The sequence below is a fragment of the Penicillium brevicompactum genome (assembly GCF_028827555.1).
Source record: "Penicillium brevicompactum strain IBT 35665 chromosome Unknown utg000003l_segment0_segment0, whole genome shotgun sequence".
NCBI lineage: Eukaryota > Fungi > Ascomycota > Eurotiomycetes > Eurotiales > Aspergillaceae > Penicillium > Penicillium brevicompactum.
In genome coordinates this window covers 4,172,528-4,281,794 of record NW_026623206.1, presented here as the reverse complement: position 1 = coordinate 4,281,794, position 109,267 = coordinate 4,172,528, and the positions used below count along the sequence as shown (strand labels likewise).

General features: G+C 45.8%; 17 protein-coding genes across 17 annotated transcripts; 9 read left to right on the top strand and 8 right to left on the bottom strand.

Annotated features, from left to right (window-relative positions):
- Positions 1–8,152: 8,152 nt before the first annotated feature.
- Positions 8,153–10,142, top strand: N7506_005407 (uncharacterized protein; the record flags this gene model as incomplete). Its single annotated transcript, XM_056954701.1, is given in 4 exon segments — positions 8,153–8,563; positions 9,203–9,932; positions 9,952–9,977; positions 10,020–10,142. Coding segments are annotated over 4 exon segments (1,290 nt in total), but the record flags the coding sequence as incomplete, so codon positions are not given.
- A 4,094-nt stretch (positions 10,143–14,236) lies between these two features.
- Positions 14,237–14,629, top strand: N7506_005406 (uncharacterized protein; the record flags this gene model as incomplete). The annotated part of the gene is made up of 3 exons (XM_056954700.1): positions 14,237–14,283; positions 14,356–14,475; positions 14,539–14,629. The coding sequence occupies 3 exons, from the start codon at positions 14,237–14,239 to the stop codon at positions 14,627–14,629; spliced, it is 258 nt and encodes an 85-aa protein (XP_056813589.1).
- Positions 14,630–16,110: 1,481 nt separating this feature from the next.
- Positions 16,111–16,416, top strand: N7506_005405 (uncharacterized protein; the record flags this gene model as incomplete). The annotated part of the gene is made up of 1 exon (XM_056954699.1): positions 16,111–16,416. The coding sequence occupies one exon, from the start codon at positions 16,111–16,113 to the stop codon at positions 16,414–16,416; it is 306 nt and encodes a 101-aa protein (XP_056813588.1).
- Positions 16,417–21,416: 5,000 nt separating this feature from the next.
- On the bottom strand, positions 21,417–22,859 carry N7506_005404 (VTA1 family vacuolar protein sorting-associated protein; the record flags this gene model as incomplete). Its single annotated transcript, XM_056954698.1, has 4 exons — positions 21,417–22,320; positions 22,380–22,507; positions 22,587–22,687; positions 22,757–22,859. The coding sequence occupies 4 exons, from the start codon at positions 22,857–22,859 to the stop codon at positions 21,417–21,419; spliced, it is 1,236 nt and encodes a 411-aa protein (XP_056813587.1).
- Positions 22,860–23,570: 711 nt separating this feature from the next.
- On the bottom strand, positions 23,571–24,055 carry N7506_005403 (Endosulphine; the record flags this gene model as incomplete). The annotated part of the gene is made up of 3 exons (XM_056954697.1): positions 23,571–23,852; positions 23,902–23,982; positions 24,029–24,055. 3 exons carry the CDS (start codon positions 24,053–24,055, stop codon positions 23,571–23,573), a joined length of 390 nt encoding a protein of 129 aa, XP_056813586.1.
- Positions 24,056–25,859: 1,804 nt separating this feature from the next.
- On the bottom strand, positions 25,860–26,502 carry N7506_005402 (uncharacterized protein; the record flags this gene model as incomplete). The annotated part of the gene is made up of 2 exons (XM_056954696.1): positions 25,860–26,046; positions 26,300–26,502. The coding sequence occupies 2 exons, from the start codon at positions 26,500–26,502 to the stop codon at positions 25,860–25,862; spliced, it is 390 nt and encodes a 129-aa protein (XP_056813585.1).
- Positions 26,503–43,064: 16,562 nt separating this feature from the next.
- Positions 43,065–43,307, bottom strand: N7506_005401 (uncharacterized protein; the record flags this gene model as incomplete). Its single annotated transcript, XM_056954695.1, has 1 exon — positions 43,065–43,307. One exon carries the CDS (start codon positions 43,305–43,307, stop codon positions 43,065–43,067), a length of 243 nt encoding a protein of 80 aa, XP_056813584.1.
- Positions 43,308–44,452: 1,145 nt separating this feature from the next.
- On the bottom strand, positions 44,453–45,636 carry N7506_005400 (transaldolase; the record flags this gene model as incomplete). Its single annotated transcript, XM_056954694.1, has 4 exons — positions 44,453–45,073; positions 45,134–45,417; positions 45,507–45,518; positions 45,579–45,636. 4 exons carry the CDS (start codon positions 45,634–45,636, stop codon positions 44,453–44,455), a joined length of 975 nt encoding a protein of 324 aa, XP_056813583.1.
- Positions 45,637–49,891: 4,255 nt separating this feature from the next.
- On the bottom strand, positions 49,892–51,163 carry N7506_005399 (uncharacterized protein; the record flags this gene model as incomplete). The annotated part of the gene is given in 3 exon segments (XM_056954693.1): positions 49,892–50,407; positions 50,418–50,945; positions 51,017–51,163. 3 exon segments carry the CDS (start codon positions 51,161–51,163, stop codon positions 49,892–49,894), a joined length of 1,191 nt encoding a protein of 396 aa, XP_056813582.1.
- Positions 51,164–51,944: 781 nt separating this feature from the next.
- On the bottom strand, positions 51,945–52,280 carry N7506_005398 (uncharacterized protein; the record flags this gene model as incomplete). The annotated part of the gene is made up of 1 exon (XM_056954692.1): positions 51,945–52,280. The coding sequence occupies one exon, from the start codon at positions 52,278–52,280 to the stop codon at positions 51,945–51,947; it is 336 nt and encodes a 111-aa protein (XP_056813581.1).
- A 764-nt stretch (positions 52,281–53,044) lies between these two features.
- On the top strand, positions 53,045–53,476 carry N7506_005397 (HAD-superfamily hydrolase subfamily IIA CECR5; the record flags this gene model as incomplete). The annotated part of the gene is made up of 1 exon (XM_056954691.1): positions 53,045–53,476. One exon carries the CDS (start codon positions 53,045–53,047, stop codon positions 53,474–53,476), a length of 432 nt encoding a protein of 143 aa, XP_056813580.1.
- A 2,330-nt stretch (positions 53,477–55,806) lies between these two features.
- N7506_005396 (uncharacterized protein) lies at positions 55,807–56,312 on the top strand (the record flags this gene model as incomplete). The annotated part of the gene is given in 2 exon segments (XM_056954690.1): positions 55,807–55,816; positions 55,834–56,312. 2 exon segments carry the CDS (start codon positions 55,807–55,809, stop codon positions 56,310–56,312), a joined length of 489 nt encoding a protein of 162 aa, XP_056813579.1.
- Positions 56,313–61,012: 4,700 nt separating this feature from the next.
- On the top strand, positions 61,013–61,364 carry N7506_005395 (uncharacterized protein; the record flags this gene model as incomplete). Its single annotated transcript, XM_056954689.1, has 2 exons — positions 61,013–61,068; positions 61,124–61,364. 2 exons carry the CDS (start codon positions 61,013–61,015, stop codon positions 61,362–61,364), a joined length of 297 nt encoding a protein of 98 aa, XP_056813578.1.
- Positions 61,365–65,421: 4,057 nt separating this feature from the next.
- N7506_005394 (uncharacterized protein) lies at positions 65,422–65,928 on the top strand (the record flags this gene model as incomplete). Its single annotated transcript, XM_056954688.1, has 2 exons — positions 65,422–65,619; positions 65,689–65,928. The coding sequence occupies 2 exons, from the start codon at positions 65,422–65,424 to the stop codon at positions 65,926–65,928; spliced, it is 438 nt and encodes a 145-aa protein (XP_056813577.1).
- A 290-nt stretch (positions 65,929–66,218) lies between these two features.
- N7506_005393 (uncharacterized protein) lies at positions 66,219–66,560 on the bottom strand (the record flags this gene model as incomplete). The annotated part of the gene is made up of 1 exon (XM_056954687.1): positions 66,219–66,560. One exon carries the CDS (start codon positions 66,558–66,560, stop codon positions 66,219–66,221), a length of 342 nt encoding a protein of 113 aa, XP_056813576.1.
- A 4,472-nt stretch (positions 66,561–71,032) lies between these two features.
- Positions 71,033–72,457, top strand: N7506_005392 (uncharacterized protein; the record flags this gene model as incomplete). The annotated part of the gene is made up of 2 exons (XM_056954686.1): positions 71,033–71,170; positions 71,219–72,457. The coding sequence occupies 2 exons, from the start codon at positions 71,033–71,035 to the stop codon at positions 72,455–72,457; spliced, it is 1,377 nt and encodes a 458-aa protein (XP_056813575.1).
- Positions 72,458–103,153: 30,696 nt separating this feature from the next.
- N7506_005391 (chromo domain-containing protein) lies at positions 103,154–104,305 on the top strand (the record flags this gene model as incomplete). Its single annotated transcript, XM_056954685.1, has 1 exon — positions 103,154–104,305. The coding sequence occupies one exon, from the start codon at positions 103,154–103,156 to the stop codon at positions 104,303–104,305; it is 1,152 nt and encodes a 383-aa protein (XP_056813574.1).
- Between the last annotated feature and the right edge of the window lie 4,962 nt (positions 104,306–109,267).

The following is a 109,267-nucleotide window of genomic DNA, read 5'->3' as shown; positions in this document are numbered from 1 at the left end:
ACCCGATACAAGGCTCGGGCCACAATGGGCCTGTACTACCGTGCCTCGGCATTCGAACACCGCGAAAGGACAGCCTCCTTGTGGATCAAATTCCTGATGTCCAATGGGTGATCCTCATTATCCTCGATTCGAATCTCACGTCTTTTGATGCCTGGCAGCTTGACAGGCACCGGGGTGAGCTCATGTTTCAGTCTGACTCATGGCGGACGAGTCCTACTTTCGCCCGACGAGCATGCTGTGAGTCTAAGTCTGCGTGCAAGGAGAAGGTGGGGTGGGACCCCATTATTTCGAGCCTACAGATGAACGTTGGCCATATCAGTACGAATCGATAAAAGGAGACGGTATGGTGCCGAGTTATAGCCGAGTCAACTAGAGAGCACGAGCACAGAGATGCCGTCTGATAGTTTTACCTGATCCTACTCCGCGTTGCTGAGCCGGTCGATGTATTCCAGCAGGTGGAACCAACAAGCGGAAACGAGCGAGTAGGAGAGACCAAACTGACATACACGGCGCTGCATCATGAGCACTGTCAGAACTGTTGTGGTGTCTTTGGATATACGCTGGCTGGATCTGATGCCTAAGCACACTTTTTTCTATCCAAGCCGAGTTACGTGTGCAAAGACCATTTGCCCTGGATGTCACTGCATCTGCAGGTTAGTCAACCCGATTACAGCAGAGCAGGAGTGAGTGACTTGCAAGCCACCTGAAGCGGCCAATTCGACTGCGAGGAACAGTCTATCGCATCACCATAATTACCTGAGCAACAAAACGCATTTCGAGCGCTCCTCATTCAATGCTTCATCTACACCTGGTAGGTCTGATCGTGGGTGTTTGCCTAATTATAGCTTCACCGAGGGATATTGATGTTTGCATTGGACCAGCTCAATCGAATTGGAGGCTGTGTGCGAACTTTACTGAGTAAACGCCAGGGGACCATCGTAGCAAGTGGTGCCAAATGGTGCAGAATGAAACGATGAAACTGTAATCTCTGTCATATGTAGACTTCCGGACCGGCCCAAAAGTCCGAGGCCCGACCCCAACCCGCAGATGGGCTATGGGCCGAAAACAATACAAACATGCCAATTCTTGGCATTTGCATAAAAATGCAGATTTTCCCAGTATCAATTATCTGTGGAAACGGACACTCATTGTGAGAAATTAGCTAGCTTTCGGCAAAAAATTGAATCCTATAAGCCTACAAAGGAGGAGTTCCACTGATAAAAGTGTCATACTTGAACAGGAAGATACACCGACTGCTGTCTGTGAAATATATATATCTACGTGCTGACGCTCACGAATCTTCTAAGTGCCAGAATAGGATAGAAATCTGATCAAATTCGACTTGTTCTTAGTAATTCCTATGTAACCGGGTCTATAGTGTAGCCATTGTTTTCATGACTCTTATTACCAGGTCGTTGCGGTTGAATATTGATATCTTGCTTCTTAGAGTAGTTGAACCCCGGATTGGGAGTTGAACCCCCGGACTAGGCCGGGGAAAACGTCGGGCCGGGATCTGAGCTTATAGACTTGAACATGCATAAAAAACAGACATTATCAGCAGGGTTATGAATGCCAATACCGTAGTTGCATAGAAATGGGCTTGGTTGGGCTTTGCTGAAGGAAGTCTACTGACCATCACTCAACTTCACCGCCTGGCCACATACCACAATACACACATCAACACCCTCGTCCATGCTATCGTCAACGTTCATCAACGCTGATCAACACGCTCATCAACGCCCATCAACGCTCATAAATGCTCATCAACACATCCGCGCCGCACCAAAATACTCACGTTTTTGTTTTCTCTATGCCCTGAGTGCAGATGCACTCTATTGCGACGGATGGACTAGCAGACCGCAACTATCAAGGCCGGAGGGTTGGGAATACGGCGCTCGATAGCGAAGAAGATTTAGTCGTGAATCTACGATTCTGATGATTGGTTAATACCTATCTAAGGCTTGTTCTATCTCTCCAATGATGCTTCGGAATACGAAAAAGATGAAGATGTTGCGCAGGTCTCTGCTTCTTCGAATACCCTTGGAGTACTCGAATACTAGTCCCCAGCACCACGGAGAGGTAGCTGCACATCGCTGGGGAGTCATGACAAGACTTGGCTCGCCAAAGTCTTGTCATGACTGAGCACACTTTTACCTACGCAGGGCTCATTGGATGTGAAGGAGCACATTTTTACAATCACAAGGCTCATTGGCTGTGAGGGAGCACAAGTCTTACATCGCTGGGCTCGTGGCAGCGACAGCCGTGGTCACGGAAGCTCTGAAGTCCTTGGTTTCGCAGCACCCCCCCTGCGAGGATTATTGTTGACGCAGACCTATCCTGCGAGACACAGTTGATAACGTAGAGCCTATCCTGCGAAGCACCTTCTTACATCGCTGGGCTCATGGCAGCGACAGCCGTGGCCATGGAGACTCTCAAGCCTGCAGGCAAGAGGGACACCATGACACATCGGAGTGTGAGGATCGAAGTCCTGATTTTTTTTGGTCTAGGAATCTGGCCCCTTTTATATCTTTTCGACTACGTCTCGACCAAGGAACCAGTTGCGCATTGGTAGCGAGAGTCTGTCTTTTTATGGTCGTTGAAGACATTTGAACAACGTTGAAATGGGTTTGGGAGACCTTGTGGCCTACAGACTCAATTTTCAACCTGGATTCATTGCTTTCAAAAACCTGTGTTGAGTGTGGTGAACCACTTTCATCAACTGTTGAAAAGACACTGACACCGCAAGAATATGATTCTCACATAATTGAGATTGCAACAAAATCGAAATCGCTCAACGCGGTGGCACTCCACATCTGCCCGTTCTAGCCACGTCCACCGTCTCTTTCATGAGGGTCGATATGATTCAGCAGATGCCCCAATAATGGTTTGGATACTGTGGCAGACAGTGACGTTCGATTTCACCGGCTGTCGGCCATGGGACCTGCCTCCCATTGATCCCACTACAATCCTCTTCGCCTATTTCTAGCCTCGGGCTACTCGAGCGGTACTTTTCTGTGTTGCTCGCAACCACCTGATGTTGTTTCTACTAATATTTCTGCTACATGTCGGTGCAGACATTATGAACATACTCCAAAATACAGGTTATGGTTGTTTTCCTTTGAAGGAGAATCAAAGTCTAGACCTTTTTAAAAAGCCCAGAATAGACACACGAGTCCAATTTCCAGGACAATGAAGTGAGTTATTTCAGCGACCGTGGCTCACGAATTGGTTTCTCATGATCGCCCCATCGCAAGATTGCAACGCTACTGTCATATTGACGAGGCCCTGGACACAAAAAGCACCCAACGGACCAATCAAGCACCGCGTGTGAATTTAGATAGACGCAAGTACGGTTCCGCGATGCAGATCCCAGGGACGACCCACGGGACAGTAGATCACGGAGGTTCTCAATGTGGCCCGGAGAAATTAGAATGATTTGCAAGGGTCCAGACACGATCCACAACCTAGTCTTGACGGGCCGTCAGAGTACAGATAGAACAGGTCTTTGTTGCTTGGGAAGTCGGTTGGGGCAGATGAGGTATTTGGAATATCACAAACTTTTTGCAACGAGATCTGATCCGCGGTTCATTTGCCCTCGCAAGAGAGAAGAGAGTGATTGATCCTCCGTCAAGTGGGAAGATGCTGCATTCTCTATCTGGTCTATAGAACGTATTAGAAGCTATGTCTTGCATAAACCTTCCTCGTAGAAAGTATACTCTCTGAGCCGGATCTATCCTCTCCCTATCTGCTCCACCTCGATGGCAAGTCTGCCAACTCTAGCATATGGTTTTCGAAATCAACCTCAATTGTGTAAGGACAAGATCGTAGATCTAAACAAAGTCTCCGCTTTGTGTTTTAGGGCCCGAGAAACCGACTGGTCCCGGCCAACCCACAAAGTTTATTTCAAGCACCCAGTGCATCTTGACCGTCAATCTGGCGACCGAGATAATTTACGAATAAAATTGTTTCCTGCTACAATATACTATATTTTGCCAGTATGAGACCTTGGATACTGTAGGTGTGTAGGTAGGTAGATTTTAATTACCCTGATCCCTCGCCGAAGTTAAATCCAAGTCACGTGATATATATAGATCTGCAGGAGTGTCTGCCTATTAGGCAGACACTACGCTAGGCAGCAGGGAGATGAGCTGCTGGAACAATAAATAACTAGATCTTCCATTGAGAATATCATCACACTTGTACCTTAATCCAGGGTTCAACTGCCGAAGCGATATGCAGGCTACCACGACTATATACATCCATATACGTACATGTGAAGTGTACCACTTCCTGGAACGAACTTAGAGCCTCGCCAAGCCCTTCCGTGGCCTAATTGCCGCTCAAGTTGTCAAGCTGCCCTCGTGCCGCGCGACTTCGGAATCTTTGTGATGCCTCCGCGAAGTCCAATACAGCATCCATCGTCTTGGCTCGCGAGGCATGATATATCTGACCTCTCCTTTCTTCTTGAGAACCCCCTAGCAAGCTCGACACGTTGTGAAACGCGTCGCCGAGACTCTCCAGTAATTCCCGCCGCAACTCCCGCAGATCAGGGCAGTCCCATAGGACGTGTTTCAGTGTTTCCCGGTCGCCACAGCCGCATCGGTCATTGTCCTGGATGCGGAATGCCTTCGCAAACGTCGCCAGCCAGCAATGTCCTGTTCGTAGCTGTGTGAGTAGGTAGGCTCGATGCCTCGGTAAAGGCCCGTAGAGCCTTCTGGTGTACTTGGCAGGTAGTGCGTTGTCAATAGTATGGAGGTGGCCGCCTTCTCCAGACTCCTTCCATTCCTTTTCCCACCGGACGTGGATGTTGTTGCGGACGAAAGCTTTCTCTCGGGACAGCAAGGGGCAGAAAGTGTGGGTTTGCCCGGTAAGGCTGCCTCTTTGGCCAAACGGTCCGTTGAATCGTTCCCGGGTGCTGCGCAATGCCCCAGTATCCATTGGAGACGAATGGTAACTCCGTGTGTTTTGATATTTGTAGCCTCTTGTAAGATAGCATGGATGATCTGTTGACCCAATTTGTTCCCCGGATTTGGATTGCCTGTAGCGCCGAGATGCTGTCACTGAGGATAGTAGCCAGCCTGAATTGCTCACCGGTTGACCGCCGGTGCTCAAAAAGAAAATTTGTTGATAAGATTGATGGCTTGCAGGATCCCGATCAGTTCAGCGGCGTGTACAGACCATCGATCCATAGGCCCGACCTGGCTTTGTAAGGACTTGGACACCTCTAGGTTGTTGCTGAGCATCACGGCAGCGGCGCCTGGATGACCTTGACGCCCCGATGTATCCGAATAGACGACTATGTCTGAGTTAGACTGAATGGCTTCAGCTCGCTGTGTTGCCATCTCTCTATCTGGTTCAATCTCGATCTCTATAAATGCCTCTGTTCTCCAGGGTGGTTGTAGTCTAGGGTCAATCATTTCCAGATCTTGCAACCTTTCCAGGTTCATTGCCTCCAGCGCCTGTGCGAGTGGAAATCGAGAATACGACCCGATATTGTTCCTTCATTTTGGGGCACGTTGTAATGTACTCCTTATTGGGTGATCCTTCGGGAGTGTGTGAAGCCTGGTGATTGTGCTTTGTGCGCGATGACGCAGTCGGAGATGTGTTGGTAATATGTATGCTTCAACCTCTAGTGTTGAGGTGGCTACTGTTCTGAAATCCGATAGGATAAGAATGAGTGCAGTCGGTTGCACCGTGCGCAGATGCCGTAGGTGAGTCTTGTCTCCGAGTGGGTCGTGCCAGACATCGACGCGTAGTCTAGTACATGGGTGGCACAGGCCCCATAAAGCTGTCGCATCTGTTCTGGGCGGAGGTGCCGTAGCCCATCCTGTGCAACATTCACTTGAGTTGCGCGCTTGATTGCCTGCTGGACGTGTTCTTTCCATCGCATCTCCTGATCGAAGATCACACCCAGCAGCTTGGTGGTAGTTGTCGGTTTGATCGTCTTGCCGGTCGTGGTTAAGTGGTTTTGAAGTTGTTAGCTCTTCTTCCGGGTTAGGTTAATAAGCTCTGTTTTCCTGCAGCAAAAAGGGAACCAGTTTTTCTGGCCCATGCTTCGATGCGGGGGATGTCTTCGGACTGGATCTTGGCAATATTGCCCTCGGCTGATCTAGAGAACATACAGTAGTATTCAAAATCAGTTATACGTCGACACTCTTGCGCCTTGAATCCCGAAAGATAATTCCGAAAATGTGCAGGTCCTGGTTGGATGATGCGGCAGAATCCGATCTTCAGCCGAGAGAGCCGAATGCCATAGCCCTACGAACATAAACACCCGCTAGAAAAAGAGACATTTGCAACTGTAAACGTGGACATCAAAACAAAATGGGTCGGAAAAGGGTTGTGGTCACCAATGACACAGTAGTGGCCGTTTATTACTTGTGCCTCAAGAACGACTACCTAGATGGGATATCTATCTCATGACATGAGTTTCAGTCCATGATTCCAACCTGCTGCAGCCCTGGCCAACTAAGGTTGTAGCAGTCAAAAATTACGCTGCCACATGATTGGAAACGAAATTCGTATTAGAAATACTCAGGTCATACCTGCTCAATTTGTCGAACATTTCATTCAATCGCAACACCCACTTTGGCCAAATCACCTCATACATACCTTGTGGGATTCATCAGGAGTGCCCGCGAAAACCCGCGAAAAAAAGCACGATTCATATAGCGGATGGTACAGTTTGGATAATCATTCAACGCTTAGAATCCTTCTGTAGCTTCTCGCGAAATGTAAGAAAAGTGGTCAAAGCTGAAAGGCAAAAGTTTTCACCGAAAGGCACTTGGATTTGAAGTGTCCCGCATTTAGTTGAGACGGTCGGAATATCATGGACTATGGCAGCCACTGTATCTGTCTCTTCATCCACTAGCATCAGCCTAGATGTACGTTTCCAGATGAAGAGTCGGGGTCCGCTGGCGTTGGACAAACTACCACTTCCATGTGGGGGAAATACACCAACGCTGTAAATCGGTATTGGATAGAAACTGGTGTATTTTGATGCTTATCAGCCCACCACAAAGTACTAAGCTTGCCACCCGGGCTCTTTGCGTAGCCAGTATCATTGAGGCCGGTTTCGGTGAATTCACAACGGGCCAATTCTTGATCGGGCGCATTAGTCCCACTTTCGTAAACAATCAACGCTGGCTTTGGGAGACTCTGGAGATGGAATTGAGCATGCAATTTCAAAGAGCGATCCCCTGAGAAGATGCCGTAATTGTGGTCGTCGTAGCGAAAGATGTGCAGGATCACCGGCTCATTGCATTCCGACAGCGCTGCAGTTATGAGAGGGTCTTGGGCCCGATATTTAGGAGGAGAATCGAGGTAAATGTCCATGCCAAGTGTAATAACGTTTTAGGTTTGTCTCTGGGCATTTATCCAGATGAGCCTCATCGTGGCCCTTCTGAAGAGTATTGAAAGATGAACAAAGACAGTTTGGCTGTAAATAAGTGATGACGCACTCTAGATTTGGCGATCGCCCGTTTGTCTTGGGCAATTACGCATTGATCGGTGTACGGCTGTTACCAATACAGTTCTGCCGTCACTCAAAGTCGGTGACCTAGAATGGTTTAGCTCGTATCGGATACATTTTCCCGGAATCAAATCACAAGAGAGAGAGTTGGTATACTGTACTGTACACCGTGGAAAAAATCTATCTTTCAGCTACTCCTATTTTGTACTATTTGATACAACGAGGACTGGCTTCGCAACTTGCGTATAGCTGTACACCTCGGAGGATCAGTTTTCTATCATCCGGGTCGTGCTTCTGTTGGAATGTACGCAGTTCACAGTCCATTATCCAACAATTGCCAATCTCAATCTGCACCAGCGATGGGAGAGGAGGTACCTGGGTTAAACAACTCAGTAAATTGACACTAGGGCTGTTGCGAATATTCGCAATTGCCGATATTATCGGTTATCTTATCGCTGCCGATAAATATCGGCAAGGCTTTTGATTTGCGAATATCGTATTCGCGAATATTCGTCAATACGATAATTATCGGCAGACTATCACATGTCATTCGAAATTAACCAAATTAGGACTAGTAGGCAGACTTTTCCAAATATCATCACTAGTATAGGTAATGAGTTCCAACTTGACCCTTTCTATCCCTCATACTTCAACCATGCAAACCCGTGGGAACCGTCTAGACTACTTCCTGAAGACTGGATTTCTAGCCAGGAAGAGCTGGTCCCATCCTCCCCACCCTTTGGCGATAGTCAATCAGCAATCGGTACCAAGATTGATTCTCTTCTTGAATCTTTCGATGAAGTTTTACCTTCAGAATCCGCCTCCCAGCAACCAGCCACGGGTTCGCTAAGCTCGAATCCACGCCAAAAGAATGATTGGATGTGGAGACATCTCTTGATAAGAAATATTCCGAACGAATGGATCGAGAAGAGGAGTCAAAGGAAAAAGGTCCCTGATCGAGAGATTTGTTGTGCTATCACCAATGAAGATGGGACACAATGCAACTGGTCTACAACGGACTCCAAACGGCATGGCTCCACCACCAACATTCGGCATCATTGGAGAGAGAAGCATGGTGGTCTGCCACCTACTGTTTCCATCCCTGATCCAGCTCCGAAGCCTAATCTCATTAGTCTCTGGGGAAAGAAGGGAAAGATTGCAGCTCAACAACTTCTTGAGAATAATCTTTTTCGTTGGGTTATTAGCAGCAAACAACCATTCACAGTCATTGAGTCCCCAGAATTTCGGCAATTATTCAAGGATATACCAGGGATTCCACTCCCATTTACCTCTCGACATACATTTCGACAGCGTCTTCTGGAAGACTTCAACTTACAACGTGCTAAGTTGAAAGAAGAGCTTGCGACTACATGCCAAACAATCGCTCGATCCCTTGATGTATGGACCAGCAAGAACTATATCCCAATTCTGGGTGTCATTGGCCATTGGTTTGCAGAAAAATTTGACTATCGACAGAATGTCCTTGAATTCAAAGAGCTCCATGGTCCCCATAGTGGAGAGAACTTGGCCGCAGTTATTCTAGCTCTACTTGTTGAACTGGATCTTGAGCGTAAGCTGCTTTCAATTACTGGGGATAATGCTAGTAACAATGAGCGAATGGCATCAGAACTACACGATAACCTGCAAAAAGCGTTTGGGACCAATTCCTTATTCTGTGGTTTGGATAGTTATATAAGATACTTGGCCCATATCATCAACCTCATCGTGGAGGATATTCTACTGGCTCTGAAGCTCGGTAATACAGAAGAAGCTGCTTCTATTTGTAATAACCTTGATAAAGGAGAACACCAGTCATTTGAATTTCAGGCTATTGAACCACTTGCAAAGCTACGGATCTTGGCTCTCTGTATTCAACGGAGTCCACAACGAAGGCAATCATGGAACGATACTTGCAACCGGATGAACTTATCCAACAAGTTTATCGAGCATGATGTCGATACGCGGTGGAATTCAACCTTTTTGCATATTAGGGGATGCGTTAAAGGCAAGATCCTTCGTTCTATATATATGTTTAATACTAATACTCTCTATAGTCAAGGCGACAGCTTGAGACGTTCATCTACTATGAGACTAGCGTCCTTTCCTTCTCATCAGATGAATGGATACGGCTTCCCATATCCACAATGTTCTCTCGAGATCAATGAGTTTACATTGTTTTTCTCAGAGAAAAGACCACAGATCAGTCTCGTTTTGCCAATATACTACAATCTCCACAATTTACTCCATGATGTGGCTGAGCGCAAGGAAGACTTTCCAGATCTTACTGAGAATATTGCAAGTGCTGTTGGTGGGAGTATCAAGAAATATATCAACTACTATACTTTTATGGATGCCTCTGATCTATACTACACTGCACTGGTCTTGGATCCTCGTGTGAAAGGATCTCCCCTAGATGAGTTAGTTGAAATGAACGCTGGGAGAAACATTCTTCAAACTCTCCGTGATTATCTTCACCGCAGATATCCTGGGACCACTAAATCACTGGGTATGACAGAGCTATGTGAGCCTAGTCACAAGAAGCAAAAAGTGGGTAGCCGGATGTAACAAAGACTACAACCTCAAGATAGCCCTCGGTTTTCTGATATTGATGGGTATTTTGATGGCGCTCGGGCTGAAGCAAGTGATATGGAGGATCAAACTGGCTATGTGATTGGTGGAAGGTGCATAAGAAGGAATACCCTCGGATGGCTGCTGCTGCCAGGGATTACCTAGCAATCCCAGCCTCTGAGGTCTCAGTTGAGAGACTATTCAATACAGGACTGGACGTGCTTAGAGTACGACGATTCTCTATCAAGGGAGAGACATTGAGGATCTTAATGCTGTTATATGATATGTATAAGTAGTTAACATAGAGGTGTGCATGCATATAGCCGTTCCTGGCTGAAATCTTATCCGAAGAGAGAGATATATACTTATATATACATGTATGCATAAACAGTGTAGAGCTTACTATCCTTCTCCTATCCACCTTCGGATCGTCACGTAGACCTGGATTTGAAAGAAAAGAAGAGAGCACGCGGCGGATAAACCACTACGCTGGGACACATCTATTGGTTAAATATGAGAGGTAGAAGGTAGAGGGGATCGGAATCACTATGGTTAGAAAATCTGCCGATAATTATTGTATCGGCAGACTTGAAAGTGTACCGATACGATATGCGATAATTATCGCCAAGGTTTATGAGTTGGCGATACGATAACCGATATTGCTGATTCTTGCGAATATCGTATCTTCAACAGCCCTACCTATATATACAACAATTAGCCAAGTTGATTGGAAGTCGTCTGTATAGACGCCTCGGAGCTAATTCCGACGGTGTGGCTTGGTTCCTGATCTGCACCAACCTCATATCACAATAATAAATGATTCGGTGGTGGGCTGAGCGCATCTCATGTCCGAAAACCTTGATAAAGTAGGGAATTTGTCGAGTGCAGACCGGAAAAGAGAAATTTGGCTCTCAACTAAGTTATCACCAATATTCTAGCACATTCATTCCCTAAGCCTCCTACCCATCTCATACATATGCCCCTGGGGATATACTGAAAAATCAAGATATCATGACTGAGGCGGTGTCAAACAATTCTCAGGCGACTACACAATCTCCTCCAGTACAGGATTCCCTAAATTTGCGTTCTAACTTCGACAATACCCTCGCCTGCCATGCGGCCGCACCATATGACTTTGAGTCATTTGTCAATTTCCTGTCTCGGAGTCATTGCATTGAAACATTGGACTTTCTTTCTGAAGTAAATGCCTACAGCAACTCTTACTATACCCCGGAGGACTCCATTGGACAGGACTAGATGAGATCTGTAACACTGCAGCTAGGAAAACAATGGAAATTCATGATGAACACTCCACCGAGACCGATAGTAGTGAATTCTACCGTCAATCATGCACGTGAGATGCTGACAGATGGTGCTTTTGTATCATTTGTTAATAGCATTCATCTAACAAAGAACCAGCCTACGCCTTCGCGTCATTTCTCAAGTGGGACATTTTATCACCCTCTAAGTCTAGGAATTGTTTCTGAGGCAAATTCATTATCAAATAAAATTCACAGTGAGTGCATATAATCCATCATACGGAAAAGCTTGACTTGGAGAAGTTGACATCTGACAATTTTCAAGGCAGGGTAACAATACCTTCAGTCCACTCTCGCATCCCCTTCAGCTTGGTTTTGATGAGCAAGGCTTCCAACGCAAACATCGTGCACATGGATCAAGAAGCTTTCGAACTTGGGGGCGAATATCCTATGCAAAAGTTCTCAGTTATATTCGGTACTAGCCAGCCTGTGAATGCACTGAATGTTCAAAAGGCCCAAGCAATATCTGGACATTACTTAGTGATTAACTGTTGATTGATTATGTCCTTGCTAAAGTCACAATCTTGAAGTCGTTGGCTCCATTTTCTGTCTCTAAACTGGTGGGCTCCACGAGAGAATAAGCGTCAGGCAACGAATGGTCCATGCACGCCCTGCCACACAGTGAGCCGGGATTGCTTGAGGGTCCTTCATCGGGCTATGGGCGGTGAAACATCCAGCTTTGTCACAGGTTAAAGTGGAGTAAATCCTTGAGGTTCAAAGTTAAGAAAGTTACTACCGCAAAACTATGATGCCAATTGAAAACCGGTGGCTGCAGAATCTGTTACCTCCTGTGGTCTGCTGTAGGAACTCTCTGGTCCGTGAAAAATTTCCATAGTCTATCAATTGGCTGCTATAAATTTTGACTTTTTACTGAGTATATAAAAGATAGTGCAACCAATATACCGATTATACTATTTTACGAGCCTAGTTTTAAGCTCCAATTCTCAAGCGTTGACGATGTCACCAGCTCATTTTCTTCATTGAAATCATATTCCGATACCCTTGAACTAGGCTCACTTGCGGAGAGATTATTCTACAGTGCTGTTAGGAAGAACCAGGATTAGAACTGCCATAAATGGGGATATAAAGACAATCACATCTGCTGGAGTGAAAATACTCCTCCGTGTGCAATGGCAGGGAAATGATACTCCTTAAGCCTTATAGAGTAGAATGCACAAATTATTCAGTTGAATTAACTATGGTAAAATGACAGCCAAAGGTTGGGTCTTTCCCTCGACCGTGGACAGCATTTGTATGAGTTTATTAACCTTGATTCATCGCTGGGCGATATAAAGGTGGCTTTAATCCCAAGAGCTTCATAAGTTGGCAGTGATATGATTGTTCCAAATGGCAGTTATGTGATGATAGATTTCGAGACCACATAAGGGTGACTCAACAAGAGCAGCGATGAACTATAAAGGGTGTTTAGACCTTACCAGTCAAAAAAAAGAAAGAAAAAAAAAGAAGAAGTTTTCAGCACCCATCGATGCTTTTCACCATGTGCGAATACATAAAGTTGTGGCAGCTTGAATATCGCCTGATTGCGAGGGGTCAAGGTGAATGGAAACACACACATTGTAATAAATTGTAATAGACGTAAAATGACAAAATTCTGTAGGTGAATCAGATGCTTTCAACGCTTCTCGTAGCGGTTAGCCGTAGCCTTGTTATGGCCTTTTACTTGTTTCGATTCAGAATCGGGATTCAGCTCGCCGCTCTCGGAATTTGGTCCTTCACGGTGCTTTCTGAGACTATAGTATTCCTTATGTCCTTTTTTTATTCCAACTGTTGCGGGTGATGAGTCGGGCGATTCTAAATATTGGGTACCAATCTTTGTCAATGAAGAACCCAATGTGACCGGAAATATTCCATGGTTGCTGACAAGGAGCGAGATTTATCTTACCTTCTTTAGTCTTTGAATCTTCCTTGCTTGGATCGGAGTTTGGTGAGTCTGAGGCACAGTTTGTAGGAAATTTTGTCTTTGTCGCTAGACCGTCGGACCTGATTCGGAATAAGATTGCCTGCCTCCCAAAAAAGGGCACGTCGCATAAGTGGCGGTGAAGACTAATCACGGAGCTTGTTTGCGCGCGTTGGGCAAGTCTCACTTGGCGAAGGTTCTGCATTGTCAAAGTGAAAGCCAAGTCGACTAGTATGTAAAATAGAATTATTTCCACAGACCTAAAGCTCGATTGTGTCCAAAGGTTGTGGTTAAATAAATACCTGTAGGTGAGCTACCCATGTTGACGAGGTCATAACACCTTGGTAGCCAATAGGATTCCATATAGCACCCTCCCGAGCCTGCATATGCCCATTCTTACGATCTTTTGCCACAAATAGGATATGAGTCATATGTTGCACATGTGCCAGTTTACTAGGTCTCCGCGTATTCAAGAGCACAACATCAATCCCTAATAAATACAAGAAGTGGCTTAGAATGGTACAATAAACTTTGGTCTTTCAGTCTACGGCATATTCTGCTCTTCAGAAATCCGCCGTGTTAATGAAAACCAAGGTACATTAGTTAGTGAGGTTTTGCTGAAGGCCTTGAGTTTGGGGCGTCACCGACGTAAAAGGTCAAGAGAAATGTCTTTACACGCCGGAAATAGCGGTGCACAATACGTTTGCAGTTGATTGCATATTACCCGAGGCCAGGCAATCCTGAAGAATGAACCTAGCGATCCCATCTAATTCGTCGGTGGCGGAGTATGTGTTACGCCTGAAGCTTAAAGATGACGGACCAATGACGATCATGACATTTGGTTTATGTAGATCACAACCTATAAAGAGATTGGACGTTACGTTAAAAATATTGGGTATTATCACTTAATATAACTAAGACTAGTCGATTGTCGAATAGTCTCGCCATCAGCGTCCCAAAATGTTCAAAACCAAAGATAATCTTGATCCTATGAGCGGTAATAAGTTGTGAGTAGGCTACCTGGTAACTAATGCTGAGAGTCTTATGGCCAACGCTAATGTCAGAATTTCTAATGGTAGTGTTTTGAGCAACCCAAACGTCTCAGAAGAGGTGAAGGCACACGTTGTTGATCAAGATGTTGGCGATGACCAGGCTCACAAGCAAAAAGTCCTGACCAATGTTGCTACCTGGTCTATAGCGTCAGTAATGAAAGCAACCGAAAGTGCTTTAATGATGTGCTAAGATTAATGATGCTGGTTTAGTGCTCAACATAGCCCCGGTGGAATCAAACCAGGCAAGACAAATGCATATGAGGAATTGATTCGAAAGGGTGGGGAAACTCCTGAGGGATAATCATGTTTACATATGACTGGTCTTGTATCTCGACTGTAGCAGCAGATTCATTGCATTTGCTTCTTAATCTGCTGCTCATACAACGACTTTTGGTCTGTTACATCAACATCGGATATATTACCTTCGGAGTTGGTCCGGAACAAGCCAAGTTCTCTACGTTGTGGAACAGCCGCCGGCGGCCAAAATCCCGTTTGTTAACTATGTTTTTGCAGCTCCCAAACATATATATTGATGGAGACCAGTGTGTCTGAGATAAGCTTGATTGGGCTTGGTCTGACAAAAGTGGATCATAAATTCCCCAATATACTAGTTCAAAGACTCTGAGATAGTTGTCAAAATGAGTCATCTTAATAGGTAGACGAGATAATTTCCGGAGTAAACGTTCTCTTTTCTAAGATTTCCTGTACCCCTAATCGACCCGCACTCTTAGGTCCTGCTCCAAGGAACTACTTGCTGGGAGACATAGCATATAAAAATTCATTCGCATAGTCTTCCTCCTCTTTTCATTCATTTCTGGAAGGCTCCAGAGGCCGAGTGTCATTAATATGACTAGATTTGTGTTAATTGAGTATCTCCAATACCTTTATAATAGAAAGACGTTGAGCCATCCGGCTATACCAGTATTCTAGAGCTAAAATTGTTCAATGGAGATTCCGGCTGACTTGGCCCCGGCAACGTAGGGCACATGAACAATACCGGCAACTGTACTATAACCATGGATGCGCCCATGCTTATGTTATGACGATGATGTCGGAATGACATCAACTTTGCCTTCATCAAGCTCATATTATTGACTCCGTGTCATAGCTAACTTGACTCCGTGTCATAGCGAACAGAAATAATACGTCTGACCAGCATTGAGTCTATAGGCCTCTGTTGTAATAATGGAATAAAGTCCACTGGATCGAGATGACCATTAAATTTTTTGAAAATGATTCTTGCTTTTTGGGGAAATATTCTTATCGTTCTCATATAGTGATAACGACCTAGCGGTCCCCACCAATACAAAATGTTGGTATCTCCCGAGATTCTGACTAGGAGTATCAGGTCAAATTTAGTGCTCTGGATAGCGACGCCATTGGCAGCATAGATGCAATGAGCCTTAATTAGGCATTGATAGTTACATAAATGCCTCATAAATGATATTTTTCCTTGTTTTCTTTACCTTTTCACCTTGTGAAATACTTGGGATCTAATAAGGCAGATGGTCTAGGGGAAGCTGGCGAATCATCTGCTCCCTAAAACTGGTTTCCGGCAACTTGACCTTGATGTGATTGGGCTGCGAATCGGCTGACGCCATCACTACGTGGGCTCTGCCGTACACAAAAGCAGATATATATATATCTTGCAGTCAGTACTACAGATCATGATCAAAATATATTTCGTTGTAACACCTCCGCCAGGCTCCGTGCTTCACGATGTCTGATAAACCAAGCAAAAGAGGTATTAGTCGCTTTGTTCCTTCTTCACTTGTTCTAAGCATGTCTGATCAAATATTTCCAGATAATCAAGGCAACCCAGTCAGTTTGGGATCTGCACACAATGACAGCATACGTGATACGAACAAGCTTGACCCCAAGGAAAATTCGGATCCGCGCACCCATGATGCCGAGTACCTCGCCGCAAGCACTCACTTTATGCCTCAGGCTGGAAAATCCGCAGGTATTACCAAGCAGCAGGAGCAGAGAGAAGATTCAAATCAGGATGATCATCGCCAACAGAAAATCGCTGGCAGCAGTCACTTCATCCCCCAGGCTGGAAAACCAGCAGGCAACTCGTCACTGTGATTAAAAGAATAGACTGGGCCATTGTGTCAGCCAGGACATCCGGCTCATTGTTGGCACCAAGCTTGCTTTTTGATGGGTCAAGTCTTATCTTCTACCTTATCTTGTATCCCAAACTGTCCATATCTTGAGAAGTAAAGTCTAACACCATGACCTGAATTGGGAAGAGCAGTACACTGTCAAAATAAACAAGACAAAGCTACATTATGATACGGATCCGGGGTAAGCGAACGAAAGTTGAATGCAATTGTTGAACATAGACATGGTAAGTGCAGTAGATGTCCAATCGAGCAGAATTGCTCGGACAAAGATCTGTTGGTCAAAACGCAGGTTTCCTAAACAGAAAATAGCATCGCGGTTGATTGTGAGCTCCGAAGAACATACCACAATGCTGAAGTAGCCATCATTGTAAGTGTTGACCGCACTGACAATGGAGGAGTATGTAGCGCTAGATGCGGAGTAGGTACCAGTAGCGGCAGAACTGTACTAATACTTGAAGAGTTTCAACGAAACCAAAGTGATAGTCAAAGAGCCAATATGATTCCAAGTGTAGATAGCATCGTAGAGTTGCTCAGTTGCAGGGGCATAGTCTATTTACCAAGGGTCACCATTTAAGTGAGAGTCCTCAGAGTAACGACCAACCGAGACCGCCTTACCTGCTGTGATTCCCGAGTTGACAGTGCTAACCTCTCGAAAAGAGTCAGTTCAAAGCCTGTGATTCGCCAATGCTCAGACCGAGCAAGGATGGAGGGTCGTGTCGTCGCAGCCAGCCTCAGGATCAAAGGCGTGAATACTTTCGAGAGTGTTGGCATCTTTGCCAGAGCGGCCACCGCCAGAGTTGGCCAATGTGTAAGATCCACCCCAGAAAGATTGCAAGAAGCACGACACCTCAGGCGCCTGGCAGTCGCAGTACGAGTATGATGTACCTACCCGGCCGGCAAAGGTGCTACTTGCTGTGATATGAAGCTGGTGCAGATCCGGAACCAAGTCGCATCGTCAGAATTTACTCCTAGGCGTCTATACGGACGATAAAGTTGATTTCCAATCAACTTGCCTCATTGCTGTACATAGGCTCATGTATCCCTCCGAATAACAAGTCGATTCATACCTCTAAACTAAAACATTTTGAGCCATGGCTTTGTGTACAGTACTAACAGGGATGCTGTATCCTTCGGGCCCTGGTGCAATGTCAATGCTTCACTGTCATCAATTCTCTTTGGTTTCGAGATGCATCTCATGATTCAAACGTTTTGTGGATCTAAGATGAAGACACGGCAAAGAGCTGTAGAATGTCCTTAGTTCTATTGATATCGCATCCTCCTCGGGATGAGTAGAATTCAGACAGGTCAGGCTAAAAGTCACATACCTGCGACAGGGATGTTCGCGCATTGTTTTGAATATACACACATAGTCTGTACAGTAGATCAGCTCAGTGTCTGCTATAGCGGAGATATCTTTGCGTAGACACTGTAACTGCTGGCCCGAAAATTGTATCTTTGATCGGCTGATTTGAATAAAAGTGCATCTGAAATCAAGTCTCTCACAGGAGCTGGCTGGCTTGCTGGTCAACGAAGTAATTTATAAATGTCAATACAGTAAAATATTCAGTACTGGGTCAATGGGAGGGGACTTATCAAGTGACTTAGACACAAGCCGGCTCGACTTTGCAGAGTCAGGAAATTGTAGAGCAAATTGCCGGGGAAAGAGGAAGTATTTATAGTTGTCTCGGCTCCTTCTGTTGCGCAAGTTCTTGCAGCTCCCCGAACTATTGAAAGCAAGTTCATAGAAGCTTTATTTTTCATGACATTTAACTTACAATCGAATGTGAAATGGCGGTCACGTCGCCATCTACTCCGTTCTCCATGGGCAATCCCAATTCATGAAATAATTCATAACAGAACGGCAGAGAATCGGGCTGGGGATGAGACTTTCAACTTTCACATTTCTTTGATGACTTCGGATCACTTCAAGGCCAAGTCATCGCGCACTACGGTAATATGCTTGGGGCTCGGTGGGTCATGTTCTATACATATGCAGTTCGGCCAGCCCGCAGAGACGTGGGTCAACAACATTCGTGTCCAGCAGAGACATTCACATCTCTTTTCTTCTTCTCTAAAATCTTTTGTTGCCTTGCCTATTTGGAGATTTCTTGTTTCATTCAACAGGATGCTGTGAATTACATGAAGTAAGGTGACGAGCTTATAGAAATGTGCGGGATAGTAGAGATCAATGGAGATCAACAATGAATTAATATCTAGGCCAGACCGCATAAATACCGAAGTAATCACCTTTGTGAGAGTTCGCTGTAGTTACGCCGTATATTCGGCTTAACTCAGGCACAAAAATGTGGAAATGCAACATGACAAACATACCTTGGTCTTGGCTCCCTCCACCTCCACTGGAGCTTCAATTGGGTTCCATGCCATTTTTTCATCTTTTTTTCGGCCATTGCAGGCTGTCAAATTAGAAGTCGGATTTCCAAGCCGGAGGCACAACTATTTGTCACCCAATGATGAGGGTCGCATGTGCTTTCCCTTCCAGTGCCTGTATTTATCTCTACTTCGAACCTTCGGCCCAGTCAACCAATCTACCCCAGAATCTCATTCGCCTTTTTAAATGCCTTTGTTGGCGGTTTTGTGCATATTAATTGATTGTAGCGGGTATTCCGTCTCTACAGCTCCAGCGAGGGAACGTCTTCTATTGGAGTATCTATAAACTTCGTCTCACTTTTTCAAGTTGATGATTTTCTTTTTGCGAACTCCAGACTTCAATTGAATATTAGACGGTCTATCATGTGGGCACTACTTTCAAATTTTTTTGCTTTCTTTTTATCTACTTTGGTAGAGGTTTTACTATTGCATGTAAATGCCAGGTACATATTTTTACCAACTTACTATTTCTTGGAGAATGTGTATATTGGTTGTATTTTATGGAATTGTGTGGGTCACCTTCCAGTGATATAGATACAGGTCTAACCACAATGCATGAGTAGTGCGATGAGGATGTGCCCAGGGACTCGCCTAGACCTATTGCTGAATAATCGAGTTCGTTTCAGTCTGGATTTTAGAATAGCTTCGACGAAAATCAGCGAGACAAATAGTGTCAGTGGTAGTTTACCACTAAGCCCGTTTTGGACAGGATCCACAAGAGAAGCTTACTAAGAAGCAAGCCCTGAGTCTGAGTATGTATATAACAGACGGACGGATGTATTTAGAGGAACAGCTGTTTAGTGATAATCCATTGCCACGTACGAGACCTTACCGACCATCGACCGTCGACAAATAGTAATGTTGAAGATGACGAGGTTGACAGGCTCTTGCCCTAAGGCTGCGGCACAGATACTTTGAGATATTATGTATCCGGAAACCCGACAAAAGATTGTTGCACAATCACTTTTCATCCAGTTCAGGCTCCCTTTTTTCAGTTAATGGGGTCTTGGTATCCATAACTCGAGGCTGTGTGTTCAGCTTAATATCATCTCGATCAGCCCTAATCTGGAAATCACAATGTCTCAGTGGAAGATCCTTCTATCAAGGATAATTCGACCAATGATTTTCCGGGTGATTGACAGTTAATGCGGAAGGGGGTAAATACAGCAGCCTCACTCAAAGTAGCTAGACTTTCATCCCATTTAGAGATTCTTTCGCTCTTTTTGGACACGTCCGAGGCCAAAGGTGATGATTCAAAATCATCAGGGAATGATGCAGCAACAGAGATGGGAGGAGTTTCGTTTGTAGAACCGGTTTGGGGTACTTCGTGATAGGAAACCCTTAAAATATGACTGATCCTGACGCCAGAAAAAGGTCTCGCAACTCAGGGTCGAATTACAGCATCAAAAAACATGGTTGTTGAAGGTATTAACTGAAGTGAGTAAAGTAGCTGGCTTCTGCGATTCTAGACATCTCCATTTAAAATACGAGATGATGGCTTTGACATAGATGAAGCTCTGTCGATCAGCTGACTGGTATGTAGATGTCACGTAGATCATTATGACGTCAATGATTCAATGTGTCCGTAGTTGCGGATGACAAATGGGATGCTATTCTACCAGTCGGAAATAAAGCTGCAAATAGGTAGTGCCGCTATTTAGATAGCAAGTCTGCATTGCAGGATAGTTTACTCCGTAGGTCGGATATCTGCTTGCCAAATATGTCACGGATTAAGACCATGCCTATCTCCAGACTGTGTAGAAATGATGATGTGCTACGTCTCATCATTGGCCAGATTTGCGATGATACCAGGGTCTGATTAAATATCCTCGGGCATTAACTAACGTATGACTCCCAGGGAATTTGGGAAAGTGTCAATATACAGAGGATATCGTATCAAAGATATGAAAGGATTTCTCATAACTTAAAGCTCGGCAGTTTCCTTTTAGCAACACTATATTTACACATAAACACTGAACAACAGAGTGTGCATGAGAGCTCTTCATCTTCGCCTGGGTTAGATGCATGCTCACAACGATGGGCCGGGGAGCGACATCCCGCCGTGGATGGACATGAAACCTCAGAGCGAAGACAGGTCTGGGACTCGCAGTGGTTGGAGGGATGTCTTTACATGTTTTTTTCTGTCATCCTCGACGGAAGAAATGGACAGATGATATCATACACGTGGTTACCAAAAGGGGACCTGGCAGATACATAGGGAGAAAAGCCGAAATAATTATTATAGAGAATATGAAACCCGAGAGAAGGATAGGAACATGGAAAAAACACAAGCAGGAGAAAGTGTGGGGGGTAAGGTAGACGAGCAAGTGGGGGATATCCAACTGGTGAGTTTCAAGCTCTAAGAGGCTGCTCTGCACTTAAACTCTAAGGTAACTAAAACGTGTAAGAGACACTTCGACGGAAAAGGGGAGATAAAATTCCGGACAGGGAGAGTCAACAATCCGACTACAAGGATGAGGACAAATGGCAATATCAACGCCATCGAGATCAATATGAGGCAGTTATATTCGTGCAAGAACAAAGAATTGGAGCATTGGTAGAAGAGAAATATGATCACCCTGCACCGAGGTATCTCAGAGAGTTCTTCAACTCTTTCACTGCCGTGAAGACGTCCTCGAACTCCAACGCAGAGAGCGCCCAGTGGACATGTTTCTGTGCTAGGGAGATAGACTGGTCCTCGAGCAAGGGTGGCGGTTGGCATTGTTTTATGGTAGGCACAGAAGCCACAGGTGCGCGTGTAACGGGAGGCGTTCTGGACGGTAAAGCTGCGGGATGCGGAATATGGGCGCTAGTACTCGATGGGCCATAGAAGAAAGGTGGGTCCGGCGCGGTGACTGGCGAGTTAGCGGTTGGTGGAAGGAAGGAGTGGAAGGTATTTAAATGGTTCGAGGCATTGGCTTCGCCGAAGGTCGAGGTTCCAGCGATATCTGGTAGATTCGGCACCAATGACGATCCGCCGATTGTTCCCGGAGTTGAGGGAAGCTCCAAGCCGCCTGGTTGCGGCTGGTCGATGTCCATTGTTCGCCCAGGAGAACCAGGGGCATTGCGGGCAATAGAAGGGATCCCAGACGTCGAGGATTTAAGCGGCCACTGAAGTGATGAAGCTCGGAATGAGTGAAGCGGCTCGTCGTGAGATGATTGCTGAGCTAGCGGTCGTCTGAGATGGTCGGGTTCTTCCGGTAGTACCTCGGTTGGCGGCTGTGTGGGTCGATAGGCCTGTTCTGCTAGCGACTCATCGAATGCTTGAACCTCCTGAGCAGTGATGGATTTTTGCTCTTCATCTTTTGGCACAGGATTCGACGAATTGGGATCTTCGCCATTCTTTATCGCCTTCACAAATCGGACTGCATGATACTTGGCGAACTTGATCCTCCCCGAAATTTGTAGGTCGAGGGCGCCCCAAATTTGATATAGTTCGAGGAATACAGCCGCTGCCTGGAATGTATCTGCGGGTTGCCTAAATTCAAATCAGCGGGGAGGCTTCTCGGTGACCATGGGCGAAAGCCGAGAGCTCACTTCGTGACCTTGTCTGCGCTCATGGCAGCCTCGGCGCGAGTGAAGACTTCCAAACCAAAGTGCTCGATCAGCGCACTCGCCGCGATGCTATCCATCACTGTTTCATCGTCAGAATGCTCTCCTTTGAACTATTCCACAGCATCATCGTCAGTCATTGTGTTGATGCGCAAAGATCGGGGAGGGGATCAGACGGGGAACTCGGCGAACCTGCTCTAGTTTATCCACCAGGTTGGTCGTGTAGATTTTGATTCTATCTTTTGAATTATGGAGTCCCCATTTAATGATATGGTTCACAATATGAAAATTACCTATATCATTAGCGATCCAGTCAGCTCCAACCGTCCATTGCGGGCTCTGCGGGGAGTATTAAGACTCACACCAGTAGGCAACTACGGGCTTGACCTTCTCGATCTGGGCTGCGCTGATAGGAAAGCGCCCAATGTCGGCGGATCTCAATCTCTCTGGAATAGTGCTCGCCATGGTCGAGGTTTGGGATATGAAGAATGAATGAAGGAAATGGAGGGAAGGCGCTTAGCTCGAATCCGCAATGCGCCCGAGTTATCTTCTTTCTTTCCTCCAATTTCAGGAGCGAAAATGGGACAGTTACCCAGCTCGAATCATTATTACGGACGATATGGTTCGTACCGCCGCCAATAGCCGTGAATGCTGCTGCTGCTGGCAGAGGCCGCGGGTGTTCCAGCAGTCGCGGTGGTGTTACTGCTACTGCCAGGCCTGTTCAGTCAGGTGTGAATAATCTATTGGCAATTGCTAAGTATAGCAGCTGCCCTGAGACGGCTGAATAAGATAGAAGATAAAATTGTTGTAATGTGAAGCTGGTGCAGATCAGGAACCAAGCCGCACCCGTCGGAATTAGCTCCGAAGTGTCTATACAGACGACCAAGTTGATTGGAAATCAACTTGGCTCACCGTTGTATACATAGGCTCATGTATCCCTCTGAAATAAAAAGTCAATCCATACCTCCGAGCTACAACACAACTTGCTCCCAATGTGTACACCTGTACAGTGCTTCGGAAATCCTTTGTCACCACCTACGCTCTTTGATAGTTTCTCGAACCCATAAGACCGTAATGTATTCCGTAACTTGTTAAATAGAAGAGCTATCGTACTACTCGTACTGTCCTACTGAATGACATATAATCTGTGTTTAATGTCAATGTGACAATTCGGACCTAACGTTCGTGAGAGATATGATCTTCCTGTCCCTCCATGTTTGTCGGTTCGTCTTTAGTGTCTGTTTGTTGAAGGAGAGGACTCTCTTCAGTACTCGCACTTTTCCTACGTACGTCTTCGTTGGCATATTCGTCAACGTTACTAGAGGCCGGGTTAGGGGCGTAAGGGTGCGAAATGCTTTCCCGATTAGGATGGGCTTTGCCCGTTTGGATAGCGCCGTTGTCAGTCTCGCGATCAGCAGCAGAAAGAGCGAAATCGCCAGAGTCAAAGTATGTCCGTTCCTGTCAGTGGTCAGTTAGCGTGCGTCATAAGAAACTGTGTTTTGAGTACCTTGGACTTTTGAGCAACTAAGCCTCCACGCGGCAGCTTTCCGTACTTTTTGAGGATACGGTTCTCGGATTTAGACAATGGCTAAGAAGATCATTAGCGTCGTAGATTCAGGAAGGATGACACCTACTTCGGAATCTGGTCCTCCTGAATGCATTCTGAAATATTAGTACTGTATTTTCAGATGATTTACCAAGCCTGCGATGGGACTGGATCTGAACAAGTATACTCAAGATTATCAGAGTTAACGTTCATGACGTAATTTATCACGTCGCGTGATGCAGTCGATTAGTCAGCTAGACCGGCGGGGCAATTGTGTCAACAAAAGAGGGTCGAGATGTTACTAGCGCGCCCGAGGAATATTCAGCAGCTGAGCCTTGTGGAGCGCTAAGGCGGACCGCGTTGGCAGAAAACACAGCTCGCAGGTCGGCAGGCGAGTCTCGACAATTCTTCCATACTGCCTCACGACGTATTAAAACCAGCTCATCTATATAAATCTACAATGATTTTTAATCTGACTCTTGGAACTAATACATTGATCCTGGAAACGCCAAAAGCAATTCTAGGAGGTGTTTATTCTTTGGGAACTCCTCTTTAGCTCCAGGGCCCACTTCCTGTTTCCAGGATACCGAGTTCTACCCCTGGGATCTCCACTATACGATCCTGATTGAATACGAACTAGTTTTGGGAACACATTGGCTGGATCTAGGAGCTGTCGCGCTCCTTGGACCCTACTTCTGGATCCTAGAGTCAATATTATGCCCTCTGGGGTCGCGGAAAGCCCTCACAAGACACCTTCACCAGACCTGCGCACAAATCTGCGTCATTCGATTACTCCCGGAAAGGCTTGGCCATAGCCCCAGGAACCGCACTTGAGGTTTCAGGAGGTGATGAAACTGTCAACAGGAACATGACTTTGGTTCCCCGAGGGGAGGGCATTAAGCTCCAGAAGCTCCGTTAGGCTTCCTGGAGGGCTATATGGCTTCTAGGAGCGGCGCATATGCCCCCAGAAACCGCACTCAAGCCCCCGGGAGCAAGAGAGCTCCCAGAGCCAATATTTGCATTCCCAGGGCCGATAGAGCTGTCAACAGGGGCGTGACTGATTTTGTGAGGGTGGGAATGGTGAGTCTACAAGTTACGTACGATTTCCTGGGTCTATGTGATCCCTGGGCAGCTCACATTATTCTCTGGTCGGCTTTTGAAATCTTGACGGCCACCAAGGTTGATGGTTATTTACGCAGAGCAGATCGTCAACCATCACCTGCTTGCTACATCAAGCCACCCAGCATACTGCTCCAATATTGGCCACGATTAGTTAGCTAGTCAGATCAAGCGATGAACATGCTTTGGTTTCAATCAAGAAATTCAATTGGTAAATTATCTCACCAACTCTGCAGTAGAGTCCATTTCTTTACCGCCTCTCTAATGGTTTTGGACTCCACCTCCCTCATTTTTCGAAATCATCATCAAATTCTGCGACTGCCTTTTTTTCGTAAATCCGGTTGACTAATTCCTCACCCCTACTTTAGGAGGTCGATGGAACCCTCTGTGCCTGTTTCGTGGGTCCGTGTGCGCACTCTGCTGCAAGTGTCCGCGTAAGGCGCATATGGCAAAAGGCACAAGAGACATAATGACCGATAAAACTCCGAAAGCCGCCTGGCCAACGGCTCCATAATACATAATCTTGTAGTATGGAAAATGGCCCTCACTGGCAAATAACCCAAATGATGGATGAAACCTGTGAACGTGGCTGTCAAGATAGCCTTCCAAGGAGAGAACGATCAAGCCGGCGACGAGCTGAGTCCAGACGTAGTAAAGTCGATGCTTGCGGTCTTCTCGCAGGCATCTTGGGTGGATTGCAAGGGCGATCCCGAAGATGGAAAGCAGGGAATTGAATGACGGTAACTGGACGTACCCACTTCGGGTGGGACCTTATAGATATCTGTGTGATCATGGTCGAACTATCTGTCTTGTTCGCTGCTGCGAGCATCCGATCTGCAGGAGCGCATCGTTTCCAATTCCCTTTTGAGGCTCTTGGCTTCCGTTCCGAGGACCTCAATATGATCTTTGTTCTTCATACTTTGAGGGAAATTTCCTCCGTTGCGACGACTTTGTCGTTCGTCTGGTTTAAATTTTTTGCGAAGTGACCTATTGTTTGTACGTATCAGTCCTACCGCCAACAAGCTGTCGCGTTTGAAGTGAGCCTTCATGATTGCTAAGTAACACACCTTTGTCGCCTGCTCGGCCTGCGTAATAAATTAGCAAGAGGACAGGAATGCTGATGTTGGGGGGGGGCAACGAAAAAGGAAACTGACCAGCTAGCTATGGACTTTTCCGGCGCGTGCGCGCTGGATAGCACGGATTCCTTCAACGGGCCTCCTGAAGCTGGCTCGAATCGCACTCTTTTGCGTGGTCTATCTTCAGGTCTATCTCGGCGGGGCGAAGTACGCTCATGGTTCTTAAGTATCGAGCGAGGTATCTTCTGAGATGACACTGTGGGCTCCGCAGAGACTCTGGCTCTGTCGGGGGTCTCAATCCTTTTTGGAAGTCCGCAAGCAGGGTGTGCATGCGGCTCTCAGTAGACGACTTGTCCGGTGGTGTCATTTGGAAGAGGTTGTTGGGTTGAAAAAGAAAAACGATTGGCAAGAGCGATATCGTTGAGTAAAGTTCGCAAGAGGCAGGAGATGGAGCAGGAATGGCTCAAGTTTGCGAGTAAAACCTAGGCTGTATGCACAATAGGAAATTGAGATTGAAGCTCGCTAGCTTGTCATTGGGAAGACAGTGAATAGCGAGAGAAGAAGCTAGGTGTGGGAAGTGTCGAAAGCTAAAGTCGGTCACGAATATATGGAGCCTCCGAATGGCGTTACGGTGATGTCGTGCTCTAGTTTTGGTCTGCAGCTATACTCACCATCAACACTCACCATCAACACTCATCCCATAAACTTTTTTTGAATACCTGCTACCGCCACGGAGATACACCACCATCTTTTACCGCAATGTGAACACGGCGAACCACGCATAGCAGGTATTTCAACCCTCATGGAACGGCGGCCATGAAGGATCACCTCGAACCAGAGCGTTCTCCCCGAACTCTTCTTTCTCGTTGAAGGACTTGCACCCCTGGCGCCTACGCACAACGTAGCTGCCCCTATGAAATCGGCCTCCTCCCCCGACCCAACTTTTTTCTTCACACACCGCGGTCACGGTGTGTCCCCTCTGGTCTACCGGCCAGAGGCTTCCGTGACGACGGCTGTTGCTGACCTGAGGCCAGCAACGTAAGGACGAGTGCTCCGCAGGAGACCGCAGCGTTAACAAGTTCTCCGCAGGATAAGCTCTGTCGTGAACAATTGTGCCTCGCAGCCTAGGGCCTGCGTCAACAAAGTGCTTCATCAATGTGAAAGTAGCGTTGCAATCTTACGAGGAGGTGGCGATCATGAGAACCTAAATCGTGACCCATGCATGGTAGCTGAAATAACTCACTTCATTGTCCTGGAAACTGGACTCGGGTTTCTATTCTGGGCTTCCCAACATATTCTAGACTTCTAATTATCCGTCAAGGAAAAAACCAATACCCTGGGTTAGTATGTCCATAGTGTCTGTACCGACCGGTAGCAGAAGTATCAGTGGAGGCAACATCAGTTGGCCGCGAGCAACATAGAAAGGTGCAGTTAGCGCAAGGCTAGGCAAAGTGGATTGTAGAGGGATCAATGGGGGTACGTCCTATGGCCAACAGCCGGTATAATCGAATGTCACTGTCTGCCACTCTCCAACCCATTGTTGCGGCATCTGTTGAAGCACTACAATCCTCATGAAAGAGAGGGCGACCATGGCTAGTGACCGTGGTCAAAACGGGCAGAGTAGTCTGCCACCGCGTTGAGCGATTTAATTGCAAATTCAATGATATGTGAGAATCATATTCTTGCGGTATCACTGTCTTTTCAACAGTCGATGAAAGTGGTTCACCACACTCAACGCAAGTTTTTGAAAGCGATGAATCCAGGTCGAAAATTAAATCTGTAGGCCACAAGGTCTCCCAAAACCATTTCAGCGATGTTCATATGTCTTCAACGCCAATAACGAGACAGTGATTCTCGCTAGCAACTGCGCAACTGGTTCCTTGGTCGAGACGTAGGCGAAAAGATATGAAAGGGGCCAGATTCCCAGCCCAAAAAAATCAGGGCTTGGGTCCTCACACTCCGATGTGTCATGGTGTCCCTCTTTTGCCTGCGGGCTTGAGAGCTTCCGTGACCACGGCTGTCGCTGCCATGAGCCCCGCGAGTGTAAGAAGGTGCCTCGCAGGACGGGCTCTGCGTTATTAAGTGTGCCTCGCAGGACGGGCTCTGCGTCATCAAATGTGCTTCGCAGGATAGGTCTGCGTCAACAATAATCCTCGCAGGGGGCACTGCGTTACCAAGTGAACTCCGCAGGGACATCTGCGACATCAAGAGTCTCCGCAGGGACATATGCGACACCAAGAGTCTCCGCAGGGACATCTGTGACAAGAAGCCCCTCTAGCCCGTGCAGGCACCTCTTCGTGGTGCTAGGGACCAGTATTCGAGTATCAAGAGTACTCGAAGAAGCAAAGAACTGCGCACCATCTTGATGATGTATTTTGTATTTCAAAATCATCATTGGAGAAATAAAATGAGCCCTAGATAGAAGCAAACCAACATCACTATCGTAAATTCAAGATTCAACCTTCGTTATCGAGTGTCGAATTTCCAACCCTCCTGTCTTCATGGTTTGCGGTCGGCTAGTCTTCCCGTCGCAATAGAATGTATCTGCCATCAGGGGTAGAGCGAACAAAACGGTAAATATTTTGGTGGGTCGCAGATGTGTTGATGAGCGGTGATGGTCGGTGATGGTCGTTGATGGTCGTTGATGGCCGTTGATGGTCGTTGATGGTCGTTGATGGTCGTTGATGGTCGTTGATGGTCGTTGATGGTCGTTGATGGTCGTTGATGGTCGTTGATGGTCGTTGATGGTCGTTGATGGTCGTTGATGGTCGTTGATGGCCGTTGATGGTCGTTGATGGTCGTTGATGGTCGTTGATGGTCGTTGATGGTCGTTGATGGTCGTTGATGGTCGTTGATGGTCGTTGATGGTCGTTGATGGTCGTTGATGGTCGTTGATGGTCGTTGATGGTCGTTGATGAATGTTGATGGTCGTTGATGAATGTTGATGAGCGTTGACGATAGTATGCACGAGGGTGTTGATGTGAATCGTGCTGTTTTTTATGCATGTTCTAGTCTATAAGCCCAGATCTCGGCCCGACGTTTTCCCCGGCCCAATCCGGGGGTTCAACTACTCCAAGAAGCAAGATATCAAGATTCAACGGCAACAACCTGGTAATAAAAGTCATGGAAAACAATGGCGACACTGTAGACCCGTTTGCATAGGAGCTACCAATAAAAAGTCAAATTTGACCAGGATTTTGTACTGTTCTGGCACTTAGAGGATTAGTGAGCGTCAGCACATAAATGTATATATCTCATAAAAGCAGAAGTAGGTGCATCTTCCTATTCAAGTATGACATTTTCAATTGTGAAACCCTCATTTTCAGGTTTATAGAATTCAGTTTTATACCAAAAGCTAGCTAATTCCTCACAATTAGTGTCCGTTTCCACAGATAATTGATACTGGGAAAATCTACACTACTTATGCAAATGCCAAGAATTGGCATGTCTGTAATGTTTTCGGCCCATTGGTCCCCAAGAAAGCCCGGGGGCTTCTACCTTAGGCCCATAGCCCATCTGCAGGTTGGGGTCGGGTCTGGCCTTGGGCTTTTGGGCCGGTGCGGAAGTCTACATGACACAAATATCAGTTTCATTGTTTCATTCTGCACCATTTGGCTTTACTTGCTACGATGGTCCCCTGGTGTTTACTCAGTAAAGTTCGCACACAGCCTCCAATTCGATTGAGCTGGTCCAATGCAAACACCAATATCCCTCGATGAAGCTATAATTAGGCAAAAAACCCACGATCAGACCTACCAAGTGTAGATGAAGCATTGAATGAGGAGCGCTCGAAATGCGTTTTGTTGCTCAGGTAATTATGGTGATGCGATAGACTGTTCCTCGCAGTCGAATTGGCCGCTTCAGGCGGCTTGCAAGCCACTCACTCCTACTCTGCTGTAGAATGCCTACATCCATAACGGCCGCGAGTCAAACTGGATTCCCAATAAAGACGGCGAAGAAATTGAGGGGCTTGGCTCGAAAATTTCCGATTGGCTTCTTCTACATGGGAGCCGTCGCACCTTGGTCAGTTACCGCAACTACGATTATATTGCGAGCCCATCTCCTATGTAGCAACCACACCGCACTCAAATTGGCGACCACTGCTTTCTGGGCGTGGTGTCGGAGCTCGTGCGATCAAGTGTACTCAACTGTGTAGAGAACATGGTTGCAGCGCGATCGGGTCTAGCAAGCGCCATCTTGACCAGATCTGGGAAGGACGACTCCGCCAACATTTACGACGGACTTTTGTGATGTGATCTACTTGGCTTGGAGCCGCAGCAGACATGCGCGTAACCAACCCCGCCGAAAGCAATCATTTGAATACTGATTAGGGGTAGGAATTTTAGCATAGGCTGTCATAGATAGTCAGAGGTCGCACAGAGAATGGCTCTGAGTAAAGTTGTGCAGGCATCCAAATCACCTTCACAAAGAATTTGCTTGAACGGTGATATACCAGTCCAAAGCGCGGTGTCTGACAAATAATTAATGCTCAAGGAAAGTCGAGGTAGGGAACGTAGAGAGCTCAGCCATTCCCCGAGAAAACCGCTTGCACACGATATGTCAGAAGACGATTTCAGTAAGAGATAAACGTGCTCGGGTTGACCAACCTGCAGATACAATGACATCCAGGGGAAAAAATCTTTGCGCACGTCACTCGGCGTGGATAGAAAAACGCGTGCTTAGGCATCAGATACAGCCAGCGTGTATTCAAAGACACCACAGCAGTTCTGAAGGTGCTCTTGATGCAGCGTCATGCATGTCCGGTTGATTCACTTTCACTTGTTCGTTTCCGCTTGTTAGCTCCACCCGCTGGAATACATCGACCGGCTCAGCAACGCGGAGTAGGATCAGGTGAAACTATCGGACGGCATCTCTTTGCTCGTGCTCTCTAGTTGACTCGGCTATGACTCGGCACCATACCGTCTCCTTTTATCGATTCGTACTGATATGACCAATGTTCATCTGTGGGCTCGAAATAATGGGGTCCCACCCCACCTTCTCCTTGCACGCAGACTTAGACTCACAGCATGCTCGTCGGCGAAAGTAGGACTCGTCCGCCATGAGTCAGACTGAAACATGAGCTCACCCCGGTGCCTGTCAAGCTGCCAGGCATCAAAAGACGTGAGATTCGAATCGAGGATAATGAGGATCACCCATTGGACATCAGGAATTTGATCCACAAGGAGGCTGTCCTTTCGCGGTGTTCGAATGCCGAGGCACGGTAGTACAGGCCCATTGTGGCCTGAGCCTTGTATCGGGTAGACACATTAGCACATGACTGATACAGAGTCGACTGAGAGCAGGGCCGAGACGATCTGGACCTTACATTGGCTCATCGTCGATGCCGCAGTAGTTATGTGGAAATGATAGACAATATGCGATCGCATCGGTGGAGGGGAGCTCGAGCAGAGAAAATGAGGGCGTCCTGTTGTACGATAAGGGTCAGCAAGGCTTACCACTTGGACGAGTTGTTAAGACTTGCCTGTTCATAGAGTTCGCAGAGGGCACGCTTGGTACGCTTGAGACAAGACGATCAGTGAAATTCGTGGTCTATGAAGTTGCCAACTAGATCACTTACAATCCTCTTCGGCAAGGCAATGCAGCACCATTCAAGCCATGTTGTGTTTTGGTTCATCGCACTCTCCGGCCGTCGCTTCCAAAAGGCCGGGCTGTGGACAAAGCCACCAGCATTCCTCGGTCTCTTAGAGTTCCAGGACTGAAAAGACGCGAGATGCCAACCGAGGACAATGAGGTTCACCCATTGGATGCCAGGAATTCGATCCACAAGGAACCTATTTTTTCACGGTGTTCGAATACCGAGACAGACAGTGGTTTAGCCCATTATGCCTTGGAATTTGTATCGGTAGACACATCAGCACCTGACTGGTGCATACTGTCGACTGAGAAGAGGGCCGAGACAATGTGAACATTCCAGTCGTTTCTCGTCCATGCCACCAGTGGTCATGAGGAAGGGACAGATAGCTTGCGATCGCATCGGTACAGTATAGAGGAGCTCAAGTAGACAAGATTGCTTGCTTCGCATTCGACTCGAGTGACGGGACTATGAGGGGCGCTGTTGTACGACCCGAGTCAGTAAGGCTTACCACTTGGACGAGATTTTATGATTTACCCGTTCATGAAGTTCGCAGAACGTTCGCTTGACACGAAACGATCAATTAGCTTCGTGGTCATATCTTACCGACGAGATCACTTACAATGTCTTCATCAATGCGTCACCATTCATGCCATGTTGACATGATGTTGTGGCCAGTTTGTCGCCCTCTCCGGTTGTCGCTTCGAAGAAGGCGCGCTGGGTGCACCGGACAACTTCCGAGAGCCAAAGGCGCGTGACGAACTACCTGTGACAGGAGATCGTACAGTCGTAATGGGATAAGACCTCGCGAGGGGGACGGCGAGAGGTTCATACACTCCACCGTTCGTGGTGTGGAGGCGGTGAGATCGAGGCGCAAGACACGTGAGCACGCGTCGTAGTGCCACCTTCTTATCTGCGATCCGGCGATAGGACTCCCAACATGGATGTTTCACAGTGGCAGTGGGCTGCTCCTATGTACGATGGCATAAAATCAGCAATGGTGTTCGTCATTGGAGCAGAAAGGTTTGCACAACCAAATGGAAATAGCACGGCGGAAGGCGCGATAAATCACACACATTACCAAGAAACGTCTCAGCCTTGTATGCAGCAATCGTAATCGGATGTCCCTACCTGTAATTGGCCCGCTCCCTTGATTCATATACCTAACCTATGGTATGCTGCGTGGGTTGAAGCAGCGGAACCAGGAATGGTGATAGGCCATGGCTTTGTATTGGGCACTAACGGGGGTTCTGTATCCTCAGGGGCAACTCTGGTGCAATGTCGATGTTCACTATCGTTCATTAGCTTGTACATCGGCGACATAATCCATGACTCACATGCTCTGGTGGCCAAGACTAGGGACCAAGAGACGGTAAAGAGCTGTGACTCTTGCGCTCGTGTATTGTGGTTAATTTTCCTCGGTTCTATTGAAATCGCATCGTCTGCATGATCAGTAGAATTTGGGCAAGTCAGGCTGAGAATCACATACCTGCGACACAGATGTTCGCGCTGTCTCTTGGGAAGACGCACACAGAGGCTGTACAGTAGATGAGTTCAGACGGCTGCTGTGACGGAGACATCTTCGCATAGACACTTGGACCCGCCAGCCTAAGACTTATCTCTTTGATCGGCTGGGGTGAATGGCAGTGCATCTGGTGGGAATCATACCTGTATCTCTCACAGGCACTGTCTGGCTTGCTTATCCACGATGTATCTTATGAATGTCAGTATAGTGGAATTCAGTACTGGGTCAAAGGTGGAGAACTTTTCAAGTGACTCAGACACAAGCCTACTCGACTTTTCGTAGTCAAATGAACAAATTCAAAGGCAAATTTCCGGGGGTAGAGAACGTATTTATAGACTTCCCGGCTCATCCTGTCGCCGAAGTGCGCTGCTTGGTAGGGCACGTTAAGGGACAACTCTCTTAATTGAGGACTGTTGAAATCCATTTCTTCTCTCTACCGCAGATATTTGCAGCGACATTTCTGATGCCTTTAGATGCTTAGCGAGAGAGATAATTAAAACTGGTGTTGAACAACAGCTTGCTGAGTTGGTCGAGAAACGTTGGCTGACTGTTGAATCCTCCACGACTCTTTAAAATTGAGGCACTGAGTACTATTCAATGCGCAATGATAGGCTCATATTTCTTGTTCTGATACCTCAACTGTGAGTGACTCAACGTTGAATCACCGAAAAGCGCCTACAATTTCATACTTGAAATCATGGACTTTTTTCCTAGCCTGGCTTTAGTGTGGTGTTGGTTGTGTTGAGCTGTGGGTCTGTCCGACCAGACTGCGGAAAGCGAGGTCACAGTAGGATGTGCTCGACCCGTCAACCCGTTGAAGCTTAGCCCAACGTTGTCAACATTCAATTTTCGAACTTGTGACCATGAAAATACATTAAATAAAAAAGTTCAGTTTTTTCCCTGAATTTCTTTGTTTAATGACGATAAGTTCTACAACATTCCATTTGTCGGATTTTTGAGGCGTTCAACGAAAGGGAAAGAGGTTTCTGTTGAATTATATATCCACACCAGGTAGGCGTTCATCTCTGGCCCTCAACACCATGAGGCTTGATCAGTTCCCCAACCGACTATCCCTATCGTTGAATACACTGCCAACAGCCCGCCGAAACTAACAAAACTTTTGTCAAAATATGACCGCATCAATTGTTAGTTGTTGTAATCGTAAAATCCACTACATAGTTGCCGGCGTCTGCGCAGTCTATAAGAGACGTCAAGGATCGATGAAATTGTATTAACCAGACCCGTGACTTTCTTCTGCGGGCAAAATGGATGCCCCAAACAGCTCGTCACACCAGGAAAAAGAAGGAGATCAGCGACCCCGTGAATTGCCCATCCTTGATGAGAAAGACAAATCAAAGAAAAATTCTCACCATGTGCCATTGGTGAGTGAAACGATTCGGCTTCAAACGCTTTTTTTGACCATTGCAATCCTCTCCTTCGCAGCAGGAAGCAGGAACAAGACACACCCTGGGGACCGATCCATTTCAACCGAGCTTGAAGGTTTTAGCAGACCTCGAGCGCGACGATCCCAATTTCGTCTTTCCAGCAGCTCGACTTGTCGGACTCTATTGACACCTATGGGACTCAGGCGTGTCCAAGCACATCGATGGTCAGAACAGGACAACCTTGTTTTAAAGGAAGCTGGTGCTCACCTGAGAAAAGAGAGAGATGGTCTTCAGCTTCGACACGACAAGGTTTTTCGATCAGGCACTGGAATCATCTAGGGAGAGGTTGATTTGCGTGCTCGATGGCTGGAATCACCCTTCCAGACCCAATCTGGCAGGGTTACTGGACAATGCAAGAGGAAAGGGATGGACTGTCCCTGGGGGTGACGTTCCCTATTTTATCAGCATAGAAATACTACAGTTGACTTGGCAAAATCAAAGTGGGTTAACAGTCAGGATTGATGATTCACAAACATTAGGGCAAAAAATAGCCTCCAATTCAATCTATCCTCATTTTTAAGTGTTGGCGAACAATTTTACGTCTTCTGGTGGGCAAGAGAGTTCTATCCAAACTACCTCACGACGTATTGAAACCAGCTTGTGTATATTTTAATCAACAAATATTATTGATTTGACTCCGGGAGTTAGTACAGCAATCCTGGAAACGCCAAATGCAATTCTAGGAGCTGTGCATTCCCTGTGAATTCCTCTTTAGCTCCTGGGGCTATGTCCTGTTTCTATGAAACCGAGGTCTACCCCTAAAATCTGCACTCTACGTTCCGGAATGAATACGAAATTGGGTTGGGAACTAGTTTGCTGGACCTGGAAACCGGTGCGCTCCTAGGGCCGTATCTCTGAATCCTGGAGTCAATCTTCTGCCTCCCAGGGTAGGTTGGTAACCCACAAGATACCTCTCCTAGACCTGCGCACAAATATGAGTCATTGAACGAGTCCTGGAAAGGTCAGCTCTAGCCCCAAGAGCCGGACCTGAGGTTCCAGGAGTTGATAAGACTGTCAACAGGAAGATGACTTTTGTTCGCGGAGAAGGAGGCACAAGACCCCAGAAGCTACGCTGGGATTCTTGGGCGCTACGTGGCTCCTAGAAGCCGCTTATATGCCCCTAGAAATAGCACTAAAACGCTTGGGAGCAAGAGAGCTCCTAGGGCGAAGATGTGCATTCCTACGGGTGACAAAAGCATCTCTAGGAGCGGCACTGATTTAAGTCTCACAATCCACGGACGAATTCCGTGTTGTTGATTCTAGCGTCACACGATGGCCTAAACCTTTTTAATTCTTACATATCGGTGCTTCGAATGGTGTTGGTATTGAATGGTCAAAGTTCAGTATCAACTATGCAACACAGATACTGCATACCTCCAAGGAGCCAACAGTACGACCAAGAGAATATCCCTTGCTGTTTTCTTTTACCATGTTGAGGTTACTTCATGCCTCACTCTAACCGTTGAGGAACGTGAATAGTCTGACCGATAGCATAGACATATATAGATGTTCCGCCTTGAGTGTATATACCGTATCCAACCCCAACGAAAAAGCCCCCAACCACATCCATATTGGCATTCATGTCATTGAACAGCAATGCATTGCAAGATCTCTTACCCGGGGCTAGATATGGTTTGTATGTCCCTGTGGGTTCGATATGTCTTGCTAACAGCAATCAGATTAGAAAAGTGCGGAGCACATTACTTGGCTTGTGAATCACAATCTTTTATGGAAAGGTTGAGAGAGGGTTATTGTATGACGAAATCGATGATACTTTCCGGTGCTCACATATCGTCTGATGCCCTTGATGTTAGGGAAGCACATTACAAAGATGTGTCCTGACAGACCAAAGCCTTCCGACACCAGTTCAAGAAGGGCCTTTTACCGACTCAACAGGTGGAAGAGAAAAGGAAAATTGTTTTCAATCTCTATGCTGGTGGTATGAATGATCTAGAGCTCTGGACTGGTAAGGCTTCTCGGTTACCACTAGGCTTTGACACAACCCATGAATGGGTCGAAACCTTCGACCCAAGACCCAACCCACGTGGGTCCTGGGTTCTAAATATGAACCCACGACCCAACCCATAACCCACGATGGGGCCCCAATGGGGCCCCATGAGAACCCAACTTTGCATAAAAACCATGTCTTGGCAGTCATAAAGCCGCTGATTAATCTTGGTAAAAAATTGTAATTTGCATCGGTTTTGGTTTCTACTACCATTGTATAATATTCTAGCTACTATGCTCACGATATTTAAAGAAAAGTGTCTGTATCTCCCTTTTACGTCGTAGGGGATACTATATTTCTCCATCTATTATTAGTAATATGCTTACTGATAATGTTTGTTACGGTGTTTAGTTAAATCTTTATGAAAACGATGTATGAAGTTTCAGAAATATATATTTGGATGTAGTCTATAGAATCAATATATATTATGGGATCTGATGGGTTATGTATGGGTTTTGTGGGTTATGTGTGGGTTTTGGATGGGTTATTCGTGGGTTCTGTGGGTTATTCATGGGTTCTATGGGTTATTCATGGGTTCTGTGGGTTATGTGTGGGGTTTGGATGGGTTCTCGGAGTCCGACCCACTACAACCTCTTATCCCTAACCAATTAACAGACCTCGTTAAACGGTTAGATGCATCATTAATGCATTAAGGGCTCTAGCTATCGCTGACTTAGCCTACCTCATTTAGCTTGCTGGTATGTTTCTTCCCCTATTCATACCTCTACATCCAGCAATTATACAGTACAATGTCACAAAGCCAGCATTCTGACTTCTCATCATCTCGATATGATAGCGACTTCGAGCTTACTTACGTTACCTCTTCGAACCTAGACCTATCTGTACCAGATCTCTCAAATACTCAGCAGATATTTGATACATTTGATCCCGCATTCATTCGACCTCCTGCGCCTCTGACAATCCCTTCCTCTCTCCAACGTGTTGGCCCCGACCGAAGAAAGGCCTACGTTCTGTACGATCAAGTCTTACATACAGATTGGGTGGATTGGTGGCTTGAAACAGACTTCGGGAAGAAGAGCAAGATTCGATGGGACTCAAATCATCAAGCACTTACATGGAGTCATTTCCACCAAGTCGCGAATAGCCTAGATGGCGCACCAAAGGTTATGTGTAAACGTTGTGGTCAGATCCTGGAGCATCCATATACTCTACGTGAGGGAACAACACAGCGACAAGGAACCTCGACTATGGCGAAGCATCTAAAAACAAGTAGCTGCTTACGATCTGACAAAACGCCAAAATCGAACATTATGGACTTTATGAAAAGAACGGTCTGTTTAACAATTATTCCCTTATCATTATACTGGATAATAAACTGATATATTAAGTATAGAGTGTTGAACCTATGGCTAGCCCTCAATTTAGTCAATGGGCCTGGGAGCAGCAGCTTCTACGGTTTATAACTATAACCCGTCTTCCCTTCAACCTGATTGAGCATCCCCAGTTCCATAATCTAATCAGGATGGCTCAATCCGCTCCGTTATGTCCACAAATCCCTACCGGGAAGACTATTCGCCGTCGACTACAAGACTCTGTGCAAGATCAACAGCAGAGCATTCTTCGGACCCTTCCACATGACGCCAAAATATCGATTGCTCTTGATTGCTGGACTTCCCCATTCACGCAGGCATTTCTAGCTGTTACTGGCTATTTTATCGATCAAGATTGGCGGCATCGCGAGGTTTTACTTGGATTTGAGCCTATTCATGGTACACACTCTGGTGCAAACCTAAGTACCATTCTTCTTGATATGCTCCAAAAGCATGAGATCCAGGATCGGGTATACGCAATCACGACTGATAATGCGTCGAATAACAAAACATTGGTTAATACCCTCCAGCAGTTAATGCCTGATGATGTTACTCTTATTCGGGTTCCATGTCTTGCACATGTCATTCAACTAAGTCTGAACGACCTTCTTCGGTATATGAAGGCTATTCCGCATAATGAGACTATGGAGACAACCTGGACAGAGCAGCGATCTCAGACCGCGCGCACTATTGCTAGTAAGCGCGATATTGCGATTACATTGATGAAGGTAGTATTAATATACCTAGCCTAGAATTTATGCTAATAACTAACTATATGCCTAGGTGCGAAATTTTGCAGTTTACGTTAACGCAAGCCCCCAACGACGGGAGATCTTTTACAGTCTACAAACCGAGTCAGGAACAAAGCTTGTGCCAATGCAAGACGTTAAGACACGCTGGAATTCAACATTTCTAATGCTTCGCCGTGCGAAGCGTCTACGGCGTTTCTTTGTACCATTTTGTACTGAGCTTGATCGGCTAGACTTAGCACTAGATGATGAGGAATGGCGCCAGATTGACTATCTCCTTTGGATCACCGAGCCATTCTTTGATTTTACCAACGAGCTTTCAAAGACAAAAGACACAACTACACACTATGTCTTCAAGATCTACAACAAGCTATTTGAGCACCTTGAGAAATCAATTACTCAGCTCGAACGCAAACGGACAATATGGAAGAAACAGATGCTTCAAGCACTTCGTGCTGCTCGACAGAAGCTCGATCAGTATTACGCCGACACTGATAAAATCCGGGGGGACCTCTACGCCGTAAGCACCATGCTCGCGCCATCGAATAAGTTTAAATTCTTTTTGACTTCTGATTGGACTACTTCATGGCGTACGAGATACCGCAAGTCGATAGAACAAATCCTTATTCCATACCAGGAACGAATTACCGAGCAACAGACCTCGCATCACTCTATATCTTCAGCTCGGACAGGATCTCGATTAGATCTTATGTTGAATGGAGACAAAAGTCAATCAACGCCATCTAATAATGAGCTTACTCAATATCTTAATAGCGGTATGTATAAAATATGGTTTATTTTATAATATACTGATAATATATTAGAAACTGTGAATGTCTTACCACTTCCTTTCTGGAAAGACAATCAATATCATTACCCAGCGCTTGCAAAGCTCGCACGAGATGTGCTTTCGATACCTGCAACTGGTGCTGGTTTTGAGCGGCTATTCAACACTGCTCGTGACATTTGCCACTATCGGCGAGGAAGATTATATGCGACAACAATTCAAGAGCTAATGCTGTTCCTTTGTGCTTCTAAATTTGATATTGAAGAAGAACAAGCATCTCTTTTGAAGGAATTTTTCTCGCGTGATGAGATTGAGGCTCAGAAAGAAGAGAATGAAGATCCTGATACTCTAGTTGATCTAGATCCTATTAGTGATACTGATGAGATAGTGGAAAATGGCGAACAAGAAGAGGAGGAGGAGGAGGGTAGTAATGAAGGATCTGAACAAGATGGTATACCAAAAGGCAATACTGAGGTTGAAGGAGAGCAGAACAATGATGATTCGGAATGTGGGCTCCCACTACCTCAGTCTGACACCCAGAGAAGAAAGCGTGTGAGACGGGATGAGGATTATGAATATTATTAGCACAGTATATAGATATATAACAATCAATGATAAATAATCATATTGATTTGACGTTTAACTTTGGCTGGACATAGTATTCAATGTAATATGAGTACAGAAAGATACTGGTTGAAACTACATAACTTATGCAGTGCCGGACCAAGCTAATCTTTGCACTGTTTGCGACCCAATTGGGGCCCCAATGGGTTCTGTGGGTTACCCATAGAAACCCATGACCCATCGTGGGTTATAGAACTGGACCCAAAACCCAACCCATTTGTGGGTTGGGTTGGGTTGGGTCTTGGGTTTTGTGGGTTATGTCAAAGCCTAGTTACCACAACGGTAATAGTGTTGAGAATTTAATTGATTCTATTTTTCGGCACACTTGAAGAAGTTTGATGTTACTTAACTATTTACAAAAAAACAGATGAGTAAGAAATAGATACATCGAAAGGAATCTATCTGATGATTCTGTAATTTCTTTTTAAAATAGCTACTATAGATTGCGACGACCACTAAGGCCCGCATTTTTTAGGGGTCCCATAACTCTAGTACTCCTATATGGCATCACGACAGGTGTAGATGTCGCAAACTGTACGGACCACCGAAATTCATCCTCGGCGTAAATAGTTTTCTTTCCTAGCGTTAGAAGCAGCGGTTCGTTTCGGTTAATCGCCTTACCTCTGGTTCGCGGTCACTTGACCTCATTAGTCATCGAGCGATTTCATTTCTCAAATCGCTGCCCGTCACAACTATTTTCTTCCCAGCTTGACTGTCACTCTCCTCAATATCCCATCTCGACCACTGACACTTCGAAATCAAGCACTGGGTTATAACTCCATTCAGCCATCTTAACATGAATGTATTCCCCGAGTCTAGCTTTTTCAGAGAGAGACGAGCCTCTGCACTCCCTACGCCAGTTGAAATAAGAGCTTTCAACAAAAATTCTGGCAATCTTTACGCCACAAATTTCAACCGCCCCCCTCCTGTCAAAATACCGTCTTTTAGACTGATGGTTAAGTACGGAGCTGACGTGACCGTGACCGAGGCTCAAACTCAAATGAGAATACGCGAGCAACTACAAGGACAGGTGCCTACTCCTGAGATTTTTGGCTGGACCGAGGATGGAGGACAGTTTTTTATCTACATGTCCTTAATTGAGGGCGAGACTCTACAAAAGAGATAGAGTGGCATGGATGAAGCTGAGAGACAGGCCGTCTACGAACAACTTCAATATATTGTAGGAAGATAGAGGGCCTTGACGCAGGACAAGCAAGACTGTTATATCGCTACGTGCATTCCCTCAGATATAATTCATAAGCAACCCTTATCTGAAATAAACTCCACAAGCAGTTTCAGTAAACAACCACTGAGTAAGGCATTCCTCAATTCCCACCCTGAACTCGCAGGCCCATTTCAAGGTATGAACGCCATCCAACTATTTCAAGATGCTTGCGGAATTGAGATCAACAGCGAAGTGCCTGTAGTTTTCACTCATAGCGATTTTGCCCCACCCAACATCCTTCTATCCCCTGGGTCCAATCCACAAGTAGCAGCGATCATTGCCTGGGGTCAGACTGGGTGGTATCCAGCGTACTGGGAATATTGTGAAGCACGACGAGTGAGAGTGGATCCAGAGTACTTTGATGATGCTCTTCAAGAAAAATGGCACATGAAATATCTGCCAATGGTCCTAGATCCTATGGATGATGATAAATACTACCACCCCTGGCTTTGGTTTGTGTTATCCAAGGGCGTCTAAATAGAAGTGGGCTTTGTGAGCCAAAGCGACCGTAATTGTTGCTCTTAGATCATGTGCGTCAAGCATTTTCAATGGGTTCTCAGGTCATGGTGTATCTTGTATCTGCTTCCTGTTGCGAAGGGGAGGGCTGCAATGGTCAGCATAAACCTATAAAGCCGAATTATTTCACTTATCAATGGGATATGGTCAGAACTTTGTTGTAATGTGTCCTTGTCGCTAAGGATTGGCAACTCGCTGGGCTGCTGATTTCCTTCATTCTCATGGCCTGTCGAGCTGTTTGGGAGTTCGTTTTTGTCCATAGGAAAAATGCAAGATCTAGGCAGTACCGTTTCCATCTGGCCTCTGTGTCTATTTGGACTATCAACACGCATATGGCTGTGGACTGGGTTTTACAATCATCACCACGGTCAATTAGGGCAGTCAAATTCTAATTAGAGTTGGTTCACTTTTCAGTGGGCATTCAACAGCAACTTTATCAAAGGATTATGATCAACAAGTCGGTCAGGTAGACTGTTCAAGTCACATAGCGTTGAGGGCCAGATGTGAATGCTCATGGGAATATAAATTTCAACCGGACACCACATCACCTTTCGTTGAAAGCCTCAGAAATTCGAATAATGGAAAATTGTAGAACTTTCAGTGAAACGAAAAAAAAAAAGGATGAGCAGAAGCATTTCTAGGATGACTTGCACGTTGTCGTCCTGGTTTTGCGTCAGCCACAGTCGGGGAATTTTCACCCTGGGATAGTCGTTCAGAACTGCAAAGCCCAGAAAACCTTTCAGCTCCGCCATATTAAGACTAGGCATGAACATGGGAATGATAACGCTCATTATTGAAACCGGCCTTTCAAGGACAAGGTTTTGCATGTGATATCATGATAGTATTTGAAAGTAGATAGGTCAAATGGAAGCCTCACAATACGCTAGTATAATACTTTTGATATTTTCTCGATAAGTGGTCCTGCAGAATCAACTGCTTATTGAAGGGAAGCAGCGAGGATATCTGAAATTCAACACCATTGAAGTGATTGGGCTTGGAACATCATGATAGAAATGATACTGTTGAGTTGATAAACAGCAATCTCAAGCACTTGCGGTATAATTGAAAGGGATAGAAGCCAGGGAATCTTTCATCACAATGAAATCAACAAATAATGCCGCCAATACTACAAACTTCCCTCCTCGAAATTCCTAATGGATTTCTCATATTTTCCCGCCTCAATTTTCTCCAAATGAGGCACAGGGTTTCTCGGCAACTGGAGACTGCTACCTTCGCTAAGTTCCTGACCAAGCTCTGCTGCCGGTCGGGTGTCAATAGCTGTATATTCACTAAACATGGGGTCTTGCTGTTGAGTTCCGGATTGGTTTTTCGGCCCAGGAGATTGGCGGTCGGCTTGGGGTGCGGACATGATTTACCGTTATCTGGCGATATTCTGAATTTCAGTCAGCGGTGGTTTGATGATTGGATCAAAATGTGCTCCACTGTATACTGACCACGATTGAAGATGATGCTGATGGGACTAAGAAGTAGACTTTGTTCTTTGTCCTGGTCTGTCTCTCTTCTTATAGGGGCTAAAAAGGCCTAAAAACTTAGCTTAAGGTTGCTTCAAGCACATGACCTACTATTTCATGTTTTTACCATATCGAAAATCATTAGCAGGAAACAGCGTGTTCACGGAATGACGTAATGCTATTCATGATGCCAGTGGCGATAAAATCTGACCAATTAGATGCCCAGGCCCTCTTATCTCAAGTTGTCTACATGTCTCGGCAATACATACTGTAACCCCAACGCCCTTAGTTGACAGTATGCAAGATCGATAAGGCGATACAAAGTTAAATTGGCTCAGTAACAATTTCTATCGTTTACAGGATTCAGACGTGTTGAAAGTTGCAACGTTGCCCAGGCTTCCGCAATCAGTTGAAGAGACAACTTATATTCTCTTTCCGAACGAGGACATCGCGGGATGGAATGCACCAACGCTCTTTTTATCATTTGAGGCACTACAACAAACGCCCGTCAAACGGCTGCCATCAACATCCACACCCCACCTACTTGCTATGAAAAATAGTTTTGGGAAACATCGGTCACTGTGTCTAACAATGATTTTAAGTAACTCAAAGATAAAGGGTTCGAACAAGCTTAGTATTGGGAGGCTGCGCGGAATAGAAGTACGCCACGAAGAACGAAATGCTGTCCAAGGCGGAATGGGTGTAAATCACTGCTCGACCGGAGTGGGGAAGGAGGTGAGTAATTGAAATGAATCATTGCTGTCTACCTTATTGATTATTAGAATACATGGTGAAGGTCGTGTTGTCACTAGTACAAAACCAAAGGATGGTGGGGATGGCTGCCATTGAAACACGGTTGGAAACACACTACTCTACTGTGGAAATAGATTCAGTCCAGTGTTAGGCTGTGGTACATCTGTTACCCAAATGCTTGATCAATTTTGTTGTACAGCAAAGAGTTTTTATCTGATTTTGACGGACAAAAGCAACCAAAGAAATAAGTACAAGAATCAGTCAATTCGCGGCCCATTGAACACCCATTCTAAGCCTGAAGTTTCAGCTTCAGCAATTCCTTCAAAGCGTCGGCATCAGCCGCAAACTTGGAAATACTCTCGCGCAGCTTTTCGACAGCCATCGCCTCCTCATTGAAATCAAAACGGAAGAGGGCCTCGTCATTGATATAGCTGCGCTTTGGAATATCGAGGTCGGTCGCAGCAGTGTGGTCTAGCTTTTTCGGTACGGGGTCCATGGAGTTATATAGATCCTCTAAGAGGCCAGGCGAAATAGTTAAGTAGTCGCAGCCGGCGAGCTCGACAATTTCGCCGGTGTTTCGGAAGGAGGCTCCCATGACAATTGTTTTGTATCCGTGTTTTTTGTAATAATTGTAGATGCTCTGCACAGACCTTACACCGGGGTCGTCTTCCGCAGTGAAGTCGCGCTTGTGGGCGGCTTTGTACCAGTCGAGGATGCGACCGACAAAAGGGGATACCAAAAAGGCTCCTGCCTCAGCAGCAGCAATAGCCTGCACAAGCGAAAACATGAGAGTCAGGTTGCAATTGACGCCATGTTGGGACTGAAGAATGCGAACGGCCTGGATGCCTTCCCATGTAGAGGCGACCTTAACCAGGACACGTTCTTTGGGGATACCGATCTCCTGATAAAGCTGTGGCAGATAGTGTTAGCTAATGCCAATTGCCCATCGTGGGCAAACTAGACTAGATACCTTGATGATATGGAGAGCCTTGTTGACGGAGGCCTCAGTGTCAAAGGAGAAGCGTGCGTCGACCTCCGTGGAAACCTTACCAGGTATGATCTTGAGGATCTCCTTGCCAAATTCAACAAGCAGCTGATCCAGAGTTGAATCAACTTGTACGTCGATGGAACCTTTCTGCTTCTTACCATACTCGACGGCACGGTGGATAAGACTCGCGTACTCGGCCTTCTTGGACGCAGCAAGGATCAGAGATGGGTTGGTAGTGGCATCCTGCGGTTTGTATTTGTCGATAGCTATTACAAGAGGATGGGTTAACATTGAAAGGATGACCCATGGCAATAGCTAGGGGTGAAAGACGGGATAAGTGGCAAAGGGCGCATACTAGCAAAGTCACCTGATATCCTTTGTTAATGAACTGTCTTCTAAAGTATCTATACTGAAATCATTCACTCACCAGAGTCACAGACTACAACAGAGCCAGTGGCCTTGAGCTGCTCAAGGGAGGAGGTCATTGTTGCGAAATGAGTTTTTGGCGTGATAATGGATGAGCTGTTTTTGATGTAACTTCACAAGGTCAATCAGTACAAGAAAAGTACAGGAAGAGATTAGTAGGATAAGTGGCGACGGAACTGATCACTTATACTTTCTGTTGGGGGGAATGGAGGACAGGAAACAATTTTAACCGGATAATGGGGAGTAGAGTTGATTATTATGTATTGCGAGGGAATCCTGTATCATACCTGCACTGAAATGGGCGAATGACGTCAGCGCCACCGATGCGCCAGCATCGCCAGACTCTCACTACCAGGAAAACTCCAATGTCACCTCCCCGTTATCGGACCCGTCAAATACACTTCGGGAAGCTGGAGCGCCACTTTGACAGCACATTTGAAGTATTTGAGTAGTGTGCCTCTCCTCAATCCATGGCCGGTGCCAGATTTTAGATTTTGAACCATCTATGCGCCTCAAACCCAAATCGACCAAAAACGAACCATGACACAGCTGATGATAAAAGCTCTTTAATCAAGTCTCTGCGCTCTCTGCGCGGCTGATGCCAAGATCTGCAGCTCGCGCTGAAAACCAGCCCTTGTTGTGCAACAGCACCCAATTTGGGTCTAGCCAATGTAGCAACCCCAAGAGGCTATCACTGTTACCACGTCAATCAGATATCAAGCAAGCTCTCCCCCATTTATATCCCTATTTTCCGTCTTCCACTGTTCGCTCTTCCGAGGCTCTAGCTTCAAACCCCATCAACACAATCTCCATCGAACATTATACAATGGTCCATTTCTCCACTTGGCACCAGCTTCTATTTTGATTCTATAGGCTTATAGACCTCTCAGAGCCATATTTCCGATGCTGGATCCTGCCACATCCATAACAGAATGCGATTGAGGAAGACTCACCTTCAAGACACCCTCCCAACCCAGCTATGTCTTCTATGTGATCGGCCCTTCTGCGTCGACCACAAAGGAAAGGAGGATGGCGTCTGAGATCAATCATGAAACCCACTACCTTAGCCACCCGGCGGCGCAGGAGTACTTGTATCGGACGTATGAAGACTGGAAGAAAGATCATGAGCAGGTGATGATTAATGAGATGTCGGGGAATGAGGGGGACGTGGTGGTGGGTAGAAACGAAAGCGATACACTGGGCAGACACCCAACATGTAGGTCTTCCAAAAGGACATGAATTTAGCAACATCCCAGGTCCTCCTGCTTTTCTGCAGGCATCAGAAAGCATTTGAAGTACAATCAAATGCAACCACGAGACATAGCCACGTATTGTAATTTAACGAACACACTGTATCGATACTGATCTTGGAAATTGGTATCCCGGAGCTGTCCATAATAAAGACTAGTGTGACTTATCATTCGGGTTTGGGAAACAATCCGAGAGGGAAGGTGGGCGGACATATCTCTCTTTTGGTATACCCGCAAGACCGGCGAATGCCAAGCCTTGGCTATTTATCCTTAGTGCACCTGTTCAAAGCCAAGGAGTCAGGTAAATTGTCTGCGACTAGCGGACATCCGGATCATCGAAAATCGAAAATGAGGATGGAAAAAAGTGTGGGCTTCAGAAAAGTAGGCAGATGAGCGGCCCCTATGAATCATCTAACTGAGGGTTCGCAGAACAGTGAGAGATCTCAGCCAGATGATCCCGGAGAAGTCAACTTGCTAGGGGAAAGCTGCGATTGCCAACTCATTTTTTCACCGCACCCACGAATAATTTGGTTTGTGAAGCCCATTCTCTCCGTGTCGTCCGGAGTGTCCTACGTTGAACGTACCATGCAGCAAGGGGTCACGCATTTTATAGAAAGTCATGAAAATAGCTGGCTGAAAGCTCTCTATCATTTTAGCATTGTTGTCAAATACCATTTAGTTCCTCTATGGAGTAAGCAAAGCCTTCTAAACTATGACTGGCGAGCGAAGACGAGGATTGCGCTGCATGTGGGAAGAATGAAGGGAGAAAGAGGCAAAACGTGGCTGACGGGAACGAAGCCAACTATCTGGTGATATTGCCAGATCGTCAGATCTACAAAACAATTATAGATGGTTACATGTGATATTACAGCATCATGACGATGACTCATTAATAGCAATACAAGTATCACGATAACTGTTCTGCCAGATTTATGAGGCTGTGAGCAAACCCGGCTTAGCGTCTCCTGGAGTTGACTTTTCCGAATCAACAAGTTAAGAGTCTGGAGGTATAGCTGATATCGAAAACTACTGTACCTACCTAAAAATACTCTCACCTTTCCTGCTAAGAGGACTCTACGAAGCTTTTGGGCTATGGTAACACTGCTTCAAGCCTGTTCATAAGAAAAGGCTATCGTAAGATACGTGATTCCGATGTCATTATCCATTTTAAGTTTACTTTTACATCTTAGATACCTGCTCATTTAGGGTTAAAAAAGGTTTGCGTAATCCAATTTGTATAAATCGCCAGCAAAATTCCGAGGCTGCTATCCACGGTCTCCAATCTCACAAGCAAGTGAAACGCGATGAAGAAGCGAGCAAGCTTGTCCGTGCCTATTTTTAGGAAGCAAAGGGATTCTTTCCGGTTAAAAGCTGAAATAAAAAGTGGCTTGCGGTGCGTAGCCCCAAAATTCTGATTCGGTAGATTCTTATATTTCATCAGTCTAGCGGTCTATCACCGATTAGATAGTTTGCAAGGTGAGGGTTCGCGCCAAGGCATGCAGTTTGACGAACGCGGCGCGAAGCTACTTGTGATGATAGAATGATGTTGGAGCACCTGAATTGTCCTGCGCCTCATATATCAGTTTGGCCGTGTCTGTGACACGGGACGCCCCAATTTTTGCCTAACAAGTAACGAGCAAATTAGGTTGCTCTTCATGTCTCGGCCCTGCCCCAGACCTTGTCGCATGGATAATTGTAGATTCATCAGTTCTTGATTTGATTCAAGTCGAAGCTTTCATTTTTCTTTTTTTTGGGGGGGTTAAAGAGCTATAAAAAACTTTTCATCAATACCAATATTACTGAACAGCCTATGCACTCTGAACAGTGCACATGCAATCAAAAGAGCGTAGCGTTAAAATAACACGAACATAGGATTTAATTGAATATAGTCACTGAGTTTAATTGCAGTAAATGTTTCTTGCATCACACGACGCGGCGTACAAAGATTTCGGTGCCAGCATAGGCGAAAAAGACACACCAGGCCAGTGAATCCTAGAATTTCGTCAAAAATGGAGCCGAATGTTAGTGGCAGCAAAAACTATTTTTCAAACCAATAAGCCTCATTCTGTTACTCTTCTTCTCTGTCCATTGATCGGGAAATTCTCTGTTATGAAGATGGTCTCACTTCCAATCATTTTGCCGTGCATTTTTTTAGGGTAGAGCTTTATGAACTAGTGTCCCTGGTCGGTAGCTGAGAGGCGCATTTAGAATGAAAATCGATATCCAAAGCTTATGAAAGAATAGATATTTGTATTGAATGCAAATTGACTGCGGACGAGTGGTGGGGATGATGGGACTGTTTCTCTGAACCTTGTGCTGCTAGACGTTATGTCTCCAAGTCATACCTCACTCTGATAACCATCATTTAAAGCGAGATAATTTGGACGGTGCGACGGGTCTCCATCGCCGTTTGCAAGATAAAGGGCAAATGGCGAGACGTAAAAGAAGGTAAAAGGGAACCCCTCAACAATGCGCTATAACTAGTCAAACCTTTGTTCTCATATCACGCAAAAAGATCCAACCACGTATTGATCATAATAAGGTCATTATACTGCAATCTTTTTTGCATTTCACACGACGAATTGCGAACAAGGAAGAATGATATGCATACTTTCAATTTGCGAATAAAATTTGCATTTCTTGTTCGCGGTGTTCCAAATTGCGAATACGAATATCGAATATTACTGACTCTGGCGATCATATTCAAAAAAGCCCAACTATCTATAACTTATTGATAGAATGCAACCAAGTAGGATTGCGTTGCAATTTAAGTGAGACTTGCTAACCCAGTGAGTGATGCACCAGTTGGTAGGTTACATGTTCTCCCATCTCTGATTACCGGTCGCGACCAAGCGATTGAACAACTCATCTCGCTCCGGTATTACTGTCAATCTCCAAATTCTTTCTTCCTTATCCCCAATCTCTAAGCTTGCTAGCAACTTCTGGTCCGACGGAAACGCAGCCACTGCCTCAATTGCCGTGTTTACAAAGGCTGTTGCTCTCTTCACTCGCTTCATATCACTCACGGCAATTTCAAACACTGGGTCCAGCTTTCTAAAGCTCATCAACCTTGGGTCATCGCGCGTGAATGACAGGCTTGGTCTAGAAGACTCTGTAATGACTGCCCAGCCATATTTCCCCTCAAATCGACATTGGTATACGTGGTTTTTGTCTTAGGCAAAACGCTCAAGTGACCCTTCGCCTTCTGCGAACCAGTTGCAACCCAGACGTGATCAATGGCCAGCTTCGGCTCGACGACAGATTTGGCATTGCCTTTGAAGAAGCGGACAATCTTGGAAAGATGGTTGTGATTTGGCTTCTCTTCATCGTCGTCGCCGTGGGCTTTCTCAACGATTGAAGGCATGGTCGCATCAAGAACATCGGAACTGGTGGTACCGAGAGGTATATTCTCAGCTTCAATGGGATTTTGATGATCCGGGTCATTGGGGTTGGAGGTAGTTACAGGAGGAAGAGGCGTTTTGTGTGCTTCGCCGATACGAAGAGTTATTGCGATCTGGGAGGTTGTAGGGACGCCGCGAAGAAAATTGCTACTTGTAGTCAGCATTGGAGCGAACAAGAACTTGGAAGACTGACTTTTTCGGTTGTGCAAGCTCCTCGTACTTGGGCACGTTTCCTTTGAGCCAAGCTATCGTAGGTGTTAGCATTGGATCGCCGAAAACGACGAATCCAACGAGACAATAAATCCCTTTGTATACCATGTAATAGCTGACGAAAAGAGGTAGGAGGAATAAAGGGGCAAGGACAGCCACTATTCTGATTCGGTATCTTTCCTTCCAGTGGATCTCCATGTCCATCCTGTTGTTGGAAATGTGCATACCGACAGCTCTCTGAATGTTGTGTCGGACGTTTTCGACAAGGTTGGCTGCTTCCTCTTCGATAGCTTCATGTGGCTGCTTCTCCGGGGCACCAGTGAGTGTATCATTGGTACCTAGCAGACCTACTTGGGGCTTCTGAATCCCGCCTGTCCTGATATTTACTAGAGCACGCGGTGCTGATGGAAACAATATGGTGCGAACTGGGACCGAAGATACCACCATTATCAATATTCCAAGAACAAGCGGCATCAATCGATCAAATCGCCATGCAGCGAAGTATGCCTTGATATTCCGAATCAGTACACATTTTGTTTCGAAACTTTAATCCAGGAGTGGACTTGTGGCCAACGTACCGCACAGAATATTGATGTACGACAAGTCTCATTCCAGGAACGAAGTCGTGAAACTTGTTTTCCAAGGCTCGCGATGCCAAGAACCACAGTCAAAAATCTCGTTGTAGGTGACGAGCCACTTTGTCCCCGGCGTGATCTTGAGAACATGCATCATTGAGGTCGAGACCACTTGCAGTTTCAATAGGCACCGCTTTAACATCGAAGACATCCCGATCAGTCGAAATTAGTCCTATGAATATATGGTCGGGACCAAGAAAGCCCCACCTTGTTGAAGCGTCGGATGAATGCAAAAAGCTCTCCGTTCGTGTAACCACCAATCAAAGGATCGGGTATCTCTAATTTAACTTTATGCCAACCAATGTCTCTCGCCAATTCGGAATAGTCGCCACTAGGATACTTTTTCTGGATAGCACCTCGGACTTCCGGTACCTCGTGTGCTAGTTCATGGCTGTCCGCATTGGGATCATTCTTCATAGTCTCTACTGGGACTTCAATCAGTGCATAAGCCTGATGGTGCAAGGTAGCCACCATAGTGGAGGTATTGTTGTCATCAAATTGGATGCCGGGCAGTGTCTTTGGGTAATCAAGGTTCCGGTGAACTTGTGAAGTGATCAGGTCATTAGAGGCGCCAACCAAGCCATGGGCTGTATGTTTTAAATTAGCCAGCATAGTCGGACAAGTATTGGTATGATCATCAACGCATGGTAAGTCTCAATATGGTCCCGCATTTTATCAGCCTGGGACGCTGGTTGGCCACTAAAGCCGCCAACAAGCGCACACGTTTTACCATGTGATGTTTGCATCATAGTAGAAGCGACATTGTCATGTACCTGGTCATTCGATTTAGTGTGAACTTGATCGTGCCCGTCGATCACAAGTAGATCCTTGTGGCCATTTGTAACACCATTCAGCGCACGGAAACCATCCTTCAAGGTTTGCACTGCAATTGGAAGATTGGTGTCATCAACGTGAACCCCGGACGTTCCATGGTCATGGCTGTGTCTTGCATTTCGAGTACGGGTGGATTGTCGTGGGTAATAATATCATCGATCTGACTTTGCGTCTCATCAAGATGTGATGCCGCAACTTCATTGCCGATCCGGTCTGGCCGGTATTGAAGATCGGTGCCTTGCTTTACCTGAGTACGTTTCTGCAGGTCGACTTGCTGATTCTGTTGTTCTAGTCGTCGGTTTGCGTGCTTATCGCTCGCTGGGGGTGTGATTTCCGACGAAACGCTGACGACATAGCAGGCTTTGTTTGACATGATCAATGCTACGTTGCTGTCTCCGCGACCGTCAGAGCGATGATGGTTCGACTAGGCTGCTCAAAATAAAACTGCACTGAACTTAGCCTTCCAGTCGAGATGCCGTGGCCTGACATGAGCAGTTTGGGCTGTTAAGTGTACAGTAAAGGACAACAGGCATCTGATACACCCCACTCTCATAGGACCAGCTACTAGTGACTTGGGGCGCGAAATACGGGAAATCCTTTTTGGTTCGGAATGTGATTGTAACTTTATATTTCGTTGTGATCACAGACAACACAGCAAACAATCGCCACCTATTATCCATTATGGAGCGGCTCACATTTTCATCACTCATACAGGTTACTTCGATCCTGTATTTTTCTGATCATAGCTTTCTTACTTCTTACTATGAAGGAACTGAAATGTCCACCTACCTAGGGTGTTCACGGGAAAAGGCGGAGCAAAGACGCTGCTGTTTGTTACAATCAATATACCGATAAATCTTATATTGAAGGTCCATATCATGGTGTAAACGATAATCTCACGCCTCGCAAAATCCATGAGATACTCGCACATGTTGAGCCATAAAAATCCACTTTATACAACACTGGGTCTCAGCGGGCTATATTGATGGCCCTCATCTCCCCTACATGCTCCGCACATAACTCACTCGGACTTGATTTATGACTTCTTCCTTACCAGGTGCAGTCTGCGTATCAAACGGGCAGTAGCGTGTCTCATTAAATTTCCTTGGCTTGATATTAGCTGCTACACGTCTTGGAATGGGAGTGCTACGCGCATCTCTCGAAGCTGTTTACTTCGTCATTACAAGAAAAATCCTGAACAAGGTTGCCTTCGGCAAGCCGCAACTCGGCACATATCAATTCGCCACCCGACTCCTGCAAAAATGGCGGAAATATTGCTGCAAAATCAATCGATTCCCATCGACCGTGTACTTCATCGGCGATACACCCGAGTCTGACATCCGCGGCACGAACGAATTCAATGAGACCACGGAGAACGACTGGTACTCAATCTTGGTCAAAACAGGTGTTTACAAAGACGGAGCTGAAACCAGCTACCCTCCCAGAAAAAGATGCGAAAATGTTTTCGATGCGGTGGGGTTCGCCTATGAGCGCGAACACAACACGACTACCAAGGGCGAGATTGTCTCCGAGATCGATTATGATACCTGCCAAAAAGTTTCTAAATAATCTGTTGACGACCTTTTTTCCTTCTATGAATTTTCCCGGTTGCATTTCTTTCCTCCGACTACCCCAGTGATTGGTAATTATAGACTTTGAGTGAGTCCTTTTTACGGTTCTCTTTTCTCACGGCCTGCATTCCCGTCATCTTCAATATATGCATTGTTCGCGATTATGGGTATATATCTCATGCAATGAGTTATGTATCCGCAGGAATAAACTAGTTGATTTTAGAATATTACTGGGATATCTTTGAAATGGAACAGATGAAATCAAATACACCGAGTAAAATCTGCTTGTTAGATGCATACATATGACCTCTTCCAAGAGACCATTTTTATTGTCATCCTCAATTCTACTTCAGTCAAGAGGGTCGCACTCACTGAACCATACAGTAGCCCAAGTCCTAAACCAAACACATCGCCATAGTCCCCTTGTTCTCGGTAAACTCACCCCACATTTCGCCATGATATATACACACATATATATAATGTAATGGGTCTCCTCAACGTTGCTAGAGGATGTTCAGTAAGGCACTTGGTCTTTATCAAAGCACTACGAGGCGAAGTCGCCAGGAAGTCGCGACAGCAGATTTCTCATTGATTACATTTGAAGGCACAAACTACGATGGTCAATTCATCGAAGAAAGCCCCTGTGACTTATCTCAACAAAGGGCAAATATACACACTGTCTGTAGTGGGCTCGAATTCACCCACGTCATCTACTGGGCTGATCAGGTACCGTACATACGTCTGTATATCTTTTGAAGACACAGATCAAAGATCGAAGCCGACGACCTGTTGGAAATTGTGGGAGGAGATACCAGGCTTGAACAAGGCCCAAAAGGGCCGCAAGATCCGCGCTGTCGCGCTGTCGAGTATGTGGACCCACAGAGGAGTGATTGGAAGCATGGAAATCAGCACATTCAAGTCAAGAAAGCCGCTGTTGACGGTTTTTGCATTACCTGGACAGCTGAGCTGGCCTCCGATAACTTCGAATGAGTCATCCCTGTTCGACTGGGTTTTCTATCCACAGATTTCAGTCACTTCAAAGGTGTAAAAGGTAAACCAGTCAGACTGTGTGTGAAGACTGAGACACTGAGCTCTCGAGACAAAGACCCAACATTTGAAATCGAGCCAGGGATACACTACTGCTTAGTGCAGATCATCCGGGATCATGGTGCCGAGCGGAAGCTGTCCAACGATTTCGCGCACGCCAAAGAAAAGATAAAAAAGCTCAATAAACAGAACACGCACGCTACGCGTTGTACTGCCGCCCCCTGGACTTATCTCCGATCCGTCGATAAGGACTACCCACAAGGATTTTTCACGGGTGGTGATAGGCTGCTCCTATATACGATAGCATGAAAATCAAAAAATGTGTTGATGTTCTGGAGCACAAGAGACCACACCAAATATTATCCAGCGTAGCGGAAGGCGCGATAGTCACTCACATGATTAGAAAGAACAGACGTCTCAAGCTTCCATGCAGCAAGCCTCGCAATCTAATAGGCGCACCTGTTATTGGTTGGCCCGTTCCTTCTTCACCAAGCGTATGCTTCGTGGTTTGAGGCAACGAGGTCGGGGTTAGTGTGTAGGCCATGGCTTATATTGGGCACTGAAAGGGTGCTGTATCCTCGGGCCCTCTGGTGCGATTTTAATGGTTCACTGTCATTCATTAGCTTGCAGATTGGAGGACATTTCATCACTCACATGTTCTGGTGGTCAGCACCATGGCCGAATGGACGGTAAAGAGCTGTGTCCCTTGCGCTTGTGCATTGGGTGAATGTCTTCGGTTTGATTGAATTGCATCGTCTTCAGGATCAGTAGAATTCAGACAGGTCCGGCGGTTCACATACCTGCGTTGTGGATATTCGTGATTTTGCTTTGGGAGCAAGCACAGTGGCTGTACAGTATATCAGCTAGTCGACAGGCACTGTCTGGCTTGTAATCCTCGATGTATTCTATAATGTCGGTACAGTGGAGATTGGGTTCTGGGTCAAAGGGAAGAACTTGTCAGGTGACTCTGGACTTTTTTTCTAGCCTTGCTCTAGTGCTGTATTGGATGTGTTAAGCTGCGAGTCTGTCTGTCTAAACTGCAGAAAGCGAGGTCACGGTCGAACATGCGGGTGTTCAACCCGTTGAAGCTTGGCTAAACGTTGCCAACCCTCAACTTTCGAACTTGTAACCATGAAGACATGATGTACGAGCTATCAGTTTCCAGGCTGAAACTCCCCAAATAAGTTGGCACGTTCTAACAACCACTCTTCTCTCAAATCCAGCATCTGACCTCCTATCCCCTTATCTCCGGCTCCATCTCTTATTACAAGAACAATCGCTATGGCGCCAGGTCCCTCGAACTCATAGATAAAAGCTACGCCCGCCTCGCCAAACCCGTTCTGCCCTATACATCCATCCCGTTTAGTTATCTGTCTTCCTACCTGGCGCATGCCGACACCATCGGCGACAGGGGCCTGACCCAGATCGATCTCCGACTCTCAATCATCCAGGAGGGTATCCAGAAGCCACGTGACCCGATCTACAAAGGCGCTTTTTTACCCATTCATTTTGCAAGAGATGTGAAGCACCAGGTTTTTGCTATTTATGGGGCAGAATACGAAAAGTGCGGTGGCAATGGTGTCTTATCTTCAGGCAAGGCCATGATCACTACTAGTCTGGCTCTGTCACAGGAGTCATTGTCTTGGGTTAGCACCGTCTTACAGAAGAAGAGTGATGTAATGAAGGAGGCTGTTTATGAGAAAAAGAGCACCGACACTGATCGTAAAAGTCGATCTGGCTCATTTTCCATCCGGTCCTTGCTTTACAGATATATGGTCCCTACGTAGATCTTTGAGCAGTAAATAAGAAGTGATCCAATTACATTCGAATGTTTTGGGATCTGTCGTAAGCAAAACAGGAATTCCAAGCTGAACTAGACTCTATCCGCGCTAAGGCCTTGGCGGTGAGGCCAGGAGTGAGTTAGTGGGCATTGGGCAAGCCGTTTTCAAGAATCACTGTAGCCACATCATTTACCTCGCATTGAAGTTCACCTCAAAAGCTCCTATCTATGTCCCAGTTTCCATCTTCCTGCGTTGCAGACAAGACATGGTCACACTTAATTACTGCTAGTAGGGCCAATATTGCCAGGAGCGAAACAGCAGCCTCATATATAAACAACCCTAAGTTTCGTGGAGAGCGTCGTTCTTTGAGGGGCCTCAGTATTTTCAAGGGTAAGAGAAGGAAAAGGGCAGAACATTGTAATTTGTGTGCTGGACCTGCTATCTCGTGGCACTAATTGATTGAATTGCAACGTTGCATCAGAAATTCATAGAATATATTCAATCGTCGCAAAAGCCTTTCCAAACGGCATAGTACGGAATTAGGGTTTTGATATGGTAAATAAATACATAAGAATGCGGAATGCAGATTTTCTTACGTTAGAGACCGCCCAATAAATCATAATTCCGCCCAACCAAATATTACAGAGCTGGTCGTAACACGGACTTACACTTACTTTACATGGCCAAATGCAAAGGTTGCAAACAGCCTTCACCGCCGTTCGCGGCGGTGAAGTGCTCAATTGCCAGAAAACATGCGACCTGCCGTAAAGGGGCGGTCTCAACGACTTGCAAGTCATAAAGGTGAGTAGAGGTGAGACGAAGAAAAATTGCGAGAATCGCTAAACAGTCATTGCAATATATATATATTCCTCACTATGATTCTTGGGGCCTCCTCCCCATCAGGAATCCTACAATTTCCCAAGGTTCTCCCGCAAGGAACCGCGTTTGTTGCCTGTGCTGGCATTTTTGGGTGCACGTGTGGAATGCGCGATGCGGATTCTCAGCGGCACAATAACAGAATTGCCGAGAGACATGGTAAGAGATGGCATAACGCATATTCCGATGGAGGTAGCTAGTGTGCCTGTTCTAAATACACGTATTTTGGTTGATTGTGCTTTTGCAGTGGCTTGGGCGTTTCAAGTATGGACAAAACCGAACCCATGGTGCCTACATAGCAACATTTACAAAAGTACATATGTAGGTAGATATGTATGTTTATATAGCTAAATCCTATTCTCACAATTAAAACGGGGGATGAAGTTGCTTGGGGTCATAATATTGATCCATACAGACACCGCGTGTCGTTGAGACTTGCGGTATACATACATTGCACATTTAGGATTATCTTCGCCAGTCTTAGTCCGCGTAGGATAATTATTCGAGCGGTGTGTATTTTTGTTACAAGGATAAACGACAAACAATTATATCATCATGACTTGAATATACCGAGTATCAATATGCAGAACAGGGTACATCAACGAGATGATCTTCATAGGTCATTCCATTCTCCGGCAAGGTTGTCGCGAAGCTCCCGGTCGTCGCATTTGTGGTCAACTGCCTTTCTGCTGACTCGTAGGTTGAGGTGAGTTATTGAAGACGAGTCAGAAAACAATGCAATGAGATCGAATGGGGGAAGCGCTACATCATATTTGTGAGCTGAAATTCGAATTAGTAATATCCGTATTTTCTATGCTCAAAGATCCTGTTTTTGAGCTCTCAGGCCTCCTCTTTCAGATACGCTACCTCATCTAAGACCGTCCTCCTCGGTCATCTCGTTTTTCAGCACGCCCTCGATTCTTTTGGTACCTCTCGCCTCTTCGTCAGGTGGCATGCCTTTGAACACAGCATTTTGGTCGTGTTGGAAGCCCTTGCCTCTCTAAGAGTTGACGTCATCCGTGGCGAGCTGCTGTTTCGAGTCACTGCGGGGATTGATTGTCCTAAAAATATCGCTTTGGTCGTTACCCCGAACCCCGTTTGAGAATGGTTCATGGGAATTGAACTTTCCGTAAGTCCATCTCTCTTTATGCATATAAAATTTTATCTCCTTCAGAACATAGTTGACAGAAAACCGTAAACCAACACGATTTGCTAAGTACATTTGTTGGTCTCGCCAGCTAGGTACTGTGTTCACAATTAAGTGAACAGGGGTTTGCCTTTTGAAGCCGAGAATATATTGATTAATGATTAATCCGGGCGGTGAGTGGGAATGGTTACATGTCACTCGGTCCGCACATGCAGGGGCAGGTGGGACAACAGTTGTGGCTCCCATATATGTGAGGAGTCATATGGACTTACAATTGGTTTGAGACAGTTCGGAGTAGTTTCCCTTTTCAGTCCGAGAAATATTATCATTCGTCACGCTAGTTACAGAAAAACTCGAAATCAAATTGATCCGTGCAAAGCTCACCAACATGCGAGTTTAGTATGGTTGCGGGATTTAATTGATTGTTCCTTGTCTGTTCTATGCGTTGAAAGCTATGAGAAAACATTCCAAGTTCAAAGTAATTCCATGGTTAAACCATACCTTGTCATTATACGAATATCAGTCTGGATCCTTGGAATACCACTGTGATGAATTAATGTGTGAGTAACACCAATAAGTCGAACAACTTCGTCCCACGACCCTTCTAGAATGAAAACCAGTTAGCAGCTTGTTTGACGAGCAATTAGATCATCGCATGGCTGGGTGCAGTGAGGATTTTAAAACGTCTGAATGAGACATTTACCGATAATGGTTCCAGAAGCATGCATATGGAACTTCAATCCCGATTCCGCAACAAGTGCCTGAATACCTGCAATTTCATGGGTAAAGGATGATTTTTGAGATCCGATCTAAACAGTTACACAACGCCACGATATGAGCGATATGGACAATAGCATAATTCGTCTCCACATGGAGCAAGGTGGAAGTAATGCGGTAGGACTTACCGGTATTGGGGAGAAATCGGCAGTGCAGTGCGAAGGGGTATCTGCTGTAGTTCCTGTGGAGGTCATGCTGATCCTGATGGCCATATAATTTTGCCAATACTCTGTTTTATTGTAATTGTTAGGAGCACAGGGCTGAAATATATATGTAAAATTAACGCATCATTATGACGCATACGAAGAATCGGTGAAAATTGGCCCTACGACAGTTATTTACGCCCGCCCGTCGCCCGCCGCCCCCACCACCTGATTGGTTGGCAGGCCGATAAGGTATATTTCGAGTGAGGGTCGCAAGGAAAACCGAGCTTATCTCCCCGCAGATCTGCACGATTGCTCTCTTTGCGTTAGTCCCACCCGTGGAGAGCAAGGTTACAATTTCCCCCAAAGCATGAACAGGAACTGGGGGAGCGCAATTTGTGCGCTTTCTTTAGGTAATGAGCGAGGGTATTAAAAGCAACATTTGCCGAGTCTCTCCAGGGGTTGGGTGAATGTATTTTGCCGGGAAGGAATAATTGGGGTATCTTGGCCGCTATGCATTGGCTTCAAATTTTGGAGAAAGAAGCCCGGAGTTGAGCAACTGGTGCTAAACATTTTCAACGGCAATACGCTCTAACAGCCAAGGTCCGGAAGAATGCGTCTCACCTGAAGAACGGAAAACCAAAGGAACATGCCGCAGACATCGGATCCGGAGTCATCATCCACACGAATTTTTGTGATATCTGTGGCAGCGTCCTTCTAGAATATGGGGTATATGTTGGATCCCGACTATTGGCTTGCCAGTTAGACTGAAATTAGTCATAGGATGTTGACAAGAATGAATTTTGCTATATTTGCGTTGGCTCGTTAGACGGCACTGATGGTTTACCCCCCAAGATTGAATTCTTGAGCAAGGCTAAGGCAAGCTGGATTCCCGAAATACCTAGTAAGTCGAGCACCCGCACATCCTACTGTGACCTCGCTTTCCGCAGTCTAGACGGACAGACCCACAGTTCAACACATCCAACACAACACTAAAACGAGGCTAGGAAAAAAAAAAGTCCATGATTTCTAGGATGAAACTGTAGGCACTTTCCGGTGATTAATGTTGAGTCGCTCGCAGATGAGGTGATTAGAACAAAAACAAGAAATATGAGCCTGTCATTGCAGATTGAATAGCAACCAGTGTCTCAATTTTAGAGAGCCGTGAAGGATTCAACAGTCAGCCAACGTTTCTTGACCAACTCAGCATCCTGTTCTTCAACACGACTCTTGCTCGTCTCTCTCGCTGAGCATCTAAAGGGACCAAACTGTGCAAATAGACGCTGTAAAGAGAAGCCACGGGTTTCAACAGGTCTCAAACAAGAGAGATGTCCTGAACGCGTTCTACCAATCAGCGCACTTGCGCAACAGAAGGAACCGAGAAGCCTATAAATTCGTCCTCTACCCCCGGCAATTTGCTCTACATTTTATTCACTTGACTCTGCAAAGTCGAGCAGGCTCGTGTCTGAGTCACCTGATAAGTTCTCCCCTTTGACACAGAACCGAATTTCCACTGTGCTGGAATTGATAGGATACATCCAGGACACAAGCCAGACAGTGTCTGTGAGGGATATAGGTATGATTCCCACCAGATGCACTGCCATTCACATCAGCCGGTCAAAGATACGAGTTTTGGATTAGCTGATCAAGGTGTCTATGCGCAGATGCCTCCGCCACAGCAGTCGACTAGTTGATCTACTGTATAGCCACTGTGTGCTCCCAAGAGATAGGCGAATATCCGCGTCGCAGGTATGTCAACAGCAATGTATGAAGAGATGGCCAGCTTGAATAACGAGAACTCTCGTCGCTGCTCTCTTCCGTGAGTCACCTTGCTATGATGCTTTGAATATCAAATGGTGCTAACATAGTTTAAGTTCTTTCAAATTAACCACCAGCATGGGAGCCTCCGATTTGGGCGAAGAGCGCCGACTGCCTCCTCTTCCCCAGATTTTGCCTCTTCCTTCTCCCGGTCCTTTCAACCCATTCAACACAAAAGATGCCCTAGTTCCCACCACCCCTAGACCTCAGGACACCTCCCAATTCAAGTCACCTTGGGCAGCTGCCGATCACATCGTCGCTCCCTCTTCACCAGCTAACCCGGCCGAAAGTTGTTGACGAGAGGGCTTTGCCATACAAAAGTCCGGTGCAGGAGACTGGCCCAATGACCTCTCTCAGAACGAAACCATGGCCCTTTTGGCCCCGCAAAAGCTCAACCGCAAATCGTCGCAGTTATGTGAACCTTAGCCTGGCCTGTCTCACTTACCCTGAAGATGATGCGATTTCAACAGAACCGAGTACATTCGAACAAATGCACGATCGCAAGGACTGCAGCTCTTTGCCGTCTCTTTGTCCCAAGACTTGGCTACCAGAAGATGTGAGTCATGGATTGTCTCCCCGATCTGCAAGCTAATGATTGACAGTGAACCATTGGCATCGCACCGGAGGGCCCGAGGATACAGCACCCCGTTAGTGACAAATACAAAACCATGGCCTTCACACTATTCTTGGCCCCGACGCTTCAAACCACACAACATACCCTAGATGAAGAATATAAACCAGAGGAGCGGGCCAATAGCGGGTGCGAACATCCGAGTGCGAGCTTCGCTACATGGAAGTTGGAGACATCCATTGTTCCTTATAGTGTGAGTGACTTACCGCGTTCTCCGCTGCGCTACATCAGTTATTTGTATAATTTCTTGTGCTCCAGGACATCAACACAATTGCTGATTTTCTTGCCGTTGTACATGAGGGCAGCCCATCGCCACCGTGAAACATCCCTGTTGGAAGTCCTATCGCCGGATAGGAGATAAGACTAGGTGGCACTACGACGCGTGCTCCATCGCGTCTTCGCCCTCACCGCCTTCACTCCATGAATGGCGGAGTGTCTGGCCGTCCGCATTGCGAAACATTCATCCATCACGACTATATGATTGCTTGTGTCTGGTGAGGTTGTCACGCCCTATGCTGCCCTGAGAATACGCGTTGCGCCACAGCCCGGCTTTTTTGGAGCAACGGCCGGAGAGTGCGACGGACCAGAATACAACATGGCATGAATTGTGTGCGTTGTTTTGCCGAAGAGGATTGTATGTGATCTGTTTGGCAAGTTCATATGACCACGAAGCTCACTGATCGTCTCGTCTCAAGCGTACACAGCGTGCCCTCTGCAAACTTTATGAACAGATAAGTTATGAAATCTCGTCCAAGTGGTAAGCCTTGCTGACTCGGATCTCACAGCAGGGCCCCTCATGCTCCCGTCACTCGAGTCGAATGCGAAGCGAGCAATCTTTTCTGCTCGACCTCCTCTGTACCGATGCGACCGCAAGCTATCTGTCCCTTCCTCATGACCACTGGTGGCACGGACGAGGAATCACTGGAATGTTCACATCGTCTCGGCCCTTCTCTCAGTCGACTCTGTGCATCAGTCATGTGCTGGTGTGTCTACTCGATACAAAGCTCAAGCCACAATGGGCTTATGTCACAGTGCCTCGGCATTCGAACAAAGTGAAAGAATGGCCTCCTTGTGGATCAAATTCCTGACGTCCAATGGGTGATCCTCATTATCCTCGATTCGCATCTCACGTCTTTTGATGCCTGGCAGCTTGACAGGCACCGGGATAAGCTCATGTTTCAGTCTGGCTCATGGCGGACGAGTCCTACTTTCGCCGACGAGCAGGCTGTGAGTCTAAGTCTGCGTGCAAGGGGAAGGTGGGGTGGGACCCCATTGTTTCGAGCCTACAGATGAACATTGGCCATATCAGGTACGAATCGATAAAAGGGGACGGTAGGGTGTCGAGTCATAGCCGAGTCAACTATAGGGCCACGAGCAAAGAGATGGCGTCCGATAGATTCACCTGATCTTACTCCGCGTTGCTGGGCCGGTGGACGTATTCCAGCAGGTGGAACCAATAAATGGAAACGAGCGAGCGGGGGAGACCAACCGGACATACACGGCGCCGCATCGAAGCCACTGTCAGACCTCCTGTGGTGTCTTTGGACAGATCTTGGTATTCTTGATGCCTAGGCACCCTTTTTTTCTATCGAAGTCAGAGCAAAACGTGCAACATGTGCAAAGGTGTTTTATCCAAGAGGTCACTGCAGCTGCAGGTCAGCAGTGCGTCCTACGTCGAATGTCCTTGAGCGTGGCTTATTTGCTAGGCACCGCGCTTTGACGACATTTGGCATATCTCCGTTCGAGCTGATCCTTTGTGAATGTGGGTTTCTGCTGCGGCTTCAAGCCAAGTAGATCGCATCGCAACGTTTGTCGTAAGTGCTGGCGGGATCGTCTTTGCCAGATCTGGTCAAGATGGCGCTTGCTAGACTCGGTCAGGCTGCAACCGTGTTCTCTACAGAGTAGGATATGCTCGATCGCGTGAACTCGATTACTATGCCCAAAAGGCAATGGCGATCGCTTTGGGTGCAGTAGTGAATATTGATAATGGGAGAGGACAGGCGATATAAATCGTAGTTGCTAACGGGAATATTCACGGGGTTGCGACGGCTCCCATGTAGAAGCAGCCAATCGGAAATTTTCGAGCCAAGCCCCTCAATCTCTTCGTTGTCTTTATTGGGAATCCACTTTGACTCGCGACCGTTGTGGATGTAGGCATTCTACAGCAGAGTAGGAAGAAGTAAGTGACTTGCAAGCCGCCTGAAGCGGCAAAATTGACTACGCGAGGAACAGTCTATCGCATCACCATAATTATCTGAGCAACAAAGTGTATTTCGAGCGCTCCTCATTCAATGCTTCACCTACACCTGGTAGGTCTGATCGTGGGTGTTTTGCCTGTGTTTGCATTGGACCAGCTCGATCGAATTGATGGCTGTGTGCGAACTTTACTGAGTAAACACCGGGGGACCATCGTAGCAAGTGATGCCAAATGAGGGAGTTCCACCGTTGAAAATGTCATACTTGAACAAGATACCCCTACTTCAGCTTACATGAAATATATATCTACGTGCTGACGCCCACTAATCCTCCAATTGCCAGAATAGTACAAAATCATGGTCAAATTCTATATTTTATGATGATTCCTATGAAATCGAGTCTATAACCTAGCCAGTGTTTTCCATGACTTTTATTACCAGGTCGTTACCGTTGAATCTTATCTTGCTTCTTGGAGTAGTTGAACCCCGGATTGGGCCGGGGAAAACGTCGGGCCGAGATCTGGGCTTATAGCATGCACAAAACTGTCGGAATGTGTGGAACCTTGTTATGTCATTTGTTGTATTAGGTAACGTGATCGTAATGTTCTCTAGTCTAGTGGGTCCGCGCTACCTAACAAAACTGTATGGTCAGGGGGACATTTCGAATCAAGATTCCTGGCTATCTCATTCGTGCATGCGACAGGCCCGCAGCTGTTCCGACATAATTACCACCTAGTACAATAGCCAGCAATAGGGGTAATAACAACTCAGAGTTCACAACAGCAGGTGATTGGCCGGTGCAGACTGTAGTTGACAGAATTCAACAGGTTGAACGTTAATTCCGCTGCAAGACATATATTTCCGACGAAAACTAGCGGCTCAGGGCGGTCCCAACCGCGACCAAAATTCACAAAGATTCGTAGTTTTACTCGTACGAATATTTATAAGCAGTGAAAGCTTTTTATTTTATTCGTGCCGACCTCTACACGGCTCCAGCTCTGAATAGATCAAATGGATGAAATAGCTGTGAAAATGGAGACAAGTTTTCGTCCACGTTAGGGCGGTGAGCATCAATAGTTGTGTTTTGTTTTAACCCCGATATGACCCTACCGACTTGCTTACCGCTCTCGCCGTTCTACAAAACCTCCATGTGTAGAAGGCAGATATATGACATCCACGTAAGCGGCCCGAACTGTGTCAAATAAAATCAGTTTACTCTCAATAGTAGACGAATGACGACAGCCATCAAATAAGATAAAGTAGAGAGTCCTTTGTAGCTGCCCAACTGTCAGTTTTTGGGATTGAATTATCGCAAAAAGTCACGAGACCCCCCCACGAGCAACCCCTCCCTAAATTCCGGGAAGTCGCCTTTTTCTCATTTACGGCACAAACCGCAAGGTCCTGAACACAGCTTTTATTGAATACATGGAAATGAAATAATTGATAATTGATTCATTGATCAAACACCGCCGACTGTCCTCGACTCCAACCACGATACGTTCGACGCCGTTCTGCGCAACCATCACCAATGTCTACAGACCAAAGGCCTGTGACACCACTTTCATCTGCTGGCGTCATAAACAGTGTTGGCCAAGCTTGGAATGAAGTCGGCCCTGTTGCCGAATCACTGGCAAGGTCCCCGCACTCAACTTTCAAGCGGTTCTTTCCCACAGATTTCCCGGCATGCCATGCTCCCATTAATGCTGCCATCGCAGAATATCTCAAGGTAAGTACAGCTTCTCGGCCTGGAGATTTCAAGTCTCGCATTTAATGACGCTCGACCCTTTCACTACAGACGAACCATACCGAATCGGTCAACACGTCGCAATTCAAGACAGGTGGATATGTTTTTTTCCCAGGCAAATCGTTGGTCGGGGAATCGTTCACAATGGTTATTCCTTTATACATAGTTGGTGAAGTGCGGGTCGAGGATCTCCACTTAGATGAAAAACATCATTACCATATCCCGAGGCCGTGCTATATCGATGTTCCTGAAGGTTCCAAACTGGTGGCGCTGATTGTTGACTCTAAATGATGCTCCCTATTTTCATCCTCGTTGTTTGCATTTGTATCAATTTCGAAGTATATAGAGATCTGGGAAGTGCATTATGTTTGGTACATTTAGTATACTATGATTTCCAAACCCCTGCTGCTTTTTGCTGTAAAAATTCCAAACCGATAGACTGCGCTCGGTGATATGGATGTCACCGAGGATTGCTATACTGAACCTCCCTCCGATAGATGCAGGACACAGGGCTGTTAGGCTCGTGAGCCAAGTTCTCACAAGGAACGCTCACACCCTCAGGGCGTCCGTGAGTCCTGACTTTAAAGCTGACCTGAATCCCACGCGACAGGCCCAGCGCCCCAGTTGTCAAACCCGCGAACCGAGGTCTGGTTAGAAATGCTTCCATTCTGAGGGTATCCGTGGTCCTGACTGTAAAGCTGACCTGTAACTAACGCGACAGGCTCAGCATCATAGTTGTCGAACCCGCGAACCGAGGTCTGGTAAGAAATGCTCGCATTCTGAAGGTACATGTTGTCCTGATTGTAAAGCTGGTCTGGAACCCACGCGACAGGTTCATAGTTGTCAAACCCGCAAGCCGAGGGCTGGTGGGCGGTCTCTTCGTTCTCAGGCCCACCCAAGCGTTGCCTGGTATCCTCAAACATTGAGTCATACGCATATGAAGGGCGTTCGGGAGGTTGTAGTCTACTTCCATTTGAATGTTCCTCCACCTGGATTACAGAACCACTCAAGCCTTGTTGACTGATATTGACGCAAACAGGTGCGCATTGAGTTGCTGTCTCATTGACGATATCTGGTCTCGAAGCATTATCAAGTAGCTCTAATATTGCCGATCAACAATGGTTAGAAAGACATTTGCAATCCGATACGCGGACGGTATGTTCGTACTTACCTGCGCTTGCAGCCGAGATATCTCGAGGCCCCAAACTCAAGTTGGGCAGGGGTTGGTCGCAACAAACTTGATCCCGAGTTTCTGAAGTATCAGGTGAACTGGTCAAAGATTTGTTACTTTGCATGGCAAATTTGTGCCCACGTACATCAATTGGTATTGAAGATGTCCGGTTTACACCTGCTGGTGACAAGGAATCGCCTAATATTGGATGAACTGTTAGACTAGATGTGGGAATTAGTGAAAACTTTGGACGTCTTACCTGCATAGCTTGCGACATGGCTCTCAGAAGTCGAGGATGTGGATGATGAAATGTATTCCAGATTCGGCACCGAGTTTGGAATTGAACAACCGTCATTTTGAAGCCTGAAAGCCCGAGTGCCTTGTAGGCAGCGCCAGTCTGATTGAAGCTTTTATTAACAAATAAACGCAGACAGTTGTTAGATACCTACCTTGCAAAGAACTGAATAAGCTTCCATCTTCTCCCTGTTCGGATTGAACAGATGACTCGATCCTATCCCATAAAGAGCTGAAAACCTTATTTGCCAGGTTGTCCATGACCGTGTTTTGTTCTAGATTGCAGACACCACGGCGTAGCAGTGAACCGATCACTACCTCCCTTTTCACTCCTTTGACTGTAAGTTCTTTCAACATGCTGGCGAAGTCAGCTTCAATTCCTTGGCCTTGCATTTTACTCACAATCTATCTGTGAAGTCGCTAGGCAGTCGAAACAAATTGCCCAGATATCTGTAATCCTGCGCCACATTGTAGCTTCCTAGTTCTCTGCACAATGCATCATATCTTGCTCCAACGCAGGCCCAGTCTTTGATTTTCAGAGAGATCTTCTCTGCATCACTGCTATCCAATCCTGCCGCGATAACTCTGCGAGTCATCCATTCGACCGAGTTGAGTCGAAGATAGGTTACACAGAACCTGTCTTGCAAATGATGAAAAAGGACCTTCAGAAAGCGCAAACGTATCAAATCTGCAGAGCTGCGAGTTTCTGCTTCCGTAAGTCCTTGGTAGATCGTTGCAATCGGACAAGCCACAGCTGAGGAATGTTCCGTGCTGCGCTTGGGATCTAAAAAGGAGTGGTGATCATTTGACCACAAATCGATATTTGATTGCAAAGACTCAGATATGTGTATTCTCTCAGTTTTAGACTTTTTCAATCTGTTTTTGATGCGGTTTCGACCGGGTGGATAAATCTGCTCTTTCGAACATTCAGGCAGGTGCTTCCAGAGTTTTGCAAGACAGTTCACAAACTGTCGGTAATTAGACTCAGACTGAATTTCGGAGAAGGACTACCAACTTGCTTGTCTGACAAAACATGCTGGACTTGGCTATGTCCATTTTGTTCTGCGACCGAACACGCTGTCGTCAATTTCCCAAGAATTATTTTGCTTTCTGTGATGCCCATGTTGAGTGACTTTGGAATTGGTGCGGAGAAAGCGAGGCCACACCTATTGCCTCTAAAATAAAACCAAGGGGCGAAATAATGACTAACGTGTGATAGGTCCGCACTAGCAGACTCAGTTCCCATAATCAAAATTCCAGGCATTACAATTAAAATGCAGTTCGACCGCTGATCACCAGTGAACAGCCATGGGGGCGTTTATCTATTGGCTATGAACCAACCTCACGGCCCCTGGCGGTAACACTAATGCAGCCACCAAAGTGGAACAAAGGCCCAGCCAGGTTTCATCGGCACTGCCCCATACTATTATCCTCGCTCTCATGAACATGGCTCCCACAGGAAGAGTGAATGCTGTGCGATGAACAGTTCAGGGCACGACGTTTCAATTTTGTCTCTGCCGGAACCTTTTTCGAATGTCTTACCATTTCAGGTTGACGAAATCAAATGAAACATTTTTCGATTCTATTGCTATCTAATTACAAACATTCCAAAAGCAATGCTTGGAAATTGCCGGTTGGTTTACCATGTGGGTGTCGGTGGCATTCGCATAAATGATCGACTTCGACGAGCGCTAAGCTACGGATTTCTGGGATTGTGACGTAGGTTCCCGGAGCTCTGTACTGGGTTTCTGGAAGCCGAACGCTCCTGGAATATGGCGTTAGCATCCCGGGAAAATACTCCTAGACAGGATCGTTCTTATAAGCCCCATGTGAATTTTGTCCCTCAATACATAATTACGAATGCTTGTACCCATTTGTCCTTCGTCGGCCCGCTAACAAAGCTACTCTTGCCAGGCTCCCACTACAGCATTTTTCGCATTGGGCATGGAAACATCCCTGTCTCATATCTTCTCCCGTTAAGGAAGCTTACCTTCCCTCAAGCGATTTTTAAAATATGTTCAAATTTAGATGACAGAATTCACCAGTTGTGGAATAACAAACTTGTTGACTTGCCTTCACCTCAAACAAATTTTTCATCTAGCTTCTTCTCTTGGAAACGAAGACTAGGCGGTCGAGGACAAAGAAGTTCCCTACCACAGATTTAGGCTCCCGTACCAAAAAGACAGCACAAGCTCCTATTCAAACCTGATGACTATTGCTAGAGGACACTGAATGTGAGCGCGCCTCAATATTGGGTGGTTGGTAACCTTTTCAAACGCCAGAAACTTATGAAAAGTGAGCACCCTCGCTTCTTGTCAGCGTAAGTGATCATGGATTATGGCGAGCGGTGATGTATTGATCACGCTTGAGTTCCACGGGCCCATTGCCGAAATACAACGTTTTGGTGGGCTATCATTTGCGGGGTGTGGATGTTGCCGGATGCCTTGGCTGTGACTCGTCCGTTGTTGGCCCAGGTGTTCAATCGAGTCATGTTATTGTGAACGCCACCGAGGTTTCGTCTTATTCAAAGCGCCATCAACACAAGACCATCCAGTGCATAAGCCTATACCGTCCATTGCACGTTGGGGACAGGGGTTTAGGGAGGCCCGCACGTTTGTCCGCCATTGGTCCGATGTCTTAATTTTCCTCAGTACACAGCCACAACAATGTTGTTTCGCAGGTAATATGAGCCTCAACGTTAAATTTACACACAGATGTGGCACATACTATCTTTCTCCGTGCTGGAACAATAGAGATCTTCTTTTCAACTACACTCTTACTAGTACTTTCACGACCAATTTTGATTGACATTTCTTTGACTTATCTCACCAGCTCATTATGAAGCAATCGAAAAACACCACACACTGCTATTAATTCAATCAGACGAGATCTTCGCCAGAAAAAGGTCCGTCCTTAACATGCTCACGCACAGCAAGTCGGAGCGGGAGCGGGTTTGTCTATTCGTAATTTGCCATTACATTAATGATTTTGTGACATGACATCTGAAGTCACTTACGATCGGCACAGAAACGGGATTGAGCAACGGCCCATTTCCCACAATTAGCCACAGCGCAACGCTGGCTTGAGGCAACGTCATTCATTGGTTGTGAGCTAGTCGACGAGGTAGCGTCGACAGGAATCGATTCAACGTTGTGGGACATGATGAACTCGGAGATCGTTGAAATTGGGTGGTAGATAGTTTGACGAGTAGTGATGGAAGATGTTATGATGGGAGGAGCTTCAAGCGGATTTCTTTCTGCTTTTGTATTGGAGAAACTCTAGAGGGTGTAGGAAGGCAAATATCTGGACCTAGAAAAAGGGGACTGATTGAGCTTATATTTCCTCCTTGGCTTCATAGTGCGTGTAAAATTATCTCTCTTGTCTAGACAATTCCAAGCTTGGTTGTATTTTATGCACAGGCTCAGCGTTTGCATCACACCATTCCTATTTAGTCCAATCTTGTCCGCGCGGACAAAATTAGACTAAACATAAATGGAAGTTAGTGCAATGCTTGACCAACTACTGGTTTATTCAAGTGCTTATGTGACCATATGCTGGGTCTTCGTGCCACAAGACCATGCATGGGATAACAATCTTCATAGCCATCAACGTCGCCAATTTAAGGTGGTAGGACCTCCTACATGCGCCGATTTCTTAACTTTGCGATCCGTATGGTCATGTTAATGGAAAGTGTGTTCTTGAAATCAGTATTAAGTAAGATCTACAATTGAATGTGGCTAGAAAATTTCATATAACCTCATCACGCATGTCAATCTCACCGACTCCTGCGGCCTTCTTGCTCACGTGACACAACGGCCCAATTAAAGAAGAATTTCATTAGGGAGTTGAGTAACCCACTACCCTATTCTTGAAATTCTTTTCCGGATTACCCCTCAAAAACCACAACGCAAAAGCTGTAGGCAACCAAATATGTCCGAAAATTTTCGTTTCTGGACTTGTTGTCTCTCCGAATGTTCCGCTGCTGCTGCGATCGATGTTGGTATCTGCGAACGCTGTAGGCAACATTTTTGCGCCGTTCATGCCAGACCCCCAACTCATTGCTGCAAGGTACGCTAAGCCTTAATATCTAGAAGCGTTTTCTAATTCTGGTCCCAGAATGACCCTCTTGATGACGATGCATGGGGGGCTGCACAGACAGCAGAAGTAACAGCACTTCGACGCATCATCAATGACAAAAATCTCTTGCGTCGAGCTTCAGAGCTCAACAGAAACCTGGACTGCAAATTGGATCCCTCGGATCCTCTTGGAGAGAAGCGAATGGGTGGCATGCACATCCATCTTCGAATCATTTTTAGCGATGGAACGGCCTGGCTGGCTCGGATACTCCGACAAAACTATACTTCATTCTCGGACAACTTCAGCAATCTTTGCTTAAAGAGCGAATGTGCCACTTTGAAATGGCTCAAGGATATTAACGTCCCTTCTCCTAAACTCTTCGACTTCGGTCTTCGCAATGATCCTGAGAATGATGTTGGCGTTGCCTACATGCTGATAGAGGAACTCCCTGGGACACCTCTGCTTTTTCTTAGCCCGTCAGAAGAGCAGTTACGCAAACTCTACAATAACTACGCTGATATCTTGTGTACTATCAATAAGTACCCACTGGAGAAAATCGGTTCTCTCTCTTTACAGCCCAATGGTACTATCTGTATGGGCCCCATCGTGAGCGATCGGTCGGGCACATTTTCGCAGATGGGACCTTTTCGCAATGCGCAGGAATACTACGCAACTTGGGCGGAGAGATATCTCGAACTAATCTGCGACCGCCAGCTCTTTACACGGTACTCCATCAATGCCTACCTGATCTTTAGATACCTCAAAGAACTAGCGAAACAAGGCCTGTGGAATGCATTTGAATCGAGCATTGACAACGGTCCCTTCTTTTTGAAACACATGGATGACAAAGGTGACCATTTACTGGTGGATGAGGACTTTAATGTCACTGGTATTATCGACTGGACGTTTGCTAGGGCGGTGCCAATCTACGAGGCATTTGGTCCCTCACTGTTGACAGCAGAAATGAGTGACATATACGAGGGCAAGGCTGGCCGATCCCGGGGTGACACGCTCCTGGCTGAGGCTCTACAGACCAAGAACAAGCATCTCGTTCGCTTTGCCGCTGGCCCTGATCTAGTTCGCCGCTTCTCCTTTGGCCTTGGAATGGGCATGGACATATCTTGGGACGAAGCAGTTGCTCTATTCCGAGGTATCATGTCTACGGCTGAAGAAAGCAGATTGGAATTTGACTGGGATGCTTGGCGTCAAAATCGTCTATGTCAATGGGCTGGTGATGTTAGGTTGCAAGAACTTCTACTCAAATTGGGTGAAATCTAATATTTTTCTGAGGAACGGAGGAAGTCAGCAGCAATGAAGTAACGGCATCTATACGTGAACATTAAAAAAGAAGAGAAGATGGTGTCCTAACACTATGTAGAGGCTTTCTGAGTATGTCTTTTAGTCTATAGTCCTTTCTTCATGTAGGCCCAAAATATGAACTCCGGTTATTGTTACAACTAGATTTATCCCACATCACAAGAAATTTTATATTTTCCTTGCAGAAAGATAACACAAAGTAGACAGTCGCCACGGAATGATGAGCTATGGAGACCACCCAAGATTCCAGGCACAGGGCACTAGTGTCCCATTTGTTATGTCAAAGCCGATAGGGAAGATCAGTGTCTCGATTATTGATTGAACACAATTAACTCACTTCAAGGTCAAAGCAGGTCAAAGCACACAACATTCCGATTCAGTCCAATCTTGTCCGCGCGGACAAGATTGGACTGAGTCGGAATGGCGTCGGATCAAGGCAACAATGGATTCTATAACTAGGCGGTTTTACTAGATGGGCCTACCTGTAGAAGGTGTCTGTCAGCCTATCAATAGAGTTCTTGATATAATTCTTGCTGGGTCAAGTTGACTTCAGTTTATGCAGCCCTCAACAGACCGAGTTACGGCAGCCAAATTCCCAGCAAAATACATTTACAGCATGTAAACCTGCCGCAGGCCTACCCCCGCCCAGTCCCCCACCCTCCCCTTCTTCCAAAGCTACCCCCCGCAGTCCTTTCTTGATATGCAGATAATTTGAACCCATGAAGGCGGCACAAAATCGGTGTGATGAAAGATTTGTCTGATTAGTCATTTCCCCTTACTTGCCTGGTAAGTGGTGACTTCAGCAATACAGACAGCCTCATGTCGGAGTCGATTCCAACTATTAGCTATAATTACGGACCAGTGACGATCCGAGAAAAATGCTCAGGATTCTGCATAGTCCCAAGGCATACTAGATAATGAATAGTCTGCTTTTACACAATACTTGAAGCTACTCATTATTTGCGTGCTAAAGCCCAAGGGGTATTTTGGCTCATTTTTCTGGATGTTCAGCTACTATTATGGCGCCAATCCGTAAAATAAGCCGAACTTAGTAACTCTTTTACTACCACAGTGAGAAATCAGCCCGATGCTGACACCTCGATTCAACCTCTACCAGAAAAAGACAAGCCTACGTTGCTGGTTGTAGTATAAAGTCTGTTTTTGAGACTCAATTAATAATTCGCATTCTCTATCAAGATTTCATCAAAGTGAGCTATGACCTGTTTGAGCATAACAAGAGTTCGTTCCCTGCTTTCAACTTTCATACCGCGCGTCCTATCCCCAGGCAACCCGCGTGAGACTGTTTTATTCAGAGGACCAGATTCCAATCGAAGTTCGATTATCGATTATATGAAGTCAGGTAGTCCTATGATGTCGAAAGAACAGTCTGTCTTGATGACAGCTTCAAGCTCTAGTGGTACTGCAAAGGGTCCAGTGCCACAACGCTTGCACGTAAGTGTTCCTCTCTTCCATGTTTACACAAGCCTCTAACCACACAGACCGTGCGAATCTGGTTTCCTCATGCTGAAATCGAAATTATGGAAGATATCAAAAACAACGGCCTCGATGATGTGGTTCTTGATGCCATTGTTCTTCAAGAGCCTGGTGCTAAGCATCGAGCCCATGATGACCATGCATTTCTAGCCGATCTTGCGGTTCTCGAGGCTGGGATATCACGAGTTTGGGGGAAATATGGCATTCCGAGATTCATCCCTCTGAGCATCGATGATCCGATCATCTTGAACCAACCGGCAAAAGACCTTGAGTCGAAGAAGGCTCTTTGTTACCAGCGCCTACATTCAAGATATCGGCACGAGTATGGAAGAAGGCAAAGTCTCGCAAAGGTTTTGGGATATGAGATGCCTGTGAATTTGAGGAACTGGTATGAGGACGCACTGCAAGACATTGGCAGCCGCCTGAAAAAGCTCGGTTACTATTGATAAACGGAGATATAGTTCAAAGTAAGAAAGCACGAATGCGAAGTTTGACGGTACTGTTCAACGCAATGTTTCGGTATTGAATTTGAGGTATTTTTCTCTTCATTATCATAAGGTTGTCTTGGAAAAACAATCAAAACCTGGTATGCTTCAGATGTCGAAGGATCAAAACAAAGTCATCGACGCTAATTTCATATTATTACAATGTAAAAAGCTTCCCATGGTGAAGTAGAGTCACTTTACGGAGTAAAATCTGTACCGGCGCATTTACATAAATCTGCTGCTTCACTGGAGCGCTTGCGGCAGATTTGTTTGTTTCCCATTCCCCAAATAAACAGCAAGTCACTTGCCTTCCAACCAATAATGACGAATGACCTTTCGAATCGAACAAAACCACCTCTCCCAGTATTTGATACTTCAATCAGAAAATACCGGTCTCGCCCTACGATGGTAGTCTATTCATCATGTCTAGATATTTGTAGGTGAGCAATTCACACTGCCTATACTGGAAAAAGTATGCACGTACCTGCATGCTGAGATATTGTCCCTGGATGAACATCCGGTGCTGTGCATTGTGGATTTACTCTCACAAGTGATATAAATACGCAACCACATTCGCATGTCCTTCATCATGTATGACCAGGAGCTGGAAACACTTTCTCTCGGCGCTTGCATATGGCATTGTTTGATCCTTTATGTTACTATCCTGATTTGCGTAATAACTTGTCGCCACATCCGAGAATCCTTGTTCTACGTATGTTTACCTCGGGCGTTTCAATACACGGCTTACAATCTTTAGTGAACAGTAACATACAAGTTGCAGTGTCGTCAATCGGCATTTCTCACACCCTACCTCCCCTACTTACTTCGTACGGCATCACCGTGAGACGAACATGAACCGAAGCGCTCTGTTTATCATGATAAGACGTGCACTTGAGTGGCTTCAGACTCAACAGGTATGAAGCCTTGATGATTTTACTTCATGTCTGACAGACTCAGGCACCCCCGGAAACGGATTGGAAATTTTATTTTGCTCATAAAATCATGGATACAAAAACATCGTTACAGCAATGGGGCTTCACAGGCAACGGGACTACCATGTGTGGAATGGAGGTATCTGAGACAATGCCAATGTTTGGCGGGGAGATAAAGGTGACGAAACATGTTGTGATTGTGGATAGCCCCGTTTGATTCAATATCATAGGACGAATGACATCAAGGATTGATCAAATTTTAAATAAAAGATAGAATAGCGGAGACTTACAACCGCGGTCAAGAAATTTGCCGCCTCCACCGAGGTGAAGCTAAAGGCCCGACCAACTATAAAGCTCGGAGTTCCCAGCTGGTTTCACAGAATAAATTCGGTTTCATTCAACGCTTCTTTTCGGATTTCTACGACCTCCGAACTTCAGAAATCCCAATTGACCATGCAAGCTCGCGCTTATAGAGCTTGCGAGACCTGTCGCAGGAGTAAGAGTCGCTGCACTGGGGGACCTCCATGTGAGACTTGCCTCAAACATGAAAGCCAGACTTGTGAATTCATCGCCACTGCACCTCGCAGTAAGTCGTTTGGACAGCACGCAAGGCTAGATACCGATGCATGCCGTCTGTGCCGCAGGAAGAAAACACTTTGCACTGGAGGGCCATCCTGCGAGGAATGCGTCGAAGGAAGTGACATGTGTTCATTTGATACTGAACATCACAGAGAGGACCACCTAGATAAAGGTCGCAGGCCAGCCTGCATACCGTGCCGCACACGGAAAACTCGTTGCACCGGCAGAGTGCCTCCTTGTGAAGCCTGTACTTCGAGTGGGTCTGAAAGTACTTGCGAGTTTGTCAAGACGACAAAAGGTGACCCCGAAACTGAGACGACGCACACACCTCAACATCAATCTGATGGCTCTGCCGAGCCACGCTGGAATGCTGTTGCGAAACCAGAGCCAATTCAACAGCACGAGAGCACCTTCACTGTAGGGAACGACAACAGGCCGTCGCCATACACTTTGACCGCGGTTGACGCGAGAAGAGTATGCCGCAATGAGTCACTAGGCTGCAGTGAACTACGTTCCATAACTAATAGCGCCACCTCTCTGCCTGATTTGAGCGAAACTACAAGCCTGGAAGCTTCTGATTCAGATGGGAGTCCTCACGCATCTTCACAGATAGGCTGCTCTTCATATGACGAACTACTCCACGTCCTTCCAAGCCGCCAGATGATCGATTCTTTGATAGGAAAGTACTTTTCATCAATTTCCACGGTAAATATGGCCTATCAAGAATGTTGCGATTTGCTTATTCACAAAGCATTAGTTGTTTTGTGTCGTCAACGCTGCCCAGTTCGAAGCCGAGAACGAGGCTTTCTGCTGCAACACTCAAGTTGTGACGCCATCTTGGCTATCCTTGCTTTTTGCAATCCTAGCTCTAGGCTGTCGGGCGGAAGAAGATTCTAAATCACTCTGTCTTTCTGACGATCTGTCGATGTTCTACGAGAAAGCCGCCTGGCACTGTTTGTTGACCAGCTACTCATCGTCTGAGCCATCACTGAGTGCGTTGAAAGCAATCGTACTTATTATCTATGCTCGCGCACACCGCGGGCAGGATGTATTCAGTGATCTACAATTGGCTTATCGCATGGCTGTTTCTACGAAAAGTCGTATCGACAACGGGCAGCATGTGGTTGAGCCCACGAACTGCGAGGAGTATCGATGCCTATTGACGGGCATGAAAACCCTTTCTCTTCTCAATGCCCAAGTACACGACTACTACCGCAACCAGGATCTCATACAAGATTTATTCCCTCCGGCTGATATTTACAAGTCCGCTGGAGAAGCCAATCTCTCACTGGGCGTCGAAGAATCACCTCCGCAGATGACTTTTACAATCATGCATTTGCAACTTTTGGAAATATCTCATACGATCACTATGAGCGCAGAGATTGGCTTGAAGTCCGAATGGAGCCTGCGTGGACTTGAGACTGAGCTATTCCGCATGGAGAAACACTGCAGCGAGGTCTACGCCAACCTTGGTCAATCTGATTCCCAGTTGGGTTCTCACCAAGGCAGCCATGGTATACTGCATTGCTATATCAACTATCTTGTTCATCTTCTCTTCTTGCCTGATCTCGACCGATACCTAGATGGGGACATGACGCCTGAGACAAAAATATCTCAATCGAAGTGCATTACTTTTGCAAAGGCTTCGTTGCGGAATTTCAACTTTTTGGCTGAGGATTTGCAATGTAAATCCTATGCTTGGTATATTCGGGGTGTTGGAAGTTACTATGCCGAACGATCAGCATATGCTCTCACCATATGCCTTGCAGGGTTTCAAGAAGGAGATCAAGACGAAGAGACCAGGCATATTCTGAACCATACGTTGGGAATATTTTCTGCATTATTGGACCGCAGCATCTTCTCTGCAAGAGGAGCCTTTCTTCTTGAACATCAATGTATGCCTATGCCATTCAATAGCTACTCCTCGCACCTTGGTCTTTAACTTCATTTCAGGAATCCAGGCGGACACCCTTGGCAAGGAGTTATGGTACGTGAGCTTGCCGACATTCTCGACGGTGAACAAGCACGTTCTCCGCGCCGCCCAACATGGAACATTCGATATCTCAGTGTATTAGACAACAAGTGTGCATTGCTTTACAAATATCCATAACCTTTCACTTGCTTCTGGGATTCTCAATTCAATCTTGTAATTCTGCTACTAAAAACTGTACATCGCTCTCCATAAAATCTTCAGAGCGGCACATTTATGTAGATAGGCGTGGTTTCGTAATGAATATACTGGGTTGATCCCCCAATGGTTATAGGTGACAGGAAGGGATGTAAAGTTCCGAGCTGACCGGCTTGCTAGGCTTGCTAGGCTTGCCACGTTCAATAGTTGTGCATTAGTCTGATAGTATTCAAAGAATGGCGTGTTTCCCCATGCGTAGTTGCATTCCCATATTTCCTTTGAAGGCTGGTCAGATCCACGCCACAAGCTAGTTTTTCAGTTGCGAGAATATAAAAGACTATATCTCCCCAGCACTAAATGGTGTTATAGGCAAAATCTATATCTCCCCTTTACAGCGGGAGCAAGACCAGAACCTGCCAAATTCGAACTAGGCTTTATCTGATTAGTCCCTATTTCTCCGCAGATATGACATCCACCCCGGGTATGTCGTACAACGACAACCTCCAATACTCCGCCATGGAGGTGATGGGATATACAAAAGTCCAAGCCGGCGCACCGCCCCGGGAATTGGTCACCAAGGTGGAAAAATCTCTCCAGTCGCGACCAAACGTAGTGTCAGGGCCTGCTACATATGGAAGAGGGGATCATGACGCATGCGAAAGCTATTTGAAATTCGGAATCCAGGATGATGATGTATGTTCATCAACGCGTGGCAGATGCACAGAGCTAACATCCATGGAAGTTCACCAGGAAGATCGAAGAAGTGATCGGAAGGCCCGCTTTTCTTCTCCACCAAGGCCCGGTCATCCTCCACTCGTCCATTCTTCCAATCAACTGGGGTATCAATGCCGCCCACCCGGTCCGAAATGGTGTCTCCGTCTTCCGAACCCTGTCGGGTGACCTGGAGGAGAGAGTGACAACCTTGAAGCTCTATCCGATCTCCCACCACTTATCGAGCGCCGAATTCGCACAGGAAAGGGGAACATCGAGAACTTTCAATTTGCGATCGAACGAGGTACTGTTCGTGCGAGGCGCACTCAAGATGGAGATTTCACTGCCTGCTGGGGGATTTCTTGCGTGGCAAGGATTTTCGGAGGATCCGTGGGGGATGGATCCGTCAGCCCCTGAAGCTTTTGCTTTTATGAAGATCTAGTGGGGGACTCTCGAGTTGCTTGTTGAATCTCTCGTGCTGCACAGCGCATCTCTGTCGAGAATACCTTAGCTAGGGAATATAGGCAGATTGTCCATGTAGCTTACTGGGATAGATTCCATGGATGCATTGGTAGTTGAGCCTCAGACGAGTTAGACGTTGCGCCCGATGTGCGACGCATGCAAAATCACCGTCTCGCAGCATTTCCATTGTTCGGGCTTCTTCGGACAAGGATAGAGAACACAAGGCGGGAAAGACGGGTAGCCAAAGGAGCGTAATTCCAGGTCCAAATTCACGTTCAAACCGCACCAGCCTGCGTCCATGTTGGAGAGCCTTTTTAGTGTTGTGATTGTCAGACAATCCCTCTTCTTGGATAAACGCAGCCATGGTTCCGAAGCGATGGGGCCCTGAGCATGGCGTAGGTTCATTGCGGCCAGTCCGTTGAAGCCAATCTTGCTCCCGTAATGCTAGGTTTGTCCATTGGTGGACATTATGGAGCCGCTGTATCCAGCATTGGGTGTTCTTTCCCATTCCTATCAGCTCGGTGGCCCGCCATCTTTTCCCTTGTTTCGAGTCCCCCTCTAAGATGACAGAAGTCAAGTCGAGCCCGAGAAAGCGAATGAACAAATCCAACTGTATTGACAAGTCTGTCAGCAGCCTTTCCGCGGTCGCCGGAGGCATGGTAGTTGTTGTATGTTAGCGTCAGCGCGTGCCTAGATTCGTTGGGTGGAAGCTGTCACATAGCTATCCAGAAACGGTAAAGATCAGACCGTACCGCAGGGATTCAGCTTGAGCTCTAGACACCCAGGTGGAAATTTAATGCCAGCATATCTGCCTGGTGCGTCTCCCCTGAATACAAAAGATGCAATGGTCCCTGCACCATCCATGGACCGTAATTGCTGTTCAAGCCTCAATCATATCTTGATATTGTGTTTGCAAATGCTCAAGTGGACCCTTATTCCTCGGCCAATCTCTCTGAATCTCCGCCGGCTATGTATATCTTGCGATTCCTCCAGTGCTTTGGTATCCCAAAGGTATGGAAGAAGTGCCTTCCGTTCTGATCTGGCGCATGCTGAACCTAGCCATAGAGAACAAATGTCACCACAACAGAGAACCCTTATTCACAGACAATGATGAATCTACACAGCGAACGCACCATTGTCAGTGTGCCTTCGGGTTTGGAAAACAGCATGCATTTTTCCAGGGCCGGAAAAACGGATGCTGCCCAGTCTCAAGTCGTCAAAGTGTGGTCCATCAATTACACTTTCATTGAGGGATTCAAAACACCATTCATTGATACCTTGGAAGTTGAAATGGCATTTGATGGGGTGAAGACTGTGATGAAAAACAAGACGTATACCGATGTGATTGGGATGGATGGAGGCAAGGATGCAGTGGCAGAATTTGGGCCTGTCTTTTGTAAAGGGGTTAATGAAGCAGAACAGTGTTATATTTATGGGCACTAATTTGGTATGGCTGTGCTCACTTGTCTCCTGGTATGAAATTGAAATCAGAGCCATAGGAGGGCACCTCATAAAGTCTCTGTGTATGTTAATTCCGACAATCAACTAAGAGCACCGTTGAATTGAGGCCGCAGCGAACATTAAAATGAATTCCCTTTTGCCAGTTTCTTTGTTGCTGACACGCGTGACGAATCACATTAGAGTATTATCAAGATATCGGTCTTTCCAGAGCCAGATCAGGATCCGCAGGAAGAAGATGGCTTACGGTTGGCCATATTGCCATATCGAACCCAAATTCCAAATGTTTTGGCCTTATACCGGTTTTTGCTAGCACTCTGAGGAGGGTGTTAAATCTGAACCATACCATATATGGAATTTCCCAACGCCAGAAACATTCGCCCCCTTGCAGCCTAGGCTTCTTCTTTCGACATTTCACATGAGCCATGGTTGATTGGGTATGGTGTTTACGAACCGGAATAGAAGAGCAGGCCTGCCTCCCTAGATTGCAATCACTGTTTGATGGTAATATTTATTGAGCAGTTTACAAGGACCGAAGAAATTTACTTCATCTAGATAGTATTCCTATCTGCAACCTTGATGACTGGCCGACCACAACATCAATCTCACGCTTGATCATTTCATATCGCTTGTGGTCCTGCCCCTTGTCAAATCAATCTGACCTGCCTATAAGCCGCCCTCCATTCCAGACGACTCTCCACCACTATATAGGAAATAATTCGACCCTGATTTGTGCCTCGGAGCGAACTGCGCGAGTATCCGATAGGTAGAAGCCGCCACAGAGCTTAAGGCTGTCGACTACCCATATCAAGTCTTTCTTCCGCAGAAGTGCTCTAAGAACTCGTCTGTACTCAAGTCGCGGTTCACAAACTTGGCACCTCGGCTAATATTGACGTGGTCTATCTGGTGAAAGGAGACTGGGTCTTCTGCGCCATTCCGTATACTTCCAGCCTACAGCAAGAAGTGAGTAACCTGTCCAGCCATGTGGTTGCTCACCAGAAATGGTAACATACGGTGCGAACATTCTGGTCCAGCGAACCAGATTCCACCACAATTGGCGTCCGGTTGTTTTGCTTCGGCCGTTGTCTACATTTGTGCCCAATATTTTCAACTGTCCCGTTCATGACTGATCCGCCATCAACGACAAAAGTTGACATGGAATGTATGGATGTGTTGCCTAATGAGCTTTGTAGTCAGGAGACACGTTCGGTGAAAGCATTCATGGTGGGTTCTGGAAGTACCTGGGTTGATGTTTTGTTCGCCGTTCCGGTTATTTTCGAAGCCTGGAGAAGTAGTCTATAATATCATCAGTTAGAAAATAGCTAGAAATTTGAAGGAAGAATAGCTTAGTAGAAACATGCCTTGTTCTCCTCAATTACCTGCGATTGCGCCGTTCCCTCCCCAGATAACCCTAATTCCTGATGGGAGGGTTGATCTTCTCGAAGGGCTATCTCTGCTTTCTTATATGTGAGAGTCATGATAAGAAATCTTAGAGCCAAAGGCGAGAATCTTTTGAGTAGATACTGATGAAAGTGATGAGAGGAAGATATGTGATGAAGGTGGAGATGAAAGGAGGTCGGCCGTCTCTTCTACCAATTTAACACTCACATAACTCGAGGATACACTGTAATAACACTGTTATGGAATGTTTTGTAAAATTGCGGTGTGGGCCTGCAGCGAAAGTGATAGCCACTGAGGACGCCCGGCCAACATGACCGATAGGGTAAGAGGACGAAGGCCGAAGTCCACGGGCCTTCGGGGTATCAAGGTGCCGTGGCCAATGATGGCCAAGTCATGCTCCGCCTGTCCCAAACGAAGGAGCAGTATAATCGGCTAGACACTGCCAATAGCATAAGTACCAAAGAAAAGATTTCGGCAGAGTGTAGAAGGTGAAGGAAATAGTCTGCCTAGGTCTGGCGTTCATTCCGTATGACGGCTTCAACCCTAATGATGGTGAGCCTACCACTTTGCCAGTTCATACAGGGATCGGCCACAGAATGGGCTGGTTATCATGGGCCAAGGATGTAGGCGAAGAGAAGGTTCAGACCAGAAAACTTGGGGTCGGTCCGGGTCACTTCGGAACGCCTATTTGAGGCAAGAGCGCCTATCCTTTGACCCACTGACCCCTTGCAAGTCTGGTTACTAAATGGTCTACTAGAGACTGGCGCATTTAGTGTCGTTCTCGCCAGAAGGCAGACCAACCTCACGCACAGGAATACCGATCACGCCTTCCGATCCGCGCGTGCTCTTTGGCCTGAATGCAGGACACAAATTTCTTCCTACTTGTCCAACTAAAGTTTCTTCCAGGTAACTCGACCCCGTGAGCTACCTGAAATTTCATGATCCTAACTTAAATCATTGTTGTGGCAGTATGTACCATGACGACAAACCATCAAATATCAACACAAGCTTCACGTTCATGGGAACCCCAGCAGATTACCCCTATGGCGAAGCACAGGCTCCGTTGATTGACTCGTGCTTTGCCAATGGCCCAGCAGGTGGTTATTATTGGGGATTTGGACACGCACAAAACTGGGTGACAGCACCTGCACCTTCGGCCATCACTCAACCTCGGCGGCCAAATTCCGGATATCGAGAAATAAGACCTCGACCGCCGCATATACCAGTGCCCGGAGTACCTCCAAGTGAGGCTCATAAAGAGGAACACCACACCCAACTTCGTGAATTGGGGCGAGAGATAGGGATACACTCGAAGCGCCAAAGACAGTCGGACCACGTACAGGTTCAAAGGACGACCAAAAGGGCGCGTACATCGGTATGTGAGGATGCTGACACGACCAATCAACCAGCGGTCATTGATAAAATGAGGTTTGCATGGCTGCCTTTCCGAACCGGCGTTCCTTACGATGGCTGAATGGACTTTTACAGCACAGCAAAAAAACCGCCAGCGCCGAAATACGATTCAGCCACGCAGGGCCCATACTCTCGGTCGCCGGATAAGCCTGCAAGTCAACAAGAGGGCACTGCTAAATGTCCAACACAGGCTGTTCAGGAAGCCTTGAAGCTTCAGGTTTTACAATCAATCAAGGTGTTGCGCGAGATCGCCAGGAGCTTCCGTGCATTGAATCTGGAACTTGAGACAATCGATGGTTGGATATCAGAGGTCAAAGGTGCTGACGCAACGCTCATCCCTGTTCCATCAACAACTGTGGCTCGGGTTATTGTTTCTTTCGAAAGCCTCAATCGCATTCTTATGGAATGCTTCACTGCTTCAGGCGCCATGCGAGGCTTTCTTATCAGGGATCAGGCGCTCGAGTTGTTGAGATATATACACACATATGCGGAGGAGTACCACTTATTCCAGAATAAACGGGTATATTTTGACATTGGTAGATGGATAGAAAGACTTCACCCAGGCAACCATGATGAGCAAGGCGAATGATATGATTCTCCCGGAGAGCACCAATAGTCTGTTGCTCTTTCCATACAATTTTCTACCAGCTTTTGTTTCCACATTTGAATACATTAAACATCTTCTGAGCATTCTGTTTAATGTCCCATAGTTAAGATGTTCAATGCCGTTCTGGCCGTATTGAGACATTGCCACTCTGCCTTTTCTAAACCGAGTTCTAAGACGCCGTTCCAGAGAGTTCCACCCGTTTGCTCCTCTCAGTGCCATCACTCTTTCTTGGGGGACAGAATGTATATTGTTCAGTCCAACAACCCTGGGTTCAATAGTACACTTTTAGTGTTTACTGGCTTCACCGTGATGGCCTCCAATATTGGGGATGCAGAGGTATGATTTAAAAGACTCATGTACACTTCACATCCCCAACACTGTTTTGTACATTTGATAACAGGAGTATGCTTATTGCACAGCTCCATCGTTCGCCCTTCCCATTTGTATGGTATGCGGTACACTTGATCGGATCGACTCGTTCGCGTAAGTACTCTTCTAGAATCACAAGACTATTAGCTGGTGATTTGTACAGGAAACCAGTAGTAACCTGAAAGGGTCTGCAAAGATTTTCGCTTGCGTGGCATTTGCTTCGGGTGCGATCGCTGCTCGAAAGGTGTCAGATGATGTTTTTGGCGATGCATGTGGGCTCTTTCAAAGAAACAAAACGCCTCGATTGGTTTGAGTAGATACACGTTGTTGCTGAATCCTGGGAATGTGAGGGAGGAGGCATGGGGAAAGGAGAAATGTATCACTGACTGTCTGTTTTGGGTAAGGGACAGTTGGGTCGCCTGCTCGCCACCCTACCCTGGCGCATTCAACAATCCTGCTCCCACTTGTCTCGTGCTACCATCAGTCTTCCTACCAAAAGACATAATCAATGCCTATGCTGCAAGATTTCTTTCTTTCTTTGCCTTTCCGGTAATTTGGAGCTTACTGAACCCTCCCTGACTCACAATAGATGAGGACCAGCTTCCACGCCCATAGCGCAACAATTGCTTCTCTTTTCCACCATGAAATCTACCTGATACCGAGAGACAGTTTTGGTCAGTTCTTCTTCACCTGCTAATATGCTTGAGGTTGTTCATGCGTCCACTGAAGATCCTTCACACCGGATTAATATGGACGCCCAACACGATCTCTCATCCGGCTACATAGGCCCCTCCAGTGGCTCACATGTTTATCGCCTAAAACTCCCTGAAATAGGTGACAGATTCCATGGGAATGGCTTTCAAGCCTACCACTTGTCTCCGACAAAACCGTCTAATTCCTTTTAGCAACGCCATCCGCGCCATCACTGCATCCCAGATATCGCCAGAGCCCACACTTCATTCCGAAACGACCATGATCCCGAAAGCTCCGAGAGAAAGTGACGCGCTGAGGCTTAAAGAGGTCGAAAGAATAAAATGCGACAAAAGCGCACAAAAGAGAGACGTGGTGAGTCAACACCAGATCAAACGGAGGCGGGCTTCAACATACTCGTTTTAGCTAGGGCCGAGAGACAGAAGTTGGAATCAACAAAGCGTTCAATGCTTTTAGGAACTGAAATACTGACACAGACCATAGCGATTCAGTTCAAAAGCGAACCAGCGGTCAAAGTACAAACTGCGACCTGAGCTCCACGAGGATCCCCCTCCGCACCTCATACACTTTCATCCGCGAACGACCTTTCAAGCCCGACAGGAGATTGGCCGCCTCTGTTTCCTAACCATACCTCTATATTTACTTTCACTAGTCGGTCAGCCTACCACGCCGGACTGCACTTGTTCCTTGCTTAAGAATATAGTCTGGATAGAGTAAAGCATATTGACCAAGTCGGTTCGCGAGGACAGTTTCTATCCGAATTGCAGATTATTTTGCAAGCACCCATTCACTGCAGCTGTTGAGCATTGCGCAAGGCTATATGACAAAGTGGTTGTGATTTTTGGACACCATGGCCTTGATGCGTTTGTGAGATAGATGGCAGATATTGAAAGGGTGAATCCTTGAGGGACTCTATCTGTACCAGCATGAACTGCGGAATGAGCGTAGTCATATATCGTCGTCATGAAATTGATGTTTCAAGGTTGAAATTCTTCATGGTTGGTCGACGGTCGATAGAAATACTGATCCCACGACACTCCCTTACTATGTATGTCCCACTCGTACATTCTTAGATATTTGAGGCATCCGGGTCTACATTTGTAGGATTTAACGTAAGCTCCATAACCACCATTGATTTGAGTGTTGTCCGACCAGACTAGTATTTCCTCGCTTCACGATAGGACCGGATGTCTAGTCCCAGTTGAGCCTGCATTGACCAAAATGGCATTGTGTGCTGAAAACAACATGAAAGGTTGGCATGCACGCTCGGCAGCCTCCTACGGTATTTATGAGTCTCACCTTCAATGCATATTTTCTAATACAGAAAGAGCAGGGTCAAGTACGATTAGATTTATCATTAGCTGCTTCTGCATGTCCAATAGTTAAGAGTCTCCCACTGGCTTCTGTCTGGGCCAAGATCCTGTTCAATAATATACCTTTGCCACTTGATTCATCTTGGGTCACTTCCGTCAAATAGCGCTGCCAGGCACCTTGGGTTCTAGGAACATCCATATCTCAAACCGGGATAGATCGGCGCCAGTACAGGCCCCGTTGGTCAATCGATTCCCAGCAGACAAGATAGAGATACCATTGGCCGGTGAAATTTCAGGGGTTCGATGGCTAGCTTGGTACTGTGGGAACCCTACTCCAGGACTAGCTTCCTGGGTCAAATAAATGAAGGGTATCGTTGTGCCATTTGATGTCTGATCACTTCTGCCATCTTCTACTACCCCCTCCCGATTCTGCCCTCGAGCTCTGGCTCTGTCGACGAGCATGTCGCCATCACCTACCTTGGAGTCGTTACCATTTGACATTCTCTTCCAAATAGCAGCCTACCTTGACGTCCGAGACTATATACACATCAGTCACTCGAGCCGCTCAATGTTTAGCTCCATGAAAAACACCATCATTGCACGGGCTACTGTCAAGGTGAGCAATAGCGAATGAGGAAACAGAAGTTTTCTACCCACTATAGACCAACTCACAGTGCTAAATCCTATCCAGAATACTATGCTTTATAGTAAAGAAGGACAAGCGGCTTGGGCTGGCAAGGTCGGCCATTATCAGGCCATCCAACATCGCTTTGATATTCATGAAGCGGTTGCCACTGCGTCCCCATATTCTGTTTCAGTGCTGGCTTATGCCACAGACTTCTTGTACCACCAAGGCTTTCTGTGCTATCGATTCAAAAACCAAATCCGTCTGTTGAATGTACACGATGCAGGCCAAAAAGAGCGTGTTTTGGACCTCGACCATGTGGTCCGTCGCATTATTGGAATTGAAAACATTCTCTCGGATGTGGGAGAACAAATCACCCTTCTACGGTTCAGTTCCGGGATCCTGATCCTTCTGGTCAATCAAACCAACTCAAATGAGGGTATTCTGATCGCGATAGACTTACAATCCCACCCAGGCCAGGCTCGACGGAGACGTTTGCTTCTCCAAGAACCAGTCTCCTCTTCGGATCCAATTTTTGTCCGACATACCAGACTGTATATCTGGTGCGGCACTTGTACTCCCGCCAATGGCCAAGGGGTTGCATGGCAAATATGGGGCATGGACTTTACAACGCTTCAACGCACCGAGTTTTCCGTGGAACGTGTTGTCGATGGCGGGCTCGACAAGACAATATGCTTCGAGGTCTACCAAGGACATCTTTATGTGGTATCAATTATAGACGACCGAGAGTCTTCCTTTTACCACTGGTCTTGCTACGCCCCGAACTGTGGAAGCAAGAAGAGCAACGGACGGATTTGGCGCCGTGACCATCGCGAGGGCCCTATCCATGAGATGTGGGCTGATCTCTCCATACAAGTGGATGAGAAAAATGGTCGACCTGTTATCCTCGAATGCCGCCGTGAATGGCTCGACGGTGGAAGCGAAAACCATCGTACCTACTACACTACGCCTCTTCCTACGCCAGACGAAGCCCTTGCAATGAAATCTGCAGAGGGGCTTACCCACCAGGGTGGTCTAGTTGATTCGAATGATGAGCACAGACAGTCATCGGAAAAGCGACTGGCTCGCGACTGTCACGCTGAACATGAAACAAGCGATCCTCTGGACCAACGATTCGATTTTATCCCGGCATATACTAGGTACAGTAGCTACCACTTGGCGGCGGCGACCTATATTGATCTGGTCAATGATCCCAAGTCCCAAGCTGATGGAGTGCACTTCCATCACTGCTTACGGCTGCGAACGAAATCACGAAATCGCGACCGTTCTGATGAAAGGGGCGTGGGACGATACCGTAGTCCGCTGTCAGATCCAGGGCAGTCGCAGGCAGACGGGCCTTCAGAAGGAGTCTCTGAAGGTTATTTTTACGCCCATGGTGTTTGTTTATGGCCCTCCGTGAATGCCCCCTCAAGGCTGCTTGAACTGCTGTGCCCAGATAAGTCCACCAGTCTTGTTCGGGCTGTTTGTGATGAGCGGTCGCTTATATACTCTACCTCTGCTGAAGGATTGCCACCCCATCACCATGTGCTGGTTCTCATCAGCTTCGACCCTATGATACGCCTTCCTTATCTGACCTCCCTGTGCAACCAGAAAGCGAGTACAAATTCAACCCGAAAAGTGCTTGATGCACCGCGGCCTGGTTTTCAATTTTCCCGCCCGCTCGTACACAATGCGGACGCATTTCACCTAGCTATTCGTCAAGGCTATCGACCATGATACAATTTCAGCTTCCAACTTTCATGCTCAAGGGATAAGAATGCAATCATGCTATGGTAAATTTGTGGCATATCTTCTTCGCTAGTATTACTTTGTTGGGTCTACCGGCGTGATAAAAGATGACGTCATGCCGATTACCCATTGCTCTTCGTAGCTTTGAACAGGGTCTATATTGAAATCCACTTAATCCTGCTCAGTAATGGAATAATTAGCAAGAGGGCCAGCCTTGCCGCTCGGTTGATGCCGCTGGTTGGGCTTGGTGATGGACCAGGACCGTGCAATGAGCGGATGTTCACGGAACTTTTTTACGGAGTTATAGATATGGGACCTTGCTGAATCTATGCCTTTTGGAAACAAAGAGCCAAGCCCTGTTGCCATGGGTATGTACAGATCTGGAGTGCCAAACAGTCTATGGGAATCTCGGTGGATCCAATATCAGATACTTTACTTTCAAAAATAACTCATCATATATATATAATAGTTCTGTCAACAGGGGGATAGATATGTAGGCCCATCAGGAAAGAGTTCTGTCTGGATATTTGATTGCTTTGCTCCTAGAAGGTGGACTGATCGTACACTGGTGAGAAAAATATGATTGATACTGGACGACTCAACGGTAAACCACGGAAGTCAACGAAGCCAACAGGAAACGCGAGTGTGCCACGGAGTATAGTTTTCAGTGCGTTTAGATCTGGTCGGGATGTTGAGAATATCAGTATCAATTCTTGCAGTAAGGAGGTCTTTGGAATGCTGTTGATAATATGTGCATCAGAAGCATAATAAATAGAGCCAGTTTGACGCACTTTTTGCGTCTTTCCCTCTCGCATCATTGGTTGCCTTATGCCGACTAGGTAATTAATTATAGCCGCCGTTCTTTGCACGCCCACGGTGATCGGTTCCCTTCTTTCCCTGGAAGCTAAGCCTCAAAGCTTTTCCTGTCGTCAATATATTTGCTCCAGCGCCAGTTGTTCTACAAGCTCCCTGAGCCGGAAATATGTCTTTAGAACAAAAGAAACATTTGCGACCGCTACTCCCAGCTCTGTCTTTGTCAGAGTCTTATGTTGATCCGCATCTCTCAACCAATAAGCCGCCGGCGCCAGCTACCACTCCTTTCAATCATATGGACTCACACGTCCTGCCACGCTGGCCCAAACCTGGTCAGAGCATATGGGGGGATAATCGCATTGATGCTGCACCGCTAAAGCGTGAATGCTGGGTTGAGAATGGGGCCATCCAAGCCTACTACTGTCCCCCGGTTTTTAATTGTCATACACGGATGCCGCTAGGGGACCATGTCATTCTCAGCCTCCACCACTCCCATGAAGCAGACCGTCCGCTTGAGACGGCCTCAATAATTTGTGTGCCACCACTGAATCTATTTCTGGCGAGTCGAATTGACTCAGAGCCAGTGCCCAATATGGTTGAACGGACGCCAGAGACTGATTTCTCGACAAAGCAAACTATCAACCCTGCGCTGGTCTTTCCGAGTGCATCGACAACTACACCTGAGCCCTTCAGTTGTAAAGAAAGCCACATCATGGCTTTTGAAGCCTGCCCCACACTCTCTGATGCTGGTATCTCCTTTACTCGGTTGCTTGACCCGCCGAAAGAGGACTCCGAGAAAATCGACGATACTACCATGTGTATAAGCGACCCTGCACTGCTTGACTGCCCCGTCTATCGCGAACAGCCCGGGCATGGATTGAACGCTGAGGACCCAGAATATGATGTGCACAAGCGAAAATTCAATTGCACAATCATTGGATGCAGAAGGGGTTTCAAGCGTCAGGACCACCTTGAGCGCCATATAAAAAGCCACTCAAAAGAAAAGCCCCATGTCTGTTGGGTGCCTGGATGCCACCGGGCATTCGCACGTCGTGACAACCTCAAAGCCCATTGTACGAAGACACATACGACACACGAAGGCCGCAACCGCTATGTTGCTACCCTTGACGAGACGAGTCCTTACTATGATCCAGGATTTCGAGGCCAGCTTTCATTTGATGGACTCCCGCTCAGGTTTCCAGCCCCTAGTAGCCCCGGGCCTGAAACTGAGCTTTAACAACCATGAGTTTGGGCATGAACAATATTCAAGGTCAGATTCTTCCCCATATCAAGCGAACGAAACTAAGTATCTTTAATAGACTCCCATCATCCCAACTTTTCTCCTTTCAATAAAGCTGGCGAAGACTATACGGTAAAGCACCCCGCCGCCGTAACGATCTTCAAGCTTCTCAATTCTTGTCTTTGCCTATCGGAGTGCTTTGCCTCCAAGCTGCCGAAGACCTACGACCAAGGAAGCGCAACAACAGCTTCAAGATTCAAATTATAGTATCTAGGTGGGAATAAAATCTCCTTGCAATGCAATAGTAGCCGCTGATTTGTGTGAAGGTAGACGGGGCAATCTCAACGTGGATGCTCGGTGAGGCGGCCATACGACCAACGGTGATATTTCGTTGATCGGTGACGGGGTACCAGCCCTTCACCACTATTTAATTCATTCCCAGTTTTCTCTCCCTGAGTAATTCATGCCAAGTTTGCTTTTCTCTCTGCCACATTGGAAATAATTAGCAGCATCCGGCAGTATATTTAAACCTCCAGTTAGTCTGGTACCGCCAGTTCAAACACCGTTGTCGCCTCCCGTACAGCAGCGCGGGCATCCAGTCGAACGAGATGTCGGAATTTGGTCAGAATGGTTCGTACCACTTGATGTTTCGATGGCTCTGTGCTCACAGCAGACTAGATAACCACTTCGATCTCAGCATTCACGAAATCCGGCGAGAGCCTTCTCCTATATCGGCGCCGGTTCCATCTCTTTCTGCAGATAACGAAGATGCTGGGCTGTATTTTCCAAATGTAGCTGAGCCTAGAGCCCATGAGGCCCAAGGATCGCTCTCGGTCGAATGCTTTTTCCACCGCAACTACGAGGATCAGTCGGGCTTCAGGTGGACTGGTCCGCATCCTCTCTCCATCTCCACTCTACCCGATGACCTCTTCCTTTACGTTTCGGCATATTTTCCTTCCGATGAGGTGTACTGGGTAGAGTTCCGACTCGCACGAGTTGATCAATCAACCGACGAAACGGCCGGAGAGCATCTATTCTTCCTGCCAAGGATTGAAACCACGTGGGGAACTTGCACCGGATGCGCGAGCAGATGCTGGACATGGTCTCCCAAGCTGTTTTGGAGCCACATCCCCATGTTTCCGATTGTCTTTGTGGCAGCGAATGGAGCCTCTGTCGTATTCCGGTCACTCGACCCTTTCCCCGCTAGCAACACTACCCATGATGCCATCTCTAGATCCATCATTTTGTGTAATCTTCCGGTAAGTTATAGGTGAATGCAGCGTGACTACATTCATAGTGCTTGGTGGCTTCTCTCGGGCTTTTCAATGGTAACACGTATCCAAAGTCTACTTTACACAATATTCCAAGAGATAGTCAAAAAGTTGAAACCAAGTTTGAATAGCACATTTTTCTTTTCCATGATTTCTGACTTTGATCGATATATCTGTTGACTGTCGTGTACGACATGATACCCTTCCGTTGGCAGACCCTCATGCGAGCCTTTTGATATCCATCAACACAGCCAGATCACTTCTCGAGCATTGATTCCAGTCCTTGAGAACGCCAATCAGTCGTTCTTGGGTCTGTCCCAAAGCCTGTTCAAAGGAATACAGGCGAGATAGCTGCTCGTCGGGACGATGCTGTAGCCCGTCTCGCTCTTTGCTCACTTTGGCGGTAGTTTCTCTCGAAGTTTTGTCGTTTTCGTCTGGTTTCTCACCTTCTCGGTGCTTCGGCACACAAGAGGAGCATAGACGTCGATAGAGTCCCACGGTTCGAGCCGCTTGAAAGGCGAGTTTCGGGTCATCGCGATCGAGGTCTGCTAGTGTCTCCAATGTGGATTGAAACTGCTCGATCGCCAGGGGGTTTCTTTGGGCATGCTTCCTGCTGCTACGAGAGAATGTAGTGGTCAGCCACATTATTGAATGTGTCGTCATATCTAGCTTACCATTGGGGGCTCGGGATCGGAAACAGCCTGCGGATAGGCCTCATCACTTTGGATAGGCATTTCACTTGGCTGGCAGTCTGGCATATCTTGGTCCGGTAGTTGTTCTGGGGCATCCATCATTTTCACTTGCAAATATTTAGCGTCCAAAAGTATACATTCTACCTGGCACTGGTCTCTCTTATAGCCTGTCCAGCATCAAACAGTTAGTTCAACGCTGTTGCGAGGGTGGCAGCAATTGTTCAAGGTGACTCAATGACCCAATACATGTTGAAGACATCGTTGAACATCTATCTGCAACTATGAATCTGGATCGAATACTTGCTTTGGTCGATTCGTATATTCTTCGTAGTAACTTCTCCTAACCATTCGGCGAGAAATCTGAGGGACCAAAAAGAAGCCCGAAGGAAAACTGCTCCCTTGGTTCCATGGTGACCGTGGTGACAATGAAAACTGGTCGATGTCATTACCAGCGTCCTCATCTTGCCACTGTTGAACAACAAGAGACTCACGAATGGCACGGCTGTTGAAGGGAACATACTGTGAATGTGTTTTCCGACCATGCCTACTTTTTTGCGGCCTCTTCGCACTACCTAGCAACCTCATCTACGAAGAGACTGCCTCTTGTGCTACGCCAACTTGACCGCAGGCCATTTTGTAATGCTTTGAGGTGTGGTCGTTGAGTCAACGTTGGGCCCTCCAGTCGGTCAACGTTTCTTCACAATAACGTATCTTCTCGGTCAACCGCCAGGATGTGATTTGAATGAGTCGTTAAAGCCAGTCGAATCGAATTCAGGTATCTCGACAGGCCTCATTTTACTAGCCATCTGCGCAACTGTGCTTGAAAGTTTGACACCAACCAGAAGCATGCAAGTGACAAACGAGAAGTCTAAAGATTCGTCTTCTGCCCACGGGCTTCCGCACAACAAGACAACTGCACGACCAAGGCGGACTAAGTTCATTCTAAGTAGGTTGGCCGCGGGCATCTTCTGTACTAAGAAAGATAGAGTACATCGTGGATCTAAGAGTCAATATCATTTTATTGTATATAAATCTTGTATTTATATCTATGTATGGGCGGTTTCAGGCTTGGGGGTAGCCTATGGGCCCAAAAAGCAATATGGCGAGGTCTAATTGGGACTCTAACTCTCATACCACACGAGTCAAGTTTCCGCGTGCATAAAATTGAAGGGCTGTACTCCTTCCACGTATTGAGGTGAATGATTGCCATGATAAGGTTCGCCTGTGGCATGGTGAAGCATTTCAGAGGGCCGTTCGTCGAGGAGAAGGGATCGGTCAATTTGTGGGGCATCAAGGCACCTCGGACGTATCAAGTTACGTATTCTTTGGACCAATCAGCTCAATTTCCCAGGGGGTTCACAATGGTATCAAAAGCTCTGTCTCTTATTACATGGATTTCAGCCCTTTTTGTAAGGTTCTGTAATCACATGATTTAGCTAGTAATATACATGATGCAAATTATGCAAACTATGGATTCCAGCTGTTCTGGTCCGTGGCAGGACGCCTGCGCGTGTTGTATCGCGTCCCGCACAACATCCTAACTTTACACAACCGTCACGTGTCGTGATATCGGACCGTGAATCATCCGTAATTGTGGCAACCAATTGAAATCGACTTCAGCATGTCTTTCTCTCTACCACATTAGAGGGGTAAATGGCTACGATGCATCCGGAGTAACCATTTACCGGCTCCCTTCTCCGGCAAGGGACCTCCTCGCGATTCGTTTCACCGCGAGATCATGTATCAATTTTTGTCCCTCTCCCTTATTGCAACTTGAATGAGCATATAGTCCCCCGCTCAGCGTCCGATATCCCATATTCTAAAATGGCATTCCTTGAAGAATAGTCTCTTTGCGACTTAATGATTGACTTCGAGTGGCTGGCTCTGGACAGCTTCCTAGCTCAATAAATTGCTAACAACTCAAACAAAAGATGGTCTTAGTAGAGCCTCGGAAGATGCAGCTCGCTCAATGACTAGTATTGCGAACCTGGCATCGGCCTTTGTGATCGGGACAAAATAATTTCCTACCCCGACACTGTATAATTTCGAGACTTTGCTGCAGTGGAAATTCGAGGGACTGAATGTTGATGTACAAATTGTAGCTCTGACTAGTTCGTGTTCATGGACGGAATGTTTTCCTTATATATATATTGTGCTGGCCAGGTTCCGCAATCTCGCGTTCCGGAAGATGGACCATACGAAACGGCTTGGTCTTCTTGGATTAGGAAAGTCGCTAATCGAAATAGAGTGGCTCCGAAACAGAAAGCTGCATGCTGATCATTGTATCGTTTAGCATGGGTGACTTGCAAAGAAAACTACTGCACATTGGGATGTTCCATTCGCAGAACCCTCTGCTCAAACTCCTGTAAATATATTATTATTATAATAATGTAACTATGAAAATAAAAATATATTAATAATTATTATATATTAATTATTTTTTTATAGCTAACTCTACTAAACTATTTTCTATAATACTTACTACAGGTACTATAATAAAGAAGTGTGCAAAGTATAACACAGTTGATATTTGTCCAAATTCAATAAATGGTGTTTCAACGTGTTTTGAACCAATTTGCATTAATACTAAGAAATTAGCTACAAATATAAAGAATGCTATTTTACTTAAAGGTCTAAATTGTACTCCTCTTAATTTAGATAAATCAGTTAATGGCATAGCCATTAAAGCTAAAATTGCAGCAAACATAGCTATAACACCTAATAATTTATTAGGTATAGATCTTAATATAGCATAGAATGGTAATAAGTATCATTCTGGTACAATAGCAGGTGGAGTTTGCATAGGATTAGCTACAACATAATTTTCACTATCTCCTAATGCATTAGGCATAAAGAAAACAAATATAGATAATACTATAAAGAATAAAAAGATAGTAATTAAATCTTTAAATAAAAAGTAAGGTGCAAAAGGTAATCTATCATAATTAGCTGATATACCTAAAGGATTACCTGATCCTACAACATCGTGGTAAGCTATTAAGTGCATTAATACTAATGCAGCTAATACGAATGGTAATAAGAAGTGTAATGCAAAGAATCTATTTAATGTTGCATTATTAACTGAAAAACCACCTCATATAAATTCAACTATATCTTGACCTATTCAAGGTATAGCACTCATTAAGTTAGTAATAACTGTAGCTCCTCATAAACTCATTTGACCATATGGTAAAACATAACCTAAGAAAGCTGTAGCCATCATTACTATAAGTATCACTGTACCTATAGCTCATGTTAAAGTTCTAGGTGATTTATATGATCCATAGTATAAACCTCTACCTATATGTAGATAAACTAAAAAGAAGAAAGCTGAAGCTGTATTAGCGTGTAAATAACGTATTAATCATCCATTGTTTACATCTCTCATAATATGTTCTACTGAATTAAATGCTTCAGCTACACTAGGTGTATAGTGCATAGCTAATGTAACTCCTGTTACAATTTGTATTATTAAACATAATGCTAATAATGATCCAAAGTTTCATAAATAACTTATATTTGCTGGTGTTGGTGCGTCGATTAAGTAAGAATTTACTAATCTTAATAAAGGATGACTTTTAATTATTCTCATTTATTATTATATATATTTATATATTATTACATTTTATATTTTATTACGTTATGTTTTAATATAAATAAATAAATATAAATAAATATATTTATTTATATTAAATTGTTCTATTTAATTTTTTGTTATCTTAACAGATAGCTAAGAGAGAAATTTGAATTCTCATTATAAATTATATATTATAGTTTTTACCTTTAAACTACCTTAGCTAATAATTATATTATATATATATATATATATATAAATATATCATTTTAATTTAGTAAGTAATTAAGTTTTATTATTAATATTTAATTATATAAAAAGATATAACTTAGTTATAATTTACTTATATATTAAACTATAACCATTTCAAGATTTAATATTAAAATTAAAAACTTGTCTACTTTCTATTTTTAATGCGTTTTTACCTAATTCAAATACAAAACCTAAAGTTAATATAACAAAAAATACTAACATTATTAATAAACCATATATACCGTTAGTGTAAGCACTAACTACATAAGGATATACTAATAAAATTTCTAAATCAAATAATAAAAATAATAAAGCAAATATAAAGAAAGAAATACTAAATTGTGTTCTATTTTGACCTAAAAAAGAATGAAAACCACATTCAAAGGCACTATCTTTTTCTTGGTATGGATTATGAGGTGAAAGTATTAAATTAACTAATAATAATATTATACCTAATACTGGTATTAAAAATAAAAAAAAAAGTTGTTGTCATATTTAAAGGTTTAAAATTTTTTATATATAAGTTTTATATTTAGATTTAGTTACTAAAGTTTAAGTTAAAATTAATAATAAAACTTAATTACTTACTAAATAAAAATAAAATATATATATATAAGATTTACATTAAAAATTTAAATATATCAATTCTATTTAATTTTTGTTATTTTAACAAATTAGCTAAGAGAAAGAATCGAACTTTCATTATAAATTATATATTATAGTTTTTACCTATAAACTATCTTAGCATATAAATATATATATATATATATTTATAGACTTCGGCACAACCCACTCTAACCCGGACCCAACCCAACCCAACCCAACCCAAAATGGGTTTTGGGTCCATTGCTTCGACCCAACGATGGGTTTTGGGTTATAGCTCATAACCCAAAACCCATTGGGTAACCCATTGGGGCCCCAATATAGTGTAAACCAGACAAACAGACTTCTAGCGTATAACTGCATAATTAATGCATTTTTTGCTTGTAATATTGAGTATTTTACTTACAGCGCTCTTCTAGAAAAAATGGAGAATAAATCAAATAATTGAACCAGGATGTATTTCTCTAATATTGCTCAAAATCATCATCTGCCCTGCTCTTACGCTTCCTCCCTGAGGCCCGTCTCTGAGTTGCAGTCTCTGGTAACTCTGGCTCTGTCACCTCTATATCTATATCTATTAAATGAGGAGATGTCTCTCGCAGTCTATTATCTACTCCTTCTTCCTCTTCATTATCACTAATCAGGTCAAGCTCAGCATCCTCTATATATTCATCGTTCTGCTCCTTCGCTGACTCAATCTCAGCTAGTGTAAAGAACTGCTCAAGCTGCTTTGCCTCAGCATCCTTAATATTGAATCTTGTTGCACATAGAAACAACATAAGCTCCTCGATTGTTTCGGACTTCAGACGACCACGGCGGTAGTGACAAACATCCCGAGCAGTATTGAAGAGCCGTTCGACACCAGCACCAGTTGCTGGAATAGAGAGAATATCGCGAGCAAGTAACGCGATCGCAGGGAAACGAGATTGGTTCTCACGCCAGAATTGAAGAGGTTCAATATCAATTAGATCTAGTAGTATAAATATATTAGTATTATCCTATATAGGGAAGAAATAGATCATAAACATACCACTATCGAGATATTGAGTCATCTCATCACCAGCTGGTTTTGCGGATATCTTGTTACTCTTTAGCATCATGTTCAGTCTAGAACTAGATGATGCTATTGTTGGAGTATTAGTCGATCCTTGATTTATTGTAAGGCGCTCTTGATACGGAATCAATAATTCCTGGAATGATTTCCGGTAGGTATCACGCCAGTGAGGCTCCCAATTATCAGATTGAAAGAACTGAAATCTGCTGTCAGGTGCCAGCATTGTCCCAACTGCATAGATATGTCCTTTGAGATTGTCGGTTTGAGAGTAGTACTCATCAAGTTTCAAGCGACCAGCTATGAGTGCTTTGAGCATGTCTGATTTCCATGGAACACGCTTGCGTTTAAGCAGCGCCTCTGCTTCAAAAAAGTGATCAAAGAGGGCATTGTAAATCTTAAAGACAAGATGTGTGGTGACCTCCTTTGTCTTCGAGAGCTCTGTTGTGTAGTCAAAGAATGGCCGAGTGATTTGTAGAAGATAGTCAATTTGACGCCATTCTTGAGTATCAAGCAACATCTCCTCACAGTCATACTCCTCACAGAAGGGCTGGAAGAAACTACGTAGTCTCTTTGCACGACGAAGCATCAAGAAGGTAGAATTCCACCGAGTCCTTACGTCCTGGATTGGAACAAGCTGGGATCCCTTTTCTTGAAGTCGGAGAAAGGCCGCCTGGCGTTGCGGACTTGCATGGATATACACAGCAAGATAACGGACCTTGTTTAAGGTGTATGAGATCCTCTGTGTCTGGTGCTGAGCATTTGCCTTTGCTGCAGATGACTTCTGGTCAGTCCACTTTGTTTCTGCATTCTCATTTAGAGGGATGGCCTTTAAACGATCAAGGAGCTGGTTCAAACAAAGCTGGATAACATGGGCAAGACAGGGTATTCGGATTACTGTCACATCGCTAGAGAGCGCCTGCTGAATAGCCTCAACCATTGTCTTGTTGTTGGTTGCATTATCAGTTGTGACTCCAAATACCCGATCCTGGATCTTGTGCTCAACTAGAGTTTCAAGGAGTACACCACTTAAATTTAAACCGGTATGGGAGCCATAAAGTGGTTTAAATCCAAGTAGAACCTCTTGGTATACCCAGTTACTGTCAACAAAATAGCCAGTGATAGCCATGAACGCCTGGTTATATGGAGAAGTCCAGCAATCTAATGCGATCGAGATTTTTGCGTCGTTGGGTAGTGTTTGGAGGATAGATTTCTGTCGTTCTATGATCATATCACGTAAACGACGACGTATTGTGGTAGCAGAGGGTATCGGAGGGAGAGATGGTGCAGAGCGGGCTAATCGGAATAGCTTGTGAAATGTTGGATGTTCGATGAGGTGGAATGGAAGTCGATTGAGGGTGAGAAATTGGAGAAGATGCTCTTCCCATGCCGATTGTGAAAAAGGAGCCTCTGGTAAGCCGTGATCCTATGTATCCAGGAGTGTTAGGGAAATCGGATAACTAAATAAAGAGGTAAGGAGATACTACTTTTTGAAGGAACTGGGTAATTTCTCCTTTACCTCCCTGTTGAGCTTTGCGACAGCCTGCTGTCTTTAAATGCTTCAACATTGTTGATGTACCATGATAGCCCTTTCCGCTAGGTGATGGAGAATGGGGATGCTCTAGGATCTTTGAGCAGCGCTTACACATCACCTTTGGCGCACCATCTTTGGTATAGGCAACTTGGTCGAAGTTGCTCCATATGTTTGAATTGCGATTTGAATCCCAGGAAATCTTGCTTTTCTGCCCATAGTCGGTTTGTAGCCACCACTCAACCCATTCTTCATATGCCATATTGTCATAAAGCACATATGCCTTTCTCCGATCGGGGCCAACGCGAGTAAGAGAGTGTGGAATTGGTAGAAGGTTGGAGGGCCGAAGGAAGTCAGTATCAATAGCATCAAAAGGCTCAATTGTGAGCTGGCTACCAGATGGGGTTGGAACTCGAGAAGAGGGTATAAGATAGCTAAGGTTATCTGTATCCGCATCGTAAAGAGTAGGTAAAAAGTCAGAATGCTGGCTTTGGGACATTGCGACCGAAAAGGGGAATACTATAGAGGTAAGGGGGAAAGGCAGAGAGAGTATATACTTACAAGAGAAGGGTATATGAACAGTAAACACCTTAGTCCTATAGTAAAGTAGATAGATCAAAAGGTATAAGCTATAATGTTGTTTGATTGGCTATATAAGCTCTATTTAAATGGGTCTAACCCAAGAGAACCCAACAGGACCCAACAGGACCCATCAAAACCCAAGAGAACCCATTCATAACCCATCGAAACCCAAGAGAACCCATTCATAACCCATTAAAACCCAAGAGGACCCATTCATAACCCACTCCCCCAGAAGATCCCTCAAAAATGTTTCATTTACCCTCCCAGAAGAACTTTTCTAACCGCGGTCAGAGATAATAATATATACACCTACACCCCCTAGAAGGGCTTTTCTGACCGCGGTCAGAAATAATGACATATACACCTACCTCCCAGAAGTGATTTTCTGACCGCGGTCAGAAAATATAATTCGGAGCACATATAATAAGTTAAATATAAGAGAAGAGAAATATAGCTTTAATATAATATCAATTGTATATAAAATCAAATAAGAATAAGATATTTCTATTTACATTCATAGTTATCCTATAATATATACATACTCCCCTCTACCACAAATATATATTTTCAACAGTCCACAGTCAATAAATGCTTAAATTAATAGAACACCACTATACTACGATTAATGTGAATTTTTATCAGTAATCAATATAATACAAAGCCTATTAGCTTCAAATTCAGGGTAATTACATAAATTTTCCAACTTAATATTGTGATAATGTAGCAATATTTGATGAACAAACCAGAACAGCTGTAAAAAACAGTAATTTATTTGAATGACTTAGCATTGTTATGAACGCCAAGACCTATCTTTTATGCAAAAATGGGTTCAAATGGGTTATTATTGGGTTATTGGGTTTAACCCATTGGGTTTTGGGTTGGGTTGGGTTATAGAGGGCGGAACCCAAAACCCAATGGGTTGGGTTTTGGGTCGGAGACTCCGACCCAAAATGGGTTCTGCCGAAGTCTATATATTTATATTTGTTATAACCATTTAAATTACTTTAGTTTATAATTAATAATATAATAATAATTATTTAATTAAATACCAGTAGGTACAAATAATACTATAGCTAATAAATTAGACATATGTAATCATTCATTAGGCATAAGCATAAATAAAAGTATAATTAAAGTTAATATTGAAATAGTTATAGATAAAGAACTAGATAAAGCAAATTTAGAGTCAAAATATATTTTATTAACTACCTTATTATTTTTTAAAATAAGAGCAGGTATTCTTAAATCTTTTAAACTACTAAAATAAGTATATGTTGGGACGGTTAGCGGGGCGCCAGATCCGGCTCTCATTGAACCGCCGTCCTGCCGCTCCCGACCGCCTGCCCGACTCCACCTTTCCCCTTCCCTGTCGGGTATGGCGCGCACACACTGGCCCCATTTCAGGACTAGTGTCGTCCCTGGCCGCTTTTACCGCCCCGGTGTCACTGCCCTCCATCTATAAAAACCCGACGTCCCTGCCCCCGAAACTTCGACGCACTTTCACTTCAGTTTCCCCCTCCCCCTCTCTTTTGTCGCCCCCATGGACCCGCTGCAACGCTGTTTCACTAGTCAAAAGCACAGCCCCTTTTCATTCCATCGCGGATGCCGCTCCATCCGCCACTCAGCCCGTTCTGGCCAGTGGTGACACCATGGGATTCATGCCCTCAGTGCTACGGTGTTTGAGATGACAGCCAATTTGATCATTATCTTCGGCTTCGGCAAACGTGATCGTGGCCGATTACACAATATGGTTTTCAGCCAACTCGTTTTAGGGATCTTTGTTGTCGACTTGTCTCGTTCTCCTGAGTACAGACTCAATTGAGTCAACCAAGGATACATCTCGAGCGTTCCATATTTTGCACGCACCTTCCTCTGATTTCAGCTCGGGCCGCAGGGTTACATTCCACGGCATCCACTCATGCAAATTGTCCTTGAACAGCTCGCCCTCGAGCGCCTTGCTTAGGTTCATTATCATCATCGGTGCTCCGTTCTTTCTCCCTCGGTGGATATGCATTTGGAGCAAACCGTTGGTGCGAACCAATGGCGAAAATACCGCACCTTCTTATCACGCTGACTGGCGTTTTTGAGCTTAATATTTATTATGATTACGAAGCCTCGCTCATTATCGAACAGCCGCTCCGCGAATGGACTCCCAAGGATGGATGATTGTGGATATTATCAACCGGGATGTAGGCAACTCCGATGGAAAGGTATACTTGGTGATCTGCAATTTCCCATCCCTGCAGCTGTGTGATTTCTTTGCTCTCCCCCCACCGGATGGGCCCAGATTGGACGAGGCGGCCATACGCCTCCTTTGCCCATGGGAGGAGGAGGAGGGTTGCTTTCTCTGCTCACAAAATATAAAAGGCCTCAATTCCCTACCTTTATCACAAGATCAAAGTCCATGTCCCCATTTCCTGCCTCAATTCCCTACATTTATCACAAGATCAAAGTCCATGTCCCCATTTCATTCCCCTTCTCCTACTACTACTACTACCTGCCCAGTTCCCTCCTCATCTTGCGTTCATCACCAGTCCTCCCAATCCCCAATTCCCAATTCCCATATCCCCACTCCCATTGCCAGGTTTGGTCTGTTACGTTCTTTCCCCTTATGTCGAACTCTAGGTTTCTGCTTGACAATTTTCGTCCATGGAATCCCACCCAAGACAATCCACAGCAATTGCCCGAACCTGCTGAAATTTGCCGCTACCCGAGCCCTGTCTCGATCACGGCCACTCTTCCTTCCTCTACGATATCTCGTGATATTGCCTCGAAGGTCTTGACGGGTAACCCCGGAGAAACCCAGCGACATCCCCTTCCTGCCCGCCCACCGGTGGAGGTGTGCTTGAATGATGAATCCCAGTCATGTTCGCCTCCAACCCGTTGTGGAATAGAAGTTACGCAGCGAAATGTTCCTACCGAGGAGAATCTTCAGGCTTCCGAACCTGAGTGCCCTGCCCAGACTCAAGAAACTCGAGACACCATTAACATCGATCCTGAAATCTTGCACGACAATTCTTGTGCTGATGCTGGACATATCGCCAAAACTGGAACCTACCAAAATATCGCATCCACAGTCACATATTCCTCGTCAGAATCACCCTTCACCAATACAAATCGACCTCCACGATCAAACCAACAAGACTCAGATCACACGGGGACTTCCAATCGACAAGTTCCTATGGTGACGAAACGCTCGTATACTCGGAAGAAAAGTACAGGACGTGGTCCCGGTCGGCCTCCCAAAAAAAGAAACAGTGTTCTCAAAAATGTTTCTTTTTCTTCGGTCCGTTCTCAATTCTCGGCTATGTCGGTCGAAGATCGATTACAATTCCTGTCCTGGCTGTTCGAAGGTGCTTTGCCGCACTGTGTTTCAACCTCTACGAGCGCGAGTACCGCAGCTGCATCAAACTGCGGTACATCTCTTGGTACAGATACAATGCATGATTATGCCCTCTGGGACTCCAACGCCGAGCCCACTGACGTGCAAAAGTCACCGTCTCACCATCTGATGATGTTAGAACCGTATCACGGAAGATCGTCGCGTGAAGAAGACATATCAGGAGAGATTGAATCTGATGATCAGGCCGAATATGAGATCGAAAGGATCCTTGAACATAGGAAAGGGGCGCGGGGGTCTCTCTCATATCTTGTGAAATGGAAAGGCTATGAAGACGTGGAGGCCACTTGGGAACCGCATGATTCCGTACAAGATACGGCTGCATTAGATAACTACGAGCTACACTTGGCTACCACTACCTAGAGAACATCCTATATAATCATCATGCAGCTAGCGCACACGGCGAAGACACTAGAATGGGACCGAAAGGATTACCCCCTCCCTCTACGAGATAAACTATGTACATGTTCATAAAAACATCTATCTATCAAGACTTGCTATCCGAGATATCATTCTGCTGATATATCGAGATGGAAAAATCATACTGTTCGCTTCAATATCGCTGTATGAAAAATATCGAAGGAACTGAACACAGTCGAAGGTTTGTGACAACTATGTTTCAATAACCCAAAGGCAACCTGTGAAATGCCGCAATTGGTCCACCCTCACATGCTTTGTTTCTTTCGAAAATTTCACCTATGTATCGGATTTCCTCTGCCACTTCTTGGCCTTCCCTTTCCGCTTTAGTGCTCAGTGCTTGCCGCTTTTTGCTCACTGAGTACAACTGAGCACGCCCCGGAGCATTATATAATCATCAAGCTCGCTCACTGAGCATCACCTGATCGTTACATAAGCTGGATGACTCGCTCACTGAGCGAGTCCTGAGCGCTCTGATTTGCTCACTGAGCATCACCTGAGCAGCCTGATCCACTTACTGAGCACGACCTGAGCAAAACGCGGGAGCAGCTAAGTCACCAGCTCACCTCAATAAAATTCACCACGCTAGCCCCATCCAAATGCAGTTGTTCACCAGAACTCTTGACCGTTGTCCCCTCAACGAAAGGCTGGCGTCATCAATTTGTCGGTCGATCCTGGTTGTTTCTCCTCCAGCTGGGAGGCAAATTGATAGTGGGACCACATTTGTTGGATTTACTATTCTGCAGCTATGCCACACTATTCAACTCGCCGAGCCTTGCATCCACGACACCGTCTCTGCATAGTTGCGGAAAATATACAACCCTCAATTTTTGGTCCTACAATATCTAGGATTATCTTTGAAAACCCCAATTGGATAGTTTGTAAACTTGGATTTCTGTTTTGTTCGTATTTTGTTTCGCTTGAATAACAACTAAATTATCACTCTTGTGTTACGGACATGCAGTCACCAATCAGTTGCGGGGAACGCAACCTGACAATGGGCCATCGAGCGCCAATCAGTTTTACGTCAGCCACAGTCACGTGGACCAAGACCAGAAAGTCGTGGTCTTTCCGTCGTACCCTTCCGATATACCATAACGGGAAGATCAGTGGAACGCGTTCGACGCCACAAGAACGACAGGTTCCTGCGACACCACGGTTCCTGCGGTTGGACTTGTCGCAGGAAGCACCACATCGCAAGGCAGGTTCTATCGCGAGAACGCCTTGTCAGCACACGTGACCAAACACATCCTACGATAGGATCTGACGCAGGGTACTATAGTTCCTGGGAGCAGCCCAGAGCTACACGTGACCCATCCCATCGTAGGACAGGACCCATCCCAGGATAGGACCCATCCTACGAGAGGATAGGAGGAACTTAGATATATAAGGACACTCACTCATGTATCTAGTTTAGTTCTTCGTCTTCAATCATACATTGTTACTTGTGATTACCTTTGGAACTTCAGAGACTCGATTACTTGATTATAACTTGACAACCACTACGAATCGACCAACACCTCGGTGTAGATCTATTCGGCGCTCTACCTGGCATCGTTCCTCGATACCCTCAAAAGGACTTAGCCCGTGTAAGGCCTCGATAGGCAACGGTACGGTTGAGAGACAGATCGTTGACAGTTGGCAGTCTGCAGGACATCAGGGAAGTATCTCCCGATTCTATCTAACCTAACGACGACTAGTTAGCCGTGCGTAACACCTTGCTGCTTGCCGCTTGCTCCTAGGAATACGACATAAGCTCTAGCGATGGACATCCACAAAAATGTTCTAGACCCATCGATCATGTCTACTGGATGATCTAGCCGCCATGACGAAATTTGCGGCCCTCATTTGCCTAACATATTCTAACTAGCAATCAGAAAATACCTCATTCTAGCTAAAGCCTGATAGGACTTCCTAGGAGCTCTCAAAGATTACTAGTAGCCAAATTGCATAGGAGGGAAAAAATGGTCATTCTAAGGGGTGGTCAATCCTGTCAATTAATTTCTAGACAAAAAAATATATCCTCCACCGGTTAGGCCTGACAATTCGATGTATCTGGTCATATTTGAGATGCTATATTATTTGGGGTGTAAACGGCGGACCTGTGAATTACTGTACCCGGTTAGATTTGCCTTTTTAGGTTTAGCGCCCCAATACGCTGTCACGCAACCTACCTTCAATGCCCTCCGACATAAAAGACCTGTCTTCGCTGCTCTTCCTCCCTTTCTCTCACTTTTCCATTATTCTGCCACTCTATCTTGCACTCATTGCTGCCCCCTTTCTTTTACTCTGGCCCCCACCAACTAATGCACATTCGCTTTCAGCCCGACGCACTGCCCCCTTTCATTTTACCAGAGATGCCGCTCCATCCGACGCCCAGCTCGTTGTGGCCGGCATGGGCTGCCATACCAGTCGCCCAGGAGCAGAACCCTTGGGATGATCCAACCCGCAACCGCATCGTTCGGTTTCGTGTCGATACTCCCTCCTAATCTTTTCCGGGAGTGTGACAGTACACCGTGCTACGAAGCTATCTAGGTCGCCTTCTCTGCTAGAGCGCCTTGCTCGTTGAGCGTCACTCATACCATCGGCCTATCGGCCTCCATTGCATCTGCAAAGTTCCGGCATACTATCCTCGATGCCGCATGCCCCGCCCCATCCGCCTCATCTGAGGTTACATTTGCACAGCCCCTGATGTTGCAGAACGACTGTCCGTTGCCTTGTTGCGAATCCCGTGGCGCCCAGTTGTCGTCATCGTCGGTCTCTCCGGTCTCTGAACCCAGACGACGAGGTTCTGCATGCACGTCTCGGTAATGCGGACCAATAGCGAAAACACCGCACGCGAAAGACCCGGCTCGCCCTGTCTCTCCATCCCTTCCTTGCACTCGTCACTGCGCATCTGAGATATCGCTAGTCAATCAGGCCTCACCGTACACTCCAATCGTCCCACTATTTTCCTCTCGGTCGGGAACTTGGCTGAACCCCTGTTGCTTCGCTTTCAGCCCGTGAAATCAGTATCATTTGGCCTCTGCACAACGTGTGCCATGAAGAGGACGTCTGGTTCTTGGAGAGCATTTTCTGCGCGATGTGGAGTCAACTACTTTCTCACCGAGTGCTGACTCAATGCGGTGCGCTCGTTCTACAAGTGTTCGAATTTCTCTATGCCTCTTTCTCTCGAATAGCTTTATTCGAGTATTTGATTGGTGATTTACTAACTCATATGAGCGCAGGTGTTGCGCCCTCTTGCAACTGTCTAATGACGAAAGCCCCGCACTGTTGGTCTTCTTAGGCTCATACTTGAGCCTGGTGGCCTAGAACCCGCGGTGTGTGGAGTCGGGACCATTAGCACCCAATTGTCGCCATCTGTCTATCCAGTCCTCTTCCACTATGCATGTTTAGGGGCCAGCATGCAGTGAAATCGGCTAATGGTAAAAGTATCGCAGTCATCATGCGAAAAGGGGATCTCAATAATGTTGTCTCAACGACACTGTCAAAAATAAAACTAGTTACTGGTATAGACTTCTTCTCGTCTCCCTACCAATGACAACAACCTCCGACCTTACTAGGGCACAGTGCTGGATTTCACGTGTACGGATTTTTGTTTATTCTGAGAAGCTGTGATGGTGCTGAAGGGGACTGGCGAAATGGGTTTCAAAAATCGACAGCATGGGTTACTACAGTATAGCCAAACCATGACCGATGCTTTTGTTGTATTTCTTGGTGCTATTGAGGGCATCCAATTAACAGGATTGAACGGATCGAACTGCATCTACCAAATATTTCTATAATCGTGCACTTCATTGTGAGTGGCCACGCTAGCATGTTAACGAATTATACTTCATGTTATTTCAAGTATTGTTGTAAACCACCTCTGTCTCCATTTCCAAGTACTTCTTTGCATTGCACAGCTCCTAGTGTTGTAATTATTCCACGGCCTTCTTCTTTCGAACGCTGATTTATATTCTGTCCTTATTTTTGAGCGTGTTCGTGCGAAAGTAACAGTTTCATATTGTTTGTTGAGCTCGAAGAAGGCATAACGAAATGACCGCCTTTCTTAGGCTTATTATGGCGATTTGGAACTATGAAGCATGTGAGTAACTTGTGATGGTGGTTTAGTGAAGGTATGTACCGTCGCAATTTGAGGCTGTAGGCTGGTATGTACGCAGGCAAGTATCGTCAAGCCTAACGAAATAAGAAACAACCCTATTGAGCCGATGGATGCCACCCACAAGGCTCGTTGATGCCTAGCAGCAGTGAGGAGTGGATAATGCCAGAATAATTTGAATGTACTTGTTTCGATATGCCATGGCCTCGTGCATATTATCCAGACTCTAACAACTTGTGCGTGAATGAACCCGAGCCCAGCAAAAGCGAGGATCATAAATGAAGAAAACAAAGCTCTGCGATGCTCCTGTTATTTATTGGTCAACAAATTATACCAAAAAGGAAGGCAGCTAGTCAAACGTACCGAAAAAGCCATCGAAAATAATAGAATGGCAACTGTTCCTACAAACAATAATCTTCGCATATGTTCTATGAAAGATCAGCACGGTAATTTATCTTCAACAAATTAAGTATAAGGTTACCAAGCTAAACCAGTCTTCTTGCTGCGTTGTTAGTGAAAACACCGAATGGCATCATCTCAAATAAGTCTCATCTTTCGGGGCTTGTCCATGAAGAGCCTGAGCCTGTCCCCGAAGAGCCTGAGCCTGTCCTGATAACTCCATATACAATTAACATTATAATTGCTCAACGCTTGAGAAGCTCAATATGAGATAAGAAAAATTGGTATATCGTGGCGCCTTCGACACAACTTGATATACCGGCGAGGGGCATCTAATCCAGGACGTTTTAAAAGCTACAAACAAGGTGTGTTTTTTTAAGCTTAAACGTGTTCCTGATTGATTACCA